General features: G+C 41.5%; 11 protein-coding genes, 1 long non-coding RNA gene and 4 other non-coding genes across 25 annotated transcripts; 12 read left to right on the top strand and 4 right to left on the bottom strand.

The window, feature by feature from the left end:
- Nucleotides 1–4,838: 4,838 nt before the first annotated feature.
- On the bottom strand, nt 4,839–18,475 carry gata2a (GATA binding protein 2a). Of its 4 annotated transcripts, none has more exons than XM_031752410.2 (6): nt 17,726–18,475; nt 13,052–13,455; nt 11,707–12,282; nt 8,854–9,011; nt 6,754–6,879; nt 4,839–6,036 (listed from the first exon to the last, which is right to left on the bottom strand). In XM_031752410.2, exons 2-6 carry the CDS (start codon nt 13,278–13,280, stop codon nt 5,737–5,739), a joined length of 1,389 nt encoding a protein of 462 aa, XP_031608270.1. In that variant the 5' UTR covers nt 13,281–13,455; nt 17,726–18,475; the 3' UTR covers nt 4,839–5,736. The 4 variants fall into 4 exon arrangements, with proteins under 4 accessions (XP_031608270.1, XP_031608269.1, XP_031608271.1 ...); XM_031752409.2 differs by lacking the exon at nt 17,726–18,475 and adding an exon at nt 13,702–13,845; XM_031752411.2 differs by lacking the exon at nt 17,726–18,475 and adding an exon at nt 13,702–13,845 and having other exon boundaries at nt 8,854–8,999.
- Nucleotides 18,476–28,329: 9,854 nt separating this feature from the next.
- rpn1 (ribophorin I) lies at nt 28,330–34,746 on the bottom strand. Its single transcript, XM_031752399.2, has 10 exons — nt 34,382–34,746; nt 33,370–33,434; nt 32,828–33,134; nt 32,526–32,735; nt 32,252–32,444; nt 32,063–32,162; nt 31,830–31,968; nt 29,757–29,876; nt 29,377–29,622; nt 28,330–29,289 (listed from the first exon to the last, which is right to left on the bottom strand). Exons 1-10 carry the CDS (start codon nt 34,619–34,621, stop codon nt 29,107–29,109), a joined length of 1,803 nt encoding a protein of 600 aa, XP_031608259.1. The 5' UTR covers nt 34,622–34,746; the 3' UTR covers nt 28,330–29,106.
- A 256-nt stretch (nt 34,747–35,002) lies between these two features.
- Nucleotides 35,003–35,075, top strand: trnaf-gaa. Its single transcript has one exon. It is a non-coding gene; the product is annotated as a tRNA-Phe (tRNA).
- A 1,512-nt stretch (nt 35,076–36,587) lies between these two features.
- trnaf-gaa lies at nt 36,588–36,660 on the top strand. Its single transcript has one exon. It is a non-coding gene; the product is annotated as a tRNA-Phe (tRNA).
- A 1,861-nt stretch (nt 36,661–38,521) lies between these two features.
- Nucleotides 38,522–38,594, top strand: trnaf-gaa. The gene has a single exon. It is a non-coding gene; the product is annotated as a tRNA-Phe (tRNA).
- Nucleotides 38,595–39,080: 486 nt separating this feature from the next.
- On the top strand, nt 39,081–43,984 carry rab7a (RAB7a, member RAS oncogene family). The gene is made up of 6 exons (XM_031752376.2): nt 39,081–39,420; nt 40,982–41,060; nt 41,244–41,370; nt 41,883–42,101; nt 42,275–42,403; nt 42,484–43,984. The coding sequence occupies exons 2-6, from the start codon at nt 41,008–41,010 to the stop codon at nt 42,577–42,579; spliced, it is 624 nt and encodes a 207-aa protein (XP_031608236.1). The 5' UTR covers nt 39,081–39,420; nt 40,982–41,007; the 3' UTR covers nt 42,580–43,984.
- hmces (5-hydroxymethylcytosine binding, ES cell specific) lies at nt 43,344–46,378 on the bottom strand. 3 transcript variants are annotated; one of them, XM_031752373.2, is made up of 7 exons: nt 46,218–46,378; nt 45,836–46,057; nt 45,363–45,506; nt 45,057–45,251; nt 44,711–44,862; nt 44,442–44,634; nt 43,344–44,353 (listed from the first exon to the last, which is right to left on the bottom strand). In XM_031752373.2, exons 2-7 carry the CDS (start codon nt 46,022–46,024, stop codon nt 44,165–44,167), a joined length of 1,062 nt encoding a protein of 353 aa, XP_031608233.1. In that variant the 5' UTR covers nt 46,025–46,057; nt 46,218–46,378; the 3' UTR covers nt 43,344–44,164. The 3 variants fall into 3 exon arrangements, with proteins under 3 accessions (XP_031608233.1, XP_039467964.1, XP_031608235.1); XM_039612030.1 differs by having other exon boundaries at nt 46,239–46,365; XM_031752375.2 differs by having other exon boundaries at nt 45,836–45,962; nt 46,218–46,355.
- Nucleotides 46,379–47,175: 797 nt separating this feature from the next.
- LOC116330185 (tubulin monoglycylase TTLL3-like) lies at nt 47,176–51,696 on the top strand. Its single transcript, XM_039612031.1, is given in 13 exon segments — nt 47,176–47,289; nt 47,381–47,545; nt 47,636–47,691; nt 47,808–47,936; nt 48,344–48,437; nt 49,134–49,195; nt 49,330–49,381; nt 49,384–49,513; nt 49,591–49,769; nt 49,848–50,091; nt 50,732–50,991; nt 51,140–51,315; nt 51,405–51,696. Coding segments are annotated over 12 exon segments (1,632 nt in total). The 5' UTR covers nt 47,176–47,289; nt 47,381–47,454; the 3' UTR covers nt 51,564–51,696.
- Nucleotides 51,697–52,272: 576 nt separating this feature from the next.
- Nucleotides 52,273–58,983, top strand: LOC116330175 (cytochrome b-c1 complex subunit 1, mitochondrial). Its single transcript, XM_031752414.2, has 13 exons — nt 52,273–52,427; nt 53,394–53,534; nt 53,654–53,740; nt 53,857–53,986; nt 54,210–54,408; nt 55,084–55,163; nt 55,268–55,383; nt 55,538–55,681; nt 56,095–56,255; nt 56,348–56,433; nt 58,117–58,205; nt 58,291–58,366; nt 58,460–58,983. The coding sequence occupies exons 1-13, from the start codon at nt 52,365–52,367 to the stop codon at nt 58,522–58,524; spliced, it is 1,437 nt and encodes a 478-aa protein (XP_031608274.1). The 5' UTR covers nt 52,273–52,364; the 3' UTR covers nt 58,525–58,983.
- A 4,484-nt stretch (nt 58,984–63,467) lies between these two features.
- On the top strand, nt 63,468–65,016 carry LOC116330172 (urocortin-3-like). The gene is made up of 2 exons (XM_039611770.1): nt 63,468–63,521; nt 63,848–65,016. Exon 2 carries the CDS (start codon nt 63,860–63,862, stop codon nt 64,229–64,231), a length of 372 nt encoding a protein of 123 aa, XP_039467704.1. The 5' UTR covers nt 63,468–63,521; nt 63,848–63,859; the 3' UTR covers nt 64,232–65,016.
- Nucleotides 65,017–67,305: 2,289 nt separating this feature from the next.
- On the top strand, nt 67,306–71,939 carry cidec (cell death inducing DFFA like effector c). Of its 5 annotated transcripts, none has more exons than XM_031752436.2 (6): nt 67,306–67,437; nt 68,776–68,844; nt 68,943–69,096; nt 69,793–69,942; nt 70,529–70,722; nt 71,452–71,939. In XM_031752436.2, exons 2-6 carry the CDS (start codon nt 68,792–68,794, stop codon nt 71,633–71,635), a joined length of 735 nt encoding a protein of 244 aa, XP_031608296.1. In that variant the 5' UTR covers nt 67,306–67,437; nt 68,776–68,791; the 3' UTR covers nt 71,636–71,939. The 5 variants fall into 5 exon arrangements, with proteins under 5 accessions (XP_031608296.1, XP_039467703.1, XP_031608300.1 ...); XM_039611769.1 differs by lacking the exon at nt 67,306–67,437 and adding an exon at nt 67,866–67,884; XM_031752440.2 differs by lacking the exon at nt 67,306–67,437 and adding an exon at nt 68,316–68,462.
- Nucleotides 71,940–72,788: 849 nt separating this feature from the next.
- LOC116330147 (G-protein coupled receptor 22-like) lies at nt 72,789–87,207 on the top strand. Its single transcript, XM_031752366.2, has 2 exons — nt 72,789–73,269; nt 84,195–87,207. Exon 2 carries the CDS (start codon nt 84,306–84,308, stop codon nt 85,842–85,844), a length of 1,539 nt encoding a protein of 512 aa, XP_031608226.1. The 5' UTR covers nt 72,789–73,269; nt 84,195–84,305; the 3' UTR covers nt 85,845–87,207.
- A 2,342-nt stretch (nt 87,208–89,549) lies between these two features.
- trnaf-gaa lies at nt 89,550–89,622 on the top strand. The gene has a single exon. It is a non-coding gene; the product is annotated as a tRNA-Phe (tRNA).
- A 24,966-nt stretch (nt 89,623–114,588) lies between these two features.
- LOC116330171 (inositol hexakisphosphate kinase 2-like) lies at nt 114,589–120,741 on the top strand. Its single transcript, XM_031752406.2, has 5 exons — nt 114,589–115,334; nt 116,996–117,224; nt 117,856–118,040; nt 118,496–118,671; nt 119,258–120,741. Exons 1-5 carry the CDS (start codon nt 115,076–115,078, stop codon nt 119,900–119,902), a joined length of 1,494 nt encoding a protein of 497 aa, XP_031608266.1. The 5' UTR covers nt 114,589–115,075; the 3' UTR covers nt 119,903–120,741.
- A 9,955-nt stretch (nt 120,742–130,696) lies between these two features.
- Nucleotides 130,697–135,168, top strand: LOC116330160 (protein transport protein Sec61 subunit alpha-like 1). Its single transcript, XM_031752383.2, has 12 exons — nt 130,697–130,848; nt 131,684–131,751; nt 131,884–131,949; nt 132,039–132,117; nt 132,309–132,440; nt 132,608–132,717; nt 132,823–132,976; nt 133,081–133,241; nt 133,323–133,520; nt 133,646–133,837; nt 133,930–134,006; nt 134,101–135,168. The coding sequence occupies exons 1-12, from the start codon at nt 130,842–130,844 to the stop codon at nt 134,285–134,287; spliced, it is 1,431 nt and encodes a 476-aa protein (XP_031608243.1). The 5' UTR covers nt 130,697–130,841; the 3' UTR covers nt 134,288–135,168.
- Nucleotides 135,169–138,108: 2,940 nt separating this feature from the next.
- LOC120440140 lies at nt 138,109–138,713 on the bottom strand. Its single transcript, XR_005613008.1, has 3 exons — nt 138,656–138,713; nt 138,349–138,571; nt 138,109–138,256 (listed from the first exon to the last, which is right to left on the bottom strand). It is a non-coding gene; the product is annotated as an uncharacterized LOC120440140 (long non-coding RNA).
- Between the last annotated feature and the right edge of the window lie 1,690 nt (nt 138,714–140,403).

The raw sequence follows: 140,403 nt of genomic DNA, 5'->3' as shown, positions 1-140,403 counted from the left end.
TTTTCCAGTGGGAGTGTCCAGAGGATCCATCCAGGGGTAGGCACCTGGGTCCTATCCGTTCACTCCTGGCTTTGTTCCAGGATGCCCTCAACTCCCCCACTCGTAGCTTTCTCCAGTTACCTGTGAATGAAAGCGAGAGGAGCGGGACCGGGGCTGGGAATGGTGTGGGACATTATATGGGTGCGGAAGAGGATGGCAGGTCCAGACGCCCACTCCCCTGAGCCCTCCGAGGTATTTGTACTGTACTTGCCCCCCAGTTTGTCAATGGGAGCCTGCAGATGAATGGGCTCATTTGTCCTCAGACAGTGGGGATGAATTTTGCCTGTTGGAGCAGGTGAGCAGGAGGGCCTTAGTGCAGCATAACACAGCATGAATGAGAACGTGAACACTACCTGTCCCAGGTGAACATCCTGAATGCTCCCTGTCCCAGGTGTGAGGAGGCTGACCTCGTTTTTCAGGGTGAGCTGAGGGAAGGGTGCTCTGCATGTCCACACCCTGCTTCCGACATGGACTTCTCAGCAGGTTACAGACAAATTACACAAAGGATGAACGCATCGGTACAAAAGAGTTCAACAGTTGGATGACTGATGCTAATTTATAAAGGTCTCAGGCTTAATCACTACAAACTTCCTGTGGTTAGGAGAGCTGGAAGGTGTAGGAATTTTTGTATCCGCTGTGTTTTAGCACGGAAGCAACTTCCCCAGAATAGGACAAATAATCATTGTAGAGTACGACGTGGGAAGCAGAAAAGAACTATAACTGTATGCATAATTCAGAAACGTCTCTCAGTATTAGAGCACCACTCCCAGAAACCTTTTCGTTAACCACAAACTATGACAGTAAGGTGGGTTTTCTTTCCCCCTTTCACTTTTCAAGTTTCATATTAACAAGCTATCCAAACTTACTGATGCTGACCAAAAAAATCATGAACTAGTCTCCTGGGGTTAAAACATATTACCTTTTTATTTATGCACTTGTTTTTTCTTTAACTCTTAGGCTGTAGGGCCTATTTGGAGTGATTCAAATGATGTAACATGATCTTGGGTAATCAAGAAATATATATTACATATAGAAGAGTTGTATGGTTGGCTCTCATGCCCTGATATAGTTTGTCCCGACCTCAAATAATTCAACAAATAGTGAACATTTTTCTAAAGTCAGTGGCAGAGTGATTTTTAGCATTAGGTACTCATACCACAAACTGAAAGCTGCCCTGAAGCATGAAGCTTTGCACGGAATTACTCTTAAATACTGTACAACCATGCACCCCTTGTAATCAATCTCTTTTTTCGCTGTCTCTGTCAGACCTCTGTGGTCTTAATTGGTCTTAATAGTACAACAGAAGTATTTCCTGTTTGAACTTCTCGCTTCCTGTTTTTCTTTTTTTTTTTTGCAGTGCTTTGAAAAAGTTGTGTCCTCAGTCAAGCTTGGTATGCAGCTGTCACTAGCTGGTGGCCTTGCAGTGCTCGGCCCGAAGGGGAAGAAAATAAAGCGTCAAGGGCCTTGAAGGTCATAAAAAAGCGAAAGATTACCCAAGATCAAAACACTTCTTCTGAATAATTTTCGACACATGGAGAGATCATTAGTGAGATTTGGTGTTCTAGCAGGTCAGGATGCGGTAGTTTCCTGTCAGCAGAGGTCATCGCTGATAATCTCCTGTCAGCTCTGGATCGCTCTCTGAGTGACAGCTATGACTGTCAGAGCCCCGCTCATCACATCATTGCTACGTGCTATACTTGATTAATTTTAGAAGAGTTGCTCGAGTGGCAAATGGTGTGTATCAGTAGAGGTTTCCATGAATAGTGTTCACCAGGTGCTTTACTGAACATACACACCTTTTTCCTGTCAGGCTCAGTCAGACGGGTATTTCTATGAATTTCTCTTGATCCGTGAAAAGAGGAAGTTCACGTGTCGGCCTCTTTATATAGCACAAACACTAACTTGATAACCATTACAGTTCAAACAGCTAAAAGCTCAGTTAATGCTTCATCATAGCGTGACTTAAGTTCTGTTTTCGCTCAAGCTCGACAAATGAACTATTTGGGGAACTTTATAGCGACCCAAGGCATGAATAAATGCCCTGTGTTTGGATTATCTAAATACTGTCCTGACTAGCAGTCTTAATATCCTTGTAGGGGTCTGAGGAAGGAGGGATGCTTTTTTAGCTAGGCCCAGGCAAAGGTCAACCCCCATTGCAACACACACGCATTGGGAGACCTGCATTTGAACTGCACTGCACTTCCTTTCATCTTCTACGTCTTTCTCTCCCTAACTCAACTTTGCGAGGGGATGGTCGGGATACCTTTTGATTCCGCTAATTCAATTTGATGGAAAAACAAATACGCTGGAGGAGTGGGAGACAAGAAGAGAGTGGGAGTAGTAGGGAAATGGAGTGGGGGGTGAAGAGGTGGTTAGTTATATGCGAGTGCAGGGGGGAATGAGTGGTGGTGGGGATGGTGGCGAGGGAGGTTGAGTACAAGCGGAAGAGCAGAGGGGAGAAGGAGAAGGAGGCAGGGAGTGGAGATGAGTTGAAACATCCAGTTCCAGGTTGAAGTCGTAAACCTCTCGGTGCTCTGATCTAGGTGGCCACCATGTTAAACCCCGCCAACGCATCTGAGATCTCTCCTCTTCATCTCCTCTATGGAATGCCACTCTGATAGGGAAGATAAGTAACATCCTATTTTACAGCTTTTTTTTTTTTTTGTCACATAATTCAGGATGTGAGTTAGAAGGAGATGTCTTCTTCAATGTAGCTGTTGGTTTAGTGAAACCTAGTGAGTAAAAAGGATACAAAACCCTCTTGTTGCAGAAACTGAATCAATTTAATGGAGTAGAAAATTGAGCAGGAGTGGCACACACAGACACCGAAATACTTCACCAAGAAGTAATTTCACGTGCAAGCGTGCGTGCCTTGTGCCTGCTACCCAATGCTACCTAACCCTTGTGAGGCATGTGAGTTAAAATGTAGGCCTGCTTCCTACAAATATGCACCCCAGGTTTATGATGCTTGGTCACACACCACACCGACCTTGTATGCATGTGCACTTGCATGTTCATGTCTGCATGTGTGCTTGCGAGCTGCTGGCCTGGCAGACTCTGGTATTATTTTTGGGAGAGCTTCTCCTTCCCTCTGGAGGGCCTCATTGAGGAGTGTTGGCTCTCTCCGTCTCCCTCTCTCAGTCCGGGAGTCCGGCCAAGCCCGGCCGAGCGGGCTCGCTGACTATAGCGGTGCACAACTTGCTGGAGTCGTGGCCCGTGCGAGGCCCAGCTCCAAAAACACTGTGCTACACACAGATGCTAGGCTGCTTGCTGGCAGTGGAGCGTTACATTTTCACTGGTGTTCAGCAAGTGGATCAAGATGATCCCACCCCCTCAGTGAAAACAGACATTCACATGCAGTCCTTCAGTGCTGTGTTCATGCATGTTGAGCCAGTCAGTGTTGGGAGTTTGCTACAATGTAGCATATGCTAACCCCAGAGCCTTCCAGCTTCACTGGATAACAACATGGCCTCTATATGTAAAGCCTGGATAAATATTATCTTCAATGTGAACTGATCAAGCCTCTGTAAAACCCCAGCAGATCAACCTCTGCAGCAGTCCAGCAGATGTGAAGAGGGTGGGGGGTTCAGGGAGGGGTAGTTGTCTGATTTCACCGTAGACCATTTAATCGGATGGTTTGTGCTGTGGGTGTGTGAGGGCATGCTGAACTCAGTGATGATGACCTCAAATTGGCCCTAATCGAGCAGGCTCATTAGCGGCTGGCTCTGTTCAAAGTTTCTCCAGCCCCTTTATTTTACTGTAATCGTCCAAATGGGAGGGAAGAAGCAGAACAACAAGCGCGGAGGGAAGAATAGAAGACAAACAGAAAATAATGAGCGAGCACGAAGAGGGAGAGTGAAAAAAAGATAAACAAAAGAGAAAGAAAAAGAGGAGGAGATGAGGGAGAAACAGAGCTGACGCCTGCTTCCTGGCAGCCTCAGCTGCGAGCACATCTGTGTGCGAAGGGTTCAAGCAGACCCCCATGTGTTTGCTCAGGTCGCCTGATTGCCTTTCCTTCCTCTTCTCTCTCCCACTAAAGACCCACTGTCCTTCCTCTCACTCCAATCACCCTGGCCAAGGCAGAGAGAGTGAGAGAGGGCTACTCCGACAGACGCGGGGAGCAAGAGCAGCTCCTGCTGAACTGAACTCATGACTCAGTATTTTTCACATGCAAATTCATCAAGAATTTGGCTGTTAGAGATTGTTAAAAAAAGAAAAGAAGAAGGAGACCTTGCATGGATTACTTGGTTAAATTAGGGTGTGAATTAGTGTGTGAGAGCATGTGGGTCTCTGCATATGTATGACTGTATGACTCGGGAGCCCTTGGCTGGAGCCTGCTGTCTGGGTACAATGGTCCAGCCCGGGGCTTTAACTCCACAAAGAGGCCTTCTCTTAACAACGAGCCATCACAGATAGAGGAGGAGCCTGACCAAAGCATTACCACGCTTAAGGGATCACAGAGCTTCCCTTGATACATCTGATATCACTTATGATTTTAATAATCAAGCAGTCTTCATTAAAAGGACTGTTCAGGCCATAATGTCTGTCTGTGTGCACAATACTGTGAAAACACTTCAGACACATGATGTGTTCTATCAAAGAGGTACATTATCGAACCCTAAACAAACAGAATCGCAATGAGAAATCCACCAACATAGCAGGAGTAGTTTAAAAACAAACTGGGCTCAGGTATAGAAGTTGTTGTTTTTTAAAGGCAAGGAGTGGTCACGCTGTTTTTCTTCTCTTTACTGCCCTTTGTCAGTTGGAATGTGTGCAGCGTATAAGGATAGAGACAGATCTTACTTCAGTATTAAACTTTATTTCCTTTTCTGTGTGAGATGGAAAAATGATAAAAACGTACAGCTCAGGGACTTTTTCATCTAAGACAGGTCAGTGTTTTCTTTACATAATAACCACGAAATTAAAATCAGACGTTTTCGTGTGTTGGACAAAAGCTTAAAGAGTGAAAATAAATTATCGTAGCAATAATTATAACAATATAACAACAATAATAGCAATTAAGCATTTATAAACACTCTATTTACTGCGGGGGTTTTTTTTGTTTTTTTTTTGCTTTGTTTTCATAAAACTCTGTTATCAAAAACAGGTGGTGTGTACAATCCAGCATGTTAGAGGGGCACTGGTTTTGGGGTGTACTGTTGGTTGGGTCTGACTGGTCGGTAACAGGGGCGCATGACTTCTGCGGCAGTCTGAAGACTTCCAGCACTGAGGAGCAGTCGTGAACGACAGCCTGGGGACGGACAGGGCGCGTGTGTCTCTGTATATAATGAGATGGTCGTGAGGTGAAAACAGCGGTTCTTTTTAAGACCTCTCATGAGTCTCCTGTTGCAGGATCAAGGAGAGGTGGGTACCAAAGTGACTTAGTAAAAAATAAGCAAAAAAAGAATGACAAACATCTCCAATCCTGCTAGCTCCTGTCACCCAAGGCCTAACAGACCCCTCCTCACATTAGCTCTTCACAGAGTCCACTTAAGTCTCGCTCTCCGCAGCGGCTCATCAGTGAAGTCAGGCGTGACGCAGCCTTAAGTCATCAAGTCCGACTGAAAGTCTTTTCCCTACAACCACTGTACACAAAACAAGGCTGCTCAGCTGTCGGCATGACTCGGGAGGCCATTTAGTGTTTATGGCGATGTGATGACTCCTACAGGCGAAGGGGGCTCTGGGTCTGAAAAGGCCTCAGTGAGGCTCAGCCCAGACCGGCGAGCGATTGGAGTGGTGGGGGTGACCGAATGAAGGGTGAATGGGCGTGGGTGTAGGCAGCATGTGTCCCGAGTGGCTGAAGGGGGGCAGGTGACCCATGTGGGTCATGTGACTGGCGAGGCCGGGCGCACCACCAAAGGGAGAGGCCTTGTCCTGCATGCATTTGGAGAGCTCGTCAAAGCCATCCCCTGATCGTTTGTTCCTCTTGGACTTGCTGGACATCTTGCGGTTGCGTGTCTGGATGCCTTCTTTCTTCATGGTCAGAGGTCTGTTGACCTGTGAAGAGCAGAAGAGCGGCACATTAGCTCAGGCGTGGCGAACAAAAGCACCACTGACAGTGTGAATACAGCATTGTAGACATTTAGGTTCAGGTTACTGTCACAGCTCCTTTACAGCCTCTTTATTTTAAATCTTAGCAGAAATATGTCACATGTTGCAATGACTTTTTTTATTTTTACTATCCCAATAGCCTTTTATGAATAACCTCAGTGTTATTCATAAAAGGCTATAAATAATGAGCAGCTGTTTTGCATATATAGCTCCATTATAAGGCGAGTCAGGGGCGTGTGTTTTTTTTTAATCTTTTGTTTAATTGTCCAAACCAAACAGAACCACAGTGGTCATTAATGAATACACGGGGATGAGGACCAGGCTGGCCTCTGAAAGGAGCAGCCAGCAGACAAATCCTCATCAGTGTAACCGACGCCGTTACACTGAATGACAGTCCCACCCGGCAGCCTCTCCGGGGAGTAACGCCCCCCATTGAAACAACGATGGTTTAATAAAAAAGCCGCCCGGTGGGTTCTGCTCGACAGGGTGAGCAGGCTTTGCCTCCGCACTCTCACTTTCTCTGCTCCTAAATCGATAGGAGCTGTCCGCCCACTTAACCAGTTAAGGACCAGCAGCCCTCCCCTCCTCCTTCCATCCCAAACCCCACACTCATTTTTCTTTTTTTCTTTTTCTTTTTACCACCCCCCTCCTGAAGCTACTTACATTGTGCAGTTTAAAGTAAAGGCCGCAGGCGTTGCACACCGGATCTCCGTTCCCGTTGCGCCTCCAAAGGGTGGTGGTGGTGGTCTGGCAGTTTGCACAGCAGGTGCCTGCACGTCTAGCAGCGGACTGAAGGAAGCAGAGAAAATGCATCATAAATACTAAACCCGTTCACTTGTGGAAGGAAGGTCAGCGCAGGCGCATCACAGCAGATATCGTTTCTGAACCATCAGCAGCAGCAGCATCATTTAGATTAAACAGTTGTTGTGCCAAAAAGTGATTGTGACACCCCATTCCAGAAAATGTGCGACACGACGGGAAAGTTAATGGGAGGTTTTTCTTAAACTTCTTAAACGGCGGCACGTGAGGTCCCATCTCTGACCGCACAAGTATGTGCAGACAAGCATCAAAAGAAGCGACACACAGACTGGAGAAATGACTTAACTTCTCTATTGAATCAATTGCATGTATGTCGACCGCTACAACCATGATCAAATTTTGTAATTTGTGCAATAAGACATGGAGCCATTTTTTTTTCTTTTTCTCCCCCCCCCGCAGATGTCTCTCACGCTACTCTACAGGCCCGCTAGTAATTTTATTTAATGATAAGTATGCTATTAATGGAGGTCTTGCGTAAACTCCGCATTTTATCACGATCCAAGAAAAAAAAAAATGGGCCGCGAGTCGTGTGAGACACGGTGTCCTGCCTGACAATATGCCACTGTGCCCATTACAGATCGATTCTTCACACATAATAAAAAGCATTAGTTTCACATGCGAGGAGCCTCCGGTTCCGTGCCGTGCGTGCAGCATTCAGGTTAGTCTTTTAATTCATTTCAGGTGGAGTGGTTGCTGTTTACCTGGAGAGCAGCAGCAGCAACAACAACCCAGGTCATTTTCATACGGGGTAAATAAATCATAATTTAAAAAAAAAAATGCAAAGCGGCTGTGCATTAAGCCTAGCACTGCCCACCGATAATGACAAACAAGAGAACAACATAAATCCATTTATTTTCCAGTCCCCGCCCCTCGCGGTCTGTCTCTTCACACATAAGCGGCTCCTCCAGTGTTGTGATAATCTCTTTATAGTATATGTCAGTCTAGCCATAGAGAATGCAGCGCGCTGGTTGAAGGCGGAAACAGCCGGGAGCCTGACTTCCTTATCTGGGCCGGCCAGATATCCGGATAGGAAACAACTGGATGCCCCTTTGAACACAACTCTGAAAAACACTTGAGCTGAAAATGCAAAAGCTACAGCCACATGGGCCGACCCAGTGGAAAATGTAATGGACTTTTTTTTTTCTTTTACGAGTAGGAACGACGTGGAAATCGTCAAGGAACAACACGAAAAACGATCATTTCAAAAACGAGTTTTAGTGTTTCAGAAAAAAATGCGGTGGAATTTTTAGAATTTAGCAGAAAGTGTTAATGAAGACCATCAGAGCCATCATAATGAGGGTGTGTGAACGAAGTCAAAGGTTACGCAGCTCAAAACAATTTATTAGTTTAGACCTTATTTTTTAATACCTTAATTAATATAAATCGACACATTATTATTATTATTATTATTATTATTATTATTATTATTATTATCATTATTACGCAAGCATTTTGGTTAAAAATTATACCTATAAAATATTTTAACAAAATATATATAAAGCATACTAGATAGATAGATAGATAGATAGATAGATAGATAGATAGATAGATAGATAGATAGATAGATAGATAGATAGATAGTCCAGTTTTAGCAGGTTTATTGTGAATAAAGACTGAGCAGCCCTGTAACATGGCACAACCACCTCTCTGTCCTTGCTGCCTTTCATTTACTCAAGCATGGTGTTAACTAAAGCAGCATGGGCATTGGTATCAGTAACAGTATCAGAAGTACCAGCAATAATGATAGCAGGAACAATGGCAATAGTAGCAGTATTGTAACAGGCCATGAAGGCGGATCATCGGGGGGTGAGAGGGACAAACAATTCCAGGAAGATCATAGGGAAAATATAACTTTCCTGGAATTGTGCTGCCGGCATCTGCTTTGTGCTCATATTTGGGTGCCTTCTCTCAGAGTGAGGGGATGGAGCGAGAAGTAGGACTCACCAGTCTCCGTTTGGGCTTGATAAGTGGTCGGTTCTGGCCGTTCATCTTGTGGTACAGTCCGCAGGCGTTGCACAGGTAGTGGCCGGTACCGTCCCGCCGCCACAGCGGGGTGGATGTGGCACCACAGTTTACACATTCACGGCCCTCTGCATATAGTTCAAGAGGAAGAGACAAAAGGAAATTTTATATAATTAAAAAGTTCCACCCTCTTTGTGGAGCAGCATATAGCAGCTGTGTAGCACAACCTGGTCAGGTAGTTATAGTAGAGTTATAGTAGAGTGGTGCATGACCTCAGATGGCCTTGTAATATGAAGTCAAAAATTGGGGTAGTGACAAATGTCCATATGAGTGTGCAGGTGTACCAAGTGTGCACGGCTGCCCAGGACACAGACACCTCTATGTAAACTGATCCGGAGTGGGGAGGCCAGAGACAGCCAGAACATGTCCAGAGGTGTCCAACAAGAAGAGTGAGACACACCATCAAATTAAGCCTACATTATTGATCAGCTTAGTGCGCACCCACGAGAGGAAAGTAAGTGTGTGTTGGTGGTATTAAATGTGTCGGAAAGTGTTTGATGAAAAGCTGATTGGTGTCAGAAAAAGCAGTGAGACAGCATTGTATCAGCACAAGTTGTAATATAGTTTCTATCATTCTTGGTGACTGGATCAATACTCAGTGTCCTGTGTGTGTGCATTCTCTTTTGTACAAAAAGCTGCTTAAAAAAAACAAACTATTCCCACAAGTTTTTCTCCCCCCATTCAGGTTTGACTTCAAACAGCCTGTTGCTAAACCAACAGCTCATTTAATTCAAGTGTTCCCCTCTCCCTAGAGCATCACCTCATTATTTCTGTTATAATGCCAGCGACACCCAAAGTCCCACCCTTGCACCACAATGGGATCTGACCTGAGCAAAAAGGGGAAAAAAAGGCTAGGTTCCTTTTGAAATGCATCTCTTGTGTTTTCGTACCTCCCTTCTCTTCCCCTTAAAGAATTTCACAAGTCGAGCGACCACACAGAAGCAGTCTCATTAATATGCTTTACATATTCGCCCACAATGACTTACAACTTTTTGCCTTGCACAATGCTCAGTGTTGAAATACGAAAAACAAATGGGAAGGCGAAACAGCTCGGTGCATAAGGTGAGCTGCACGAGGGGAAGGAGCTGTGGGTTTGAGGGCCAGTTCAACAGGAAGCGGTACCGTGAGGTATTCGTGCTGACAGAGAAAATGTCATTGTGGCATTTTGTCCAACAATCAATCACAATTACTGGCACTGGACATTGACTTTGATAGATAAGAGCCTTTTTTTTTTTTTCTAACGTCGTGGCAGATATGTTTGTGTTGCTGATTCAGGCACGGTCTGGCCAGGCTCTTTTAAATGTCACAGTATAACATTTCTCCACCACAACAGCTCATATTCGCTCAGGATTATCAGGCACCGAGCATTCCCCAGGTGTGTTAAAAAGCACGGTGACAAAGGATGACAATGCAGATAATTGCAAAGCTACATTCGGAACAATTTGTTAACACACTGCGTTTTTTGTTATTTCACGTCCATTCTTTCTTTTGTCCAGTAACTCAGTGTACCACAGCTGGAACAATGTAGGGAAATTACACACTCATTAAGTAGACTGAGTTGTTTTTTCAAATGTCTGCCCATTAGTGTCAGGCATAAAGTCTAAGTATCCCCCCTTAAATTTGACTCCCAGCACATGCAGCATATTGAATCAAGTTCCTGTCCAGACAGTCAGAAAATATGCTGCTTTATTATGAACATTTTAATGTCTTTAAAATTAAGGGGAAATGGGAAACTGCTTGAGTTCTTTTTTTAAATTCATGGTTGCTCATTGCGCCAGAATGCACTCTCATCTTCACAGAGAATCAGATCTGCTGTGAACTTGCTCGCCCCTCCACTTCATGTCAGCGCAGTGGGCCAAGGCCGTGCTTAAAAACACAAACAGCAGGGCTCTGTCGCCTGTGCTTTGTTAGTGCTGGGGAGAGCGGTGGGCGGGGTGGAGGTCGTGATTTGTTCACTTGGAGGTATACAGGATATGGCAGGAGCCAGGGCGTCGTGACTCCCTCGTTTTTTAAGCGCAATAAAAGCCACATTTAAAAGAAAACAAGCCTATGGCACGAACATGTACCTGCCTGAGCACCGCTGATGGTGTGGAGTCTGAATGTAAAATTAGTGTGTAAAAAATGTCAGTGTTGGACTTTTTTCTCTCTGCTCAAAAAGCAGCTGAATTATTTCACTTATTTTTAAAAACCTATACTTAACCAGTTTATATGGATCGTTCAGTTGTTATCTATACGTAAAACCATATACACATATATATATGAGTAACCAGTCAGCCCCAAAAATTATATAATCCCACTTTCGTTCTCTATTTTTTGCTAATTCGCCTCGATTAGACTGACATTTTAAGTGAATGAATCACACAAGTATGAAAAAAAGTGTAATGGGACAAATAAGACTTGACGGTGTCCGATGTGGAAATTATCGCTCTTTTTTTTCCGTATAAGCAACTCACTGGAGCAACAAGTCTGAGCCTCGAAGTTTACATAATACAAGCATTAAGAAATTGATAAATGCAGTTACTAGGAATAAATGAAAGAGAAAATAAAAGAATAAAATGATGCTCACACCATAGTGGAAATACTAATATCACCTTTACATGGAGACAAATGAAATATTCATCAACCGATGATTGGTTGTGTAAACTAACCTATATTGCGCAACGCTTCACCGCTCAGCTGAATAAACCATAACCATTTAATTAGGCCTTATCGATTTGATCTGCCATCTGATGAGAGAAAGGGGGGAGGGGGGCTCAAAACACACGTGAGACTCACCTGAGCTCGATCTGGCTTTGCTTTTGCATTTGGGCGTAAAACTGGACGAGGACCCGCCGAGCAGGCTGCCGGGGTGGAAGAGACTGCCGCCGTATTCGTGAGGTGTAGGGAGAGAGTAGGCCGGGTAGGTTGGGATAGGGTGATGCGTGGCTGGGGCCTGGCTGTTCATCGAGGCCAGGCCGCTGCGGAGCGGACTACAGCTCTCCATTTTCATGCCGTCCGTCAGCGGCACTTGGTATTTTATCGACTCCTTCTCGTCCATCCTAGTTGAGGTGGAGGTCGGAGAGGTAGGGCCGGGGTCCGGGGACACGTCTTTGGGAGGGGTTGGGGGGAAACTGTACAGGTGCGGGCTGGAATGCGACGCTGGAGTGAGCGAAGATACCGGAGCGGTGCCGGTGCTGCTACTGCAGGGGTAGCCGGAGCCGGCTGGGTGAAGGCCGGGTTTGCTGAAGTGGCTGACCGCCCATGCGTTGTGGTGGTGTGCAGCAGACAGTGCTGCTTTCCCGGGGTCCAGCCAGGGAATACCGGGGCTGTGGATGAGGTGTGGCCGGCAGACCTGGTTCCCAGTGAGGCGAGCTGAAAACCATAACAGTCTATTTAATATGGCTGTATTTTGCTTTAATTTCTCAGTAATTCATAAGTCTTGTCATTAGTTTGCAACTCAGTTAAAAAAAAATCTTACCTGTTAAATTCCCTGAATTTCTCAAATCCGACATTTAGCTCCAGATGTAGATAAAAAATTCGTAGTTGATTTAAAATAATAGATTTTTTTTTTTTTTAAATCGAAATTAAGTAACCTCTCTACAAATAGTTTCCATTAAATGAAAGCAGCCGACATAGCATTATTGAAGCCTACAAAAGTGTTAAATAAACAGAGCTCCTTGTCTGAGCATTATCTTTTCGTCCGCAGCAGCTCTCGGACTAAAGGTTGTTATTAGTAAATTTGCGCTTTTTATTTTATATCCGGGAAGTGCCTCTCTCCCTCCAGAAACTCCTGCCCCAACAGAGAGGGGTTAAGTGACATACTTCCCTTTCCTCTTGCTGTCATTTGTTAGAAATTCCTTTTATGTTGGTGAATTGACCCAGGAAAGTCAAGAAAGACTTTTTCTAACTAATTGCTGCACAGGTTTTTGTTGTTAGGCTGGTAATAAGCCTTTTTACACACAAAAATCATTAGCCTTTAATATCACACACACATTAAAATTATGGTATTATACGACTCTTTTAAAACATGGATATATAAATGGAATATTTTTTTAAATACAATTTTATTTATATTATATTTTCAGACATCTTATCTTATCTGGCCTCACACTTGGTTGTCGTAAACTTGAGCGCATCTTACCGTGTGCTTGGCTGTAGGTGACCCTTGCTCGGGAGTTGGTGTAGTAGGGGTTCCCTTGAGAGTCCAAGTGGTTCAGAAACATATCAACCTCGTCCTGCGGCAGTAAAGGCGCCATGGGCTCCATGTAGTTGTGGCTCAGGCTGTGGTGGTGAGAGTCCGGGTGCTGACCGTTCAGCACAGCATGATGGTGCGCCATCCACCGAGACTGATCTGCCGCTGCGACCTCCATGTCTGAGCTGACAGTCTCTCTTTTTTCCCTCTCCCCTTGAATGCCTCTCTGTTTAGGCTGTATTTGCCTCCAAGTGGAAGTCGATTCCTCCTTAAAATATAGTTCCTGAACTGTGATTTACAGCAGAAATAGAATCCTTAAATAACTCGCTCTCCCTCCTTCTCCTCTGGGATACCTGCAAAGAGACGAAAGCAACATATTAGTTTAACAACACGTCTCTTCTTCCATGCAAAATCGAAGCATCCTTCGTTACTTTTATCTAATTATAGCGGATGACACGTGAAGTAAACTTTGCACATGCAATTTAGGGTTCCTGCCATTACAAGTCGGGGGAAAAAACAAAGTACATCGCTGTCTCCAAGTCGAAGCAACGTATCCTGTATCCGCTTAAAGAAAACACTTAAATGTCTCATCTGGATACCTGTTGCAGTTGTGATCAGCTGATGGCATACAGAGCCCTGGATGTGTAAACCTCTTGATCCTTGCAGTGCTCAGGCGCATTAATGAGATGTGGGGCAGACTGCTGCGGCTGGCGCCAGTAAATTCCCATATCAAGCCACGTGGGGCGGGGCGTCGGTCTGGACCAATCATAGTGGGCACTGCCGCAATTGGCTAACTGCATCCCTGCTCTCCTTCTTTCAATTTTCATTTTCCTGCACCGAAAAACTAAAAGACTTATCAATCAGCAGTGTAATTTCTCGGGGATCTTTTTTTTTCGCTCATGAAGTTCAAACGAAATGAGCAATCGACCTCTGATAATCTGCCTTTTTAGCGACGGGCTGAAGACAGAGCCTAACAATGTATGAAATTTACACCATATATATGGCCTAATGTTAGCTTTTTACAACGTACCCATGCAGGCATAGCTCCCCTTGCTCTCTATAAACCCATTTACAAAATATCCTTAAACTTTTCTTTTTTTTAAATACTTGTGGGTGATGTTTAAAATTCGCACCCACTTGCAAATGTCTTTTCTTTTTGTGCCACAGTTGACTGCTTAAAGCTGCATAGCAATCCTTATTACTAGCAATAAGCGTAAGTGTTTTGGTTGTTGTCTGCCCTATGTAAATACAAACAGCAATTTCAGCACCTCTTAAACCAACAGAGGAGGAGTCGATTTATGACCCCGAATTGCCCCCCTCCCATTGTTGAGAGCGCCTAATTGTCTTTAATTAGTATCACGACATTCCTTTTGTGAAAACAGTGGTTTTTGTCTCGGGGGCAGAGCAATCAAAACATAGTTTGCATTTCTAATGACGCCCGTTGATAATTTGGCCAGACAAAAGGGGATGGGCGCAAGGCCTCACGTTGCACGTAGGTAGGGTACGAAAAGCCAGTGAGTGACTGTCAGAGCGTCTCCCAACGCGCTCATTCACAAACTGCCCACAAAAACAAAAATGAAAGCTGGCGGGGTATTTAATGTTTAGACAAAAAGGTAAAAAGGGGCTTCCGTCCAATTATATTTTTTCTTGTATTTATTTATATCTTTGTTTATTGAAAGCGTGCGTAAAATGAGCAGCACATGCGCTGTTATTTGTGCGCAAGTAGATCTACGTGCACTGCCGCTGCGTTTGTGTGATTGACAAGGAGTAATTGGAAGGTGCCCTGAGCAGACTGGCCGCCACGCCGACGCCGGGATCCAACGTCACAAAATCTAACTAGGAGTTGAGCAGTGTGGGTGAGGGCCTGCGGGGGGTTGCCGGGTAGCCACGTGAGACCTTCTGATACCTGTGCAAATTCTTCAGGTAAAAGAGCCGTCATAAGTCATGATGACACGGTGCAGGTCATTTAGGCGATAATCACGTTTGATGTCATACCTGCGGTATAACTGCGCGCCTGTGTATGTGTGTGTGTGTGTGTGTGTCAGTCATCAGTCATTAAATCTCGGGCATGTTGCCAGAGGCAGCGAGTTGATGAGCTCAGCCCTTTGAGCTTGTCAACTCCTAAAATCAACAAATTAGAACATGTGTGGCAGCAGAGGCCCAGCGACTCCAATAACTGACATTCCAGTGGAAAAAAAGCCACAGTTGCCAGGTGGAGTGAAGTCTACCTTAATATGCTTATTAATTGTCACTGACAAATATTGTGTTGTAATTTACACTGCATCAATCAACAATACTGCACCAATTACGCACAATTTAATGCTGCACAGTAATTGCTGTCACACGTTTGAACCCTGAGCAACAAGGACTCCCTCTGTTTGAGCCTCAGTGAGTATGCAGCGATGCTCTTGATCTTGTAGCCATCAGTGAAAGGACACTGCACACTGTGGCTCAGACTGGCCGGTCTGTGTTGCATTCTGGCTGTGTTAACCACTGGGAGAGTGGGTCAGGCTCAGAATAGCTGCTGTAGTATTCCCATTGTTGTTTGCATGTTTGCCAAATGGATTACTCAGCAGGATTTAGCCCCTCTGTAATTTATACCTTCATTAATCCCATTTGTATCTTTGCTGGAACAAAAAGATGGGAGAGGGTGATGGAGGGTTAGTGGGAGAGGATGGGGGGTGGGGGAGTTTCTGTTGCCTTTTCCCCTCTGTCTTTCTCAAGGACACAGCAGTATTGTTTCACCCGGCGATGCTATCCAAAGAGCGGAGAACGCGTCCCCTCGCACAACGCCTCCTGAGCTGGGCGAGAACTGTGTGCAACAACTGTATCGCCGTGCAGCCACAGTGGCTAATGAACAACAAGATTATCATTCCGATCCATGCTGTTATTAAATGGGATTGGCTTTATCTACCTGTTTGTTCCCATTGGGCACGGTCATCCATCATTATCCAGAGTGGAGGTGTGTGACTGTGTGCCCAACTATGTGTGTGTGTGTGTGTATGTTTTTTTGGGGGGTGGAGGGTGTGAAGAGCCACTGTGGGGCTTGTGAAGATAAGCAGAGCCAGAGAGAAGAGAATGACACAAACCAGCTGAAGCATTATTGTCCCCTTTACTCACGGCTAATTAGATCGAGCCAGGGCACAGGGTGGGTGGGGGGCTTTATAGACACAAGCACCCACCATATAACTGCTGATAGAGGGGGCCTAAGAGCAGCACAGTCTCCCATTTACGTCGTTTCGGAATCAAAATAATAACATTTCAGAAAAAGCGGGTAGGACATTAACATGGACTGCACACACTCAACAAAAAGTGATTACGGACCACAAGATGAACCTAGTTTTACAGTCAAAACCACGTATTGGAGCTATAAATAGAAAAAAACCCACATTTGGACCTCTTACAGCATTTACTCACAACTCCATCTTCATGCCACTGTTCTTTGCTGTAATCAGTTTAATTCAATTCACAGCTTTATTTATACAGCCCCCAAATCATAACAACAGTTGCCTTTATATTGCAAGGGAGAGACTCCGCAGTAACACAGAGAAAAGCCTCCATGAGCAAACACTTGGTGACAGTGGGAAGGAAAACCCCCTTTGTATCGTCACACACAATCACACCATGCCTCTTAAATCATGCACACATAAAGCAGACCCAGCAGCACAGGTAAGAGAGGATGAAAGAAAAAGAAAGGTGCTCCTGCGTGCCGGCGGAGACCCCCCAGCCCTCCCCCTGTCTCAGCTCCGCCAGTGTAGTGATGTGATTGCTCCTTCTACTGATCAAAGAGGGTTACTCGAGTCATTATGCGTTTTAAAGCGTGACAATTGAATACCTTTGTCGTCACTAATATCTCGCTGATGATACACTAAACAATTTAGTGATCGAGTTTTTTTTTTTTTTTTTTTTTTTTTGGACCAGAACTCCTTGCCCACGGCAACACGAAAAGTGAGCCACATTAAAAGGATTATGCGCACGGATTAATTCGTCGATAGATATATATATATATATATATATATATATATATATATATATATATATATATATATATATATATATATATATTATTGATTGATTTATTTTAAAGAAGCTATGGCACACATACATCCGTTCTGTTAACCCGGACTTAATCTTGAACTTTTTTTATCGATCATTCGGGAAAAATAAGCGGTGCTGTAGAAATTAAAAGAAAAACAGAGCGCGCTTCCAGTGAATATGAATAATAATGATGAATAATAATATGAATAATGAATGATAAAATACATTACAACGTATGACTGCATCAAACAAATATAGAAAAATAATGTCACTGTACCGCTTTAGAGATGTTGCGGAGGGTTATATTTGGCCTAATATCCAAATATCTGTGACAGCGGGGATGTAGAATTATAAATAAAGAGTTCATAAAGAGTGCACGTGCGATCAGTGTACTTTATTCCTCGATAGCCATGAAAATATAGCACAAGCAACCGTTTTTCTTTTTTATGCTGAGCCTGTAGCAATTATTATTACCAGTACCTTACCTTGAATAGCCTCACATATAATTACAAAATATCAAATAAAATAAAATCATAAATAATATTTTAAAGTTCAGATAGTTTAAAAACGCAGTAACTGACTTACCTCCACCAGTCTTGAACAACAGACAAAGTCAAACCGGAGAAAGTGGAACCATCTGATTCACTGCGCAGCTTCGCGTCTTCTCTGCCCTCCCCTCCTTCTCCTCCTCCTCCAAAATAAATGACAACACTAATAATAACGGTGCAAAATTAACGACCAAATCGAAGAGGTGTCCAGATCTGCCCCGTTTTTATGATGCTGTCGAGACTAAATGGAAAACCCGGTGGCCTGATGGTCGCTCTGTGTGCTCTGTGTCGTCACCGAGCGGAGAGCGGTGAGTGTCTGCGCGCAGTATCCCCCCTCTACTCTCGCTCTGTCCAAACCTCTGTGAATATGAGCACAAAAAAAAATGAAGAAGAAAAAAAAAACTTGTGTGCCTGTGTGAGAGGCTGCGGGCACACAGCAACGTAATGGCACGTCAGCCAGCAGCGTGTCTTCCGGGTCCTGGTTAAATACAAAAAACTGGCAGCGGTACCTGTTCCCGAGAGGTTCTCAACATACTTTAGGATAGCTTGTCCCTCACAAGCTTTTCAGCATTTCATCCTTTTGTTTTTAAAATGTATATCAACGTTCCTCAAGGTCACTGTGAGCTCTGCCCTGACAGACTGATGTGCTGCTTACCTGAGCCTGACTTGCTTTTAAGCTTACTTTGGTGTAATTTGTGGAGTTAACGTAAGGTTTACATACATGCAGGGAAATAAAGAACTGCGCGAGATGTTGGAGTCACCAAGGGAGCGAGCAGAGTCCCCGGACCCAACATGTCCCAGCTGCATAATGCGCAGTCATTATGATTAATTTGGGGCTGAACCTGAGGCTTGTGACCGGGAAAGAGAGAGAGAGAGAGAGAAAGAGAGATTGAGGGGGTGGGGGGGTTGAACCTAGAAATTGCATAGCTGGGAAATGCACGGTGCTATTTCTAAAGCTTTCCTTGCTCAACAATTAAAGTCCAAAAGCTACTTTTTAGTGATAATAAATGTTCTCTCTTCTTTACTTGTTTTTTTTTTGTTGTTGTTGTTGGTTTTTTTTTGCGTTTTTTGTAACAACTCGGATAGACCGAAAGCCTCTGTCCTAATTGACTTACCGAGATATTTTTTTTCATGATCCCCCCAACACTGAGCTAAACATGTTAAAAAAGAAAGAAAAATACCCATCCCTCTCTCTCCACCCGGTCTTTTTTTTTTTTTGTTTGTGTTGTGTGTGTTTGGGGGGGGGTGTTATATCCCACACAGCAACAACAACTTTGTAAAACATGCAAAGCCTCTAAAATCTCTTGCACGCGACCTGGGCTCGTGCGTTGTGCCGAAGCCAGGCAGGTGCAAGGGGCGCGAGGACCTCTGCATCTCGGGGCCCGTGCTCCCCAGAGTGCGCACACACACACATACACACATGCAACAAAAAGGGAAGAGAAAAGAAAAGAAAATGTGAGGTCTGACTGAATTGGTAAACATTTGTTTTAATGTTTGGACTCGTCACAGCAAAAAGCTTGGAGGCACGAATAATAGAAGCATATAGGTTAACATAAGCACTTCATACTTTCTCAGTATTATTTGGACTCTTAACAGTCTAAAAGTATAAGGTTTTGCGGATTTGAAATAAAAGCTTTCTTTTTTTGTTTTATTTGTTTTTAATATTTTAAATCTGAAAAGTGTTGGCTTGTGTTAGCTTATTTTAGCGAGTTGTTGTGGACTAAACAACGTTGTGTATTATGATTAAGTTGATAATGCAAACCCAATAAATGTGAGTTCACATATGTGTCTTTTAACAACAGTTACTTACAATTTATTCGGTAGTTGTTTTTTTTAATGATGTCTCTCAAATACAGCATTATTATTACTTTCCAGTAAGTTGAATGTTTCGCTCAAATCAAATTCACAAAAACTTAATATAATAATAATTATTTAACAATATTTAATAAATAGTATTTTTGTTAATCCGTTTTCTGTGCATTCTGCACATACTCCGTGTGTGTGTGTGTGTGTGTGTGTGTGTGTGTGTGTGTGTGTGTGTGTGTGTGTGTGTGTGTGTGTGTGTGTGTGTGTGTGTGCAGCTTTCGTCAGGGAGATATTATATGCACACTGCATTAGATGCCAGGGTCCTTCTCCTTCTGATTATTACCAGGGGTAATATTTCATCGGCACCGCGCAATCTTTGTTCTCTGTGAAGATAATAAATGGCCTAATCGTTATCAGCAAACTGCTGGGGGTGTCAGCACCGACCGAGGCTGGAAGCGGGGTCCAAAGTGCTGCTGAATAAATTGGTGTTCCTTATCTCTCACTCCCAGATTATCGCCGCCTTTTCAAACTTGCACAACAAATACATTCAATGCATCTAATGCATCATTTGTGGGGGGGTGGGGTGGATCCCGCAGGTTGATAGAGACAGATAGGCGCAGGGAATGAGACGTATTTACACGTTTTCCGCTGCAGCTAATATAAGCTCTATTTGACATTAGAAGGAGTTTATTGGCCGGACCACTGGTGCACGCACTTTACATATCACCGCACGCCGTATTAACCATACATCAATGCGATATGATGCTATCTCTCTGATTAGCCTCATCCTTTGCTCTGTGTTAGATTAATCTCTCTCTCCTCTTTCTTCTTCTTCTTCTTCTTCTTTTTTTAAATATGCATCCCATCTTTTGGGAATTTATGATACAGGTTATTTTGGGATTTTACTAAATGAGGCAATATTGTCACACATTTCCAAACTAAATTTCAGTTGTTTTTTTCGTAGGTTGGGAATCAGTCAGGCTATCTACAGTACAGATAAGGTGATAAAGCTCAATTTCCAGCTATAATTGCACTTGTGAAAATGATTCCGTCCTAATAAACACATCGGAACACGATAGCATTATCTTCATTTCCACAATGGGATAAGCCGCTTAACATGCACCGTTAGTTTTCTCTGATTTGTCCGGTCAGCAGGCCTGCTCCTCCACAGCAGCAACACGGGCCTCGCTTTAAAGGCCCGTGTTATCACTTAAACAAACTGCTGTGGCATTTGGTTGAATGAATGCGCCTCGTCCGCCACAATTCAGTTCAGCTTCGTCTAAATTTTACAATTGATGTCAGTAAAGTGCATTTTAATCTGCCCGATCCACTATTCTGAGGACTGACCTTTCTTTAAAATGGAACTTGTAATTTCACCACTTAAAAAAAAGGCTTCGTTGTAAATGTGGTAAGAAAATAGTTGTGCGTTCTTAATCGAGCACGAGATGCAGCATTCAAGAATGACACTTATAGAAAAAACAGAAAAAAGAAAAAGAAAACACTCTCCAATAGACACACACACACACACACACACACACACTAGCACGCACACACTCTCCCCCCTTTTAATACCACGGCATCTCCACCGGCCCGGTGCTCTGATGGTCTCCTAGACAACCGAGATAACGGTGCAGCAGTTTTCCATATCGGTCCCGGAGTCTATTATAGCTCGGGATTAGCTCTCTTTCCGAAAAGGTCATATACAAAGTCACCAAACCTGCTCTTTTCGCTGCCATATGGCCCCACGTGTGAGGGCACATTCATAAACATGCGTGTGTCATTTGATTTAATGCCATTAGACTAATGGCACTGTCCCGTTTTACTGCGCTTCAAAAACTAGTCATGTAAACTGGAGCCTTGTGAGGAGACAGCGAGACCCCGGTTATCCCCAGGACTGAGACTGCGAGTTTCTGCAGGAGAGACAGCTGGCCAGGAGACCATGTGCTGTTATATAGCGACCCCTGGCGAGAAAGGGATGTAAGGTAGGACAAGTACTTGGATTGAGAAAGCAAATCACCCTCACTTTAACACTTGTGTTGCAGTCCTGCTCTACAATCAGCAGTTCAAAACGTAATATGGATTTTGTTTTTAAATTAAAAGTGTTCCAGCATGTTTTCAGCAGCAGAACACTGGATCATAGAATCTGCAGGCCTGGATTAGTGCACTTTATCACACTGCTCTTGGCTATCGTCTCTCTCTCTCCGAGCTATAGCAAGTGTACCCACATCCACCCACCTGAAATAACAATTTTTGCTAATATTCATCACCTCTCTACGGTGCACTCATAACTCATTCACATTTATGGTTTCACACTCTTCCACACCTCTACCACAGCTAATTTGAAGTTCGCCTTTGCTGCAGTTGCTGGAGCTACACACTGCACCCAAATTCAAATAAATAGACACTTTGACACTGCTTTGTGCTCTTCAGTGATGGCGAGGACATGTGACTAACATTGCTCTGTCATTGAGGAATTGCATTAATATGTTTGTGTTTTGTTTCCCACCTTTTAAATTGCCTGTCTGCTGCACCAGACGCTCTGGGTGGAGCTGGTTCAAATACTGAGGTCTAACAAGCTGACTAAACCATCTGCAGTGAAAGCATAGGCTCCATTTTTATTCCTGTAGTTTCCCCACTTTGTTTCCATAATCGTTTGCTCTGCTAGTGTATAGAATTATTTGTCTTTATATATTTGTATAGTTTTTTTAAACAGCATTTTCCAATACTCTCCTCATTGATCAGCCTCTTTTGTATGCTCTTACTTTCATTGGCCTGTATCTTTTATATTTTTTAAACCCTTTGGGTAAAACATTCCAGCACTACAACTGTGCGTATGTGTCCTTGGACGCTGTCAGGCTGGATAGGAAGCTGTGCTATAAAAGCTGGACTGTCACTCCAGTCTCTGATCACTTTTTCAGGGTCTTCGGTGTAATTGGCTGCATTCATTCTTCACTCAGTTCAGTCCAGTCTCCCTTTTCCTGCTGCTGAGAAGTTCCCCTCTAGTTGCGATGCCGCTGTCACCATCCTTCTCTGTAGGGATGGCTTTAGTAGTCGAAGTGATGAACACGGGGTGCGCCAGACACTGTGCTTGGAGCTTTGCCCAGATAGTTCAGCTTTTATCTCATCAGACCAGAGAATGTCCTTTAATGTTGTTTTTTACTAAATATGTGGATGTGGCAACATTATATAGTTACGGTGGCTGTTCTAAGGGTAAATGTCTGACTTGATGGAGGGCAGCTGAGAGGGATCAGTCTCTCTGTTACTATTTCACTGTTGTTGATGTTTCACAGGCTTCTTGAGAATATCCAAGACTTTCTAAATTATTTCATACCTTTGAAATGTTCTTTTCCAAATTTCCAGCAGAAGTCTACAGAGAGTTCCCTTGACTTTGTGGTTTAAAGTGAATTGTGAGCTCTTACACATAGAGGTACTCTCGTACCTTAGTCTGTTCAGTTTGGCAAATGTCTCTGTCTTTTTCTTTAAAAAATTAAAAATAAATAAATGAACATATAAAATGTTTTCTCTCTGTCATTATGACACTGGCATTGATATACAAAACAAATGTGCTCGCGTTCCCATGCATCACATAAAGCAGGCTAAACTGTGCAAAGAAAGTGAAAGGGTGCAAATACTTCCCGAGTCTCTGAAGACTGGGTAACAAAGAAACTGGTATTCAAGCAGCACAGCAAGGGAGGGAGACTAGTGCACAGCTGGAATGTTCCAGCTGGGATTCCCGGTGGCTGGACAGGAAGTTAGAGGAGTTCTAACAGGAAGTGTGTTCTCAGAGAGGGTGGAGAGAGAGAAAGAAGGGGGAGATGTTTCCTGTTGGTTCTCCCTACATGTTTTGACGCCTTGTTCATTCTGGGTCCTCTTCATACCCACCGTGCACACGTACCAGTATGCAAATGCTGCTGGTAACATCCACCCGTGCTAATAACAGACTGCTATTAGAGGATAGTGGTAAGCTGAGAGAGTAAATCATGTACGCAGGGCAGGATTGTGTCACAGGATGCAGATGTCACCACATGAAGTGAAACTTCCTGCCCATCAAAGCAGTCAGTACCAGTTTAATGGACTCACAATGTGGAGCCCATGTAAATTAGGCTTCCAAAATTCAGGAGGGAGAAATGATGGAGGAAAGGAGTAGAGAAAGAAAAAAAACGTGTGTGTTTGCAGGGGGGTGGGGGGGCTGTATTGTAGGAAGAGATTTGATGGAGTGATATGTGGATTGCGAGAGGAAAAATCTCTTTGTCTCTTCTGAGCTCAGTGGACAATCAAAGTTTCCTATCAGCTCTGGAGTAGGGGAAATTGGCTGCCCTGGGAAGGAGAGGGCCACTCTCACAGCCAATGGGAAGTGCCCCTGTCACTCTAATCAGGTCTGATAGAGAAAGTAGGAAACGTGTGTGTGCCCGTGCACGCGCTCAGACGAGAGTGGCTTTTAACAGAGAGCAGCTTTGTTTTACTTGTCTTCGTGTGATCCAAGATGATACAAAGTAGCGTCAGGCCTTCATCTGCAGCTTATCCCCTGCACTGAGGGACATACATGAGCTGCACGGGCACGTTTTTTTTGCCAAAAACTTGCCCTGAGAGGCATGACCATCGGTGCTTTGATGGAGCGCCATGTGGCAGAGATCAGTGGGTCTTAGTGGGAGCTGTGGACAGTTGCACATAAGGGCGGCAAGGGAAGAGGATTACTGTCTCATCAATACAAATCCATACAGGGAAGGAGGCTGACATCAATATGCACAGAGATATAGGCAGGGGCTTTGAGTGAGTGTGCACGGTGTAAACATCTGCACAAGAGGAACACAACGGTGAACTCTGGATTCATGCGGGGGGGTGGGGTGGGTTTTTTTGTTGTTGTTTTTTGTGCCATCCATCGTTCTCACTGTCCCTCCATCTCCACCTTCTCCATAGCAGACAAGAATGCCCCCCCAACCCCCAATCCTCTGTTTGAAGTCCCATCTCCATCTCTGCGCTCCTACACTGTCCTTCCCTTCCTCTGCCTGTCTGAATGTCATATCTGTCAGCCCTGCTCCTCCCCGCCTCCTGCAGCTGCAACCGGGGCTACAGACGCCTTCATTGTCCTCCTCTTCCTCACCCTGACGCTTCTGCACCCGGCCACATCACACCTGCCACCTGCACAGGACGCAGAGCCCTGGGACCTGAGCCGCGGGGGCTTTCATCCACTCCTCACCTCGCCCTTCAAGAGCCTCTCATCCCGGCGCCCTGTCACTGAGGAATGGCCGGTGCAGAGGGCCGCGGCAGAGTGGGACACAGAGCTCCCGTTGTAAAAAAAAAAAAAAGAAAAAAAAGAAAAGAAAAAAGCGTGTTTTAAGCGGAGCCAGAGGGAATCAGTGCAGGTGAGGCGTGTGTTTGAGGGCGAGTTTTGCGGTTAGATTTGACTCATATTTCTTCTTTTTGATGACATTCCTTTATGGCTGAGTATGAGGAGTGGATGAACTGAATGAATGTATGTCATGAGGAGCGTGGACCTGAGAGTGTGTGCATAATAACATGCTGACAGTGAGGGTGGTGGCTCTGTCTCAGTGATTTATGAGAGTGTGCCGTGAAGGGTCCTCTGAGCAGGATATTGTTCCCTGACTGGTGACTTCTGCCTCTCTCTCTCTTTGTGTGTGTGTAGTTGTGTGTGTGTGTATTTGAGAGCAAGAAAGATTAAGAGGGAGAGTACTGCAGGTGAGCCCTCAATGTAATCAATCACCACCACGTCACCAGGCCTGGGGACTTGTGGATTACCTCTTCAACTGATATCTAGTTTGACTCCAAATCTTTTTTTTCCCTTCTTTTTTTGCATATTCATTATTTCTGGCAGATAAAGAATGAACACACTCTGCATCATTACTATACTTCAGGAAAGGAAGATAATAATCGACTCCATGCCTCAGGGGGGACCATGACAGCTCAACCACATGGCCCAACCAGTCCAACACCCTGCACAAACCCCACCATCCACCTCAAACACACACACACACACACACACACACACACACACACGGTTTGCCACATCAGGATACAGTGCTGCACATGAATTCCGGTTCAAACAGTATTTTGCTCGGTTTACACCAACAGATAAACCGCAGCTCTTCTGTGACCGGTAATCATATCCTGGCCCAGAACTGAAAAGACTGAAAGGCCTCCAATGAGCCACAACAAGACAATGCTCTCTCAGTGAAGAAACAGCCGTGTAGGGAAGCGAATGCATCAACAGACTCATGTTTGACACGAGCATTAAGGTGCAGCCACGTTCGATGGCATCTCCGTCAGTCACATCAGAGTAAAATACCAGAGACAATACAAGTACAGTTTAAGTACAACTTTAAGAGCATTCCCATTTCAAGCTTTGATACCTTCACGTCCTTTTGTAGGTTATTCAGGGGAAAAAAGGACACAGCCTACAGTAGTGTGCAAAAGTCTTGAGCCACCCTTTATTTCTTAATATCTTCTGATGGGCCAGACTTTCTTTTCATTTTTAAAGTGAAGGTCTGCTGAAGGTCTTTCAGAGTTTTTATTTGGACATTGACTGCTTTTTCACTCATTTTAAATTGTATCTTTAGGCTGTTCCCATTTCTTTAGCTGAATCTATAGAAATGCTAAAGAAAACAGATTGATGGGTATAAACTTGTATTGCAACAACAAAATGATTCCCAAAGAGCTATAAGCTGATAATTTGGCCTACTTCAGCATGCTGTGCAGTGTGTCCTTGAAGAAATCTGAGGAAATTGGACAAGTGAAGGACAAAAGAAGAAGTGGCAGGCCTAAAAAAAGACCTACAACAGATGAACAGTATCTGAAAATCACATCCTTAAGAAATAGGAAGTAATCCAGCAAAAACCAGACACGGGGCCTGAAAGATGCCACCGTGTCTTACAGATGTCTGCAACCATCTGCAAAACACGGTGGAGGCTCTGTCATGGTTTGGAGCTGCATTTCAGCAAGTGGTGTTACAAATGCAACAAATTATAGTCTATTATAGAACTATTCCTGAAGACTACTTAAAGAGACTAGAGGACAGCTTAGCTAAGAGAGTTCAGGTTGCATTGAATCATATCTCCCATGGAGAAAGAAATTGATTTTATTACTTAAATCAAAAACTTAAAAAAACATAATTTAATTTCAGTTTGGACACACGGTGTTCAGTGTGTGACTTAAATTACAAATCATGATTCATAATAATGCCTAAATTAAGAGCTTTGACTGCTATCTCTGCAGTCCCTGACCCCAAATTCATCCTCTTATCATTTCATGTGGGGAAGATAACTTTAAATGGCATATTTAAATGTAATTAATAAAAAAAATCAAAGGTAATAAATTAGCCCAGTAGTTCAATGCAAAAACATTTTGTTCAGTATGTGTTTGCTGATATACGATACACAACTTAGTCTCTGTCATGATTGCAGCCATTAAGGCAGAAACTCGCTTCAATTTAAAGTAAACATTTAAAGTTTCGTAACTCCATGGAAGATTAAATAAATGAGTTAATGTTTAACTTGCAACTTGATAAATTATGTTGATGTCATTCATTCTAAAAGATGTTTTGCATATATATTAGTCTCCATCACAAGGTTACCTCTGTATGATGAAGTGCTGCTCTGAAGTTAGAGAGCAGATGAACTCAGACTCCCTATTTACTGAAGAAAGGAAGCTCACTGGCCACTTCATTAGTTACACCTCTCTAGCAGATCCAGTAAGGTGTTCTGAAAATTTTGTCCGTCGTCCAGTAGATTTGTCCAATTTCCTATTCACCCGCATCCCAAAGGTGCTCCATTAGATTCATGTCACGTTCAAGGAATCAGTTTGAGAAGATTTGAGCCCTCTGACATCGACAAGGCATTTTCACCCAGAGAACCGCCGCTCCCAGTAGATCCACAGTTTCAGCCCACCTGGCACTAACATCCATGTCACTTAAATCACCTTTCTTCCCCATTCTGATGCTCGGTTTGAACTTCAGCAAGTTTTCTTCACTACATGTTGTTAGATTGGCTGATGAGGCATTTGCTATAACGAGCAGTTGAACAGGTATACCTAATTAAGTGGCTGATCGATGTATTTGTCAGTGTTCTGTCTTTAACGTCTCAATGTCATTTAACACTTCCACATTCAAAAAACCCGTCTCTGGTGCTGAGGTGGACGTGAGCCCGCTGCTGTGAGAATGAGACTGTGTGGCTCTCTGGACTCGCGCCGCTCCAAATCTCCACTCGAGTAAAAACATACAAACAAAATCACCATTGTGTGGTCTTTCACCAGCAACCAAGCATCAGTGCTAACAGACATTGTCTTTGCTCTCTCCCTGCTGCGTATTTACTGAATGATTATTGTATGGCACATACAATATGTGCACACTGTCATTGTGAGGGGAACTGGGCTGTTATTATGGAGCAGGAAATGACCTGCCAGGACCCCTAGTGACCTCTGAGGGAAAGCGATGACCTCAGACTGACCCTTCTGTTTGTCCTGAGCTCACACTGTGATTGAGGCAGGTCAGCTCCTCTGCTGACTGGGTAGGAGAAGGCCATAGGTGGGGTTACTTTCAAGCAAGGAATGCAACAATGAGCAGGAAATTCCCTCTGAAGTGCCAATTTTAAAAGAACTAGTCAGTGTGGAAAAGTGGCTTTTTCTTGTTTTGATGATGTCAGGATGGCACAGTGTTAATTTTAGTTATCTCAGTATTTGAAGGCACAAGCGGGATGAAAATGCAATTTAATACAGTTTAACTTTTTTTCTCCAGTATGGTAACATGCTAGTTATTGACACAAGCACACCCCCTTATGATGAACCAGGGGTACTGCATGCCAAAATCACAACTTCCAACAAGAATGAGTCTCTCAAAACTTTATTTCAAATTTGACAGTTTTCCACATTACTGCCCATTTCACAAACGTGTTTTCCAGCTTCAATGTCTTTTCTCACATACAAGCTAATCTCTTTTATTGTTTAATCTCACAGTCAAAAAAAACATTTATACCAAGAAAAATGTAGAAAATAAGACTGAGGGACATCTAAAACAAGCATTTTGGGATGACAGAATCAGAGCTTTGGATTTGTTCAAATACACACGTCAGGCAGGGGAGAGTAAATAAAAATGCAAGTGCAAAAAAGATAAACAGATGGCAAAAAAAGCGAGTCATCTTCAAACTTAAAAGTTAAAGATGATTCAGTTTTGAAGTACAGTATACGAGTAAAGACAGGAGACTGAAAACACTCGGGCCTTTCAGCTATTCATTTCAAAAACAGTCCCTTAACCCTTAACTTCAGAGTGGAAAAAACAAAAAGACAGATTTGAACATGGAACGGAAGAACAAATCTGTGACAAAGTTTTAGCTCCACTGAAAAACCAACAAAAAGAAAAACCAACAAAAAAAAAGCCAAACAGTTGTGATGAAGCTGCTCTAGAACTGAGTGACTTCAAGTTTATCGCAAGGCACGAGTGTTTGGATAAACCCATCACTACCGTAAGAGCCGGTGTTCATAGTCCATGTCCGGATGGTAAAATACTAAAACAAAAAGAGTGTGTGAGCATGAGTCATTTCATCAGATTCTCATACAAACAGTTGGTTTATGTTACGGCGAGGGTGCCTGTCAGCGTGTTGCAGTTTAAAGGGCATCCAGCAGACTGTCAATGCGGCCGACGAGCTCTTGTCTCTTGCTGGTCAGGTTCTTCTCACTCTCGATGTAGGCCTCCTTCTTGACTTTCCCCGCCACCAGCCGCTCTGCCTCCTGGCAGGAGCGGCACACCAGCTCCTTCACCTGGCCGTCCAGCTTCTGCACCTCTCCGACCTGATGGGACAGAGAGGTAAGGCACTACTGCTGCGCGTCCCATTAATCAAAATCTAATTTTCCTCACAATCTCCCAAAATCACTCACCTTGTCGGCCAAGTCAGAGCCCTCTGCCTTGAGGCGGGCCTGCAGCGAGCTGATTTCATTGGTGAGAGTGCGGTGGTCAGCCTCCAGAGTCTTCCGGCCGCTGTTGAGCGCCCCCGTGTCGCGGGACTGCTTGTAGCGGTTGACGACCTCATCCATGTGGCGGTACAGGCCCAGACGTTTGTTGACCAGAGTTAGCACCTGCTCTGTGATGGATGCGACCTTCATGCGAACCTCAGCAGCTGGATCCTGAGCAAAGACGAGAAAACAGAGTGAAAAGAACAGAATCAACACCATAAAGCTACTTTTGTGCAGGGTAGCTGCTTAATGAGGAGAGATCAGGTAAAATGGGGCCAACATCAACTAGAAAGGTGTTTTCATACCTTTGTGATGGCGAAGTCCAGACGTACATAGATGATGACGGTGAAGAAGAGTATGTAGAAGGCACCTACAACCAAGAGAGGCTCCTGCAGCATCAGGATCTTATTGAAGTTATAGTGAACCTGGTGATCAGGAGAGAGGGGGGCACATAGAATCACGTGGAAACAGTTTAAATGTCAGCGTTGTCATCATTATATAGCCAGTGTGTTGTAGGGCTGCACGATTTTGCATAAAATGAGAATCACGATTTTTTTGCTTAGAATTGAGATCACGATTCTCTCACGATTTTCTTTTCCAATATAAATATTTATTGCACTTATTAACTGCACATCAACTTTGTAACAGTTGAAACTGAACATAAAAACAATAAATAAACATAAAAACAATAAATGCCTCACATTTTGTGGTTGCCGCAAAATGTTGTACTGCTTGAAATTCCGTCTCCACCGTTGCTGGACACTGCGTGTATAGAGCAGGTAGTGCAACAATAGAAAAATAGTTGCAGGACGGCACTGTGTAGCGTTTGTCTAGGGTGTTGATCATTTTCCTAAATCCCTCGTTTTGCACAGTGTTGATATATCTTTGGTCAGGTGATAAGTAACAGCCTCCGTAATTTCTTTGTGCCTGCAGGAGTTCGACGTGTATAGGGAAGCGCTGTATAAGGTTCCCGTTATTGATGTTTGGCTGGTTGACCGGGACGAATTTTCTCCTGTCACTTTCTCGTCATCCCTGACGTGTTCTCCGTTGTTTTTTCCCTGCCAATTTGAGCATCACTGCACAGCTTCTGTATCACCTGGTATAAGGCTCCGCCCTTGTCATTTGTTGAGCAGGAAGAGGGAGCGCTTGTTTTCATGCAGATTACGTCCCGGATCAAAATGCGGTACAATCGTCGTCGTCTTTTTTTTTTCTTTTTTTTTTTTTTAAATCGTTGTCATTTGGAAATGAGATCGCACATAAGTATGAATCGAGATCGCGATTTTTTAACGATTAATCGTGCAGCCCTAGTGTGTTGTACAATCAATAATTACATCATGATGATTAACTGGGAAAAAAGGAAAAAAAAAATCCCGATTACTGCCAGTTTGATACAGCTCTCAATTTTACCGCTCAGCACATTCACAAAACTCTTCTGGGAGTCTAATCAGGCTGCAGTATTTCTCCCAACAGTATCAAGCATGAAGCTTTTTTTTTTTTTCTTTCCCTTTCTTTTTTTCCATTTTGTCGCAAAAATAACATAAAATGTGTGGAGAAATAAAGAAAAGCACGCAGTAAGGATCTCTGGCTGACCTTGAGCCAAAGCCACTGTGATCCAGTCAGTGTGTCAGCCTATAAGTTACAATTTTTCCCTAAACTGAGAAATTAATTTCAAAATAATTAACAGGTACTCAGGTAAGTTAACAAAAAGATTTGCCAGAAAAGTTTCTTCAGCGTGAAGTGTTAACCTTTTTTTATTTTTGACGGACAGAAAGAGATTACAATCATAAAAAAGAAATGTTATGAATCAATATAACCTCTATGTAGATGATATTAAATACCTAGCTCACTGAGCTAATGCTACTGCAAGAAGAAAGATTATCAAGTTAGCAAATAATTAAATCAGTGTGTAAAATGTTGCTGTTGTGAAGTATTCAGTGCAGACAGGTGTCTGCCAAGATCCGTTGAAGCCAAGAAAAAACAAAGACTGTACAGCTCTTTAGATGATCTGGCTTCAACATACTTGGACATGTGGTTCATAAACTTGTGGTAACCAACTCAAAAACCTGCTTGTAAATATTAATGTTCGTGTGTACACATAAAAACACGTCGTTACCACGTTAGCATCAGCACAGATGGACGTCACTGGAGACCTATTTTTGAACTATGAACTCAAAGACTTCATAGTTCACAGCAAAGAGCCTACAAGCCTAAATTTACTGTGGCATTATACCCTTGCCCTGATGATACCGCATATTGATAAAGAGTGACAGGTTCTAACTGCTTCCTTAGTTACAAAGAGAAGACCACTTCTGATCTGAATAACCTCAAACCTGAGACACCGTGCATGGATTTTTGTCTTCTTCTACGGTGCATCTTACCACGAAATCCTGAATGTGCTGCTCCACCAGGTTGTTCTTGGTGGCCACCAGCACTGGCCGCCCAAAGGTGTCCAGGTATGTATAGTGCAGCTGGTTTGGCATGCGACTGATTTTGTAAGGTGTATCCACATGAATGTTTCTGAGAAGATAAGACAAAGATATAGAAGGGAAAAAAAATATCAAGCCCTGTAAACGCTCCTCAAAGGAGATACTTTAGGTGTGTTTGCACTGACCTGGCTCCCTCTGGCAGGATGATTTTCACAGTCATTTCATCAATCACCTGGTCATCATACACATGGTCCACTAGTCTCATCTTCAATGCATACTGATCACCTGGGATATACAATGGCACAACATATAAGCTAAGGCATCCAGAGATTCAGTGTTTAATTAACAAAACTGGTTATCAGAAATCGACTCACCCAGCATGTAAAGGTACTCATAACTAGGCAGATTGTAGCCAATTATGTAGTGAGTCTTCCACCCTCCAAACAAAGGAAAACGAGGCCTGACCTCTACCTCCACTGAGTCATCCAGAACCTGCAAGTGGGAGGTGGAGATGTTTCCAATCTCATCCCGATAGTAAACGTCTTGGGCCGAGGCAGGGAGGATAGTCTGGTGAGGAGAACGGATATAATTATCAGAGAAACTGTGAAAGCTCAGGTGACAGTGGTTGGGTGTCTAGAAGAAACAAACCTTGAAGGACTTGATAGATGAGATGCCGCTGTCTGACTGACGCTGGTAATCATAACGTGAAAAGGGGCCCTTCAGGATAGCTCCGGTGTGCCTCAGGTCGATGGTTTCTTCCACTGCAATGTTGCCCCAGTGAGACACCTCAATGGTACGAGTGATGCTGCTGATGGTGAGGAAGGGTGTGTTGTTTTCATAATGGATCTTCATTGTGTCCTGGACAGCGGAGAACACAAGCAAACAGCAGATCAGTTTAGCAGCTGTTTGCAGCTTTGCTATAAGCTAATCAAACCTGGTCAGAGCTGTACCTCGCTAAACGGAGCAATGTTGCGGAAGGGTCCGTACTCAATAATCTCATCGGTTTTGGTTGGGTTGCCCAGCTTGGTGTAGCTCTCCACGGTCTTGGACGCAAGGCGGACGCGTGTGGTCTGGGTGCGGGTGGGATACGGGGAGTAGAAGTAGTGGTCCCCCTGGAAAATCACCAGCTGACGCTCAGCCTGGGTGATGTATGTGGGGAAGGGCTTCAGGACGTGGCTGAACGTCATCTCCACCTTGGTCTTCAGCTGAGCACCTGCAGCCAAGCTGGAGGGCAGCTGCACTTTATAAAACTCCCCACTGTTGCAGAAGAGATGACAGAGAGGAGCACAGGTAAGACATATTTGATGGCAAGTTAAGAAATCCTGTCATGGATATTGATCAAAATAATCGTGACTGTGATTTTCGCCAGAAACCAGCAAACCTACCATCTTCCAGAAAATAAAATGGTGCTTTCAGTGCACCAGTTCTGCAGTCTTTTTTCATCATGTAAGGTTTTTATAATCTGCTTAGTTGACAGTTTCTGATCTCTCACCTTTGACCCTGAATTGTTGTCTGCTGTAATTCAAGTGTGCCATCCTCCTCTTCTTCACCCTTGACCTGTGAAAGCATGGCAGTCAGAGAATATTTGTGTAATGTATGCAGTTACTTGCACGGTAAGTCTCTTCTAGAATAAATGGTAAACGTTTCAAGTAATTTCTTCATTAATTTATGCAATGTAACGAATATTTTATCGAGTTAGGTTTGTTAGCCAATTTAGGTTAGTCGCGTTGGTTTTCTAGTGACAGTTTTTGATAGCATTAGCTAACTTCTTGGCTAATGCTAACTCCATTGGTCAGTAGCAATGTTGTTACTTGACTAACATTGTTATGATGATACAGGAGTGCCACAAACACAGGCATATCGGATCGTGCTACAACACTATAGGACTTTGAGGGAATCATGTGTAACGTATCTGTTAATGTGTCATTAGTCTGTCAAACAGGAGCATTGTTACGGTTTCATTCATAGTGGAAGGGGGCAGGCCTGTGCGCAGTCACACACGGAAGTAAGCTGCCCAGCGCATACGTGTCATTCAGTCACTGACAGAGCGTGGAGCCCTGCGGAAGTCAATGTCTTGTTACCCGCATCCATGGCACTTTAAAAATAAATATGGCTCGTCTGGGCAGAAATAACTACATTTCCCGAACTGGGGTGAATGCACTGCACATACCCATATCCAGCTCTTAATACTTGCTACTGTTAGCTAACTGTGGCTATGTGACTCCCCGCTTGCAGAGCTCAATGCCCACAGAATCACCCTGTATCATAGCCAGTAGCTTTGCTTCCATGCATTCAATGAACAAGCCGTGACCCTTTCCTGCGGGAGGGCACTGACTTCTGCAGGTTTGCTGTTGGCACCTCACAAAAAGAAAAAACTGCAAGCTGTAAAGACAGTGCACAGCAGATATGTGTAGTTTGCAACAGAATAGCTAACAAGCTAAAGCTAGCTAGCCGGCTACAGGCGGAGGTGTTAGCGCCGTTTCATTCACTGATGTTTAGCTCACCGAAGCTCCGATGTATGCCAAATGCGGAGCCAGGCCCTCCTCCACTGCGAGTATGAAACTGTGCACGGCCGAGTTCCCCTGGTTGGACAGCACGATTTCGGCAGTGATCTTGGCCAGATGCGTGCTCAGGTCCACTGTCCTCTTCACATCCTCGTTTACCAAACCGTCCGCTGAAACCTGCGGACCCAGGGCAGCCAGGAGCAGCAGGTAGGCGGTGAAAAGCAGGGAGGTTTGGGTCATGGTTAAAATAAGATAGGAGCTGAAATGCTGTAGTTACTGGGTTAAGAGTGGAAGAAATGTAGAGCAGCAAAGAAAGGCCGCCGTGCTGCTCTACATCGGAAAGGATGACGCCTCATTCAGTACGACGTGATGACGTCACGACGCGCACTTTTGCAACGTGCAGTGCGTCGGAAGCGGTTGCGAAACAGAAAAGTGGCTTTCAAAAACTGTTTTGCAAAATAAAGGAATCAAACAGTTTGTCGTTTTTTTCTACAGCGCAAAACTCAAACATAATGATGGTGGTCGTCTCAATTTATCACTAGAGTAAAAACAAGCTTATTCTGTTGCTGCCATTTTTGGCTGTGATGACGTAGATTAGCATGTTTGCACAGAGGACAGCAAGCCGAAATAGCTCAGTTGGGAGAGCGTTAGACTGAAGATCTAAAGGTCCCTGGTTCGATCCCGGGTTTCGGCAGAAGTTGGGAAACATTTTAAAGACACATCTCGCCCTTGTGTTACCACTGTCTTTCTCTTACCACATTGGTTTTTGGTTTTACAGCACACTGAGCGCATTATCACAGTAATTACATCATATCTGGTATTACATTTGTTAAAACATGTTAAAAATGTTAAAAGATGAAGGGGGGAATCAACTACAAAACTAATTACAACAACACTCAACTAGCTTTTCTTCTTTGGCAGATTTTTTTTTTTTTTTTTTTTGCTTTTTCATATATTTGTGTTGCTACTACAGACTGTTGACTGGTTGCACAGTGCATTGTTTGTCCGAGATTCTGAGATAAGCTTTTATTTAATACAGCATGAAAAAGGTAGTGGTATCACTGAGGGCATATATACGTGTGCTCCACTGACTGTTTTTCAGTTTAAAATGAGTAGTCTTGAAAGTACAGTCATTAACTCTTTGGGTTCTTTAATAGAAAAACAAACAAACAATGATTACTCATGAATCTGCAATGATTAGTGTGTAATACATCTTCCAACAAAATGATGCATTCTCATACACTTAGAATCCATTAAATCAACAATCAATTAATTCAGTAAATATACAGAGCAGTGGATGTGTTTTTTGAAAGCCACCATGTTTTCCCACCATCATCAATATACTGTTCTGCCTTAATCCCGTTACCAAAGGCAGAAGAGAAGAGAATTGGTAGACACTCATGTTCCTTGGAGGCAATTTTAAGTTAATGTCTGAACCTTCAAGGATCATATCTATATTTTATCATCTGAGAAGGGGTCACCTTCACAAAGAAGTGAAACATGAAGGAAAGAAACAACATGACCAGCTTCTGGGTAAAAGGTCATCTTCCTCCTCACCCCAAGCCGCATCTTCTGAATTATATAATACACATGGGACTAAACATACTCCTTTATTCCAGATATTGACACAATTACTTATTATGTTTAGCTAGCTCTCATCAGCTGTCTGACAAGAGCTACCTAAACAGCTCGTTATAAGCTGATATTATACCAGGTAACATCCGGCTCAAGTGACCTAAACAATTTGATTACATTTTCACATCGTATTAAAGTTTATTCACTAAGCGTCCGATGTTAGATCGACTTCAAACACAGTTTCATTAATGCCGGCTATCAGCAGAAAAACAGCAGCATTTACCGACAGAAAAGTTTGGGATATCCAATGACAACTCACCTCAATATCACTGTTATCGGTCAGAATTTATCTTCACTGACTTTACTATTACTGTGATTACTTTCACAAAGGTTTACAGCCTCTAGAATAAATAGATGTGGACATATATTGACAGCTGAGGTAAACAGCAGACTAACAGCTTACACTCACAAGAGAGACACAGTGGCCACCGTAGAAAGAATTGTGCAGGGATTATATAATTCTGCCACAGCCGGGGTCAATGACTGATTCTCAGTGTCAAGCAATCGTAAACATTTTAGTTATATTATAGGCTACTGAGCTGTATGTTTGTCTTTTCATGTCACTCAAGAGGCCGAAATAGCTCAGTTGGGAGAGCGTTAGACTGAAGATCTAAAGGTCCCTGGTTCGATCCCGGGTTTCGGCAGAATTTGGGGTGGCTTTTAAAGCCTTTGCCATCATCAAATATGTCTCTGGTCATATAGTACACTGTGTTTAGTTTGTATCACAGAAATTACAACAATATATAAGGAGGTATGCGGCTTTGAACCTGTTATTCATATTGTATGACATCCAAATGCTAACCATTGTATGCATCACTTGATCAACTCACATGTATGCATCAAGGCAGCATCTCTTAAATCATCCTTCACCTGTATGATCTTTTTTCTTCATGTGCATATGATCACTCCTGTGCTGTTTTACCATTTCATTCTTTGAGGTTCTCCCATCATCCCTCAAAGACCAGCAAATTTTTGTCTTTTTGGGGAACCCACAGTCACAATTCTCAGGACAGGGTTATGGTCATTCTCGAATTTTGTTTCTACTGTACTATATACGATAAAAACCACCCTTGTTCAATCCTGGGTTTTGGCAGCTAATACAGCAAATTCTAACCATGGGTCAGATAAATAATGTAGCAAATCCCTCAGAAGAAAAGAGGAAGAATCAGAAAATAGCAGCAAGCGAGTTGTAGAAACACAAACTAATGAGTGATTTAAACTTCACGGTAGGTAAGTGGCTAATGTCGTTGGTGTATTTATGCTTGTGCTGGTGCATAACATATTAAATACCCTGTGGTCATGTCCTGGTGTTTTATATGCAGTACAAGCCAATAGAACATAGAATACAATACTTATTTCTCTCCTGTGTCCCATTACACAACACCCTGATAACGACTGTGTTTAGTCTGTTCCTTCCCATTCCATGCAAGGCCACCTGGGTTGGCTGGAAGACTGTTTACTTAGCCTGGCAGGGCGAAGGACACTGTCTCAGCTGAACTCTGGACACACACACACACATACATATACTGATACTGATAAGCACTCACCGACGCATCACCCTCCCTACGCCACCTCCAACGCTTACCTCCCCTCTGATGTGGATATCGGGTCAGTTGGAGGCGCAGTCGAAAGATTGCAGCGGTCCCAGATCAGATGTACACACTGGAACTCTTTCCCATGTTGCTTGTCTGTGTTTATTGTGCTATGGTGTGTTGAAATCTGTGCATTCCTGTATTATCCTTTTGTGTTACACATTTCGATGTTTTTTTCCTCGCTACCTGGCCTGACCTGTCTCCCCAATGTGATGTTTGTGTATTGTATGTACGGTCGGCAAGGTCTGTCATCTCGGTTGCGGGCAAAAGACCTGCAACTGACAAATAAAGGCTATCTCATCTCATCTCATTATTTGTTGTGGTGAGTTTTTTTTTTTGTACCCCAAGTTTTTTCACTTCTTTGTACATACCCTCACACTCATTCTAATATTTTCAATGATCTCCTCCAGGAATTTACTTATATCAGTCTAATGATTATAATTCCCTGTATTGAGATGATGATTGTTTTTTCTCTAACTGGTAAATTCAAAAACTTTGTTGAAAAAGTAGCAGGAAACTCACAGGAGGAATTGATAGTAATGAACAGGCCAGTCATTTGCCATGTGAAGCTTCATTTCATGTACTCATAGCCTGTAGCACTTTTCTAATCTAACTAAGCACTCAAAGCAGTCTTTACTATACCTTTGTACATTGTCTAACACTCACACATACACTCCAATGGATGCATCAGAGGCAGCTCTGTGTTCAATATCTTACCTCAGGACACTTTGAAATGCAGACTGAAAGAGCCAGGGATTGCGTCACCAACCTACCAATTAGTAGATAGTGTATGTTTAATTCTGCCCCAGCTGGGGTCAATGACTGATCCTGAATGTCAAATAAACAATCGCAAAACAAAACAATCGTTTCTGGCCAGTCGCCAGTGTGTATTTCTCTTCCCACTCCATATATAGCCGAAATAGCTCAGTTGGGAGAGCGTTAGACTGAAGATCTAAAGGTCCCTGGTTCGATCCCGGGTTTCGGCAGGTTAGGAGTGGTTTTTGACTTTGTGCGAATAGAATATCAGCTCAATGAAAAACCTTTCTGCGAAGTTTTTCTATTTGTCAAGTAGGTTGGATAAACTGACTACATAGATTTCCCTGCATGGTTATTAAGTTTCAACAAAAATTCTTAAGTAAAAAAAACAAAAAACAATAATATAACAATAATATTCTGATGAACTGATGGAAGCTCTTTAAAAGGTGAGGTGATATTGGACAAAAACAACTTCAATTCTTATAAGTTATAGAGAGTCGGAGAGTCATTATGACTTTCGGAAAGTCATTATGGTAAGTGGGTCTTATATCAGTGAGAAATAACATATACGACATGGTTGGATAGGTAATTTTAGCTTCATAGTTATAGAATGCATATATAAAGGTCGAAGTCATTCCATAATGTTATACAGTATGGGCAAACATTAGCAGCTGTGTGTCACGGTAGCGCGTGACGTCAGCGCTCATGACGGTTCTTGTTTTGGAGGAAGTGAACACAGCTCTGCTAAAAGCTAGCACGTTAGCTCGACAGGAAAAGCGAGCGTCAACGGGAACTGGACAAGAGAGCATTTTACCAAATCGTTAGACGAAGGGAGTTAAACTTCGGCACTGGCAGTATTGATTTCGATTAAAAGGGTCATTTGAGGGGCTCGCTGTCCGAAATAAATTAGCTGTCGACGCTGTGTACGTGTTGTTTTGTTACGCCAGACATTTGGAGGAGCCGTTAGCTTGCTCGCTAGCCTGTGCGTTAGCCTTCCAGACGAAGCAGAGGAAAAGTCCACTTTTGACATCTGTTTGTTGAAGGACCACTGCCCAGGTTGGTTTGTGGTGACTTTGATTGTTTATTTTAATGATAGCATATCATAAGAGTCTAGATGTCGTTATCTAAGTTTTAAATTGGTCAATCAGGCTTGCGTAGCTAACGAAACGTTAGCAAAAAATCAGAAGTGTCACAGATGTGGTAGCTAGTCGACACTATGTCCAAAAAAAGAAAAGGAAAAACGCCCAACCCCCATTGTTTTGAAATTGTTGTATTTATTAGTGACAGTGTTTTCAAGCTTCATCCTTTTGTTGCATTTACTCAATTAACTATGTAGCATTTAGTGTTTTAAATGTCCATTTCTTTCTGACTAGCTAGCCCCTTGCAAATATGTTCAAAGTGTTCACGACCGTTTGCTTCAATGCAAGTGCAACATTGTTTTACAATGTATAAAGTGAAAATAACTACAGTTAGCCGGATTTACAGTTGAGTCCTTATCGATGGATCCTACCCCTTGGTGCACCGAGGCCAGCTAAAGTACTTATTATGCTCAACATGCTTGCCAAGTCATGGTTCCGTTGGTCCTGTGTTTTAACCATGTGATCAGTCGCTGACACAGTGTCATGGGGCACAGATTATGAGAGCCGCACCGATAGCGCTATGCCAGTTTTGCCTCGAGCCATGGCTACTTGTTCTCATAATGGGGTGATCTGTGAAATACTGCATGATCTGTGATTAGGATCTGTACCTTCTTTCAGTAATGCTGTCTCCAACATAAAAAAAAAAAAAAAATCCCGATTGGACTGATAAAGCCTTTCTGTAATTGAGTTTGGACTTTGGTCACTACAGCAGTGAGAGGTAGTTATTAGTACGTAGCACACTCGGTCAAAGTCGGACGTGCTCAATGATGTCTTGAGCAGGCACAAAGGATGAGGATATTTGACATCTGGATTTTAGTTATACACATACAAACAAACAAACTAGACTTGTGATCAGCAGTGTCTGGGATTTTGTGTCACCCCTTAACAGAGATTAAACAATGAGAGCAGGATGTAATACATTTGAGAGGGGGGGGAGAATAGAAAATGGCTGACAACTATAATACATTTTCCCATTTCCTCAAATTTAACAAACGGGAACTGTTTATTAAGACTTATGAACTAAATTGTGTAGCTAAACGGTGTGCAATACCTGCCTTGTATTTGGATAAATGCAGATTTCCGAGAAGACATCATCAAAATTTATTCATATCCTTTAGGTTTTGGAGTAACTGGGCATGCTTCCATTTCTTGTGACGTTCATTTTTATAAACCTCCAAGAATGGTCGCTTCAAAATGAAACAATGTAGTTTATTCCTTTGAATGGTGTATATGCTATATAAATAGAACAAAATGAATGCTTTACAGCATAACAAAAAGGACCAAATGTCAGCTCAGATCAACAGCCTCAACATTGCATTGTTATATTTTGAGCCTCGTGGTACAGTGTAGCCGTTTTCTTTGTTTCCAAAGTGAAGAAAAGACAAGTACAGGAGCAGTTGGTGCACTTAGTCTCAGTCTCGTTTGTCTTGTTTGAGCTTTTCTAGTGCTTACTTCTCTTCTCTTCTCTTCTCATAAAGTTTGTTGTCTTCGTGGCTGTGGCACAATGACGTCGAGGAAGAAAGTATTACTCAAAGTCATCATCCTCGGAGACTCGGGGTAAGTGATGCTGAGCAGCTGCTTCAATACTAAAAGGGTCTGAATAATGGCTCATTTAAATTAGACACCAGTAGGAATAAGTAGGATTTATAAGCTTTACAAATGAGTTCATTGTGGTGACTTTGTTTCGTTTGTTTCTTCCCTTCATGTGTGTTAAATACTGTTCTGCAATTTTTGTTCTAGAGTTGGGAAGACCTCGTTGATGAATCAATATGTGAATAAGAAGTTCAGCAACCAGTACAAAGCCACAATAGGCGCTGATTTCCTGACAAAAGAAGTAATGGTGGACGACAGACTTGTCACAATGCAGGTACTGCCAAAATATGCTTGCAAGAATACTGAAAGACAATGAAATGTTAAGTCTTATGTACCATGACAACTTTATTCATAAAGCACTTTACAAACAGAGGCAGCAGATACAAAGCTCTATTCACAAAAATTAATAAGTACATTGAAAACAATAAAAAAGAAGTAAAAATAGGCAACTATAAAATAGTTAAAACGAGTAAGATCAATGTCTCATGCTGGGTCGAAAGCCAGAAAGTATAAATGTGTTTTAAGATGAGTTTTGAAACTGAACAATGTAGGTGACCGTCTGACCTACAAAGGCAATTAACCTAGTTATATTTTTTTTCTCTGTTTTATTTCTTAAAAACTACAAAAAAAGTGACAAAACTCAAATTAGTGGTAAAAGTTAAATGTGGTTCATTTCAACCATACAAACCAGTGTTGTTGGGTTTTTGTTTTTTTTGCTGTTTTTTGTTTGTTTGTTTAATTTCTGTTTATTTGGGGCCTGTAAGCATAAAGATTCTTGTCTCTTAGATTTGGGACACAGCAGGTCAGGAGAGGTTCCAGTCCTTAGGTGTGGCATTCTACCGTGGAGCAGACTGCTGCGTCCTGGTGTTTGACGTCACTGCACCCAACACCTTCAAGACCCTAGACAGCTGGAGGGACGAGTTCTTGATTCAGGCCAGCCCACGAGACCCTGAAAACTTCCCCTTTGTGGTGCTGGGCAACAAGATCGACTTGGAAAACAGACAGGTGGGTTCAAATTTAACTGTGCCAGATGTGTTACATCATGTAAGTGATGCATCATCTTTTATCGAAAATGTCTGACAGGTGTTGGTAATTTGTGATACGAATGGCTTGATGAAACAAGAATAACTTGTCTTTTGCCAGATGTTTTTAACCTCACCATCTTCTTTGTGTTTCAGGTAACAACCAAGCGAGCACAAGCTTGGTGCCAGAGCAAGAACAACATCCCATATTTTGAAACCAGCGCCAAGGAAGCAATCAATGTGGAGCAGGCCTTCCAAACTATTGCACGCAATGCTCTTAAACAGGTAAGGTCATGTCAGCAGGAGACTCATGGAGACTGAGCTGTAGAGCTGCACACAGACTCTGTTACCTTGTTTGATTTCAGGAGACCGAGGTGGAGTTGTACAACGAGTTCCCTGAGCCAATTAAACTGGACAGAAACGAGCGAGCCAAGCCGTCAGCAGAGACCTGCAGCTGCTGAGGACTCTGAAGATCTTCAGGGGGTTGTCATGCCCTCACTACCCTGTCTTGCCTTGTCTATATATCCTCTTTCCCATGGCTCACTATGTTATTCCCTATTGCCCAACATACAAGCAGCATCCCACTTATTGAGAATACTAGTATACACAAACATGCTGCACTCACCTCCTTATGTATACAAAGTACACATTTTCTATAAAAATCTAAATTTCCTAGCCCAAAGAACACCTCGAGGGAACAATACAACATTTATTTGTATTAAGCCTATGACTTCCCAGTGTTTTCTCATACGTTTTCATGGCAGTGGTGGTATGGGCTGATCTCACTTGGAGTTCTATGTTTATCAATGCTTTCAGTCCCAGTTTTGGTTGTAACAGTTTTTATTTGAATATGTCCAAGTGGGAAATCAAAGCATTACTTCTTTAGTTATTTGTATTTCTAATTTAAGTTAAACTTCTTTTTTTCTTTTTTTTTAGTGGTTTTCTTACTTTCACAGCCCGCTGCTGCATGAATAGTAGAAACACTGTTCCCCCTTTTTACTCATTTGTGTTGTGGCTTATGTTAGTTTCACTCTGAAACACTTGTTAATGTGGTTTCACTTGACCTCATAAAAATCTTTAAAAAAACATAATTCTGACACTTAAACAGGGATACTGTGTAAAAGTGTAGATGATATCATCATACTGCCTGCTGATTCTTAGTAATTGGTATAGAATTGTAAAGGCAGATCAATAACAAGTCCATTAGACAAGTGTGTACAGATTCTTTTTTTTTTTTTTTTTTGCTTTCATCTTCGGTAACTGAAAACTTGGAGCCATCTCATTTTGGAGCCACAATAAACATAATTGTAGCTCAGGTCGAGAACATTGTGTGAATACAGACTCAGTTCCTGCGTCCAAGTGCTGTTCCTCTATCGGGGAAATGAAGGTTGTAAAATTCCAGATAGAACATTTGACATGAACCAAATCAAGACAGCATGTCAGTCTACCGGATAGTCCTAGAGGAGAGATTTTTCTCAAATACAAATTGTCATTCATAACCCAGTACTATTAGCTAGTACATTTCTTTTTATTGTCAACTGTTGCAACTTTGTATATTTGCAGACCTCTCAATCATTGTGTGGGGAAGACATAAAGTTGTGTTGTAAATCTCCATATCTGACTCTGCCAGATGCTCGTGTTGGCATACGATTCAAGTGCTTGACATTTCTTTTAACTGATCAGATCTTTAACTGTCTGTTCGTATTATGTTAAAACTTTGAAACAGGATGACATACATACTGTAACTCTGAAGGACAAATGTGGGGGAGAGAGTGTTGGCATTCATCATTATTATATTATTAATATGATAATGCATAGCATCTACATTGTTTCAAGTAATAAGGGTAATAAAAAACCTTGAATAAAGCATTATTGTGTCTGACATTTATTGATGAACTCTTAAATTGTTATAGAACAATGAATTACATTTAAAATATTCTTAAGTACAAGTAAAAAATGAACTTTTTCTTATACAATTATACAGTAGCAGAGTACAATAAGGCCTGAATGGTCTTTCAAACACTATCGAGTTCTCAGTTCATGTATTTACTTTGTTCTTGGTTTCTTGTTGGTTCCCTGAAGCCATTGCTGAAGTCCTCCTGCAGACTTGCGCTGATTCTGTGGCTTGCTTTCTCGCTCTTCTTTACTTTCACTTGTGTGGGACTTCCTCTTTGAAGGTGAACTGCTCGACAGCCAGCTTGTCATCATCTTACTGCTTGCTGTGGACTTGGGCTCCTATGAGTCAAAGAGTCAAATTTCTTATCTGTAACCGCTCTTGTTAGTACAAAATGGCTGAAGTTCCCAACCACATTATATCTGATACCTTTTTGCTGTTGAGATCCACTGGTTGGAGGCATTCTGGAGAGTTGTTGCGCGTGTTGTTGACTAACGAAGAGACGGGGTGAAAAGTCAAAATATTTTTTGACTGGAGCAGTTTGAGAGCTTCTAGAGACTTCACCTCCCCAAAATCCAGCCAGCGCCTAACCTCTTCCTCCCCATCAAGGATCGCTGGCATCCTAAAAAGCAGTCACAATGATTTATGATTTTACACAGCATGAATTAAGAGCATGTTTCCTGGTCTGGGATTCTTACCTATCATGGATGCTTTGCAGATTTGGGGAAGCATTCACAGTTATTACACTATATGAGTAAAGGGGTTCTCCACCTCCTGGTGGTGTCCAACAGTCAAACACTCCTGCCATAGTCAGCAACCTCCATCCTGTCCACTCACCTGCAGCTTCTCCCTGTCAAATACAGAGTATAATGGGTATTTCAACAATGCAACAGAAACACCTGGTGGACACATGCACATTTTTGTCTTGGCTCATCTCCCACACAGGAAACCTAATATCCGCCTAAGCTGCATTCGCTCTACTTTTGAAGTAGATGAACAAAATGTTTGTGGAGCTTATATTGCAACAGAAAACCCAAAGCAAACCTTCATCAAACCAGAGGAGACTTTGGCTGGAGGGCGCACTGACTCAGAGTCCGAGTTCTTTCTTTCCTCCTGGCTGGGTCCTGGCTGAGTCTGAGGGAAGTAGATGAAGAAAGGCTGCTTGCCTTTTTCAACCTTTTGCCACTCATAGAAACCATCAGCTAGGATGACGCAGCGCTGTCCTTTCAACATAGGGTCCTATAGGGAGATGGTAAAATGGTTAAGACACTCCTATGTAACAAAAACTGACAAGTAAAGCAACAGGTGATGCACAGGAAATGTAACATCGCTTGCTACTAGTGAAAGCACCTTGTAGGACTTCTTCTGCAATATATTCTCACTGCGGCAATTGCTGGTACTGTAGTGCATCTTGCTGGGGTCACTCTCCTTAAACCATGAGGGTACCAGACCCCACCGCATTGAGGCCAACACACACTCATCCACAGGAGCATCCTGAAGACACAAGACGGACACAATATTCAATGCAAAAAGCCCAGAAGGACAGAACATGTTTTTGAAGCCTGTAATATTTAATACATAGTCTGTCCACAAGAAATACATTAGCAAATGTTACTATCACTGTTTTAGTTCTATAAGTGTAATAAAATATATAAGGTTTTATTACGAGGTTAGACAGTGACTGACTTCACCTGGGGTCCTCTACCAAAAGCCCTACTTCACTTAAAAACGTCAAATCTTCCACCGTCCTCGGGCGCTTCCCCAATGTCAGTTAAGCTATAACAAATTGTTGACATGTTAGCTTCTGTATACGCTATAATTACCTTGTCAAAATGCCTCTGTGACAGCAGGACGGGACTCATGGACTGCGGGTTCTTATTGTAGGAGGGTCGATAGTTGTCCGCGTCTCCATCCCTCCAGCGGGGCTGTCTCCTCTGCCCCCTTCGGTTTCTGTAAGAGCAGGCTCGTTTCAGCTCGTCAGGAGCAAGAGTGCATGCTGTTCTTCCACACATTTTAAACGAGACGAAGCAGAACTTTTCCAACACCTGAGAACGACATTAAACATATCGTGTTAGCGTGTTAGCCTGACTTTTTTTTATCGACCAAAACATAGCTCTAGAGCCGCTGACACTATTTAGGACTACTTGCCCCACCACTTTTCCAATGTTGTGGTATATTTGACGTGCATGAAAAAGCTGTACTTACTGTATCTGAGCCACTCCTAACCTGTGAGATTGTGTCCGATGTGAGGGTTAGAGTTCGGTGTATTTTTTGAATATAGGGCGGGGATTTGCCTGGGCAAGAGCCGTGAAGCGGGCGCGGATGTACACACCGTGACGTACACCGGCCCTGCTTCCATCTAGCCAGAGCCAAGATGGCGGCCGTACGGAGAATATTTTATAAGAATAAAATAAAAAATAAAAGAATTATTCAAATATTATATTATATTATATGATAGCTACAATGTTAAATTATAAATAAGTACCTAGCTCTTCTTTGTGCCACCAAAAAGTACCAATACAACTGTGCAATTAAGGCCACTGAAATTATTTATGCCAGTGCAACAGGTAAAATGTAAAAATTAATAATAACAAAGAATGAAAATGAAGAATTAAACATATATTGCATTCCATAAAATAATACTTGGCATAAACGTAAAATGTTAAGCGATTTCCATCAACACACTAACCAAGCGGAGTAGCTAATGTTAACGCCTAAATAAATAAGTAAACAGTAAATAAATAAATATTGCCCACATCGCAAATAGATAAAGACTTTCCACGAGTTGCCAAAAGAACAGTAAGCGGGTAACGGTTCAGGCTCAGCATGTGCTCCTGACACCTGTGGATCTCAGCAGGTGAGAGGAGAAACTGTACTGTGAGGCCAGTACTGTGGGAGTTGAACTTACCTTTCTGAGTTTACAACTCAGAAATCAGCTTACTGAATGATTTTCCCAAAGTTGGGAAAATCAATGCTACATCAGTTAAAAGTTTAGGTTGTGATGCATCTATTTAGCCCTCCTGTCCACTCTGCTGCTGTAACAATATTAATTCCCCACCTCTGGGACTAATAAAGGTTATCTTATATTAGGATTATTGTCCAGCCAATAAATGCAGTCAATATATTCTTTTCAATGACTGGAATGTGATTGTTTATATGGTTGTGCATGTCAGCTACCCATCCTGAGGCCAAAGTCTGCCGTAATTTTGTCAGCCTGCCTGCTCTTGACCTGGATAGACTGAGAGAAGCCAGGGTTCTCGTAGACAAAGCTGTCAAGGTAAGCCTGCACTCCTGAACGTGTTCAAATTGTTCATGTGTTTTCAGGATTGCGAAGACATTGTTTGTTTGTCTGCTCTCTGTCCTCTCAGATGCGTTCTCTATCCAGGACAGGTATCCTGTCATCAGGGAAGGGCTGAGGGCTAGAGGCTGGGTTGAGCGGTGTATGGTCTACTCTAAGCGTCGAGTGCGTCGCCATCAGAGCAGTAGGAACAGAACCGGCTCGAATGATGCTGTGTACAGCGGTAGAGATGATGGTGAGCTAGAAGCGTGGCTGATTCAGAATACTAACTGTGGGTATCTCTGCACACACCATCATTTTATCAACATTTGGTTGTTCTTTTCAGACAACTCAAATGATGCTGAAAAAGAAAAAGATGCTGACAGACTTCACAATGTCATGGTAAGACCAGCTTTTCATGTTGAGGAAGTTTACGTTGTTAACCTTGGTTAAACTGATTAAAATTACAGCCAATCCCAGATTCAAATCTCATCTCTTTCCTCTGCTCATTTCTGTAGTCTCGCCTGGTGTGGAATGAAATGGTTTACTTCTACTGGACAAACCGCAGAAAGGCCATCAACACAAAAAACCTGCATAAGGAACAGATAACTAATCATTTTTCAAAGGCAGGCAACTTGACCACCAAGGTACATTTATTTATTTATTTTTATTTTTATTTTTTTTTAGAAAGAGGGGCAATACATATTAATGAACATTTTAATAAATGTAAATATGCCAGATTATAGCCTTGGGCTAATTTCCATCTGCAGACCCTCTGGCAGGTTGGTGTTAAACACAAGTTAGTAAAAACATACAGAGACACTATTTACAGGTCATGTAACAGAGACAAAAACAGTCATCACATTATACTAGAACAAACAAATGACAAGAAGAGTGGACACAGAGGACAGCATAGATAACAATAACGGAAACACATCAATTATATTGCACAAACCCCAGTATTGCATATGCCCTGACTTTGCAGTTGTTATTTCAGACAGCCTTAGGATCCACCTCTGTGCCCCCCCATCATTACTTCTCTTTTCTGTTACAGACAGGCTTGTGTTTGAATCTGAGGAAACTACACTGGTTTGATTCGGCTGACCCGGACAGACTAGCAGCACCGGATGAGAGGCATGCCTTCATTGGTTAGATCTCATTTTATGTCTTTTCAAGCTTGACCTCTTGTACTGTACCTCTTTGTAATGTTTTTTTTTTTTCAGTTTTTATTTCTGCTTTACTCATCTCTTGTCATGGTGCTGGGTCGGTGACCCACCGTTTTGTGTTTATTAATATTATCATTATGATTATTATTATTATTGATTATATATTCTAGTTGAGAGGTTTTCTTCCCATGCCTCCTTGTGTGTCTAGTTATCCCTGTCGGTGTGCTCTCTCTATGCTCTGTTTCATGTCCCTGAGTCGTGTCGGTAGTTCTTTTGATGGTTCTGGTTTTACTTTGAAGGTCTGTGTCTCGTCTTGTTAATTAGGATCAGCTGTGCCTCCCTCCGGTTTGCCATTTCGTGTTCCTCTGTGTGTATATTTATAGTGTGGGGTTGCAATTGCTGGTTGTCGGTCCGTCTCCGTTAGTTGGTGTTCTCTGCGTCTCTCTCTGCGTCTCATCCCGTGTTTCTCCCTGCATGTTATCGTTTCAGGTTTGTTTATTAGTTGCCCCAGTTTAGGTTATGTCTTAGTTCTGTCCTCGCCATCCTCGCTTTTGTTTGCTTTCACCTTCTGTAAATAAAGCTCACTCGCCTCTCAGCCAGTGCCTGCATCTTGGGTCCTTTTCTCACAACACCACACGGTTTGCCCCGCACACCATGACATCTCTAATCTCTGTGCAGATGACTACAGGAGGACTGCGTGCACCAGTCTTCTGAAGTACATTGTGGAGAAGGACCAAGATGTTCAGGGAGAGAGAATAAGTCACACCATACAAGCTGTTAAGGGTACGACCTTTTCTCACATAAGTGTATATTACTCTGTTCAAAGAAAAAAAGAGAGAGCGATCAGTCTTTTTCCTTCTTTCCTTCAGGTAAGAAGAAACAAAGCAAACGGCAGTCTAGCCCAGTGAATATTTCCCAAATGATCAACATGCACTCAAAGTTTCCGAGGACTTTCTGCAGAGTCTGGAGCACAGTGACATAGACACTAACTTGGAAACACCGCAAACACCTGCACAGGAGTGGGCAGAGTTTTTAGACAGTTACTATCTAGTTGTGCAGTGAGTATGCATCACCATGTGCGTGTTAGAGAGCGATCCAGAGGCTTTAGCAGACCAACATGCTCTTCTCAGTCAAGTACAACTCTGTTGTGTGCTTCCTTGCTCAGTGGTGGAGCAGAGATTGAGAGCAGTGATTATTTAGTGTCCCACTGCAAGGCTATGCTGCAGAGGATGAAGATAGTCAATCCCCAGCTGGAGATAGAAGGCATCCATAACATCTGGATCATCAAACCTGGAGCAAAGTCCAGAGGCAGAGGTGAGAGGCCACGCACAATCAGGCCTTTCCCAGATTGTCTGACAAAGTCATGGTTGACCTGTTTTACTTTCTTTCTAGGAATCAAATGTGCTAATCGTCTTGATCAGATCCTCGACCTGGTGGAGGGTGATCCAAAACTTATCAAGGAAAACAAATGGGTGGTACAGAAGTACCTGGAGCGCCCCTTCCTTATCCATGACACCAAGTTTGATGTGCGCCAGTGGTTTCTGGGCACCGACTGGAATCCTCTGACCGTGTGGTTCTACAAAAAGTGCTACTTACGCTTTTCCACAGAACTTTACACACTAGATTCAATGGACAGGTGAGATGAATAATATTACTAAAACATAAGAGGTGAAAATGAGAAAAAGGGGCAGACATGAAACCAGTTTGACATTAAAATAGAAAAACAGGAAGTGAAAGGCTGCAAAGGGGCAACATTATTTTGCATGTCATTTTTGGCGGGAAATTTGATTTTCCATCTGTGCATCATTTGAATAGTTGTTAGCTTTCTCCTCTGGGTATAGTCAAATTCTAACATCTGCCTCTGCATACTTCAAACAAATAGAAAGCCAAAGTGCACAGTCTGTAAGTGCTTCCATTGAGCTGAGGGGGAAGAAATGTGGGAATCCTCGGAATTTGTGTATTAGAAATATATGAAGAAATTATATGAGTTTTGTCAGGAGGGATTAAGCTGTTGCAAACCCCAAATGTGGGATTTGGTTAACTATATTTACCGGCCAATTTGTTAGGTCCACCTGTTTGATTTCTCATTAATGCAAAAATGTAATCAGTCAATCACATGGCAGCAACTCAATGTACTTAGACATGTAGACATAGTCAAAATGACCTGCTGATATACAAGCATATCCTGAGTTTGTGTCTCCTGTAACACTCTTCTATATCCTAGTCTAACAAACTCTACCTCTGTCCAATAACAGTTTTGTCTTTTATTTTTTAAGCTCCGTGCACTTGTGTAATCACTCCATTCAGAAGCGCTTGAGGCCCTTGGTACAGCGGCACAGAAGCATTCCAGCAGACAATATGTGGTCGGTTGACCAGTTCAAAACATTTCTGTGCACCAAGGACCGGGAAGCTCAGTGGGATACTGTAGTAGTCCCAGGAATGAAGAGAGCTCTCATCTATGCGTTACAGACAGCACAGGATCTGATAGAGTCACGCAAAAACACATTTAAGCTCTATGGTGCTGATTTCATGCTAGGTACAATGGGCCCGCCATACATGACACACTGTATTTCACATTACACTCTCTGCATTCATTTCATTTAAATAACATTTAAATATTTTTACTGTTATAAGAACAGAATAGTTATCAACAACTAACATGTTATAACATGTTCATTGTTCAGATCGTGACTTGCATCCGTGGTTATTAGAAATCAATTCTAGTCCCACCGTGGCTCCATCAACCCCTGTGACAGCCCATCTCTGTGCTGCAGTGCAGGAGGACACTTTACGAGTTGTTCTGGATCGGAGAGTTAAGCGCACCGCAAACACAGGACACTTCCAGCTCATATATAAAAAGGTCAGGAACAGCTTTCCCTTCGTTATGCTTTATGTATATTTAAATGGAGACAATGATGGAGTACTTCAGATGTCATTTTTCATCTTTAGGCTGCTGTGAAAGTTCCTCAGTATGTTTCTCAACACCTGCGTGTTGAGGGATTCAGAGTTAAATGCCCCTGCTCGCTTCCTCCCCTGAAGTCCTCCAGCTGTGCAGTGTCAAAACACTGTTCCCCATCAAAGACAAGAGTCCTTCAGCAGAAAAAGTAAAGTCTCTTCCTAAGATACCATTAAAGGATGTAGCTCAAAAACACCAACAATGGGTTTCTGCCACCTCCTCGTCTTCTTTCTCTCACCCTATGATGGTAACTCAACAATGTCTGACAACAGAAGAGATGTGTAACATCTAATAAGATAACAGTGTGGAAACTAGATAAACGATTTCGTTATAGTGGTGATTTTGCATTAATTACAGTTTTATATATGGAAAGCCCAAAATAATCATGAAAAGGTCAGAAAAGAAGTATGAGGGGTTAAAATATACCAACAGCGATCAGGAGGAGATGGACTGAAAGAACTGGGGTCGCTGTGTTCAGATGAAACAACCCATCATTAGTGAAAAAGGGAGATCACTTCACTCTCACTGGAAATCTCTTTCTAACAGAGATGGAGTAAAATGCAAAAAGCTAATGAGGCTTAGTATTATTTAATATCGCTGACATTGTGACTCTCTAATGAATTCCTCAAACAGAAGATAAACAGAATGGAGAAACTGTCAGTAACGACAGGGAACAGGTGGCGGCGATCATGCACAGCTCAACGGTACTGTAAGGGAAGTCCAGGCGAAGAAGACACATGAGCGCGCCTAGGTTGTACTAGATTGGATCAGCGGGAACTCTATTGTGTTGTGATTGGCTGCTTTCCTTCGGCTAACGAAGTCTAAACCAATAATAGCAGAGATGCTGGCGCCTGCATCACACTGTAAGAACCAATCACAGCGTCGTCCCTTCGACAGATCCAATCTAGCACCAACCGAACAGCCGAGACTGCCTTCTGTAACCGTACGAAGAAATGGCTGCGTCCGTATGCCGAGTGGGGAGCACTGTGGGTCGAGCCCTTGCCAAAACCCACAGAGTAAGTATCTCTTTAAAGGTTGGACAGAATACTTTGTTAAAAAATGTGGAATATCTTAGCGGAATGCCGGATTTATTTTCCGCAACACTAAAAGTGTTCTGTTACGTGTTAGCCAGGAAGCTAGCTAGCTGTGCTATCCGCTGTACAGCTATGGAGAGTCTCTAACCGGTTAGCATTAGTTAGCTATCACTGAATGCAAGGTCAATGGGCTTATGAATCAATACATCTTATAACAACTACCTAAAGCGCTTTGTCCACTTCATAAAAGATCTTTCAAGCAGTCTTATTGTCGTTTTAGTTACCTTTGGTCATTCACAAGGTAACATTTGCTATTTGTCCTCACTTGCCCTCAAAGACAAGTGAGGCTAGCACCGATAGGGTAGCGACTTTGGAAAGACACATGATGACTGTTGTTGATGCGGCTGAAGAGCTGGATAGGAACTACCACGTCAACTCGAAAATAACATGAAAACGTCGTAATAACACCCAGGTTGGATTATGCTTGTGGCATAAATTCAAGATTTTACCAGATTTTGTAATAACAGTACAGTTCTGTTTACTAGTGACAGCCCCTGACATGTCATTACAGCTGTACCGTCTTAAAAAGAAACTGCTCTAGAGGGATTTGGGGTTAGCCTTTCGTTTTTTGATCACTTATACTGCAGGTGATAACGATTGTGCCGATGAACTGATATTTATTACCTATTAGCACATACAAAGTCAGAAAAAACATGCTTTCCTCCCAGGTAATCAGTTGTAAACACAGAACAAAATGGATCATTTTAATTAAAAGCCACTGCTAGCAGGAGAGTACTTTTGAACTTGCAGATGATTGGGATGGTACACCTGTAGGACAAATGTTCTTATATTGGGATGTTATGTAGTGTAATAAAATATAAAAGTGGTTCTCCAGAGTCCTTTTTTAAAATTTATTGTTGTAATGTTTTGCATCTGTAACTTCTCCAGCCCATCCTGCTGTCCTTGAGGCGTGGACAGGCCTCAGTAAGCTATGCCCAGAGTCTGTTAGGAGCCCCTGAAACCCGTCTTACTACACTGGACAATGGTTTGAGGGTTGCATCTGAGGAGACTGGACATGCTACATGCACTGTAAGAACACGTCATAAATCATGCTATAAGTTGGAGTTGTTTAAGCACACGATAGACACTTTTACTCATGTAAACCTCAGCATATTTATTCAGCACATGCCATCTCTCCTTTGTCACAGGTTGGACTGTGGATCAGTGCAGGCAGTCGCTACGAGAGTGAGAAGAATAATGGAGCAGGCTTTTTCCTGGAGCACATGGCTTTCAAGGTAAACTTCATGACCTTTGCTATCCTACAGGGCTATTTGTTAAAGTAGAATTTATATATCCAACATGACCAAGGTTACATACCCCCTTCAATAAATGTGTTTTGTCTTCTTTGCAGGGAACCAAGAAGCATCCACAAACAGCCCTTGAGCAGCAGGTGGAGTCTATGGGTGCTCACTTGAGTGCCTACACCTCCCGGGAGCACACTGCATACTATATGAAGACCCTGACCAAAGACCTGCCTAAAGGTGAGAGGCAGAAAAATACACAGATTGTTCTCCAGTTTTAATAATACAGTGATTGCAAAGAAATCACAGTGAGATAAAATATTGAATGAGAATATAAAAATAAATCAGTCACTTATATTTGGTTCTCTACTATGTAGGGAAGAAATTCCAACTTTCATTGTTTTTTTAGTACAAAGTTTGTGCATTTCTCCTCTTAGTTGTGAACAACATCTGTGTTTTCCAGCTGTTGAGCTGCTGTCAGAAGTCGTGCAGAGCTGCTCCCTTAACGAGGCTGAAATCGAGCAGCAGCGGAGCGTGGTCCTGCGTGAGTTGGAGGAAGTTGAGAGCAACCTGCAGGAAGTTTGCCTGGACCTGCTGCATTCCACAGCCTTCCAGGGGACTGCTCTGGGACACAGTGTGCTGGGCCCCTCCAGCAGTGCCAGGTGGGAGGAGCTGCCTGCTCATGAATATCTCTAGATTATTATTATTATTATTATTATTATTATTATTATTATTGTGTCTTAGAACAGCTGTCAGGAGAAAGACCACTCGGGCTATTCGGGTTGGCCCAGTATAGCTTGACTCAGTTTTTAGGGTTTTCCATTAGGAGGTACTACCTGATACCAGGTACTACTTTTACTACCTACTTGGCTGGGGTTCCAAGTGATCTTAGGCGAGCCAAAAATGTGACATCATCAGACTGTATGCCACCGACTTGCTAGTCAGTGTTGTCACTTGATGATTCCCGAAACCTTCACGAAAATCAAAATTGCCATTTTTGAAACCCAGCAATGAGGTTAATATGCTTATATTGTGCTTTTTTTTTTGTTGTTGTTGTTTTTTTGGAGCTACTAAATCGTCACCTATCGGTTTGCTATCGCAATGATTTTTATATTGCATACATATTTATACTGGTATTATTGCAGACAATATGATATGGCACAGCTCTAATGATTGTTGTTATAATATGTGTTGTTAACTAACACAGCAAAAAAAATCACACAATTTGCACCTTTATGTAAGAAAATGACTAATCTTTTTATACAATGCTCACATCTGTATCTCATTGTACAACTGTATAGTGACAATAAAGGCATTCTATTCTATTCTATTCACAGGAATCTGACCCGCCAGGATTTAGTGGATTATGTCAACAGCCACTATAAAGCTCCTCGCATGGTGCTCGCTGCTGCTGGAGGTAGGTGTTCTTCCTCTTACGCTGTTATGACGGATTACGGTGCATTGTGGTGCTCTACATTTCCTTGAAAGCCTTGATGCTTATCTGGTGTGTTTCCTCTACAGGTGTGAGCCATGATGAGCTGGTTGGTTTGGCCAAGTCTCACTTCAGTGGAGTGTCTTTTGAGTACGAGGGAGATGCTGTCCCCGTGTTGTCACCCTGCCGGTTTACTGGCAGTGAGGTGAGATGTGTTAATTAAAAAAACAAAAACTGCATGTTAATTTTTTTCTTCAGTATTTGTGTTTATAAAGATTTCAAAAACCTGGCTCTTGTTTAGAATGAGGCATGGTAGGGACATTCACAATTATGGTAAATGGTCTTCTTCCTCTCCTCAGATCCGTATGCGTGACGATGCTTTGCCCCTGGCACACATTGCCATCGCCGTGGAGGGTGCTAGTGCTGCTAGTCCAGACATCGTGCCTCTTATGGTGGCCAACGCCATCATCGGCAGCTATGACCTTACCTACGGTGGTGGAAAGGTTGGAAATGTTATTTATTTTTTAAAATGAACACAGTGTAGAAAAGACGGCAACGATGAAAGTGTAACTGTAGTCCACAAAAATGACATCATCATGTTGTTTCTTTATCTTTTAAGCTTTATTTGTTCTCAGGTAAAAAAGTGTTGCTGCCACAATGTATAATATATCAGATTTGAGATTTAAACTCAGAAAGGAGGATCTTGCTGAGATGAACAAGTCTTTGTTATGTCTGACAAGAAAGTGATTAAACTTTAAACAAAAAAAAGAGTACTTTTTTTTAGTAATACTGTAATTATATTGTGAGTGTCAGCTATTGAATACACGAAGCAGTTCAACTGGAAAAACTTGATTCTTGGTTTCTTCTTTAGTTATGAAGAAATATAATAACATATTCCTTTTCTTCTCTTTTTCAGCACCTGAGCAGCCGTCTGGCTCGCCTGGCGGTGGAGGACAACCTCTGTCACAGCTTCCAGGCCTTCCACTCCTCCTACAGCGACACCGGCCTGCTGGGCATTTACTTTGTGGCCGATAAGAACAACATCGACGACATGATGCACTGGTCCCAGAATGCCTGGTCAGTAATGGTTCACGGACAGAGAGAAATGCACATCACAGACTGTGATTTGTTGTTAAAGGTTTAATTCCTTCATATTTTGCTCCCTGCAGGATGAATCTGTGCACCACAGTGACTGAGAGTGATGTCGCCAGAGGCAGGAATGCTCTGAAGGCTAGCCTGGTTGGACAGCTCAATGGTACGTAATATCTGTAATGGATTATACACGTGCATAGTTTTTGCACACTGTTGAAAACCTGGAATTTTTAGATATTTTTCATAAGCTCTTTTAAAAAAAAGTAAAGTCCTAAATAGAGACGGACTGATCCGATATTAGGTATCGGTATCGGTCCGATACTGACGTAAATTACTGGATCGGATATCGGAGAGAAATAAAAAATGTAATCCGATCCATTAAATATCAAAAAAGCACCTCACAAAACTTGCGACACGGCGTAACTCGGCTCATAACCGTAGCACGTCAGAGCAGTGTGCTCACATTGAGCAGCTGTGTGTATTTGTAGCCTCGCTAGCAATCCAGCATTTCATCTCCGAGAAAGTTATCCCAGAGAAGTGAAGCAAGTGTGTAAGTTCATCTCTGAATGTTTGTAAAGCGTACCTACGTTAAGCTTAACAACCGATGTATGGAGCGACTGCCTCTTCTTGCTGCTACTTCAATCGTGAAACTGATTAATGATCAGCTGATCGGCTTTTCTGTCACAAGTCCGTCTCTCTTCTTTGTTTTTGGCCCACTTTGCACCAGAAAGAGGAAACCAGCGGCTGAACAACAGCAGCACGTTTAAGCTTGATAAGCTGTCGTTAGAATTTATTTAATATTACTTTCTAGACCAGGATCCTTTTCTACGTAGCTGACGGATGGTAACTGTGCAGAGGCAGATCTAGCATAGTTTAGCCAGGGGGGCCGATAGGGCATGAACAGGGAAAAGGGGGGCACAAAGACATACTTTTCTTTCTTATTCTCATTTAAAATGTCTAGCTTTTAATAAATAATCATCCGAATCTTACACCCAAAGTTTTAATCTGATGTAAAATGTATAGAAGTCCATTACTGTATATAGTAACTATAAAGTCTAATATACCCTAGTAAGCTACTTTTTCCTTTGGGAAGATACCATCTGTGCAGTCTGCAATTCTGTTGAAGAAAGATGTTGAATCTATTTAATTATTCTTGAAAAATAATTTATTTCTGTGCATTTTTTTTCACACTGCATCAAATTGAAGTTGATTACATCGATTAAGCATCATGAGGTGGAGGGTGGGGGCTGGTTCCCTATTTTTTTTTTTGCTGGGAGTTTGCAACCCTATTAGTTAGGTTGCTTAATATTTCTAAGTAAGTACTTTTAAAATACCAGAATAGGGAGGATGGAGCAGGTTTAAGTTTATTAGATTGATCAGTGTTGCTGAACTATGAAATATTTTGGGTGCAGTGTATTTTTTACATACAGGTATAACAGAATAGCTTTAGTGTTGTTGTTTATTTAAACTTGAGTATGAACTTATACAAAATGAAGCAAGATATTTAAAAAACAGTTTTATTGATTAAAAAACACAATATATCGGATTCATATCGGTATCGGCAGATATCCAAATTTATGATATCGGTATCGGACATATAAAAGTGGTATCGTGCCATCTCTAGTCCTAAAATGTTTTTGAGCTGAACATGTTCACTATTAAGCAGCAGAATGAATTTGAGAGCAATGACACGACCTGATGATACTGTGTACATTGTATCCCCTAAAGTCTCACGCAGTACAGTTTGTTTTAATCATAGAAAAAAAGAACGAAAATGTTGTCTTTTTAAGAACTCGGACACACTGCTCTCATGAATTATAAGTTGACACTACTGTTTACCTTCTAGGAACAACACCAATCTGTGACGACATTGGCAGACACATTTTGAACTACGGACGACGTATTCCTCTAGCAGAGTGGGATGCTCGGATTGATGTAAGTTTACCGTACCTTCTCAGATTTGGCTTAGTCCTATAGTCTCTCCCGAATGAGCGTTTTAACTCTAAATCTTTCCTTTCAGGCTGTGACTCCCAAGATGGTGCGTGACATCTGCTCCAAATATATTTACGATAAGTGTCCTGCTGTGGCTGCTGTCGGTGAGTTCTGCTCTACTTTTAGTCTCTTCGCAGCAAGGATGCAGCTCATGCTGCAACTATTTTCTCTAACCTGTCCCTCCTTCTCTCCACCAGGCCCCGTTGAGCAGTTACCGGACTACAATAGAATGCGCAGTGCGATGTACTGGCTCAGGTTCTAAGATGATTAGTTATGATGTGTCTCCATTTTTGCTTCTCTTCTTCCTCACCCTTACTTCACCTTCCTCCCCTTATCTCTGCGAGAGTGAACAGTGGATCGTCCACATGTTGGTGTGTCAACAAAGGCAGCCATCCAACCTCTGCTTCCCGTTTTAGTCCCACCAGCTCATTAACAGTAGCCATCAGGGGGCAGCCAATCTGCATATTTTGTCTTTAAATTGCATTCTGGTTACATATTGATTGTACTGCACAGGTACTGCTCACCTTATACTGATTTATAAAGGGAACAGAGGGCTGACTTGAATATTGAATAATTATCAGTGTGACATAATACGGTCAGTACTGAATATCACCAGATGGAGCAAGAGTATATTTATAATTTCTGTGACATTTGTTTCTGTCCACTATTGTACATAACAGAAGCTCTCATTCCAACAAAAATAAAAAAAAAAACTGTAAAATATTTGTGTTGTGTCCCTTTGTTAGTCATACAAAAGGATTTCTTAATGATTAAATTATTTAAATACAGAAATGTTGAATATGAATGTAAACAGTACACGTGTGCAAAAGCCACATCTTCAAACACAATATAAGCAAAGAGATAACCTGGTCTTACTGTGACTCACATTCACACCTCACAATGTTTTTAAAACATAGGTTTGTAATATCAGACTACTAAGGAAATACTTTTTAAACACAGCAAGGGCTTTTCAACATAGCATTTCTAAACTTAAGTTTCCTTTAGAAAGCATCAATTGTGTTTCCACATAAGATTTTTTTTCAGCAGAAGGAAAAACTTTTTAATTGAGCCAAAGCACAAACCACTGCTGTGCAATGATGCACTTTAACTTTGCGATGCTTGAAACTTGTAAAATCTGGTTAAAGCTGAGGGTTATCTTCCAATTTACAGACTGTATAAAAACTTCAGCAAGGGCTTGAGCTTTCACTTCAAATTAAAAGAAAAATTCAAAGAGTGTGCCACAGAACAAGACTAGGACTGCACAGGAATGGATTGTGAGGTTAGCAAGAGAAAACTATTCATGCAGAAGAGACACCTTGAAGTCAGACTGAAGTATACTAAGGACAAGAACAGATGAGATGAAGCTACAGCTTTTTAACCATAAAGATGCTGCTCATGTTTGGAGAAAAAAGGAGCGGCTACAACCCAAAGAACACCGTCCCCACAGTGAAACACAGGAGTGGGAGTATTATGCTCTGGATCTGGAGAAAGAAGGATATAGTGGCTTGCAAAAGTATTCGGCCCCCTTGAACTTTTCCACATTTTGTCACATTATAGCCACAAACATGAATCAATTTTATTGGAATTCCACGTGAAAGACCAATACAAAGTGGTGTACACGTGAGAAGTGGAACGAAAATCATACATGATTCCAAACATTTTTTACAAATAAATAACTGAAAAGTGGGATGTGCGTAATTATTCAGCCCCCTGAGTCAATACTTTGTAGAACCACCTTTTGCTGCAATTACAGCTGCCAGTCTTTTAGGGTATGTCTCTACCAGCTTTGCACATCTAGAGACTGAAATCTTTGCCCATTCTTCTTTGCAAAACAGCTCCAGCTCAGTCAGATTAGATGGACAGCGTTTGTGAACAGCAGTTTTCAGACCTTGCCACAGATTCTCGATTGGATTTAGACACCAGACAGGTCAGGGATAAAGTTATTGAGAAATTTAAAGCAGGCTTAGGCTACAAAAAGATTTCTCAAGCCTTGAACATCCCACGGAGCACTGTTCAAGCCATCATTCAGAAATGGAAGGAGTATGGCACAACTGTAAACCTACCAAGACAAGGCCGTCCACCTAAACTCACAGGCCGAACAAGGAGAGCGCTGATCAGAAATGCAGCCAAGAGGCCCATGGTGACTCTGGACGAGCTGCAGAGATCTACAGCTCAGGTGGGGGAATCTGTCCATAGGACAACTATTAGTCGTGCACTGCACAAAGTTGGCCTTTATGGAAGAGTGGCAAGAAGAAAGCCATTGTTAACAGAAAACCATAAGAAGTCCCGTTTGCAGTTTGCCACAAGCCATGTGGGGGACACAGCAAACATGTGGAAGAAGGTGCTCTGGTCAGAGACTGGGGCGGAGGTTCACCTTCCAGCAGGACAACGACCCTAAACATAAAGCCAGGGCAACAATGGAATGGTTTAAAACCAAACATATCCATGTGTTGGAATGGCCCAGTCAAAGTCCAGATCTAAATCCAATCGAGAATCTGTGGCAAGATCTGAAAACTGCTGTTCACAAACGCTGTCCATCTAATCTGACTGAGCTGGAGCTGTTTTGCAAAGAAGAATGGGCAAGGATTTCAGTCTCTAGATGTGCAAAGCTGGTAGAGACATACCCTAAAAGACTGGCAGCTGTAATTGCAGCAAAAGGTGGTTCTACAAAGTATTGACTCAGGGGGCTGAATAATTACGCACACCCCACTTTTCAGTTATTTATTTGTAAAAATGTTTGAATCATGTATGATTTTCGCCCACTTCTCACGTGTACACCACTTTGTATTGGTCTTTCACGTGAAATTCCAATAAAATTGATTCATGTTTGTGGCTGTAATGTGACAAAATGTGGAAAAGTTCAAGCCACTGTATGTGAAGATTTTGAAGAAAATCTCAAGCTGTAAACAACAAAACTGAGTCTGGTCATTGTTTTGTTTTCCAACACAATAACGACCCAAGACATGCTCCTGAAGAAGACCAAAGTGAATGTTATTGACTGGCCTCATTTGAATCCCACTGAAAATCTGTGGGGTGAACTGAAGGGCAAAGTCCACGCTAGAAGACCATCAAATCTAGAGGAGCTTGACAGATTGGCTAACGAAGAATGAGCTGAGATTACTCAGGAAGCGTGTTTGAGACTTGTTGAAATTCACAACAAGTGACTGCAAGCTTTAATCCATCAAAAAGGATTCACAATTATCAATTAGCATTGGGTGGCCTAATAATTTTGACCCTGGCAGATTTTGTAAAGTAAATTAGTAAAATAATGTAAGCATCCAAAATAAAACCAGGATGTTTGGAAAAGCTGTGTGGGGGCTAATAATTCTGTCTGGAGGTTCTTGGACGTTTAAAGCACTGATGATGTGCTTACTAGACTACCTTCACTTTTAGATCTTAAATGTCACAGTTTTTGAAGTGTTGTAAACATAGCACTTTTTACTTTTTTGAAAATTTTTTATACATTAATGAACACATTATCATTCACGTTGTCTTCGTAAACCAGATGTGCCATTTGTATTATCTGTGCTCAGACTTCAGATGATATGTTGGGTTAATCTGTGATCTATGGCTTGACGTTTAAATTGTGGCTGTGGCCAAAGCACAGTTTACCTACTTCAGTTTTGCCACAGTGAATAAGGATTTGCAATTGTGCTCTAATAGCCTGTCCTTACTGCTACCAATTGCTGCGTTTTATTAACAATGTCTTTAGAACTTAAACATTTCATGAATATTAAGCGGGGTGAACAGTCGGAGAATAAAGTGCTCTCTGATACGCATCAGGCTCATTGTAAACAGCCTACGTCATTAGCCAGTTGAATGGGCAAGTAAGACCTGCTATGACGTATGCTTTATCTCGAATCACACAGATGACATCGTCTTAGGTTCATGTGCTGCTCTGTGTCATGTTGAATAATGCTGCTGGTACAACTCAGTGCATCTGTTTGTTGCTGTGTGACATTACTGTGACCTGTGGGTAACTGAAACGGCTCGTAAGCCTGAGGCTCTCAAGGACCCAGCAATCGTAATCTGGCTGCACTCGTAATATATCATTAGTCGGATGAGAGTAAGTTCTTTGATGGGCCCGAATGGAGGTGACTCAGGAAACGAGATAGGCTTCGTCTTGTTGAGTTGCCCTCCTGGCCCTGTAAGACTTTTCCTCCTTGTTCTTCTCCACGGGGCTTTGTCTGCAGTCACTTCTCCTTCTAACCTCTTTATACTCACCTCTTCTCCTCTGTGCTCTGTAGAAAGGAAGAAAGATGTGTTCTCACAGCATGTTCCTCTAAGAGTCAACAATGCTTTTTTTTCTGTGGCATAGGCGTAAAAACACGTCAAGGAGCGGCTGTCATGCACAGGGTCAGATCGAAAAGACTGACATTAGTCAAAGAACAAGTTTCAAAACTGGCAGCCAGTGAAAATCCTCTAACTTTTATTCTGTGTTGTTAATTTGTATTAACAAACACAAAAAAATTAATTCACGTCACTCACCTCATGTGATGATGTCTTATTTAGTTGCTGTGATTCCCAGCTAATGCATGTTACAGAACAGACTCACTCACACTGTTTTCAGTAAATCTAAACCAGCTCCCAGCCACCTTAATGTTTCAAACTCCTTAAATACATTTAGTTAAATTAGACCGAAATGGGCATGTCTCCCACAGTGTTTTTATCACTGTCATGTTTGCATGTTCACCCAGTCTGCACGGATGATTTCCAAAACACAAACTAACAAGCAAGATGAAAAGATGAACAATTTATGGGACATTTCAACACCCACTGTTTTACTGTTTTCTCGCACCGTCTCCATGCTTAACTTCTGAATGGACGTGGAGGTGGGCTGTGCGTTGACTCCAAATTGGGGCAACTTTTCAAGTCACTCCAAGCAAGCTATTGTGATTACTTTTGTGTTATTTTTAGAAAGAATAAGATAGCACTGAGTGCAAAGGAAATGAGATGAAATGAGGGGAGGGCGATGGGGTGTAGAGATGTAAACGATAAACAGAGAGGGGAAGGGGCAGTGTCACGGCGAGGATTAAAGTGGTTGAAGACGAAGCAAAGGACGAGCGGCTCATCGTCAAGTCCAGTTCAACATCCGACCGTGTTTGGTGCACATTGCTCCTCCGGTGAAGAAGCAGAAGCTGTGAGACAGAAAATACAAGATTATAGGACATCTGAGCATAAAAAGAGCTGCTGGCTTTAACACAGAGGAGGGAGAAGTGCCTTTTTGTCAAGTTACCAACTTTTGATATTGGTGACTGAGTAAGTATTGATTTTGGCTGATTCTTGATGAGATTTGCAAAGATTTATCTACGCATGTATCAGAGAATACTGCAGACTATAACAGGAGGATCAAATGGATGGATGATTGAAAGGTTAATAAACTAAATATTCAGATGATCTAAAATGATTTGCAAAGAACTGTATTAAAGAATTTAGTGTTTCATCATCTTTTTATTGCGGAAGAAATAAAAAGCTATTTTTATTTTGTACATCAGTTGGATATGTTGTTGTCTTTCCATGCGATCACTCACTGAAGTCTTGCACTGTCACAGTTGTGTAATATGGAGCTGATTCTCTGCTTGCAGACAGTCCTGACCATGAGAAGTGTGCGTGCGTGCTTCTGTCTGGCTCTGCTGCTTCCTTTGTGTGTTCAGAGCCAGAGGAGCAGTCTGGCTGTTGCCAAACTCGATGAAGACACAGAGAGGGACATGCTGGCTGTCGACATCTTAAACCGCAACGGTGCGTTGAGCTCACTGCTCCGATCACAGCATCATCTCGTGCTCAGGCGAGCCCCGCGCCCTGCCTCCCAGGTGCCAAAGAGAGCCCAGCAGGGGTCCCGTTTTGCTCTGTCCCTTGATGTTCCCACCAGTATCCTCAGTGTACTCATAGACCTGGCCAAGAATCAGGACATGAGGACCAAGGCAGCAGCCAATGCAGAGCTGATGGCACGAATAGGCAAGAGGAAATGAAAGCCCCCCGGAGAAATTTGAAGGCTTGATGGAGGAAATCTCACTTCACAACAGAGCTAACATATTGCGGCACTGACACCTGGTTAGAAACAATGTTAGTTCACGTGAAAGTAGTCATTGCGGTCAGTATCTGTCCTTTAGAGCTTAGATCTGCTTTACTTTTATACCGTACTTATATTTAATCCATTTACATTCCACACACAAACCACACCATGGACTGATTAATCACTACAGTGATGTAAAAACAACAACAACAACAACAATCACAACAAGGACACTGCAAACAATGTAAGATGATGCTGGTGTTTAGTCTCAGCTACTCACCACTGGCTCCCAAACTGTGACTCGGAGAAGTGTTTTATTGTATTTGCATGCAATCCGTAGAAAACATACAATTAAATCCAATATCATAATCCATTTTTTCTCAAGTCTAATTCATTTCTGCACTGATATCAGGCACGCTTGCCATAATTACAAGCATCAGCAGCCCATAAAGCACAAATGAATGGGTCTCAGCCAAATGAGCCTGCGTCACCCACAGCAGGCGCTGATGTGTGATAACAGGACAAAGACACGCGCAGGATATTGACCTCTGAAAAGAAGAAGAGACCCTTTCTAAAAACCTTTGTTCACTACTAATACATTTGGCAAACAAGTCACAGCTATTCTTAGCCTGAAGCCCTATCTGCTCTGGATTAGACTAACATCTATGGCATAATTAATCTGTGCTCTTACACCAAGCAAGAAATGTGAAGCAACAGAGTGAAATAAACTGCTCATCTGATTTACACTGTGAGGCTTTTTTCTTCTTCTCTGTTTTATGCTGACCATGACTTTGGCTTGATTTAAATATCATCTTCACACTTTTGGACCTCAAAAATTGTGCTGATATAACAGAAACTATATGAAACAAATAACTTCCGTTACTGTGATTATAATACAATAAATATAAGTAAAGAAGCCACTAATACCCTGCTGAGCAGCAGACAAACTATCTGGAATTAAAATAAATGCTCTGACAGTTATTTACACAATAGTATTAGATTGTTGCCTTAGCTGGCATTAATTAGCTTGGGGTTGTTTACACTGCCATGAGAATATTATAACAGTATTATCTCTGTTTTTTTTAAAACCTTTAGCCTGAAAGCATCTCTTGTAGCAGTTACCACGGGCGGTAAACCACAAATAAAACAAGTGTTTCTGCTTTTAAACAGTAATTTTATTCTGTGTTTAAGCTGGAGCTTTGTTTCCCATGGCACAGCTCTATAGTCTGACGTAACTGTCTGGTGAAGCATACTTAAAATGTGAACTTATTATGAAGTTCAAATAAATAAAACTCACATCATCATCACAAGGCAGTTTATCACCATAAACCGCAACTGGAGTGTACTCTGATTTATGTAATGAGCGCTCTCATCTGTGACACCGCAGTCTTTATTTGTCCCTTTCAGTTTGGCTTCAAAGTTGCTGCACGCATTGGCTGAGACAGCTGCTAAGAGTACAGGAAATACACTTGGACTGAACATTTCAGTCACTGAGTAACCATTTTTTCTCCTAACAAAACCTACAGTGTTTGCCTGTCTGAGCATTATTTGAGTATTCCAAATTTTCACTATTCCACTGATGATGAGATGAGAAATGCTTTGTTTATCCCATATCTTTTGAATTGGACACTTTTATAGTTGTGATGGAGAGGAGGCTTGTGAGAGGAGGCATATTTGGGAAATTCTTTTGAATTTACCAAATAACCTGTTGAAAAAAATCTGGCAGATGGTTCTTTGTCAGACAGATATATTGTGTTATGAAGGATGCTAACGTGTGGTGTGAAAGATTTCCCATGTGTTTCTTTGTGACAGCAGAGCTGAATCAGTCTGTTAGAGAAGGAGCTCTGCTGCCTGTCCAGTAAGTCATGCAGAGGTTTTTCAGGATTATCCATGACGGATGATGGTGTTTTAGATGCCTCGTCTTCATCACAGCTATAAAAGTGTCCAGTTTGCAGCCAGTCAGAGGGCCAGCCTTCCTAATCAGTTTATTCAGACTGTTGGTGTCACCAGCTCTGATGCTGCTCCCTGAGCAGACCACAGCAAAGGACACTGAGTGATAGAAAACCTCCATCACTCAGTTGCACATTGAAGGAGCTCAGCTTTTGTAGGAAATAGAGCCTGCTCATGCCCTGTTTATACAGCCTGTGCTGGTCTTCCAGTTGTACTCCTCCACCATATCCAGATCCTGTCCTGTAAACGACAAACAGAGAGGGGAATGGATTGTGCAGCCAACCTCTTCCTTCTGAAGTCCTTCACCATCCTGGTGGTGTCACTGCTTCACAGATGATTCCTCACAGACCACCCCACAAATAGTTTATTCCTCCCGTCCATCACTAATACATCCAACCACCGCAGAATCATCAGAGTACTGCCTGTAGGTAGCATGACCAGGAGTTATAAGGGAAGTCTGAGGTGTACCAGGTGAACGGGAATGGAGAGAGCACAGATTCCTGTGGAGCTCCTGTACTGCACATCAGCTAAATCACACAGAGCTCTGTTCAGCATACTGCAGCCTGTCTGTGAGGTAGTCAGTAATCCATGAGATGGTGGAAGTTTCCTGACATTTCCTGTAGCTTTTCTCACAGCAGCAGCCGATTCATGCTAGATGCACTTGAGAAATCAACGAAAGTGAGCTTCACTGTTCAGTCATTACTGCACAGATGCACCAGCATGCTAATGATCTCATCATCTTATCACGATGCGGTCTGTATGTGGTATTTCTGCCAAACTGAATGTTTGGCAGGATGGTCACATTTGAAGATTAAAGATTAATTTCTGTATATTTAAATATTTTGTAATATAATAGATTATGTATAAATTGCCCAGTAAAGTTACATATGTAACAGCAGAAAGTTCCTACCTGCAGTTCCTTGCTCATCCACAAGATGTCCTCTTTGCGTTTTTTACTTTCGTAATTAATTGATCTTTATCCACTAGCCTTGGAGGTGCCATTTTAACATTTTGGATGAATAGGTGTTTTCACAAGTAATCAGTATGCCCACTGGAGAGCATGTTGTTTTACAAAAAGAACGACACTAACCTAAAATAAAGACAGATACATTCAAAATGGCGCAGGCTTTAATTACAGCCGTTAGCAGGTGGTATTAATTAGCGGTTCAGCAAGCTAGCGGGAAGGCGCTTCACTGGACGAACACGACAAACGTAAGGGTTCATCTAAGGATTTTGCTTCGCTGTGATTTGTTTTAATTACTACGAACAGATTTAATATAAATTGTGAACTTTCATGAGCATTTTCTTTATTTTTCTTCTTTTTGTGGAGCCATTGTCTTTATTTGTGACGGTGTACACTTTATTCACGGGCGAGAAAGCCTAGTTTAGAAATGGCTAAATGAGGCTGTTCAGTGTCATATTGAACAGCCTCATCTCCCATGTATAATATGTGAACTCCAGTGTCCTTTAATTCATGTATTTTAAATTCTTAGCGACTTTCATTCGTGTAAACATCCGTTTTAGCTGGATTGAGCCATAAACGAGTACATAGAAATGTATCTGCTGCTTTTTCCTACTGCTTGACTTTTAGGATTTTCTTTTGGTGCGCACAGGTGATGTCAGACAATGACGTGTAGCCCAGTGTGGTAACACCTGCCGGTACGCACACACCTCGTCAGCGTGAGCCAATCCTCTAGTGTCAGATGCAGCGTATGCTGAGCAATGAACTATGACCTAATTTGTGAAAAGTGCATGTGTTCTCATGTCCTCCAGCATTATAACATCATGCTGTAATTAAAGCGTACATTCCCCTAAATAACATTTTTCCTCAGATCACCTCAACCGCTTTGGAGCCTCACAGATTCAATTCAATTTTGAAGCCACTAAGCAGTTGAGTTGGTTAGAATTGGGTTAGTGCTGCTCTGCTGAACACACTGCCTGATTCTTCATGCAGCTGTGTATTTTTAATTTTAGCTGAACTTTCTTTAAGATACTGGGTTATTATAACAAATTAGAATCCAGGGCCAGTGGGAGTGTTTATGCAGGATTTCTCAATAAAGCTGACGACTTGCAACCAGATCAACAGTCATCAGCACAAAGGTCAGTGACCAAGTGTTGCAAGAAACGGCAACAAGAGAGGAGCGTGTACTTTATTTCAGAGGCTTTTGTGGTCCACACTGCTGGGAGCAGCGCTTCGGGAACAAAAACAATCAGCATAAGGATTATATTCAGACAGGGTTGGGAGAAGTCTCGAGTTTCCTAAACTTTAAGATAGTTAATATTCTTGATTGTTTCTTGTCTTTTCTTTTTCTTGGGACATAATCATGAAATTGAAGGAATGTTAATCATACAAGTTATATTTATAAATGTGTAAGACTGACTGCCAAAAATGGCCTCCACTTCCAGAATTTGCTGTAATTGTTTTCCTAAATTTATTGCTGGTATTTTCTGTTTTAAACTGCAAAACGCACTCAAAGCTGCTGCTGTCTCCTGATTTGTTATTTTTCACATGAAGCTTAGCTGCCACACTGATCATACTTACAATTGCAGGTCGAGTTGTTCTCATATGGATTATGCTATGAGGTCACTCAGCCTTTTCACGCCATCTAACCTCTCCAAGTAAGTGCTTTGTGATGGTTGTCACCCTTAGCGCTTTTGCTGCTTTTTTTTTTTTTATATATGAGCTGATGACCTGACGTCTTACACCTTTTTCTCAGGTGTGTAACAGCGAGCATGTCAGCTAGTGCCTCCATGACCCAGCAGCTCCTGTCGGGTCGAGTTCCTCGACCAAAGCCTTTCAGGGTCCTGAACGCTGACCGCAGTGTGAAAAAGGGTATAATGGCAGACACGCTAGAAGACCTGACAAATAAGGTGAGAGAAAGATGTGAGGTGTAAAAATGCTGTGTGTGTGTGTCGGGGGGACTTGGTCAGCAGCTAATAATCATGGTACGGTGGTCACAAAGCATTTGGACTAAAAACAGAGGAAGCGGGGGGAAATTCTGTGGTGTGTATTGACCATTGAAATTAGACAAAGGTTTGCCACTTGTTGCTGCACCATCTGAAGTGGTTGAGTGTGTTTCGAGCTCATGTAAGTGAAATGTAACAAGAAAAAGGGCTGATGTCAGACTATAATAATGGTATATTTATAAAAAGGCCAAATTTAATAAAGCCTAAAGTGTCTTAGCAAGATCTGAATGGCTTCAGTATGCCTTGGCATTAATTGAGTGCTCCTTGTACCTTTTGGTAAAGGGATGAAATACAGGCTCCCTGAAGCGGCTTCTTAATGATGGCTGTGGAGAGTGCCGTCTGACAGAATGGTGTAAAGTCTCCCATAGGTGTTGAGCTGGGTTTAGAAGGTTATCATATATGATTCATAGCGTTTTCATTACTCATCAAGCCATTCAGACATTGCCTTAACAATGGGGTCATCACAGAAGAGACTGCTCCCAAAATAAATGTTTCAGAACAGCTGTGTAATAACCGCTTTATGGTTTGCGGCATATTTTCATGTGATGGGGTCAGTGTATGCATTTATTTTGTTTTTTCCTCATCTCTACTCTCTCTCAGGCCAGTGACTCATTGAGTATACTGTGCATCAGTGCGTTGGTGCTGGATGAAGATGGCACTGGTGTGGACACAGAGGAATTCTTTCAAACGCTCCCAGAAAATGCTGTTCTAATGGCTCTGGAGAAGGGACAGAAGTGGAGCCCACATCCTGTATGTAGTTTTGATTAACCACTAGATGGCACTTTTGGCCAGCAATTTTACTTCATTGTGGCCGCACAAATATTAACATATTGATAGCCAGTGATTCTTTGATGTAGACTGATAGGAAGGCATAATGCAGCAGCCATGAATATGGACCAGTCTGTGCTGTGATACATTGGCTATCCAGTTAAATATTTTATCCATCAAATTAAATGGAAGGGCAACATGCCATTTGTTGAGCAAAGGCAGAACGCAGAGTGAACCTCACATTAGTTTCTCCCCTCTCAATATTTTTGAGAAAAATGGAAGACAGGGGTGTGATACTAATTGGACATGAGGGGTTCGTTAAGATTGAAGTAACATTCACCCAAAAGCAATTAACTTTCACATAAAGTGATACATGCATTAATTTGGACCCCTTCCCAAATGTTTTCTGCAACGACCCCTCATTGACCTTTTCTCATTGTCATTTGCTACTCACGTCATCGCTGGCAGGAGCGCCATCAGTGTGTAGTTCAAGTGTGTGCCAGTGGAGTTGAGCGCTGATTTGTGCCCATTTGTCCTGACTCATATCCCTCATCCTGTCGCCCCACAGTACAACACCTATAGAGATCGCCTTAGTGACTGCAGGCAGCAACAGCAGCGGAGGGATGTGGCCAAGCTGACCTTTGACCTCTACAAGAACAACCCCAAAGATTTCATTGGCTGCCTGAATGTGAAAGCAACACTGTATGGTGTTTATACTGTGTCCTATGACCTGCGCTGTTATGCTGCCAAAAAGATGCTAAAGTGAGTGATGGAGGCTGCCAAAATATTCTGATATTTTTGTGTTGAACTATTATGTAACTGATTGTTTTGTTTTTTCAGAGCATCTCTGTGGCATCTTTACTGAAACATATTGTTTGTAGTGATAGCTAAATCCACTTAGAGCTGAAAACTGATCAGTGTGAATGAATTCCGAATGCATAAATTAGCACAATTATCTTTTGAGAATTTTGTCTTTTTTTTCCCGGCTGTGCTTCTCGTATAAAAGTAGTAAAAGCAGATCCTTGTGTATAAATGATGCACTCAGGTTTGAGCGTGTACACACCTGTGTGGGTGGTGAAATGCGCAGACCCTAGAAGACCAAAGGCTAGATTTTACTGAGATTAATTTTGTTATGTCATCGCTGCCGAGACCTGCTGGTTTTCAGCTTTGGCTCGGAGCTTCAGTTGAGAGGATTACATTTTGCAGACTTGTCAAATGCGATGCTCCTATTGCAGGATATGTGGTTTAAAAGGTCGTGGATATTGGTTTTATGAAATGCAGTTGATGTCAGAAGTGAGCATCTGAGGTCATGACTATCAAGACTCTCTCTTTCTTGTGTTGTGACTTGTCTGAATTATACCAGACTGATACTAATATCTCGTTACATGCAGGCTGTTTCTGTGGGCCTATTGGTTTCCACTCATGTCGCTGTAAAGGGGAACTGGCTATTTATGACCATCCTCCCTCTCGTTCTCATGTGTCTGATTCCAGGGAGGCTCTGCGATGGACCATCTTCTCCATGCAGGCCACAGGCCACATCCTGCTGGGCTCCTCCTGCTACATCGAGCAGCTGCTGGAAGAGGAGGAGCGAGCGGAGAAGAGCCTGGCGCTGCCACAGGAAGGCAGGATCAGACAGCTGCAGAACATGCTGCTTGGAAAGATTTCTTACTTATGATAGACTGACAGTGGTGAGGTTGAGCTCTTACCCACTCTTATATGTACATCACAATGTAGTTGTCACAGATGAAGCATGCAGTCCGTTTCATCATCTCATAGTTTCCAGTGCAGTTTGGCAACATCATAAATTCAGCAATCTCTTTTCATTGTCACTGTTTGTTTTTTTGTTTTTTTTGCTGTTACATTTGTTTGCATCTTATGTATGTATAAAACAATGCCACAATTTATTCATCTGAAATCACTTTTACTCACTATTGTGCAACTTTTTCCTATGATGATATAATAAATAAAAGCAACTGTTTTTATTTTGCCATTCCTGAAAGTTCATTTAGATGTGAATGCAGCAAACCCACAAGACACTTTAGAGGGGGTGTGTGTGTTTATGTGAGTGAGAGTGAGTGAGTGGGGTCACAGAACTAGCAACAGGTCCAGCTGTCTCTCCCACGCTTCCCTAATTGTCCCCTGGGCTGCAGTGTCCTGTCAGCTGCAGCCTGCCTCTGTCTCAGAAAACCAGAGCAAAAGGGAAACAGCTAGCAGCTGCATGGGGTGAGGGGACGGAAGCAAACCATTACAGAGAAAGATGTTTTCAGCTGGCAGCAGAAGTGCCACTTGTGCCATCTTGTTGAGGAAGGCGGTGGCAAAAGCAGGACCGATTTTAGCCTAAGTGGCTGTCTTGCATAACCTGATAAACTGAGTGCGACTGGTCGTTTCGCGCAGCGTTATCTATAAGATTCCTTTTTGCTTTGAAATTATCTACAGAAAATAACTTGGTCACTTGATATTCAGTCCATGTCTCACCTATAAATTCATGAACTACTTGCACAGATTTGTGTATACACAGCGCAAATATGAACAATGGCCATTTCTTCCAAATTCTTTGCAGTGAAATGAGGCATGAGGTACTTTCTGTGTGTCCTGCTGTCCCACAATCATTGTCTGGAAACAAGGAGGCACCACCCAAGTGTGTGTGTGTGTTTAAAATAGCAAGGATTCAATCAATGTTGATGGCTTTGGCTTGTGTTAGCTCTTTCGGGCTGTGGAGCTTGTCTGCATTGAAAAGGGTTTTTATGCACAGGTGCACCAGTAAAAATAACTGGTCATGTGTTGCTTTACTATTAGTTGACCTTGACCAGGTTTGATTGTAAAATTATAGCTGTATTGTGTAATCTGATTCAAAGAAAATAATTGGATCGCCATGCTACCGACGTAAAAAAAAGTTATTCAAACTTTTAAAAAAAAAGTTATTCAAACTTTTTTTTTTTAGCAGCTTCTTGCTCAAAAACATGCTCATACTAATCTAGCTCAGGCTTCAAAGCTGTTCCTTAAATACCCCTACAACTACATTTTCAAATATTAGTCATTTAACTTTGTAAGTGTGTTTGGTCGTGATGATCCCGCCTCCTTCACCCAGTCAGCTGAAGTCATCCAGACAGCAGAGTCCTCTGTGGATCCAGCAGGGGGATGAGCTGCAGCCGTCTGTCTGTCCTAGGCTGTGTTGCTGTTAGCACTCCCTCCTGGAGCTGCTACCGCTGAGCATGCGCTCGGCTCGTACACACCACTGGACAGAAGGGACGCTTCTCATCAGCACACTCACGGTGAAGGAATGGATCGTTGAGCCCAATGTTCTGAAAGGTAAGAGTGCTAATTGGCAATAAATAAATAACGCATTTAAAAAAAAACAAAAAAAAACCGAAAGCGAGTTTATCCACGTATCAATGAATCTGACGGAGACATTTCAGTATATAATGCGCAGCACTTGGCAAGTATTTGACGTGCAAGTAACCACCATCCATTATTAGAAGTTACTAATTAAAGGTCTGTTGATTAGTATGGATAGATTTCACATATTAAAACACCTGCTTAAGTTTTTGAAAATGCTTAAGTTTAACTTTTACGCAGCGTATGTTAAACGCAAATTTAGAACCTGATGTTTATGAACTATTATGACTGCACATAGCGCCGATTGCATCTAACTTAATGTGTTGATTGGGCTATATGCAGCTTTGTATGCAGAGTTCGTGTGTGATTAAAGATGCTGTTGCGCATCGCTCCGCGCGCTTTTTGGCACAAAGTGCTTCACGAAATATCGATTTAGCAGAGGAATCTGGGTTTTATTAGAACCTCCGGCTGTGTGTGGGAGTGGGTGCTTGACACAGTTACGGGCTCCGAAGCTCTGTGTTTTCTCCCACGCTCCTGAGGGAGTCCTCAACGCGGTCCGCTGGAAACATTTCACCGCGCGCATCAAAGTGTGGCTGTCTGTTTGGATTGTGTGTATGCCTGCGATGCTTAACAGTTTGTGTTTTGCTGTGTGCTCCAACGGCCTTGGGGACATGCCCAAGTCGTAATCTCACAGCCCGCCAGCCTCCAGTTATTACTGACCATACCTACTTCACCTTTTTTATTCATAAGGGTAAGTTACCACAAAATCTATATTTTGGCCTCATATGCACCAATTTAAAAGAGACTTCTCCCTGCACTTTATTTTGGTTAAGTATCAGCAATTTAAAACATTTTAGGCAAAATAAATGTCTTAGTTTTTCTGTGGTTAAATGTCTGAAAAAGATGTGATTGCAAGTCTGCCTTTAAAAATATTTTTAGATTGAATGAACAGTCAAGAAAACAATCTGAAAATTGATGATGGAAAAAGGAAAACCTATTAGCTGCAGTTAGTGGTCCAGATGTATTTATTTTCAGAGGCGCAGAAGACAAACAATTTAAATTTGCTCTGGGCGGAGTCAGACTTGCTGTCTGCCATTATAAAGTCAAATAAATAACTTGATACTCGTGCAATCTGCGGGCTGCGTCATGCAGCTTCTGTCTCAGTGGTTAATCGTGAGCAACACTTTGTCAAAGAACAAAAACAAGAAAAAAAAGATGTGCAGAGGACAAAGGACGACTTTGAAAATGAAACTAGATGCAGCAGGCGAGATGAGGAGTAACAGAGAAAGGAGGGGGCTGGTGACAACAGTGTGGAGGTGGAGGAAAGTAAAGAGAGAAAAAGGGAGAAGTCTGATGAAAGTGTTTGGTCCGAGCTTTGTCTCCACCATATGGTCCCTGTGTTCTGCTGTGAACGGCTTTGATTGTGAACATGAAGGAGAGAAAGCAAATCCTGCCGAACACATGAAGGCAGAAAGTGTGTGTGTGTCCATGTGTGTGTGTCTGTCTATGTTGCCATCTCACCAAATTGATAAATTGTCTTCTAACTGGCTCTTTTGCCAAGTTAAATAACCTTATGAGCTTTCACTAGGAAGCTATTTGTCCCATATCTCTCATTCACAACACACATCTTCTCTCCTCACCTGTTCTGCCTCTTCCCTCAGCTTAGGTTTTCTATGGCTGGCTATTTCAGGTCCATATTTTGGCACTGCAATGAATTATTCAGGTAACAGGACAACATAAAGGCCCTCAGTAGGATGCTTTGCTCAAACCTGAATTACCCCTCTGCCATCTGGGAAGTCTGCCTGAATAATGGATTTGTTTCCCCAATACCAAGTTGTTTGATGGTCTGTAACTGAAATGGCAATAGGTGCACTCACAGTGTGTGTGCAAGTTAACTCCTCCACTCTTCCCAGCCATCATTTAAAGAAATGAATGCATTAAAGATTACTCTTAGAAAAAAAAAGTCTGAAATTGCTTGATTATACTCCCCATATCTCTCTTGAAGCATTCTCTGGAGTTCTACATATTTCATGCCTTCCCGATTGCTTTTTTTTTTTCTAGTCTTTTTTTCAGCTGCATTATGAAATGAATGGAAATATTTATGACATGAGGAAAAATATAGCTATAATCTACCATAGAAAAAAAATGGATGCAACTTAAACAGCGGTCATAAATTAAAGATTATAAAAAGCCCAGACAGTCGATCAATAAAGCAATCAAACGGACGCAGACCATTTACTTTGCCCCTCGGTGCTTGAAAACTGTGGTGAGACACTACAGTACTTACAATATTATGTTGTAAAGGGTTTCTTTATGCACAGTATAAATTGTTTGGTTCCCTTTTGTATTGTTTTGTATCCTGTTCAAGTGCAAGCAAGTAGAAATCAGCTAGTTTTGATTCCTACAGTTTAAATTTATTTTGACACCAACTTGAATTTTCATGTCATTTCATTTTCAAGTCACCAGAAAAAGAAATGCCACATTTATCAAAGTCTGAGGGGTCTCTAATGAACATAAGCGGATGCACAGATAGTGACCCCCAAAATTAGCAGTTATTTTGTAGGTGGAGTCACGGTCAAATATCATTCAGTGGAATAGTGATTAGCTGTGTTTTTATTCAAAATAATAGGAATCTGTCAAAAGTCAGATCTCCACAACTCCTGAGGAAGTGAATAACGGTACGAACAAATGTAAGATGCTGATGATCGTCGGGCTGGAGACGCATCTCTGAAGAGTCTGGACTCCACCAATCCACTGACAGACAAATGAAGGAAACTGAAGACTTTGTTACCCTCCACAGGAGTGATCAGCCAACAGAGATCAGTTCAGGAGCGGGGCATTTAATAGTCGCGGAGGTCTAATCAATGGAAGGTCTCTCTCACATTGACTAACGTTCAGGTTTATGAGTCCACCATCAGAACAATTAACAATTGTGTGCCTGACAGGGCTGCAAGGAGAAAGCAGCTGAACATGATCCAATCTGTGAAACATGGTGGTGATGGTATCATGGTTTGGTCACATTTCGATGGCTCTTAACGAGGTTCACAGACACTGTTAGAGCGAAATACACTAAAATACACAAACAAGATGAACTGAAATATTTAAGAGAGAGTATGCATGCAGCAAGACAGTGATGCAAAACATATAAGTTGCTGTGCAAAGAATGGACAAAGAAGAATAAAGATGATGTTTTGTGGTGGCTAAGAAAAAGTCCTGATCTTAATCCTAAAGAAATGTTGTGGAAGGACAAAAACATCAGAGGATGTTTTAGGTCGTATTAGTAAAATTGTATTGATGATTCATCACAAAACATTTTTCTTGCTGATGCTTCCTCCCCTTTCCACTGTAACCATTGTTGTGATGTATGTGATGCAGTTGAGATATTCAGAATAAGTGGATCTTGAGTAGGAATGGTTTTATAAAATGAACTCATAGAAGTTGTATTGTGCAGTGTTCATGCTGTCATATCTACACGTGAGGTATGATGGAGATGTACAGAACAACTCAAACTAAACTAAAAATTAAAACATTTTAGTTGACTGTCAAAAGAGAATATTGTATAATGTGATCAGCAACATAAAATAAGAACTAGACTTTTGAAACCATATTTTAATCTAAGTTTAAGGACAGATTCACTCAAGGATCTAGACTTCAGTTTGGATTTATTAACGTTTCATCTGCTGGCACACAAATAATGCCAAACATTTGCACCACTGTGAGACAGTCTGGACTTTCATCTTCTCTTCTTTCACCTATTTCTCCGAGACCACTTACTGTCGGCTCAGCAGGCGTCCTGTTGTAAAACTGTGTGTGTGTGTGATTGGTGGTGACTAGAGAGAGAGCTTGATGTCTCAACAGGAGTCTACATGGTGCACATACACACACTCTCACACACACATCGTGCTGGTGGGTGTTTATTATACCGTCTGAACGTATATGTTCTGTGTTCTCATGCTAGCTTCAGCCTTTTTGTGTTGTTCTTCACCCCCTCACTGTAGACTTCAGTGCTGTCATTCCTGCTCTTCTTCTTCTTCTGCGCTGCTTTCCTTTGTAATGTCTTGTGAGAATCAGAGCTCTTCCAGCTTGTTGGTGGCATTCTTGTGATTAAGCTGCCTTTCATCCTTTTTTTTTTTTTTTTTTTTTTTTTACAAAAGGTTGAATGATCAGATTCCTAGAAGCTAGATTTTATGATTTTCCCAATGCAGTGATTGCAAAGCTTAAATGTAACATGATTACATTCACGCTGCACATACTGATCACATTATCCTTTTATTTTAATGCGACTTTTTCTGTCCTGCTGCCACACTGACTCACTCAACAGCAGCACAGGCAGAAACTTTATCCTCTCCTCGCGCTTTTCTTTGTTGGAATTTCTAATCTGATTAGATTTTCAGGTATCTTGCATAACTTTATAATTTAGAGAAGGAAAAACACTTTTTTTGAGCTAGAAGCTGAGTAAAAGTTTTTAAGATGTAGAGCAGCCTACACATCAATCCCTAATGTTGGAGATTGTGTACAACATCAGGCTGTTTTAAATGTTTCCAATAGCCAGCCTGAGTTCAATTCAATTCAATTCAATTTTATTTATATAGCGCCAAATCACAACAAAAGTCGCCTCAAGGCGCTTTATATTGTACAGTAGATAGCACAATAATAAATACAGAGAAAAACCCAACAATCATATGACCCCCTATGAGCAAGCACTTTGGCGACAGTGGGAAGGAAAAACTCCCTTTTAACAGGAAGAAACCTCCGGCAGAACCAGGCTCAGGGAGGGGGTATGATATGTTGAGATTCTCCTTAATTTTAGCGTGTGGTTTTAACCACCAATTAGGAATACATGCATCGGGTAGCATGCGCTTTGGTTAGTGTTTAAACTAAAGAAATAGCTTGCACCTGAGTACAGCAGCTACAGTCTTCATCCTAAGGAGCATGTGCATGAGTGCTTTTCAGCTAAGCCCAATCTCACAGAAACATGTGAAACACATGAGCTCTTAGAAACACATTACACTGTGAAATGTCATCTATGAGCCCGGCTGTGGTGCATGCATAAATCCCTCAGAGGGGACGTTGCATGAACTTCAGGGTAGCACAAATCAAACCAAGCAATGTCAACCAGTGTCCCTGGGTTTGACTCTCCTGTGGACTTGATGGACTGTTTATAGGAAACGATCATGGTTGCAATTGTATAAAATAGCACATGTAAATTCTCTAACCCTTCATGGCAGGGCTCATCATGCTGTCACAATAAGAGCTGACTTCCTGTGGCTCCACATACGTGTGAAAGGGATGAAGAAAAATCCAAGATCTAATTTTAATTTCTTCTAACCTCCCCTTCAAGGCCATCTTTCTGTGTGTCTCTAGACTGCTTTCATGGCTGCTGCTATTTTTAGATTTCTCCCTTTGAGTTTTCCTCTTGCAGTACATCCATGCTTATCATCCAGTGGTGTTTGCTTCTGCTTAGGCTGCCACTGGGGTCATAAGAGTAATGTATTCAGTGCCACTAACCTTCTTATGTATTCATAAAAACATCATTTTCTGCAGAATTCCCATTTTAAAAAAAAAAAAAAAAAAAAAAAAAAAAAAAAAAAAGATCCAGTGCATTTCCCATTCATGTATGTTTCTTCCTCTGTTCTCACTAGCCGTGCCACTTTGAAAACCTGTTACATCAGCTTGTCTCAGAGGAAAAGCAAGATTAACTTTCATCTTTTTAATCTTTGTCCTGCTGCTTCTGGGAATTGCTGATGTGCCTAGCTGTTTAATTATACATGCCATATAGTGTCTTTCACACACTGTCTGGTTTCCCACACCAGAGGGGAAGAGGTTGCAAGGCATCGCTTAGATCTGTGTGGAAAGCATTAGCTCTGAACGTGGTGCATGGCTTTGCAAATTCACCTGCCCGCTGAGGCTTTGATGCACTGTTAGAAATATATTCATTATACTGACAGATTATTGTCTGATGATTAGAGGTTTTGTGCTGAAGTGTTGCTTAAAATTTGTCCATTTCCTACATTTCTCAAAATGACTGCACACAAACAAAAAAACACAGCAATCCTTTTTTTAAAAATTGCATTTTGGAAAAACTATTTATTTTCAAAATAAAACAATAATGACAAAATCAGAACAAAGATATATCAGTCAGATTGCTATTTTTCCCCCTGTGTTTGGGGCTGTTGTCTATTGTTTGTGTGATTACGTTGAAGGCTTTTGTTAAAATAACAGGAAAAAATATATAAATATATATAAAAAAAATATAAAGAAATATTTATATTACTTGTATGTGGTCATGACATAAAAAAATTAACAGAAAACATCACACAGTCATTTTTATGAACTAAAGACTACACTATACAGTTGGACTAAGGCTTTTATTGTGAAAGTCTTGAAAAATATATGCTTATTTTGAGTTTAAAAAAACAAACAACAACAACAACCAAAAAACAAAACAACAAAAAGTTGGCTGTGTTCATTCACTTTCTCTTTGGGAACCAAACCACTCATTCTTATCTGATATCTACCTGGTTAGCTATTTAGCAGTTAGATTTTTGGTTTCATGTAGTAAATGTTTTCATTGGGTGAGAAGTCTGGGGTGCGGGTTGGCCTGATGAGATGCTTTTATTGTGGCGCAGAGCTGCTGTAATATGTACAGAATGTTAATTTTACTGTAAGTCTACAGATTCTGAGATTTGTAACATTTAGTTTCTTTTGTAATTTGGCACTGTTTAGAGAAACTGCAATCTGACCTTGCTGGGACACCTGGATCCTCCAGACCAGCAAATTGCCAAAACATCTGCTTTTATAGAGGTGCTCACACTTACTGATGATCAGTTAATTGAGTACATCTGATTAGTTACCCTTTTAAGTCCTATGAAAGTAGTTCTGATGTAGCATCCAGGATTTTGGAAACTGAATCTAACGCCATGTATTTTAGGGTATCATTTTTGACAAATACTTAGGAATATTTAAGCAGCCTTCATTTGATTTTTTTGCCAAGAGTTTGACAGGAAGATAACCACTCCCAGGTAACCAATCAGTACCCAGGAAGAAACTGCTTTCCAGGCTCTAACTGCAGGAAGTAAAATTCAGCTCACCACATTATAGTCTTCTTTATTTTACCCAAAGTGTTAGGACATAGCTCACTTCACATGCATCCAACATTCCATGAGGAAGGATGGGAATTTACTGTGCCTCTTCTGGCCAAAACAATTGCCAACCAGAAATCCAGAGTGTGTCTGGCTAACTCTGAAACCGCCGTCCTTGCCTTGGGCTTTCCATGCCTGCACATGAAGTGATGGAAATGTCCCGCAACATGACATCATTTTAAAAATATAAACTACAGCAGATTGAAATACCAGTCATCTTTTCACTGGAATAGCCTTGGCTCAATTTACAACTTTAGAGAACACACAGAGCGCAATGTCACAGTTCTCAGCACTACCTGTAGAGTTCAGCTGAAAATGTGTCACTGCGATCAAGCTGAACCTCATTAGCCTGTCCCAGGTTTGAAGGGAAAAGGTGTTGCCGAGGTAGCCCAGCCACTTATCAAATCTAGCACCTCGATGTGGCCTTTTCCTGGCTCTCAGCGTGCCGGGGCCTGAGTGAGAATACTGCCTTATTATTATATTGTTGCAGAGCCAGAAAATGGACACACACACACACACACACACACACACACACACACACACACACATACATTCACAGTTACCTGGAGAACTCCCCGGTGTGCAAGTTAATTAGCAAAGCATCTTAAGAAATGCACCTGGTTTCACACTTGCTTTCCTCTAACAAAGGGATAGGGACAAAGCGCGGCAGTGCTGGTTTCTGAATTCAAGCAACGAACGCCAAATTTGACTCATTCTCATTCTGATTGGCATTTTTCAAAGAGGAAGCAAATTGTTAATAAGCAGCTTGTGAATAAAGAGCAGTGTGAAACCGCGCGTCGTTCTCCAGGGTCAGACATGAGTCACTTTGGTTCAAGCAGGAGGAGCATACTGATTGATTTTGTCTGCATCACACAAATGCCCTTTGAAACTGAGCCTTTTAACATATAGAGTGATGAATCATATTTAACTATAAAACATACCTTTACAGTAAGACAAAAGAGCACAGTTTGAAAATCCCCCCAGAGCCACAGTTCTTTTAAAGCAGAACACTATAAAGCCTGTGATAACAGTCCCCACAGAAAAGCCTTTCAAGCAGGTTGATTTTCTGCTGTAATTTTACGCTCTGTAATATCTACACCTTTCCTGTGCTGAGCGTCTAACCCGTGCAGTCATCACGCAGCTTTTCACTCAGGCAATCATGAGTGGAGTCTTTGGGGACTGAAGCAGTCTTTTGGGGACTGGATGCAACCAGGAAACCAGCAGCAGTTAGAGGAAGGCTGATGTAAGACTGCCACCTCTGCTCCCTGGGACATCTTGTTTACCGCTGCGTCTGGTTCACCCTTCTTTTCTACTTCCTTCCCTCACTCAGGCGTTTGCTGTAATCTGTCTCTCAGTGCACGCACACTTTTAAAGGTATGAATTCATTTAAATGGATTCATACCTTCCCCTTGCTACAATCAGACAGTCTGTGGACGATCAGGCCAGCTGGAAACCTCCAATGCGAGTCCAGCAAAGTTGCTGCGAGAGTCTGCACTCTTGCACACCATCAGTTCTTCACTCAGTTTTTGTTGTTGTTTATTTTTTCCCCCACCAAACCCATGTTTAGTTCTTTCCCCAGTGGCCCCTCTTTAATTTCTCCTTAAATCCCCACGAAGAACAGACAGGAGACAAATTAAAGGAAAAACCCGAACCCTTGACCCCAACAGTTTCATCCTTTTTATCTGTCACTGCGTCCTCGAGGGACACTTTTACAGTCGAAAGTTGATGCGGGAATCTGCATCCTTTCTGGCTTAGTCAGTGCTGCCATAACTTAGATTTCGTAGAATTTGCTTATATAAATTAAAAGAGTTTAATCACAATCTCGAAATCTCGTGGGACTTTGATTTCCTTCCACACTGAGTTGTTTGTATTGCCAAGGGAAAAAAGGGAACGCACGAAAGTCAACAGAGTCATTGTGACATGGATTATAAGACATGTTATTCAAAACATCTGTAGCACAAGGGTTTTACCGCTGCTGGCACTGTTGGCTCAAAGCTGAGCAGAGAGCAGGAAGCCCCATCACGACACTTATCACGACCTCTGTCTTTTCCGCAGGAATGCGGCGCGTTTCAAGGTCTCCGATTTGTAGCTGAGAGATGTTCTGACTACTGCTACTCTACTGCTCAGTGTCCCGCACTTCAGCGCCGGGGTACCTGTGCCCTCATTAATGTAGTTCCTTGTAGTGTGGTTTCCGCGGTAACGGAGGTGAGGAGAAAATGAGTCTATCACTCAGCTGAATGCCTTGTTACCAGAGCGGAGGTTGATATTTCAGGCTCGACTTGTTGTGCTGGAGTCAGTTTCCCGTGCTCTCGACTCGGAGGCTAGTCATGAAATGTTTTGAGCACCTGATGCCAAGATATTCATTCAGATAGCAATTTAGAGACATACGAAGCCGGGATTTCACTCGTTCAGTTGATTTCCCGCAGGTGCAATTAGTTTCCGCCCCCCCCACAATCAGTGATGAGCGGCTGTGTTTTACACACTGACTTTAATCTTGTAGCTGTCGATGTAACAATGACATACTGCTGGTGTTTATCAGTAAGGATAGGCTGTGTCTGTGGGCACACAGAGGTTAACTATAGTTAACTCTTTAATATGGTGCGCTGGAAAACTCATTTTTAGTTAGGTGAAGTAAAAACTGTTCTTCAGAAAAAAGGAAAACACAAATAGTTTCTTTAGTTTTAGTCTGTGTCAGTATAATTCTTACTCTTTGTCTAACATTTTTCCAATCCATCAGGGCAATTATTTGAGCTGTCATTTTAGCGTTTATCCACATCGGCAGGATCACCCGTCAAATCTCATATAACAGGCTTAAAAAGTTGCTGGCTTTGCCCTGAGAATAAGGTTTTAAAAGCGTTACATAAGTGGATTTCCTTGTCATCTTTCGGACTCACGTTGTTCTATCACTACAATCATGAACACTAGGCACATAATAAATTTAGGGTATTTAGGAAAGGCAGCTCTACCCGCCTTTGCCCTGGCCCTAAAATGACCAGTTTCTGTTTTAAAAGTGATCGCATTAAAGGTCTGCGTTATGATTGGTTATGATTGGTTATGTCTGGAGTATTTTACAGTCATTCCTTTGGGTTTTTACAGTACTTTAAGGGAAGTAGTGTAACTCTTCAAATTACACCCTGATGTTGGCATCAATGCTATGTGTATGTCTGTATGTATGCTTGTCAGCTGGCAAAGGCTTACCAACACTTTCCAATAAATATGCCCCTTTGGTGCCAGAGCTATTTTAAATGCATTATGTGGTCTGTTACAGCTGGCAGAGAAAAGATCATAACCAATTTTGTGTAACCTGCTGAGTGTGTTGTATTTACTGATCCACTGAGAACAGTTGATTGCTTGCAGGTCTGATTATTTAGCTCCATTCAATTTGGGTCATTCCCCAGAGCTCCAGTACACATTAGCGATGGCCTGTTGCGGCGGACTGCTGTTCTGGCAGCTTGTGTTCACATCTCAAGCTGTGGCTGAGTCAGAATGGTAATACTGATAGGAGACAGAATGAAGGATGGATTGATGCATAATGCAGCACCTGCTCAATCTGCAGATGCTGGAGTTAATGCATGCAAATGTGTTAGACAGACAGAAAGAATTCTTCTTTTGGTAAACATGGATAAGTTATGATCTCTGTTTTTATCCAAAGTTATGTTGTGATCTCTGTCATGCTATGAGAGAGAATAATGTGTTTTGATTTTCTCCTGCACAGTTCATTTCTCATCTGTCTGCATTGTGTTCCCTTCTCCGCAGCGCTGTCACAGAGCTGTTATTCATCCCTGTATCATGGAGGATCGGCCGGGTGCATCATGGGAGCTCATCAGCAGTGTGACAGATACAATATATGAAGACTGAGAGGTCGTCATGGAGACTGGCAGCTACACCTCAGGCCCGGCCACTACTGATGGGGCTCGGACAGCGGCTGGGCTGGAGGGACTCGGAGTCCTTCAAGAGCGAGGAGGAGGCGGCTCTTTCAGCACCCCTGCGTCCTGGTACCCTCCGTACTCGCTGGGCTTCCAGGTGTCGCTCACCGCCTTCCTCATGCTGGAGCTGGTGTTGGGATTCAGCAGCAACCTGACTGTGCTGGTGCTCTACTGCTCCCAATCCAATTTAGTGGACTCTGTGAGCAACATGGTGACCGTCAACCTCCACGTGCTGGATGTGGCGGTGTGCGTGCTGTGTGTGCCCCTCACTCTGGTTGTTGTTCTTCTGCCTCCGGGACCCAACCTGGCCTTGGTGTGCTGCTTCCACGAGGCCTGTGTCACATTTGCCAGCATCGCCACAGCCATCAACATCCTGGTTATCAGCTTGGACCGATACGACATCTCGGTACGACCGGCCAACAGGCTGCTGACGACACACAGGGCGGCGTTGCTGCTGATCGCCGTCTGGATCACCTCGGTCGCTGTGTTTTTTATCCCATTCTTGGAGTTGCAGTGGTCCACTGAAGAAGAAACAGGGGAGACGGGGCTGGAGAAATCCTTGCCTTTGTCCTCGTATGACATTAGTGCCACCGTGGCGCCAGCATGGCGTAACCGGACCGTACTATGTGTTGGTGGTCAGGGCTTTCACACCGGCCGCGGTAGGTATTACCATCTTATCCTCCAAGTGCCCATCTTCTTCACCACTGTGGCAGTCATGTTGTTTACCTACTCCAGAATACTGAGGGCTTTAAACATCCGCATTGGCTCCCACATGAAAAAGGGCCAGCGGTTCAGGGGCCCCTCCTGCAGGGGGCGCCACAAGAGACAAAAAAAGCAGAAGCCGGGGCTTATGACTGATGGTGGGGAGTTAGGAGGAGAACAGTGCACTACAGATAATACCAAACAGCTCAGCCACCCTCCCCTCATCCCATCCCCAACCCCGACAGCTACCTCCCCCCATGCCCTGTCCTCCTCTGCTCCGCTCGTCAGCTCTGACACGGGCGCTGCCACCCCCATGCCAGCCACAGTGGGCGTTCAGGCTTCCGTGTCGGCCATCATCGCCCTGCGGCGGGCAGTGAGACGACATCGAGATCGTCGAGAGCGTCAGAGACGTGTCTTTAAGATGTCCCTCATCATCATTTCGACCTTTCTGGGCTGCTGGGCTCCCCTCTCAGTGACCAACGTCCTAATCCTGGGCATCGGCCCCAGCGACGTCCTCGTCAGCCTACGCCTCTGGTTCCTCGCTCTGGCTTACGGGACCACCGTCTCCCACCCGCTGCTGTACGCTTTCACCCGACAGAAACTGCGCCGCGCCCTTCGCGCCAAGGTTAAAAAGAGGGTGGTGTCCCTGCTCCAGGTAGACCCTTCGCCAGGTGGGACTGTTATACACAACTCCTGGGTGGAGAACCGAAAGACCAGCAGGCAGGTGCGTCTAGAAGCGAGCGAAGGTACCGAACGCTGCCTGGGAGAAGCCCTGTGAGACTGAAACATGCAGGTCAGGCTCCATAATGAAGCTCACCGGTGCGAGAAGGCGGTGTGAGAAATGTGCAAATCACATTTTCACCTTGGGGAGATGTTTAAATGTAACCACCAGCAGCAAACACCTGCTACACTCTCACCTCAGCGCAGGCTGCAGTGGAAGCAGGGTGTCACAATCACTGTGGCGCTCACAGCCTCTGCAGAGAATCATTCAACACACAATGTACATAGTTTGCACTCTGTGAATCACTGAAGTCTATTTACATATGGAGCTGAATAATAGAGCATCCTCATAGTGGTGCTTACATAACCGCTCCAAAGAATGTGTTTAGCCAGCAGAAGATATGATCTGCCTTCTCCCACTTAAAGCCTCCAAGGCTTTAAAAAAAAATGTCGATACACTTCAAACATAAATTCTTTGAATGTATTTAATATTATCTCTGCCTTAAAAGTTCCGCTAAATGGTATACTGTGCATTCGGAACAAAAAAAGGGAGCATGTCAGATACTTAAATGGAAGGCTCAGTGACAGCTGATGAACTTTGAACTTTTCAGGGTCAGCCTGGGGAGAGACAATAAAGAACAAGTCAGAGGACAGTTAAAAGTGTAAATTAGTAAATCAAGTTTTGCTTTAATGTGAGTGTATCGTGTGTTAAGATATTAAAGCGCTTACATAAGATTTCGCAACACTCCTTGATATAAATGCAACACTTTTGCCCCCCCAGTTTATAGCAAATGGTGTAATATATTATTTTGTATTGCAGTCTAGCTGTCTCCCCCTGTTTCCACTTGTTATGCTAAACTAAGTTAACTGGCCGCTGGCTGTAGATTCGCATTCACTGTTAGCATGAGAAATCTTCTCATGTGACTCGTGATGGGAAAGAAAAGACACAGATCATCATTCACAGATACTGTGTCTATTCCAGGTCTATAGTCTTAGACTGCATTTTATATGTAAAGCTGTTTAGAAGAAAATTCATGTAAATGATGTAAATACTGCCCACATGATGAAACAGAAGTTACTTGGTTGTGTGCGGTTATAAAACGACTTTCCTAGAGCAGAGGAGTGATCCAGCTGCCTCGCCCCTGTGTCATTGCACCCAGACATGCGGTCCCAGCTCCTCCCAGAGGTTGTCAGGAGTGTAACGGTCACCACAGCCGGGTCCTGACAGCTTGCTGGGATTATACTTTACCTGCTTGTGTCCACTGCTCTAACACTATCATTCATTGCAGAGGCCGTGTGATTTATCACACTAATAATGCATTAGTGAATGTTAACAAGTGAAAATATATATTATATGTAGACCAAGAATATCTTTAGAACTTTTCTCCACAGTGTTTTTATGTGAATGTGTCACAAAACGGTGAATTAAAAGAATGAATGTAAAACGTTGAGTTTTTCTTTCGCGCTCATGTTTGTGTGAACTGTGTTGCGAGTTTGTTTGAATTTCTGGCTGAGGGTCAGAGCTACTCAGACTTCGTCCAAGTTAAAAAAAACAACCTGATAATGTGAGGTTTTACATTTCCTCACTAGGTTTTTTTAAGCCTAGAGGAATGACATGAGGACAACGTGCAGCTCTGTACATATAGCCCATATACTCAGTCAGGGCTATGCTGCAAAAGAACATAATGTCCCCACGGACTCTCGCTAACACATCAAGGAATCTCTGTATGTCCATTTGGTGAAATCGCACATAAGAGCATACAGAACAGAACAGAAGAACTACATCCAACCGATCTCGAACTTCACAATGAACTTCATCAGCAAGTATGATCAACACAAAGATATGATGCGCACATGCATACAGAGATTCCTCCATTTGTTGGTGAGACGAACAGTCGCTTTAACATTTGCTTTGTGTGGTCTCTGTGTTGAACAAACAGTACATTGTGTTTGTGGATGTGTTCATTTATCACCATCAGATGCAGCCAATAATGAGTGGGTAGTGCCATTTACATGTGATAATTTTAGTATTGTCTTACCACTGGTTGGTGTGCTAAACTCAAACCTCAGCGCTGGACTGCTTATAGGCTTTCTCATGTGAAGATGTGCTATTTCAGTCTGTGCGTTCATGTTCAGTAAAGGTGCCCTCTGTAGGAATGCAGGCACCTATACCTGCCAGTGATCATCACATGCCACTCCCACTGAGCTCTCCTATGGCTCAGTGAGGCATAGCGGCTCAAAAGCTGCCTGCATGTTTGAAAACGTGGCGTGGGCTTCGTGTTGTGTGGGAGGGAGGTGCTACAGACCTCGGTAATATAGGAAAAAAAGAAGGTCATCCATGTGGGATGAAGCCTGCAAGGTAAAGTAGGCTAATTCAGCAGCACTTAAACCTCGAAAGAACAATTAGGCCACTGCAAATACCAGTGACATAATTTTGGTTAAAATTAAATGACATGTAAAATCGTAAATCATTTTTAATTTATTTTTTTGTAAATGGAAAAAAAATAACCTTTTTACACTGATGGAGAGTGTAACATTTACGCTGAAACTCAAGGGTTATTATCTAACATTGCACAGCGGATATGAGAAAGTGCCCTTTTCTATCCTAGGTGCTGTTTCGGGGTTAAAGGTTAAAGCTAATTTAGTTGGACAGACACCAGGAATAAACGGTCAGGAGTGGCTACCCTAAAAGGTACCTCGTTTTTTACTTTTTAAATTAACCATCCATAGGAGAAGATAGAATGCATCCATGTCTCTTGGCCCACAGCGTGGCTACCAATTTCTATAAATCATGTGAGGACTAAGAAATGTAGAGGACGGAGTGTTGAGTATCCGTGCAGATACAATTTTATGGGAAAAACCAGCGTTCTTTCTGGCACACAGTGAGGTGATCACAAGCTACAGTGAAGGATTGCATGTAATGTGAACCAGTAGAAACTGGTTTTATGTGGAATTTTTGGAGCTGATGGCTCTAAGCATCTAAAGTCCGTGTCTCACTTCAGCAGGCGCATGTTTCAGCTCAGTGTTTGCAGCTTTTATGTCTAAAGCTAGTTCTCATTAGAGAATAACAAACATATGGGAATACAGGAAAATGGTTCAGGTGGTGTGTAACCTCAAAACTGAAAAATGTAGTAGGTTTGTGTAAAGAGGAAGACGCATGATATTGTAAAACTGGGGTCAATTTAAGCTTATATTATATTAGATTGTATTGTACTGTGTATTGGCCTATACACAACTAGCCATACACTGAATGACGCACTGTATGACTGCATACCATAATACGCTAATTTAGGCTGATCTTTCAGTGTATCGTAAATAACATGTTATTGGTAATAGCAAATGGATGCAGGAAAAGTAAAGAATAGCGTTCAAATCTTGTCCACAGGGCTTGTGGCACTTAATGTCCTGTGATAGAGCGCCCTCTGGTGGGGAAGTTGCAAATTACAGGCGTAGATATTTCATGACCGAGTTTGTGGAGCCTCGAACTATACATTTAAAAGCACAGGCTACATGAGATATGCAGTCCTCTAATGAAGTTAGAATTATTATTGTTTTTGTTTTGTAATCGACATAAACTGAAATGTTCGTGTTACTCAGTTAATCCATTTATGCGTTTTTAAACGGACATGTGCAAACTACCATTAAATGAAAAGCGCTCTATTTGTATACATTACAGTTTGCATTCGTTAATCACTGCAACCAAAATATAGCGGAACATGTCCATTTTGTTATAGCCGGTAGATGGCGGCGACTACACAAGCCAGCCGAAATAGCTCAGTTGGGAGAGCGTTAGACTGAAGATCTAAAGGTCCCTGGTTCGATCCCGGGTTTCGGCAAGCGGGCAATGGGCAAATTTTTTAAGTGTTCCAACTCTCTTTATGTATCATTTTTAAGTGCTACTACTTTAATTGTGATTTTAAACTACATCTGCATTTATGGACTTGATAAAGAAGTATGTCTAATGTACTGCCAACTACTAGGCCACAAAAGAGTAGCATCTGGTTCAATAGGTTTTCGAGAGGTCTGGCTAAAACACTTGAAAAATTATGTAACTATGCAATGTAATGTGCTTGTGTTAAATACCAGTTGCAGCAGACAGCAGAACGCACCAGAGGAGCCCCAATGGGACTGCGGTAGGTTTATGGGACCTCCTATGGTACATTTGGATGTTCTGACTGTGTCTCAGCTGTTCTGATCTGTCTGAGTGCCAGCTGGGGTGTGTACAAGCAAGAAGGCCTCAGTCCAAGAGAGCAGGCCTGGGACCACAGGGCATCAAATGGGTCACGAATTTGCGTCATTCCTTTTGAAACCGGAATGAACGGCCAACTGGCTCTCTGTGGTGATGTGTTAATCAGCAGCGCAATGATAATGAAAAGACAGAAAGCGGTTCAGTGATCTAACAAGGTGCAAAGTGTTCAGATGGTTTGTGTTTGCATACATAATGGCTGCAGACTCAGAAAGACACTGAAGAGGACTGTTAACAGGAAGGCAGTTGAAGTAGAACAGGTCTGCAGCATTTAGGACTTAGAAGCTGCAGTAATAATCGAACTTCCTGTGAAGAAATGTGAAGGCGCTCAGCTGAATGTACTGCAGTTACCAAATATGATGTCAGAATACTGAACACTTAAATTATCCTGTAAATAAGACAGTTTTTAAGACACTGGGGGACCAATGTTACTCTGCATTTTTAATATGGATTGTTATATTTAACAGTGACAGTGCTGAGGATACAATATACACCTTTTCAGCTTAGCCACACTTATTTAAAACCCCAACTTTGGCAGATCATTCAAATTAATTGTATGCCTTTTCATTGTGAAGGATGCTCTCCTCTCTCATTTGTTGCCATGTAATTTGTCACCACATAATATCCTGTGCTGTTGGTTATGCAAGGTTCCCTCTCTCTTCCTCTTCATTGTCGTTCTCACTTTCCACTGCTGTCATCTGGTTTCCTGCTGGCTGTTTTCCCAGTGGTCTTGGAGAGCAACAAAGAATGCCTGGAGAAGCCAATCAAGCCCAGTTCACCAAACCAATTCAGTTTGGTGGTTGAATAAAAACCTCACAGGTGGAGAGCGGTCCAGCCAGCCGGGCGGATGGACAGGCACAGGGAAAGGATGTTTTTGCTCTAATTAATCAAAAAAAAAAAAAAAAAATCTATTCAGTGGCGTTCCATTTTCAAGCAGCTCCCACAGATGTCTCGACTAATTTGGAATGGCTTCAAGGCTTGCATAACTAGAGCAAAGTGACTTCTAACCGGCAAACTTTCCTCATTTCTGTGCCATTTGCCAAACAGATTGAACAGGTTGAACTAGAAGCAGAGTGGTTCATGACATACGACTCCAGAGGTTTTAGAAATATGCTTTCATAAAGTAAAAAAAATAAACGATCATTGTTATTAGACATTTGACATGGGTTGAAAGCGTGACATCACGCTAAATTCCTATGATGCACTGCAATCTATGATTACGTTTATTATTTATGAGAAAAATACAGAAGAGAAGCTGCAACTGCAAAACTGCAAAATTAAATTGGTATCATACAACTTACAGAAAAGTTTGACAGTGCTAAGAGACTGTTACTATTATGCTTTTTTTGTTTTAAAGACTGGTACTGGTTTAACTGTGTCTGTCTAAATCTTGCAGATTTCTTGGATTATTTTTCCAGCTATATATAAAGCAGCAATAACTTTTCCAGGTTTTATATTCCTGTACTATTCAGTGTCCTACTTAGGTGTAGTAGAACAGGCTGTAAACACCAAACATGACACGAAACATGACCTGCTAAAGTTTATATGCTGATGGTGTTATCAAATAAATGTCTATTTACACATTTAGCATATACAGAGCATCATTACTGTTCTCTGGGAGTCATGTTTTTGGTCACAGGATTAAATTAAATCCTGTGTTTACACTCTCTCTGCTTTTGTTTATAACTTCAATGGATAATTAAAAAAATCTGTCTCTTCAGCTGCTGAATGTTCTTCTATGTCACCGACTATAAACAGTGATTAAGGGGAAAAAAAGAGAGTCAACAGCTGTCATCCCTGTATGTGAGCCGGATTTTAAAATGCATCTTGGGTACGACCTACGACTATCATGTGTACCCACGTGTTCAGCTTGTGTTCAGATTTTAATTTTATTACTATCCAGTACCGCCCTGTGCACATTTGCTTGTCTGTCTCCAGTTCATCAAGAAAGAAAATTGGAAGCCAGGTCTTGTAAAAAAAGAAAAGAAAAAAAGATTGACATTTGCTTCTGTTGTTAACGCTGATAAGACAAGAGACAGCAAAAGAGGACACGACAGGGCGAAAAAGTTAACCACACAGTCACTGTAAAATTAAAGAATAACCTCTTTTATTCCTAAAGGCTTTATGTATCAGGAAATAATGTTAAAACATTTAAATGATCTGGTCCTTACCAAGTCTTAAAGTTAGGAAAACCTACAGAGAAACTACAAAAACCCAAAAGCTACATCTGCAGATGTTTAGCTAAGGTTAGCTTAGGTTTGCAAGCTTGCATCTGAATAAACAAAAAGACTTCTAGAACAATGTCCTTTGGACAGATGAGACTGGATGTTTGGCAATGGTGCACAGCACCACATTTGGAGAAAACCAAGGCCGATAAAGCCAGAAAATGGTTGTTTGATGTTGTTGCTATAGCAATAGAAGTGGTTCTAAAAGCTACTGAATCATGGGGTTCACACAGCTTCTGCATTTTGGTTTAGTTTTTATTAAACAAATAATGACATGGTGTAATATGTCAGATGTTGTTGTTCATCTCAGGTTGTATTTAAATAAATTTACAACCTGGCGAGGACCAGATGATTATACGTATATACAACCCTAAAATGTACTTTCTTTTACCATGACTGCAGGTGCATTTTACCCTGACTGCACATTTTTCTGCTATGTCCTTGTTAAGAATACACAAAAAAGATATGTGGTCAAAATGAATCCTTGACCACTTTAGCAAGTGATCTGAGTGATTGATCACACTGGATCTTGGCAGAAATGTTATTTTTAGTGCTATCCAAATGTGATCACTTGAGACGCCTTGGCTTACACAAACGTACACATGCATAAACGTACACGTGCGGCCTTTATTATCATCAAAAACTTCCTTTTTTTGACAAGAAAAACATATTACGTGACGAGGACCTGATCAACTTCTCAGCATTTGTTTACCGTTTCCTGAAAAGTTGTCTTTCTTGTTGAACAGTCAGATACCTCAAACCACAGTCAGCATCATCCAAACTGTGAGATGCAAGGCAAGTATTTTTCTAAGGAGGTCTTGTTGTAAAGCTCTTGTGACATAACACGACAAGGGCTTGTTATCTGAGGGAACAGTGACTGACCCCCGCTTTTGTCCTTTGAGACAATAAGTAGGCATTGTCTCCTCAGACTGACTGAGTTCAAAGTAACAAACCCACTCAATGTTCCTTGAACGAGCTCCAAGGACATTAGGAAAGCTTGATTCTCCGTGTTAATCTGTGCAGATGTCATCTCATAGAATTGTGTTGTTCTTTCACAGCGCTGCACTGACCTTTGTGATTGCTTGGGCGCTGATCTACGTCATTATATCAAAGCCACAATTGAGTAAAGTCTGCTGTCCTTGCTCTTTTGTTCTCTGCTGAACAATACAGCTGAACTGGCAGCTGGACTTTTGCAATAAAATAAAATAAAATTAAAATGCTTCACATATAATGAAGTTATCTGAGTTTAGTTATACATTAATGAAAAAAAAAAAAACTGAGAGAATTTTGTAATAAAAGGTATCCAAAGGAAAAAAAACTTATGGAAAATAATCTACATTTATCTTGTCAAGACTGACTAGACCTTTGCTTTCCTCATTGTGCATATGTGGTTGGACCATAGGGAAGGTTTGTGTAGTTTATGAGCAAGTTTTCATAAGCCAGATGAAGATCATTGACATCATCCACCGGAGACTGACACCACCAGGTGCACCAGTCACCGTGCTCTGTCTGTGAACCTCCATGTTTGAAAAATTTCAAACACATCACATTCAGTCGTCCCCGTGCGTCTATATTTCACATCCTTTCCCTTTGACTCACACAGGTCACAAAGGTTAATGACCACAGTCGCGGTTGTTACCCAATGCGCTGTGTCACCATGTGCCCGCTGAAGGCCACTGGCGCGCTCCAAAAAAGTATTGTCGTCTTAGTGAGTCTATCCTTTCCTTCTTCTCTGGTGTAAATGTGTGTGTGTATGTTTTAGCACGTGTGTTTCACATGGGGTGGTGCATCTGAGGTTTTTCTACCATCTGCCAAAGGCTTAGTAAATGGACAAATTTAAAATAGAAACTGAGTAATGCATTCAGGAGAGGCACTGAGATTACAAGAGACAGGGTGGGCTCCAGAAAGCAAACTCTTTAAAAATGTGTCCCCATTCTCTCTCTTTGTCACTGTGCATAAGTGATCTCACACAGACACACACACAAACACACACACACGCACATAGAAAGAGAACATGGGTGGGTGTGTCTCTGGAAAGGATTTGTCTATTGATATCTGTCTGGAGCCTGGCTGCTTGCCACCCCTCACCCCCACCCCCACCCCCACACTGCAAACTCAAGTTCATGACCTGTTATGCAACTCTGCTCATTGGCCATTGTAACAGATTTAAAACACATCTGCATCTAAAACACATGCAGTTTCCATTCGTCACTTAAAAGTAAGTAAGAAAGAAATCAGGCATTTGATCCAGTATTGTAAGTATATACAGTGCTGTGAAATGCATTAACAATTTTGTGAATGATTAATATATTTTTTACATACTTGCACATCTAAATGATTCATATCCAATAAATTTGAATATTAGACAAAGATAATCTGACTAAATACAAAATGCAATTTTTAAGTGATGATTTCGTCAATTCAAGTTTCCAAACCTACCTGGCCCTATGCAGAAAAGCAACTGGCCTAAACCTAATAACTGGATGTGCCACTCTTAGCAGCAACAATTGCAATCAAGCATGTGTAATAACTGGCAACGAGTCTTTCACATTACTGTAGAGGAATTTTGTCCCACTCTTCTTTGTAGAATTACTTTAATTCAGCCACACTGGTATGGAGGACCAGCACAATTTATTATTGTTAATATTATTATTTTTTGGATGTGTGTGAGTCTTCCGGTTCTCCACAGTTTACAGTCAAAGCATCTCAATCTGATTTGAGACAACACTTTAACTAGCCCACTTCAAAAACTTACATTTGTTATATTTGGGCGATCGTGGCTCAAGAGTTGGGAGTTCGCCTTGTAATCGGAAGGTTGCCGGTTCGAGCCCCGGCTTGGACAGTCTTGGTCGTTGTGTCCTTGGACAAGACACTTCACCTGTTGCCTACTGGTGGTGGTCAGAGGGCCCGGTGGCGCCAGTGTTTGGCAGCCTCGCCTCTGTCAGTGCGCCCCAGGGTGGCTGTGGCTACAATGTAGCTTGCCATCACCTGTGTGTGAATGGGTGGATGACTGGATATGTAAAGCGCTTTGGGGTCCTTAGGGACTGTTAAAGCGCTATATAAATACAGGCCATTTACCATATTTGAGCCTTTCAGAGGTGGACTTGCTGGTGTGTTTCAGATCACCGTCCTGCTGTGCACTCAAGCTTCTGGGTATGAACAGATGGCCACACATTCTCCTTCAGGATTCTCTGGCAGAGAGCAGAATTCATGGTTCCATCAGTTACTCATCCACGATGAGTCATCGGGCAGCAGCAAATTTCTGACATTTTTGTTTGATGATCTGAAACATTTAAGTAGGACAACTGTACACAAAAAGTAAGAAATCAGGAAGGGGGGAAATACTTTTTCGCAGCACTGTGAATCATTTCGTAGTGAATAAAACAGCCTGCACAAGTACAAACACCACAGTGACATGATACTGAAACTTATACAAGTTTTACACTAAACTCATCATAAGGAATGCAGCATACTACTGTGTAAATTTGCAGTTTCCTCTCATACACAGAATAGAATCATTGCATTTAATAATCTGGAACCACCAAAGCCAAGCCTTCACCAACACAGACCATTTTCACAGCAGACATTTTGACTTGTCACAGCAGGGGAAGAACGGGTATGTTACAATAAATGGAAGTGGGCCACTGTAAATTTCATTTCAAACCGAGATAAGTCAAAATACGTTAAAAACATAAAATAGACCTGAGAGTTTCTGATTTGTCTTCGGAGTTTGTTCTAAAAAGACAGAAAACAAGCAACTTCCGGGATCAAGACCGGAAATGAAGGTTGGGTACCGTACATTTGTACCAAATGTTGTAGAGGAGAGGTAATGTTTAATGTTGGAGTTTCTGTGTGATGACACTATGGCAGGTAAAAAAACAAAGGAAAAAATGTAATGGTGAAATAATATAGACACCATTCACCGTAGCTGGAAGAAACAAACTACGAGGCAAATATGCCTATTGCTGACACTCTGTAAGGTTGTGCCTCATGTGCCAGCTGTATCAAATAGAGCTGCAAATAATGATTAGCTGAAAAAAAAAAATACTGTGCAGTTTTACACTTTAGATCAATTTGCTGGAGGTGAAACTTTCCTTTTTATAGTCCTATAAATCAGTCACACGTTGAAAGTTTCACCACTTTCTAATGAGCATTTCTATTATGCTTGCCTTTTGTTTGCTTTTAACAACTATTGTTCATGTCTGCTTAGACTATATATTTTTTTTCTTCTTCTGTTTTTGGTATCCTGCCATTCACATTATGCCTATGAGCATGGACTTCTTTACATCAGTCCTCTAGAAACCTCTGAGGTCTCACTAAAAGCTTAGGTCTCTTCTTTAGCCGCATCTAAAACATGATACAGGGATTCCCCTGCCTGAGTGGGGACATTGGCTGGGATGGCTGGCCTCCCCTGAGCTGGATAGTGCCTCTGGAAACTGCAGTCAGGCGGTTGCATGGATGATGACAAGCTGTCATCGGACTGAAAATAAATTTCGGAGCCATACATTTCACAGGGACTTCTCGTTTTCATCTCCCACAGCACTTGCATGCACGCTTGACCTGGACATGTTTAAACTTTCTTTTTTCTTTTCCCCCAGTCAGATTTACTGCACAATAATTAACCATTTAATCTGTATTTAGTTTCTACTGTTACATCTCTGTCTCATGTCTTGTGAAGGGTTCCACTGCTATGGGTTTGTAGTCTGTATTATGTGTTTCAGGACCATTCCTTGTTTCATGTGCTTGAAAGGCACATAACACTTAGCTGCTGTATTCTACTTTCTGTCCACAGAAAGCAGAAAATGTGAAATGTCTCTGTAAACATCATCTCGAGTGTGAAGCATAAACTAAGCATCCAATAATTTAAATGAACTTGATAACTTACTCTGCAGTACTCAAAATGACCAGGACCTGAGTGAGATCATGTGCAGAAGATGTTTATGCAAAGTCACAGGCCAAGTAAAAATATTTTTGAAAAATGGTAAGTTGAATGATTCTGGTATATCCTGCCAGACAACTTGTGACATGCTGCTTTTTTGGAACTAGTTTTGCTCTGAACTATTATTTGTTTGGAACTATATTCAAACAGTTTTTGTAACCTTTTAATAAAAAACCACAGTGCGTAACCTTTCTATTCCAGTTTTTGATTACATCAGAGGCATTTCTCACAAGTCTTACCCTTGTGATGCTCATTCGGTTAGCCTGACGTCTCTTACAGAGATCCCTTAAAGGCATGCGGTTTTACGCAGTTAATCTCACTGTCACTCAGCTCCTGTTAATTTGGCGAACCTCTGATCTGGGGGATCTTGTTACACAAATTCATATCCGATGGAGTGTTTGCTGCAGTAGAGCTAACTGTGAGCTTTAAAAAAAATGGGATCTGTATATATATGACCTGTTTTAAATGTTTGGGCAGTTTTCATTATTTGTATGAATACTGTAGAAATTTACACATTTGCCTAATAAACAAAAGCTTCCTGGTTCAGTCTTTGGAGGACACACTAATCTCTTTTGGGGTTGCATCAGGAAGGGCATCCGGCATAAAAAAAATTGCCAAATAAGGTATGTGGCACTACCTACTGTGGCAGCCCCTTGTGAATAAAGGAGCAGCCAAAATTAGCTTTACATGCATAGGGCTTTACACTTTGAGTTGTTATGGAGACATCCCACATACCTTACTTCTAATAGGCTGTTGTCACCACAGTGAGGCTACCTGCCCAGCAAGCATTTGTAGGATTGTTTAATGAGAGTCACAGAGTATTATACTGTGTCGGAAAACCTTTGAAACGTTGCCCTATTGCCTCAAGGTGTAAAGCATAGCGTAGTCCACAGCTTTTCACCAGCACAGGGTGAAATAGATGCTTGACACCAGATGGTGTTGTTATAGAGAGAAAGCGACACTGCGCCGCTGCTAGGCCCACATATCTAAGAATGGCTGTCCTGGAGCCACCAGTGCTTCTTTGACCTTCTTGAATGATTTAGGCGCTTAATCATTTCAAGCTGGGCTATCGTTCCTGTTTATGGCTGCGATTTAGCAGTTGGTCATCATCTCTCAGTCATGGAAGGTGTGACGAGTTTTAATCCCGAGATTGGCGATAATCTCCCCACCATCTTAATTTTTTCTGCTTAGTTGCTGTGAGCCCAGTTTGAAAATGGCAAGCATAGCCCTGGAAGGTTCATCGTCAGGACAGATCCCTGGCCTGTGCCAGGGAAACCAGTTGGACAAAGAAATAGAGTGAGATATTTGTCATTGAGAGGACGAAAGCGGTTCTGTTCAGTGCGTGACCGACCTGCTCCGAGTAGTTGTGGTATAATGTTGAACAAATGCCAGCTGCATTCCTGTTTCCACCTCACTCCCTGTAGCTCCCATCCTGCCATTCAGGCAGACTCATTAAGTGTCCTTTTGTTGGGGGGATTACAGAGTTTATATTTAACCTGTGTTCTCACTGTCAGTGGACTGCCGAGGCACTGGCTGGCAATGCCAGCTGTGTTCATCTGGTGTCTTACAAGTGTCTCCACACATTGTCAGCCTCTCTGCCTCTCATCTCTTTGCTCCCTCTCAATAAATCAGAGCTCCCCATTTATTCCAGTTACTCTTTTATCTATATTTGCCAATACAGGTTCAAGTTGCTTCACATGAGGGTCCAACTTGGCACACGCGAGACCTGAGCACCATGAAAACTGCCTCTGATTTTGAGCCATTGTCTTGCACCTGATTAGTTAGGCATCCCACGTTTTCTGAAATCTTCCCAACTGCACTGTGTGCGTTTGTGTGCATGTACGTGTACACATACAAACATGCATTCACGCAATGCACTTTTCCTTGTCTGCCACTATGAGCGTGCACTGTGGCTTCAGGGACATAGTGTACTCATCATGCTGGGCAGAATGACTCGTTTGACTTCTAATTTGTCACAGACTCATACAGAATGCGGTTTTGTGGTTTTAACAAGTCCTTAATAGCAAAAACATTGTAATAGTAGATGAGGTTGAAGACATGGAAGCAGCAGTTTCTATTTTGGGGTTTTGTTTTGCGTCTCTTTGTGGCTGAGTGTTATTTTGACCCTGATGACTTTTTTAGTAGCATATGCAGAGTGTGTGATAATTCTGAAGTGGTGCTCGTGTAGTTTTTTGCTATTGCACGTAGACCAGCAGGCACTGTTCTTCAAGCACACTAAAGCAGGCAAAGTGTGCATTTGCTTCAGCTGAGCAACGACTCTCATTGGTGTGCAACAAACACTAGACTCTCTCTCTCTGGACTTTCTCTTTTGCTTCCTCAGGCTCAGTTTCTGTCTCTCTGTCTGACTCCATCTTAGGTTTTGTATTAACTAGTCAAGGCATGATAGAGTTTTGGATGTATGTTTTGGACTGGCAGATACAGATCAGGCATTTTGGCTCCTGTGTCCAGTACATAGGTATGGATCTAAATGTTCTTGCCAAGTGATAGGAATAAGCCGGATCGCTATGCATCCAGGCTCCCCCTTGGCGCCCACCGCATAGCCACAATTGAAAATAGATGTGCATAATTTGGCTGGGCTCTTACAGGTCTCTTTCAAAGGCTACATGCTGAGCAAATATCCGGAGGCTACTTTGTACCTCGGACTATAGATGGGTGACAAAAGGAAAGAAAACCCTTCTTGAGGTCTTTTTTGTGTGAACCTACAGAAATGGTGCCATTTTCAAATAAACCCTTCAAAACCTTTAAACCCTTCAAACCACCTTCAGTGCACTTCACCATTTAGAAAAGTCAGTTGGAGTAATAAAACACCTTTCTTCCAAAAGTACCTCATTTGGTACTTCTAATGATGATCTTGGTGATAAAGAGCCCAATCTAATACACTGATCCAAAATCTATCATTGATGTTTAGGTGGGTTATGGCTTGGTCACTGCATAGACAGTAACATCTAATTGACATTATTTTTATACTCATCAAGCCATTCAGTTGTTGTCATTGTTATCCTGGCAGAGATTGCTTACGTCAGGATAGAAATATTTGGGACAAGTGGATCCAAAATGCACCTCACAGTATAACATACCCATGCAGCCTCACTGTAGTGCAGTGTGTTGTTTTTGTTTTTTCTTTCATTGATTTGTCCCTGTTTAGTGATGATCTGTCTTTTGTGAAAGTGATGAATAGTTTCGACTTATTTGCAGATGACTCAAACCTATACTGTGAGTATATATTTCTGAGAAACATTTATGCCATTTTCTTCTTTCATCCATCTATACTTCCTCATGAAAGCACAGGATGCTGTCAAAAACTTTTTGGTACTAAGTCATAGGATCTACATAAAATACAATTTGTGAAGTCACTCATTATCTGTTTGTGTTAAGGTTGCACAAGGAGGATGCCCTTTCATTATCAAGAAAATAAAGTGAAATGTAGTCAAATAGTATCTTCTTGATGCATGCACAATCATCCAGTTAAGTAAATCTCCAAAAGTTGATTCTGTTCATCTGGACGTAGCGTTTTCAGTGGGAGAAACGTTTCGTCACTCATCCAAGTGAGTTGAGAATTTGCATAATTATGATGAAGGAACTGACCTCCCAGCCCATTGTTCCCTCAGTGGGCTGGTTTCAGTCATTATGCATGGACTTTATACCAGTTTTTAAATTGTGTTGATAGGCCACGTAAAACCAGAGTTATGATAAAAAATATATGCAATGTTTGTTTTTTTCCTGAATACTATTGTGGTTTATATTTACTGCGGGACGAAACGGTAAAAACAGCGTTTTATAAGGAAAGTGCTCGAAAGCACTCTCCGCCTGTGAGCAAAAACAAAACCAAAAACCCCCCACCCTTTCCTATTGGTGGAAAAATGTACCATGTCGACCAATCAAAAAATGATATGGCAACGTGGCATCTAGTTGTTTAGGAAGGGGGAAGTTTTAGGAGTGACGGCGGTGTTTTGAGATGTGAGAGATTTGCGACGTTTAGCGTTTTTGGAGTCTAAAGTTAGTGTGTTGTCTTGTGTAGTTAGTGTGCAGTGTAGTCAATAGTTTTGTTGTGTGTGTCAGAGCAATGAGGCGACTGCTGAATGTTACAGGTGTTACAGGAGTGATACATCTCCTGTTGTCAGGCCTGCAGGTATCAGGCTTGTGATGTTCTCCTTTATCTCATAGTGGACAGAAATTATTTTTTGGAGTGGCACAAATAATTTGTGTGGCATCAAATTTGATGCAGCACACCTGATTGTTCTGTAAATAGTGTGAAATGTTTATTTAAAAAACCCGCCTGGCTGCATTTTTAGGTAAATAGCTGCAAAAAACTTTGTTGTTTGCATAACCCAGTTACTTTTTTAAAGAAGTAACTATATAATTAATTGCCCAACATTGGTCATTATATACTGTATTTGGCAGACAGAGAGTTACAGGACTCTCTCCCAGACCACAGGCTCATATTCATAATACAAGTCAGAGCTTTATAAAAAAAAAAAAAAAAAAAAAAAAAAAAAAAAAAATTGGAGTTCAAGTTAGTTTTACTTCCAATAGTGTTACCATACTACACAGGTCATGAACAAGACTTTTTAAAATTTTCATTGTAAGTGGGCTAAAACACTTACTTAAAAGTAGTCTAACATAAATGCAAATGCTGTAATTTTATTATTTTAATAAACCATGTAACTTGGATGGATTCGATGCTGGCGTGACCACAGTACACACGTCTAATGTTGCTTACAGTGGTCAAAGGGATCGCTCAGGGAGTTTGTGTGTTTGCTCAGACACATGAAAAATTAGAGGGAACATTGCTCGTAAGAGATGTGAGGCCCTTGTGGAGCAGAATTTAGTATTTTGCTCTAGACCACCCAAAATGTGATGTCCACATATGTGGACGTCAGGTCCTAGGAGGTTAAATTAATAAATTAAACTTATAAATGAATTAACAGTACAGATAATTACTAAAGAAATTGAATGTTTCTATAATGGTTAATCCACAGGTATGCACAGGCTCTTTAATCAAAATGATATTTTTAATGCTAAAATATAATTAATGTTTTTATCCATGCATTTTTGAATTAACATTTTCAGAAAAGCTAAAAAAAAAATGAATCAAATATAAAGCAGATCATTATTTTTGATTAAGATGCAAAATGACAGTTATTTTCATGTGCATCCCCAATCTGTTTGGGAATGCACAATCAACTATGTTCCGTTTGCTGCTGCTGTTTTAAGATAGAGGAAGGCTCATTCTAATGACTTGGGCTTATGCATCTGTAATGTGCACTGGATCACTTCTGCTGTATCAAAATAGAAAACTTAATTATATTTTGGGTAAAGAGAATTAAGTCTTATGAAGAAATTATGGCAGATAGGCTTAGCCTTCAGGCCTGGACAAAGCAGACACACCACTGGGTTGTAGATTTGGAGCCAGCTCCACCATATTTCGAGGTTTGTGGTGAAATCACAGACATGTACATGGAAATAGTCAGGACTCAACTTTGAACGTTTTATCTGAAAATGGCACCATTTCTGTAGGTTCACACAAAAAAGACCTCAAAGGAGATGTCAACCAAATTTAAATCAGGCACATTTCTTACTATTTTCTTGGAGTCACAACTTTTTGATTGCTCCTTATATTTGACACTAACAGTTTCGTCTTGATGCATTCTCAATCATCCAGGAAAGTAAATCTCCAAAAGTTGAATCTGTTCATCTGGACGTAGTGTTTTGTGGGAGAAACGTTTCGTCACTCATCCAAGTGACTTCTTCAGTCTCAGCTGACTGCAGGTTTCCCCAAACCTTATAAACAGTACATTTGCATAATGACTGAAACCAGCCCACTGAAGGAACAATGGGCTGTGAGGCCCATTGTTCCTTCACACTAACAGTTGCCAAAATTCAGTCTGGTTAACCTAGCAAACTGTCTTTAACCTTATTTATGAAGCATTTATTTTTAATAGCAAAATGCAGTAAACAGCATGTAGCTCCATGGTTAAATTCAGCACAGTGTGCTTGCAAAAGTGACGCTTATTCATATTCTAACAAAATATTTGCAGGAAAGATGAAGTTGCAAGTGTAAAAGAGCCACAGGATTGCAATACATAGCTTCCTGTTCAGTTTGTGGCCATTCCAAAGAGGATCTGTTTCCTGTTTACATCCCCTAAAGATATATTTTTTATTTCTTTTATATTTATTGATTGTTACAGATGTTATCTGGCTAACTGTTAAAGATTGGGAGGGTATAATAAGCTTTCTGTTGTACATCACTTAGATTTCCTCTTTTCTACCTCCATGGGCCCCAGGTATTCTCTAGACACCCCTTTGGACCAGCGCCAGGCTTACAATCAGCGTCCACTGAGAGACCATCTTCTGATTCATCACCCCAAATCCCAGGAGTCTCACAAGCCTCCCCAAACCCTGCATATCTGTCACCTCCACTGCTCATTATCCAGGTACAGAGCTTTATATTAGGATAAAAGCAACCACACTAATGGGTGGAGAGTCAAAAAGATCATTTCAGTTTTAAATGAAGTGGAGGATGAGAGGTTAACAGCGGGTATTGAAGTTTCATCCCATTTTGTCCCAAAATGGAAGTTTCCTTCTCCTTTAGGCATCAGTTTTTTGGACTGAAATCTGTACTGTCTCATATTGCTGGCTAGTCTTTTGCTTTGAGAGGATGAAGTGCTTATTATGTTGGATAAATGCTGCTGTTTTGGGAGAAGATTGAGGACTGGATGTTCACTTGACAAAGAGATTGAAATGATGGCTGCATTAGTGCAGGAAGGGGTGTAGTTTCTGTATGGGAGGAGGAGGGCGGGGATCCTTCGGAGGGGGATGTGGATGGGCTCATCTGTAATCCTCTGACATGTGCGCTGTTTCTCACGTGCACACACAACCACTGCAGTGCAGAGCAATCTATGGCCCAGAAACATGCTGCACTGCTGCCAGTGCAGCCCACGCTGCTTTGTAGCAGCCAACGTCCCTGCCCACACAGACTTGAACCCACAGTGCATTTCAGTGCCTCGCTAGACGTTTCTGTGCTGTTGTACCTGTGCTACAGTGGAGCGTCGGAGGGCATCTTCACGCTGACCTTTTTCTGCCCTGCAACAAAAATCTGCACATTAAGGCCACAGTGATGCTTGTTGGTACATTTTGAAAGCAGTTTCTGGTCTTTGCAATTATGTGAATCACTTCTAACTGACTGCTTCTTGACCTACTTACAGATTTAGAACTGGTTGTGCTATTTATGGTCTCCAGTTAAATGATATAGTTTAATACCAATAAAACATCTGTTTGATTGCTTTGGATAAGCTTAATAGGTATTATATTGCACTGCTTTATACTGTTATATCTATACTGTTAACAGTGTATATATCACTGTGAGCTTAATTTAAGAGCAAAGGAAATATTATTATAATAATTATTATATTAAAATCCATTTTTTATAAAGTCACCACTTAAGCAGGTCCAGTAAAGGGTAAATAAATAAACATAAACTAACAAATACAAGTATTTTACAGCTGACATCAGTGACGTCAGTGCTTTCATCAGTGTGAGACATTTTCACTTTTCACTGTTTTTTTTGTTCCTTGCACTGAAAAGCAGAGTTCACATGCAGCCTGTGCTGCAAGCCATGTGAACAGCAGTCAAAATATTAGGCAGACTATCACTGAACCACAGCAAGTTGTTGTTTGAAAGCGTCTAGTGTGTCTCATTTCCATCACAATAATGTGCATCTAATAGTATGTGCATGTACTTGAGGTCAGTCAGCACTCAGCTTCTAAGTTGCTGTAAGTGGACACCGTATTAGAGTCTGATCTTACCGTATTATGTTTATGCACGTGTGTGGGTTTTTCCAAGGATTAATATTCATCTGGGCAGCAGTCAGCAAGAGCTGAGACTGTGGGAGCTTTCTTTACGCCGAGTTAGTTTACAGTGTAAAGTGTCCTGGAAGGGTACTCTCTTGCCTTCAGAGCAGTGGTCACATTTCTTTTAATACGATGATAGCAGGTCTCAGCCATTAGTATGTCTGACTTTACTCATACTATTATCCTTCAGTCCTTGCTTCACCTCTCTTTTTTCTTCTTTTTCGTCTAAATATTACTCACTCCACTTTACTGTTTCTCTTTTTCTTTGTTTACTAAAATTACTGCCTCTTTTAAGTATGGCTCTGGCCCTTCCTTATAAAGACATAAACAGAGATGCACGTGGTTGGACAGTGTGCTGTCACCTCTTGTTATGGCGCATGTCCTTGTTGGGTAGAAAGTAGCTGTATCCAAATGGCTGCATTTGGCTGTGCACATTAGTGTGTAAGTGTCTGCATAGAGCCTTGTTATAGAGATTACACTGAGGACATTCCATGGTGTTTATGTCAGATCACAGCTTTTAAAGGTTTACGATCAGGGATATGTGTGCTATTCCTGTAGGTGAAAGACGTGTGTGTATGTTTTTATTAGGTCTGAGAAATGTGCCGTTGTACTAAATGGTGTGCAGCGTTCGCTCTGTTCCATCACCTCGTGCAAAGCGGTAGATAGCTGGAGTTGACACACTTCGGAGGTGAGATATTGTCAGTAATTCACATACGGTATTCAAACACACGTGCAAACGCATGCGGGTTAGTTGTGTGCCAGTTATTTTTACAGAACGTGTAACAGAAATGGAAACACTTGACCGTGGTTGACTGTGCCTGTGTATGAAGGCACATCAGAGCAGATTTTTGATGCTTCTTAGCTTGTATAATGACATTGTTATTACAAATAAATTACTGCTGGAAAATCTATGGATACTGCATTCAAAAGTTAAAAAAACAAAAAACAATACAAACCCCCATTTATCACTGAGTTGTGCATTTACAACTGCAGCATCTGCAAAATGTTGTTGTTGTCTGTCTTGGAAACTGTTCAAATACCCACACTGTCATGGTCCCTTAAGGCAAAGGAGGAGTGATGAGTGTTGTTGGCATGCTACTATGTCAAGAGCCCTATAGGATTAGCAGAATAAGGGCTTCCAGCCACCGTGCACAGAGCAAGTTGACGAGATGCCTTAAGTCCTGTATGACAGGCATTATTTCTGCTCTCAGTATCTTGCCTGAATCCAAGCTTCCTGGCAAAGACAGAGAGGCAACAATGGATCTATTATAATGTTTATGCAAAACTAACAAAAGCCAGTCATTTTTTTAACAGCCATGCCATAGAACTGCTGTTCTATCTCTGTTATAATCTTCATTCTTTAGTTTTTGAAAACTAAATCAGAGAGTGTGGGCTTGCCAATGCCTTTTGACCTTTCTCAGCTGCAGTGGAGGAACTCAGCCAGTTAGCCATGGGAAAAGTTCATGCAAGGCCTGTATGAGCACAATCCCAGACCCAGATAAATCCGTATGGACTATGGGTTCAATGTCACTGCTATGCTAACGTTACCAGTTGTGAAAATAATATTTATGAAAACATTATTTGAATAATATAGTGACCTTTTATTAAAAGTATTTCTGGGCATCATAGCTTAATGACAAAATCCTCACTTTTTGACTTACTGTGCTGTCAAATTAGTGATTAGTTGTTTCCTTCAATGAAACTGCTGTGTTCATGAGACATTAAGCAGCACCCAGGAGTCCATTAGCAGTTCTGTGTCAGACAGGAGCTGGTAACCTGCATTGTGTCAATGGACTGGAGCCAGCTCAGTCTCTGTCGAATGCTTCTGTGTCACAGTGTCTGTGTGTGTGTGTCTGAAAGAGAGCCACTTTAAGCATGTGGCAAAGCTTAAATCCAGGAAGTACGTGACGTCTACGCTCTCATTTCCTGTACATTGCTGAGCTTTACGGCTTCACAAGTACTCCCCTAATTCAGTGACTCACCATCCAGTCACAAACTTTGGCAGTACTCCTGGATTAACAGTTACTGGGAAGACCTTATTATACTAAGAAGCATTGTCAGTCCTCTATCCTGTTTTAATTAATTAGATGACCAAAGACAAGTCAGAAAAGAGTTTTGCATCTATCTCGTTAGACAGATTTTAAAGACTTGATTTAGGATGGCATGCCATCCTCTTGGCACTATACTGAGACTAAATAATTAACTAATTAATGCTGGATCATTTGCCACTTGCAAAGGATTGGTGTCTTCTAGAACAGGTTCTAGCTGCCCCACCTTTTGCACTCCAGAGTTCTTTGTTATTTTCATTGCTCCAGCAAATCATATTTATTGCACATCTTTTTGCCCTGAACCAAATACTAGAAGCCATTTAATTTGGCAATGGAAATATTGATGCCTCGTCTTTACACTCAACATAGTTTGGTCAGAGAAACCGGTCCAGCGTGTGTGTGTGTGTGTATGGGTGTGATGCCCTCATTGCTCACACCCACATGCATTTATGTACACACTTGTTAAACAGATAGAAAGAACCGTGCTCATCCTTTAGCTGTAAAGGTTTCAAAATCTTCTTTTATTGATGTCCACATACACAAAAAAGAAATGAGCACTAACAGGGAATAGAAAGAGAGCTCATGCAATTTTCCCGTATCAGCTTTTTTTTTATTAGCGCCTTAATAATTACAAAAGGAAAGACGGAGCCAGAGGCCTTAAGGCCATTACAGAGCATGTTACAAAAAAGATGATGAGAAATTCACAGGTTTTTGGATGCAAACTTGTAAATCCACACCAAAGGCTTGTGACAAATTTGTGTTCAAAATATGCACTGTGGAAAAAAACAAAAGGCGTCGACATCAAGCAGTGATGAGCCGGTCCTGATGTTTCTAAACAAGAAAAGGAAGAACCTGAGATTGTGGGTTCATGTAATTCTCAAGAGAAGGCAGCAGGGAGAATTTCATAGTTAGATCTAGGAGTTAAAGCTGTATCATGACCACTTTTGAACATATTTGATCATTTCAGTGGGGAAGTTTGAGCTTTTGTTGGCAGGGTCAGGACATCTGAGGAGGCAGAGAAATCATTTCAGAGAGCCGATTGATCCAGAGCAACGTCTAGCTGTGTGTCTGATTCGTCCAGCAAAATTACACGGTTGATTTGAACAGCTGCATTAAGAGTGGAAGAGTCTGAAAAATATTTTTAGCACACAAAACATTCACACATGTTTATGCGCCTGGTGTGTAAAAACCTTTAGACTGCTTAATGCTTCCCATGAGGTGCTGAGCACTTCTCCATTCCCATGTCTTTACATGCTGCTATTGCGCGTTATTGACGTCTGTCTTCTGTCTTGTGTAGTTTGTGTTTTGCTCTGTTTATTGTTTTTGTTTATTGTTGCTTCTGCTCGTCTACCAACCAGTTATGGCAGACAGCTGCCTCTGGCAGAATCCTGCTCAGAGAGTGGTAGAGATTTTCTTCCTTTATGTGTAATCATTTTGACAGCTTCAGGTTTATTTGCATGCGTGACAAAAAGGACAAGACCAAAAATAGACTGTACAGCCATGGTTGAAATTTGACTAGTAGGTACAACGATAAGACTTCTATGTATGCCCTCATTGTCCATAGTGGCGGCCACTGAATTGTTTCCTCTCTGTGTGATTCCTGTGTTTAATTGTCTGTTGCTTCTGGCATGGTGCAGACTTCGTTTTATAAATAGCTACTTTCTGTCCTGAATTGCCAACAGCATGTGGTATTTTTAGTGCCGGATTAGTGTTTGGTGACCCATGAGGATTTGATTACCAGGTTTATCGGGCTCAAAGCGAGGTGATCAGTCTGAAAATTGACCCCGTAAATCTCCACACAGGTAAGATTATCCTTTTTCCACTGTGGCCACGCCGTGTCCCAGTTCAGGTATATCAGAACATGTAGATGCTTGTGTAGTGAGATGTTTTGATTGTTTGTTTTGATTGCCTTATCCAGGTATGCATTTCTGTGTTTGTTCCTGTCAGCATGCATGACGCCTGGGTGCTGCACACCTGAATGTGAGTCATTGTACCTTGCATGTGTTCATTGTGTAAATTGATCCAGTAAAAATTCAGACGCGTGCCACCTGATTAAGATTATGCACTGTCTCATCCTAAATCTTGTTAAGCACTTGCAGGACATAAGGTCGACACATCAGACTTGTAATGTAGAACCTGAAAAAAATATACTGTGTATAAAGAATATTTGATGATAAAATGTCCTTGGTTTTTTGGGGGGGTGTTTTCTCTAAGTAAAACTATGCTTCTTGTTACTTTGTACTTCATGTTCTCCACTAATGCCTCTATATTTTTCATCTGTATGACTACAAGGAGAAAGATCTTAGCCACCCATCCTGCCTGAGCTCATTCAAGATCCTTCTCTATAATTTACATCTTAATAGAGACATCTAGTCCCGACTGTTTATAAGTACATAAGTTTAGTTTGGGAACAAATAGAGTCTTACATGCAGTTGCAGTATTTCTGGACTTACAAAAGGCATTTGACATCCCTGACCACAGATTATTATTGAAAAGGTTAGAAATGTATGGAATAAGAGACAGCAGATAGTTTGTTAAGCAGTTGTTTAGAAGATCAGTGTTAATATGTCTATATACAAGGTCACAACTAGAAAGTGTCACATGTGGCGTTCCACATGGTTCTGTACTTGGTCCTTTACTTTTTATGTTGTATATAAATTATTTATGTTGGTATTTATGAATTTAAAATGGATTTTGTTTGCTAATTATAGTACTGTGCTTGGTAGCAAGGAAAATCAGAATCCGGTAAAGAAAGGATTTAAATAGATTATTTGCAAAGAATACGTTGTCATTGAATTTAAATAAAATAAAATTCATAACATTTGAGAATCAGCAAATAAATTTTAATGGTAAATTCAGCATAAATTATATTGAAATTGGAAAAAAAGAAGATTATATGTGTCTTTGATTGTTATTAAGTTGGAAACCTCACATAAAACACATAAGAACAAAACTGTCTATGACAATCACAGAAGTACACAAAGTAAATAACTTGTAAATCCAGATTTTCTTTACATACTCTCCTGCTCACTCACGCCTCCATATTTGACCTAAAGCCTGCAATGAGAAATACAAGGTGTGAACAAAAAGGTATTTACAGAACTCACAAATTGCTCATTCAGTTGACAGGAGGCGCTCCATAACCTATCACACACTGAAAAAAAGGGATTGGCCAGCTCTTGGATTTATGTAAGCATCTTGCATGTATTTAACACAATTGCCTTATGCTTTAAAGTTAAGTGTAACTATATTGTGTAGAAACTACATAATATGCAGAGAGGGTATATTCAATTGTTTATATCATGTTCGAGTGAAGTAAGTCAATAATATAGCAATGTTAAATCTTGCGACACTGCACGGGATTTCAGTCTCACACGCTTTGGATCGTGGTTTGAGGAAGGCATCCATCTCAGTCAAGTCGAGCAGCCGCCTCTACTTTTTTCTGTATACCGAAAAAAGAAAATTGGATGGTTCTTACATTAAAAAAGTCTACCTTTTAATTTGAACACAAAATTTCATGTTTCTGTCTTGAACGTAATTAAATCATCTAGGATCTGTACGAAATTCAACAACTTAATTTGTTCCTGTTGAGATGACATGATACAATCTAGTAAGAGTGGTTAGTTGCTGGACTCATGAAATTAACAAGGTTGCACGAGATTTCAAACTGCAGGAAAATCACTGGAGTTATAAGAGGCAGACAACTACACACACACCACGTGTATGCTATTGCTTTTTATTGTGGTTTAGCCTGTCAAGGACAAAAACGTAAAGAAAATTCTGCATCAAGCCTTGAAATCATAGCTTTCCTACTTTTGATAAGCCTGGATTGGTGGCATGGTGGTTAGTGCTGTTACCTCACCGTAAGAAGGTCCTGGGTTCAAATCCGCTATCTGGTGCAAATGGTTGTTTGTCTCTATGTGATAGACAGGTGTGCTGTCCAGGGTGTACCCTGCCTTGTAACCTATCACTTCAGGGTTATGCCCCAGCCCCCCCTGCAACCAGAATAAAGATAGGAGGATGGTAGTTGTTATACTTCAACTTTTATGGTAACTAGACTCTGTTGAACATTATGTAATATGAAGACAACATGTAGTATTTAAGTGACCAAGTAGTACTGGGTTTAAAGTTAATGAATAGTGTTGCAATAAAATGACAAAATTGTGAAGGATTACAATATTCCAAGAGCTCAACTTACTTCATTTAAACATGTTTCAATCGCGTTTTCTGAACACAAAATGCACAGGTTTGTGAATATGAATAAGTTGTGTTGATTTAACTCATTTGTTTAACTCATTAACTCATTTGTTTAAGTTTCTGCCAAAGCAAAACATTTGGTTGCACACAAAACATTTGTGTGCAACCAATGTCCACTATTGAATCAAGTAAATCCAACATGGCCTTTTTTTTCACTGCATTTTTAAGTAGTGAAACTATCCAAACATGTCTTCTGATCATAATTTTAGAACAGTCATGTTATATAAAGCCTTGTAAATTTACTGCAGCCTTGAATCAACATGACACTGACCCACTTGATGTCCTCAGTGACATATCTGCTCTCACTGTATCTTCTGGGCTGCCGTGTTGTGTTGATAGATAAAAGCTCACCAATTAAGATTGCTAAGTGAGCCCTTTGATCTTCCTGTACTTGTTAATCATAGTTAAGGATGCTGAGACAGTTGTCTGTATGACTTTGAAAATGATGCAGAAGGTGAAGTTGAAAGGCATTTAAGGTAAAGTTGTAAACATTTCCCAGCACAAAAAAAAAGATCAGTTTGTCTGGTCTTTCTTGTGTACTTTTTGCAAGATCATCTTGCCTAAGCATTTGCTTAATATGTGTTCAGTTGGGTAAAGGCATATTTATAATTGAGGAGATGTGTTTTTGGAATGAAGAAAAAAGCAAATGTTGTGCTAATAAATATCTATATAAATGTAAGTGAGTCGATTAGTATAAAATACACAAGGTGAGTGTAGTGGACATGGTGTAGGCTCAGTATTTTACTACAGCTGCTGTTTCTTTTGTAGTTTGTGTAGTTTCCATGGTAACAGTTCCAATAGTACATATAAAGACTTTGAACTTGAGCTTCACAAATAGCTTTTGAGTGAAGTTTGATGGTCTATCTGCCTGATGATCGACTGCTGATATTCACTTTGTTCTTCTTTCCTTTCCATAAAGGCACCCTGTCTCTGTGTTTTGAGTTTACTGGGAATTAAGATTCACGTTTTTGATTTGCAAAGCTGTTTTCTTCATGTTCTGTGGTACACAGATTAAAATCTGGCCTCTTTTTTCAGAAGCGCAAGACCTTATCACCTCATCAAGAGATGTTATTTTGACTGTGCAGTTGTTGAATGTTCTGTACAGGTGAGGGGTTGGATTTGGGACTTTGCGTCACTTGCATATCTCATATCTCAGTTTCTCTGTTTGTGACTGACACGTGCGTCGGCATCACAGTGAAAAGCCCCTGTTAACTACCCCATGCTGTGCATGGCTCATTACTTTCAAGGTCATAGCAGTCCCTTACACTTGTCTCTCATATTTGTCTTTTTAGATTTGATCTGGTGTATCCCATCATACATTTTAAATTTGCGTATCTTAAAAAGTAATTTGTTACATCATAAAACATTAAAACTGTTGTGTGAATTGGATCATGTTTGTTTATGTTTGTGCTCACTTGAGCATGCCTGAACTCTTATAGCTTCAAACAGCACGTGTCCTGTAGCTTTAAATGTAAACGAATGCCAGCACCCTGTTCTCTTGCGTGGTTTCATGATTTTATGGCATTGTCAACTGTCGTTTTCGTCTCCTATTTCATTTTGAATATAGTGGACAATGTAAGTCTTGGCACTGACGTTGTTTCGTATTTGAACAGCAAGACAAGTACAGGATCATAAAATTGTTGTTTGATCAAAGATCTCAGTGCCACTGCTCAAATGTTGCTTTAGGCTTCAGTTGACATATAGCATTGTACGATATTAGCTACAATCAAATCGGGATTTAAGACAGCAACCTTTCTCTAAAAAACATTCGTCTGCATTTTAGTTTAGAAACTGAAATAAAAGTCATCACAGGCACGTCAAGATTTTATTGCAGAGAACAAAGCAGCCTCAGCCTCACTGCTCACAGATGAAAGGGAGATGTGCAAATGTGGCTACCCCACCCTATCTTTTGTCCACAAAAAAAGGTAATTGCACTGAACATACGTGTTTATTTAACTGGGAATATTCCCTGCTTGTTTATCATGGCCCATTTTCCCCTTTTGTTCCAGGAGGCAGGATTAGAGAGATTAGTGCTGACTCTGTTCCTACAACCCCAGACAATTACCAACTCTAACTTAAAGCACACACTGATATGTGCACACAAAACATGTTATGATATGTTGGAGGCAGCAAACATGCATTTATATGTTTTGGGAATAGTACACTGTGCACTTACATGCGTTCCTCGTCAGCAGTTTAAAGTTGGCCTCACTGCAGTTAGCAGTGAGCGACTGGTTTAATCAGATGTTGTTTTGCCTGCTACGATAATCTATGTCAAGGAGGTCTGGGAGAGTGCAAGATGAGGATTATAGTTTCCACCCAAGTCAGAGCACAAGCTCTTAGAAACCTTACACGTCACTCCTACCAACGCCTTTACTTCACAACAACACAGCTCTGAAGCCAACAGTTACTGAAGAAATCACTGAAAACAGTAGAAGATGACGCGAATGGAACCAGCTTTGCTATCAACAACGCTTTACTATAGATTTAAACTGAAGGTAGGGATCCCCCATTTTTTAATCATGCTGTTTGCTACCCTATTATTACTAAAATGTGAAAGCTGGTTTGTTAAATTGCAATATTTTAAAAGAAATTAAAGTAAACCATTTTTTTTAATTTTTTTTTAGCCTTATGGCAGTTATACCAGCAAACAGCAGTAATTACAGAAAACCTAAATTGATGTTATGGAGTAAATTGTATGAGGAACAATTATAAGTATGTAAAAAATCTCCTAAGAGTGACACTAAATTCGAGGCGTCTTCCTTTTGCATGTTTTCCTGGAAGAGCAAAGCTACTTGTTCATCCAGGAACATGAAGTATTTTGTCTAGTTTGCCTTTTTTTTACTTATATTTGACTGCTGTTTTGCATTGGATGTCAGTTTGTGTGTTTAACTCCTGTCCTAGATCTGTGGCTCTCTCCCCCACACCGTACGTCTTTTAAGGAAATGCTGGTGCTTATTCTGCCAGTTTGTTAAAGCCCCCGCTGTCGCGCAGAGAAACAGCTGAGTTCAGCTCTGCCCTCCCTTCTTGTTTTTATTCTCCTCTTCCTCTCTCCCTTCACCCAGACTGCCCCCTCCCACCCCTGTCTTTGTTTGCTTGCTTCTCTGGGCTGCCACCCAACAACCTGCTTTAGATGCACGTGATTGGTGGGCTGCCTGTGATAGGGCGGGCCGAGTGTCAGGCTCGTGAGAGCTTTACCAGTAGTGAGCCAGCTCTCATCTGTCATAAAGCCTTGAGTCTGCGGAGAGGGCACAACCGGAGTCGGTGTCTGGTGGCCTTATCTGCCGCAGCAGCACAACTCCAAACTTTAATGTATAAAGGACATAAGACGGCTTTGTTTTTTTTTTTTTCTACCTGGCTACAAGGACTGTAAGGCAAGGAGCCGAAAGGAATTGAATATTCAGTAAACCTGAGTCGTGTTTTCTGTTTCTCTTCCTCCTTCCTGTCCTTTGTTTTCGAGCAGCAGTATCAGTGAGAGCATCGGCACGGCAGATCACCATCACAGCAAGAGCTTCGGAAAGCACCGCGGGAATTGCTCATAAAAACAAACTGCGATCTTTAACGCAGCGTGCTAGGACTAGTCCTCTGGGGATCTGTAGCCCGTGAGTGTGTGCGAGTCTCAGCCGGAAAGGGCCCCACCATATTGTTGGTGCGTGCGTCAGGAGTCTAATGCCCGCGGCAGTGTGGTCAGGGCCAGAGGAGGATGAGTCCGGCTGTGGAGGCTCAGGCCCAGGAGGTCATGGATGCGGAGCAAAAACAAAAGCAGCAGAACAAGCTGCAGCACCAGCAGTGCTACATGGAGAAAGGAGTGATGCTTGAACCCTTCGTGCACCAGGTCGGGGGACATTCCTGCGTCCTACGCTTTGGAGAGCAGACCATCTGCAAGCCTCTCATTCCCCGCGAGCATCAGTTCTACAAAAGTCTGCCTGCAGCAATGAGGAGGTTTACCCCCCAGTACAGAGGTAATGACAACTGCTGTGTTTTTTCATGCATGTCTCTTTCTTTACGTGCATACTTCTTTTTTGTGCATACATGCATCAGATAGGTATAGATGTGTGCAGAGCCTACTTGTATGTGTCAAGTGTGCAATTTTAGATTATTAGGAACTAGAGCTGCCCATGTCTGCACAAGTAGGTGCTTGCCAGCTTTATACCGCGTTGTGCCACAGGAGGGTGCTGTAGCTGAGATTGAAATTGGGACAAACAGGCCTTTCAATTGTGCTGCTTGGCTAGCTGGGTGATGAACTGAAGGTAAGTCAGGTGAGCAATTGCGAGCCACTGTTTTTGCGTTGTTTTACTTTTTTCTTTTTTCCGGGCAACGCCCCAATGAAATGAAAAGGGAACTATGTGAGATTCTTCCTCCTTTGGATCCAGAAATTCAGGCAGTTGCTGGAGGAGGTCACCTGCAAAGGTCAACGTAGGTGGTGCGTCACAAAACCACTGAATGGCTTTGTATTATTTCACAGACATTTGAGTAACTCCCACGTTTTTTTTTGTTTTGTTTGTTTTTTGTTTTAAAGATTGTCAAATATGAAGCATAGCGAGTGACGACAGCAGAAACTGTTGGACCGGTTAAACATACCATCTCTTATTTACATAGCCAACATTGTTCCTGCATTCATCTCATTCTTTCATTCAGAGGGTGTGAGGGATTAAAGGGATTAAACTATGAGTAACAGCAGTAAGGCCTGTTCTTTACAGCAAAGCCCTTTGCTACTGCGTCCTTATTTCCCTTCACGTTACACTACAGCAGATCCTCTTTAAATGCTATCGAAGACCCGCCCTCAAAGAGCAGCGGAGCCGGTTCTTTTGTGTCACCAGCAGAGAATTGTAAGGTGATATAGAGCAAACACATGTTCCTAAAAAGCACTGTGCTGCCTTCAGTTTGCTGTCCCATATAATAGTTCCAACAAACCCCTGAAGTGATGAAGTTAAATTCACTCTGTAAAATGACTATTTTGTGACACCTGTGCGTTGTTTTCCATGTCAACAGTTCCCCCTTTATATTTGTCTTCACAATGAGGCATACTTGCTTCATACATGCTTCACCTTATCTCAGCTTGTGCTTCAGCCATACATGGGACATGCATGAAGAGGAACGGGTGCGGCTGTTTTGGACACAAGCAAGTGGGAAAATTATGGAAATATATATTTTCTGTTGAAGCTACTGATCTTGAACCTTCCAAACTTTTCTGACTCGCTGAAGCTCCTGTTATTTTTGTTTGCATCAGAAAATATACAATTATTTCTCCTGTATGTGGTTTCTGGTTCCTACATGTTTTACAGTGTATGTATACTATTGATTAGTTTGCTTTAGATAACTGGTGGTAATCAATAAACTGAATTGTGACTTAAGTTTTTATAGCCTGGTGTCTTTTGTGTTTGGGCTGTTATTTGAATGTGTTGATTAGAGCTCAGTGTGTGTCAACCATCCACTTGAGTCATAGTTTTGTGTCATTTCAACAGACATCTCTTATCCAAGTTGTGCTGCTTAAAGCAGTGAAGAGATTGAAGAGATTTCCTTTAAAAGTTTGTCATGCGCTTTGATAGTTTCCCGTGAAACAAATTCCCTTCACTGTTCAGTGAGCCTGTGTCTAAAACGTACCTTTCTGTCTCCGTCTCAGGTGTGGTGTCCGTGAGCTTCGAGGAGGACGAGGAGGGGAATCTTTGCCTAATCGCCTACCCCCTTGATAGTGACCCAGCCGCAGCCACAGATCTGGTGAACAATGAGCACTCGGTGGACTGCGACCCCAAGAGTAAGATGATGACGTGGGGAAAAATGATGGCCTCCTCGCTGCTAGCGGACAGCAAAGATGGCCGAAGCCGCAACTCTCGTAAAGACAAGGAAAAAAGGTGAGACAGAAGGAAATACCCCAGCACAGACAGTAGTTGACTCAGGAACCTGTTAGTCATGATAAGATGGGACGTGTTTGATGCATCAGCAGGTGGGAGCACAGTGAGTCATTTTCACGCTGATCTCACTGCTCATGTAAAAGAAATTAAAGATGGTTTAGGAGCCGTTATGCAACCGTATGACCTTTTAACCAACTTTAAGTTTTCCATGAATGGAGCTGTGGAGGCATACGACGACTTATGACGCACACACTGACTGGTACATACAATCTTAAGCCTAACTGTCTTTAAATACAGCTGGAGGCTGATCCTTGGAGTTGGCAGCTAGAGAGAGGGTCAAAGAGTCATTGTTGCATAATTGCAATAGATGCATTCTAACGGCTTTATACAAAAGCAAAACTTTGACTTAGGTAGCCCTGTGCTGGGGATTAGAGAAACAACTAGAGGGATTATTGGGGTTAAACAAGGAAAACTGATGTTTGAATGCATGGATGGTGGTGAGTGAAAGACGCTATTCCACTTTGTACCTCTTTCCAGGAATTTTTTCTTTCTCCATACTTTAATCCCCATTTCCTGCTCTTTAGCCATGTGTAACTACAGTGGTTGCTTTCTTTCCCTGTCTTTCATTCAGTGTTCAAAAGCTGCAGGAGGACATGGAGTTGGAGTGGCTGAAGCAGGCCGAGGTGCTCTACTACCGACTGGAGCACAGCCACAGTAATGCTGTCCCACAGCTCAAACACAACCCTTGGAGCCTCAAGTGTCACCAGCAGCACCTGCAGAGGATGAAGGAGAATGCTAAACACCGCAACCAGTACAGTATCCTTTCACTGCCTGAGTTTTCTTTTCAAACTGGCTTATATGTGACTGCAGAGAAAAGCTACGTAATTTTTATTTTTTTGGGGGGAGATTGTAATGAAATGCATTGTAGGTTCCAGGCCAGTGTGCATAGCATGAGTCCTGGCCAAGTAAGCCACCAGATTACGGTTATCAGTGGATTCAGTACCTGCTGCCCGTTATCTAATACATTGTGCAGCTATCCTGTTCTCTCTTCTGTGGCATTGCATTTCAGAAGCTTATCGGTTACCTGATATTGCTCTGATTTGATTTTACATATTGCAAGGACAAATGTTAACGGAGCTGAATCTTTCAAGGAAACGCTCAGTTCTGTTGTTTTCTCATTCAGCCTTGTTCAGCAGGTTTAACTTAGAACTGGTTGGTCCAGAAGAAGGTAGTGTTTTGTCTGTTTTGTCTTCCTTGACTCACTATCTCAGAATTCATCCTGCTTGAAAACCTGACCTGGCGGCACACCGTGCCGTGCGTGTTGGACCTAAAGATGGGCACGCGACAGCATGGAGACGACGCTTCAGAGGAGAAGAAGGCCATGCAGATACGCAAGTGCCAGCAGAGCACATCGGCCTTAATAGGAGTCCGTCTGTGTGGCATGCAGGTGAGCGTTCAGGCAAAAGCTATTATCTATACTCATTTCTTACTCTTAAAGAAATAGAAAAGAAATGCAAGATGATATTTTGGGAAATATAGCTACATGAAGTAAGAGTATTGTCGTGTCTGTCTATTAAATGCTGTATAAGCTGACTTGTAGCTTAGCGTAAAGACTGGAAAGAGAGACAGAAGGCTCACCCATTTAAAACATTACAGCCGTTTGTCAGTTGTCTGAAAACACAATTTGAAACAATGTTTTGGTGATTTATGTGGGTAATCCAGCTTTAGTTGCCAAGACTGCGACTGTTAAAAGTTAATGCTTTTACCCTACAATGCTACAAAATCTGCAACAGTTCCTATTGTAATCTGATTAACTTGTTTTATAGCCATCTAGCCTGAAACACGCTGGCCTTTTAATTATACGAGAACACGAGTCTGTCTGTTTGAAAACTTTAAATAAGGCAAGAAATATCTAGGTGAGGTGGAAACATTGACTGCAGATACACTCTACAGCCATTTTAATGCGGTTGTTTGAGACTCTGTGAACTCTTTTCCAGTTTTTTCAACCTCTCCATGTTTTCTCGTCACTACAGGTGTACCAGAGTGACACAGATCAGCTGATGTTTATGAACAAGTACCATGGTCGCAAACTGACCCTTGCAGGCTTCAAGGAGGCTCTGTTCCAATTCTTCCACAGCGGTCGGCGTCTGCGACACGAACTGCTTTCCCCGGTGCTCAGCAGGCTCAGAGAAATGCAGGCTGCACTGGAGGCCTGCGAATCCTACCGCTTTTACTCCAGCTCTCTGCTCATCATCTATGATGGAGCTCCACACAGAAAACACACACGCCGACGCACTGAGGACGGGCTCTCTGAAGAGGAAGAAGATGAGGATGATGAGGACGAGGAGGTGGAAGCCGAGCCAGAAATGGACGAAGACGAAGAGGAGGAGGAGGAGGTGGGTGAAGTTGCAGGTGCGCTTGGTTTTCCACACAGTCCCTCCACGTCTAGTGATAGTAGCAGCAGCAGCGGGAGCTCAGGTATCAGCCAGGCTCACCTGTCCCGCTCAGAGACTCACAGCTCCGTGGTGGATGTGAGAATGATAGACTTCGCCCACACCACCTGCAGACATTACCGGGAAGACAGCGTGGTCCACGAGGGCCAGGACAGCGGCTACATCTTTGGTCTCCAGAACCTGATCACCATCATTTCTGAGCTGGAGAACCAAAGCACAGACTAAATACTGACGTAACATTCATCCGTTCAAACAGAGAGGCACAATAACACACTGTCTGAACCTTGAACGAATGGAGGAAGAGCGGACTGCATTAAAGGGGAGAGAAATTTCTTCTCTCGTCTTCAAAGTTGGACTTCATTGTAGCTGGTCTTTGATTGGACCCCCTTCCTGTTTCTGCCACTGGTGCTTCTCGATGTGGCCGTTGAGTACGTCCATCCTCAGGATGTGAAACAGACCTGCAAGTAACATAAAAGCCATCTGTGTGAATGATGCAGTGATTTACCTGTTGTCACCATTCTGTTTTAACCCATTAAGTAACCATTAGGAAAAAGGGTAGGCAGCAAAAAGTAAAGGCAGTTTGAAGTTTGAGACAGTAGAAATGTTTCCTTGTGTCTGATTTCCAAAGAAAAGTGTCGTCATTTTGCACACGCAAACATGCACTTCTGCTGAGTGTGTGTTTAGACTGAGGGCTATCATAGAGAGCAGGAGTAGTATGAGAACAGAGTCGACGGGAAGAGAGGCGGTGAGCGCACACCCTCCATTCTCCTCTTTTACCTGGTCATTCTGCCATCCTTCTCCCCCTGTTCATCTACATTCAAAGAGACTATATTCATGTAGGGGTCAGAGAGAGGTGACATAGAGCTATTTATTTATGACATCTTTCATAAAATAATCTAAAAGTTCAAAAATGTGAATGGAAGGTAGTACATTCCATGTTATTAATGTTACAATAATGATATTAATAAATATTGTTATTTGACATGTTTGGATACCTCTATCTTGTATATCTGTGCTGTCCACAGTTTGTTCACAGAAAAATTAAAAATCTTGGTTTGTGGTAACATCGGTGTCCTCTTTAATAGTCGACGTTGGGTTTTTTTGTTTGTTGTTGTTTTTTTTTTTTGTTTTTTTTTTTAGACGTTTACAGAGAAACCACATTTCCTACTCAAACCAAAGGAAAATGCTGGCAGTCAAATTTTATGCAAATGAGTGCTTGTTGCCTCTGTGCATGCATGTATGAAGGCAGATGACCTCTTTTTGGCGTGCCGCTCAGTACAAGCCCGTGATGACCGACTGATTAATATATCTACAATCAACACTCAAAGTATGAGGACTGCAGACAATTCAGTGCAAGCGGGTGCCGCTCCCCAACACCACCACCTGCTGTGAAGAATTACTAAGGCACATGCTCAGGCTACTGTGGATACTTCTTGTAATATTGTGCAGCCAATACACCACCACCCTCCCCTCCTCCTCGCCCCGAAACATATTTACAGCCTTACTCTTTGGTCTAGAAGAGTTTCTGTTGCGGGGCGAGGTGAGAGGATGATGGCATCATGTCCTGCCTCAGCCAGTCCCGGTCATCTACAGCTGGTCTGTGGCAGAGTCATCTGCTCTTGGAGTCACAAGCTTCGTGTGACGTGAGAACAGCATCAGCAGTGTGAGTGGAGAGGAGCTGTTACGCAGACAAGCTTGTGTCAACAGAGTGCATGGGCCATTACTGCTCCGCTGTCCTGTCTGTGGAATGTGCTGTCCTGCTGGCACAGATATCCATCTGCCACCCGATATGAAATCAGAAGTATAAGGCACGATTATGTAACCGAAGTCTTTTATTTCTAAAGAAACATTTTGATATTTTAGTTTAACGCACGCTGTAATCATCCACAACTGCACACGCTGTTCTGTAAAATGAGAACCTAAGTATTATAAGTCATTTTTCAGATATAGTGTTGTTATAGTAGCATAAAAATAAAGCACACTGTGTGCTGAATCACTGCCCGCGAATCACCATCTGTTACATGCTGGCGTGATTTTGAATGTGAGTGGTTTGTCTCATAAGATCTGACATAGACATACTTCCCTTAACTAGGCATTGTATTTAAATGGGGAAATACAAAATGTCTAATAATCATCTTTTTGAAGATTTTGTTAGCCTGTGTATGTGCGTGTGTGATAATATTAATGCACATTTAAGTCTTTGTTTGGCTAAATATTGAGAATAACTCAGGTAAAATATTTTATATTCGTGTGTTATTGGAATTCTCTAGTATAGTGTGATAATCTGCTTACAGCACTGATCCCACTGGTTGACCTATGCTTGCTCTTAATACTGTGTTACAGCGTGACTTGGCCACGATAAAAGGAGAGGACACACACAGTTTTGGCAGTTCACCAAAAACAATTATTAAACAAATGGAATAAACTTCAATACATCACAAAAGCACAAAATTAGCAGAGTGAAATTTAGGGAATCAGGAAACATGTGTCCACTGGGTTGTCAATCACAGTCTAGCACCTTGCTGATTGTAACTGCTGTATCACTTTGAGACTACAATATAAATTCAAACCCTTACAGTTTGAGCAGACAGTTGTGGTAGCTCATTCCTCGGAGTGTCTTGTAATTGTAAAACAAAAGGGTTTTGTTAATTCATATAAAATGTGTTTTCAAAATGTGGACTCATTGTAAAAAAAAAAAAACCCCAAACAAACAAACAAAAACCTGAAATTTCTATGGTAGATGATGGAATTATTATTAATGGAGTTATTAATTGTTTATTTATTACTTAATAACTGTGGTATAATATGAATGGCCATGGGACAGGTCTTCATTAGTAGGAAAAGTTGTAAAACTTTTGCCGATACAGTTAAAAGCCGATACAGTAAGCCGTCCTTCACATTTTCCAAATCCATCCAGTGAGCTGGATTGGAGTCTTTGGCGGACCAGTTCTGGCCCCTGGGCCTTATGCTTGACACCCTTGCTTTAAAGTCTTGGTAAGAGGGGAGAGATTTATGACCACTTACTGTATTTGTATTAGCAAGAGTCCATCAGACCCCAGTGTTTGCCATGTTAAATGGAGTGCCAGGGATCCGCTGTGGAGCTGCTGTCAGTTTTGTGATGTTTCGGAGTTGTGTGCATGCAAAGGGATGGGGAGACTGATAGATGAGAGGATGGAGAAGATAAGCTCTCCGTCTCCACTGTGCTGCGAAGAGTGGGGAGGTGGGGTGTTAACCGGTGTTACATAACAGCCTCAGGGTCAGTGGGCTGCTTTCAACCATTAATGAGATCCCATTCTGTCACTGTGTTGTGAGCATGCGTGTCAGCACGTATATTACACAGATTCACTGTTACGCTACGCTACAATTCTTGCTTATTTATTTATGAGACATTGTGTGTGTGTGTTTGTGTGCATGTGCAACATTGTGCCCCATTGCTTTGTGAAGGTTGCTGCTGGAAGTGGAGCACTTGCATAACATTGGTTAAAATCACCATGGCAACAGCAGCCTTTGCCGGGAATGAAATAGTGTCAAAGCTTTTTGGGGCGCCAGAGTAACAATCCCCCTCCTCATCACTATATGAATACACTTTCTGTCCCCATAGGCTTCATTCATTAAATCTGCTCTAACATCTTACGAGCGCCGAGCCTTTCCTTGCACACCGTTCGCTCTCGCTTGTCCTTGCACATTTAAGGCAGTTGCATGTGAAACAAAGACAAAGACCTGCTGCAAAGACTGCTTTGAAAACGCCGTCCATACTGACGTTTGGGGCCATTCTTGTTTTTTCACCTCTGTCAGCTCGTTTCCTTATCTCGGCACCTCGGTGTTTCAGTTATCTAATAACTATTATTATACAACTAACCCTTCCACGAGTCTCCAGTTCTTATGGAGGGAAGCCCAGACTGGGCCTGCTCCACTTTATTCTTGGCTCTTGTTTTATGTTTATAGGACTCATCCTTGACTCGTGCTCAAACAGAGATATGCCTCAACATGCAAACATGAGAGGGGAAAAATAACACAGCTTTTCTGCTTTTAATTTCAAGTGTTTGCAGTTTCAGTTGTTGGTAAACGTCCATTAAATCTATTTTTAATTTCCTCCACCTGAGAACAGCATGAAATCCTGATAGGTTCTACATAATTTAAGATCAGTCCCTCTGCTAAACCCTACATAAACTCACCCACACGCAAGCGCATTACAGCTTATGGTTTGAAATATAAAATAGATGTTAATCCGTTTAAGGACTCGTCAATTCAAGATTATAAACAATAATGAAAAATGTTAGGTGCATGAAGAGTAACTGCCCAGTGACTAACATGTGATCTGCTGCATCATATGTCTCACTGTGTCCTCTCACTGCCATCTGAGAATTGCTCCATTGTTTTCCACAGAATTTAGAGCTGCTGCCTCAGCCTGAGGCGAAAGTACACTGGCGCTATTTATTTCTCCTATAGGACACTGCACTGATCTATCATGCCAAAACCAGTTTATTGTTGTTATATATTGTTAATACCATTACATGTTTTTGTGGTATTTATTTCAGCAGATTGACCTAGACACTTTACTTGATAAGATTTAGCTTTATATCCTGTTTGTAAGGTTTGTTTTGCAAACTTCTAGCCTCATCAGACCAAAAGATACCACACATAGATTCAGATTATACGGCTGGAACTGAATTTAACGCATGCAGTTCATTTACACTCAGTAAAGTAGCACTTATAATCCAAAATGAGCAGCTGAATGAGGACATAGAAGCAAAATATTTGGCTGTGAGTAGGCAAACTGTGAAATTTTGCCATATTCATGCTCAGATATAGACAGAAACTTGGAGATGCATCAGTCAGAAGCAGGGCCAGGCCTGTTTTGACAGGTGTTAAATTGAGTTTACTCGAAAGTGACGAGCCCTGCACAGGCAGTTACATAAACGGGTCAATAATGTTATAAGAGGGAGATGAAAGCAAGGCAGGACGACTGAATGTAGTCGTTACCTTTCTACTATTTCTCACACACTGGGATTATACAGAAAAAAAATAAACATTGTGTAATATGGTGATGATTCTGAGGATTAATCTCCTGACCTGCTTTAAAAAATATACATAAATTTGATTAGAGCTCAGGCAGCAGTGAGGTGTGTGTGTGTGTGTGTGTGTGTGTGTGTGTGTGTGTGTGTGTGTGTGTGTGTGTGTGTGTGTGTGTGCGTGCATGTGTGTGTACTATGTTTGCATATCTTTGTGGGGACCAAAAATTGGAAGTTTACTATACTTGTAGGGACCAACAGCCCTTATGGGGACAAAATCCCAGTCCCCGCGAGTTTGAAGTCATTATCGAGACTCAAAATGTGGTTTTAGTGTCAGGGCTACAATTAGGTTATGGTTAGGGTCAAGGTAAACAGCTAGGGAAAGCATTATGTCAATTAGATGTCCCCACCAGGATATGACAACACGACTGTCTGTGTACTTGTTTGTGTGTGGATACAGACCCTGCTTATACAGTCACACAATTTGGTTTCAGGTCAGTACTGGAGAAAGCTGCCCTTTACTCAGAGCTACATCAGGACTTTTTATTTCTACATATAAATCCAAAAGGAAAGCTTTTCTGTGTTATGCGTTTTAGATATACGTGTGACGTAGATGTGCTATGAAATGAATTAACCCACGACAAATGATAGTTAGAAGTTAGTGTGGTAGTTTATTGTATGACAGTATTCAGCCATGAAGACCTTTTTATTGCAATGATTAAAAAGGGACTTTTAATGTCAAAATATGCGATTGTATAATTTAATTTTACCAAAAGATGCTCCCTAAGATCTAGACTCCTTATCACAGGAGGTAAATTTCTTTCCTTTTCCACACAAGCAGTGCAAATGTGAAATGGTGTATGTGTGTACTGTATATATGAAAATGCTCCAAAAAAATTAGGAATATACTATGTAAAACTTGAGATTAATACTCAAGAAAAATTGTTCTTTAAAATTTGTCCGGAAATGACATGAAACAATCAAAGTAAATACTGAAAATTGATGACATAATGGGAGTGATTGTTTATCACAGCATGATAAAATCATGTCATAACCTCATTCCTGTCTGTTTCATTCAGTTCATCAAATCCCAGCTCTTGCACTTCATCCAGCTCTTACACACAGAGCAGCATTAGAGTGTTATTAACACTAGGAGAGCCCATGTCTAGCAGGTTTTAACCACTGAATGGAATCAAATGGACTGTCCAGTAACAGAAAGAGCCAGAAAAATGGTTCACACACGCAACAGAGGAGAGGCAAAATGAGCCAAGATGTAATTAGAGTGTTACATAACGTTGGCGGTGACGCTGTCTGCCAGGCACTGAGCTGGCCTGAGGCGCTTGTTGTGCGCATCCCTGTCAACCTATCATCCTCATTTACACTGACCTCTTAATTACTCTAATGAAGCAGCACAAAAACAGATTAACAATAAACAAACTATTTGTGCAAGCTAACCCATGAAGGTTGAATCAATAGAAAGACTTTCTGACCTCTTAAACCAGGCCTCTATAGGATTAGTCATGGATTACATCAGTTTAGGCTTTAGTTGGAAATTAGATAAATACTGTGAATACATAAAACCATTGTTTGGAAGGCTTTGCGGTCATAGGTGACTGCCAAAGCGAGTTCATGGCCTCCTGTTGTTTTACAGATAGACAGACACCAGACGTGGTGTTATAAAGTGAGAATTCAGGTACAGCAGCCAAGGCTACATTTCTTTCTCTTTCTAACTATGCTTCGATGTGCTCTATCCTCAGTGGCGGGTTTATATAACACCAATATATATAATAGCCTAAATAGCACTTGTGGGTACTGAAGTTTTAATTCGGGAGCATCTATAAAGTCATGAATGGGTTGACTGGACATCACTGCCTTTTATTCTACTGGTTTCAGTCCACTCCCAGCCTCTTTAATGCAATTTTATTTCCCAAACCTCCCTGATTTGCTGAGGACAGCTGCCCACTGACTGAGTAAAGGCTCACACATGCCTCCACGCCCTTGGGCACAATTCACTGTTTACATTCACACATCTCTAAAAATAAGGATAAAAATCTGTGACTCATCTGGAACAGACGCAAACTACCCGACTGGCCTCCCACTGCTCAGTCGGGCTGCACGTCTGTGTCACCCTAGACGACATCACTATGTGGAGGCATATGTGTCTGCTTATGTGTAGGTGAATACACCAGGGCGTAATTTATTCTGAAACTGAGGTCAGAAATCATGGCTATGATGATACGTGATGTACTTTACAACCGCAGCAGTATGTGAAGGGAAAGTTAAACTAATTAATGGCTTCTTTTTTTTTGCTAAATCTCTTTTTCGTCCTGCAATTGAAGAGGGAGTGTTGCTGCTTTTCATTAAGAAACAATTCACTGACATCCAAATGAATGAATTTAATTACAGCACTGTTTACCAGCTGTAGAAAGCCAGTAATGTCATTGGACAGTCATTAGCTGGCAAAACAGGTAGGACTTCTAAGGCCTTACTTGGCAGTAAATGGGTTTCTCATATTGGTCAAATATCCATACTGGCTGATGCATAGCCAGCTATTTTCAGAAGCTGGCTGATCCATACTGATACTGGCTTATCTGTACCATCACTTCTGCCCTGATGAAGTGTTCAAAGTCAGCCTGAAGAAGAGCTGAAAGACTTCAGTTATTTTATATCATGAAGATTCTGACATTTGGAAAACTGCTATTTTAAACATAGGTAAGACATAGTGTGCAGACAATTAAAATTGTCCTTACAGTATTGTGCAAAAGTATTGAGCCACCCCTCATTTCTTTATATTTTGCTTCAAAGGAGCCATGTATCCCATGTATTGACCTCCCCAGAGCCTGGGCCTTAACATTATTGAAACAGTGTGAGGTCATCTTAATAGAGAACAGAGCAAAAATCAGCCAACATCCAAAGAAGTGCTTTGAGTGTCTTTCAAGGACCGTGGAGAACTATTACTACTTAGAGAAATGACTAAGAGAGTTCAGGCTGTGTTGAAGAATAAATGTGGTCGTTCCAAAGATTGAACTGTACAAACTCACATGCTATATTTCACTGCACCTCACATTCCTCTAGCAAAATATGAAGACATGAGGGGTGACTCAAGACTTTTGCACAATACTGTAAGGACCATTTTAATTATTGTTAGCAAAAGAAATGCCAAAAAATGTTTATTTTCGTATTCTTATTCTTTTCATTGAAAGAAATTGTTTACATTTTTTATGCCTTGCAGCAAAAGCAAGTTTCACTTCCTGGTTAAAAATGTTTTTAAATGAAACAAAAATGAGGAAAGCAGTGTTAGTTTATCCATTAGGCTACTTTATCTTAGTTTTTCCTAAAATGATCTAATATCCCTGTACTTTTAATAAAGGCCTGTCTATATGATAAAAGTCCTGTGCATCATGAGGTGTATTGCATTTTAGGCCACCAAAATCATTTTGTTACCAAAGGGCAGTCTTGATTCCAAATTTTTCTTTTTGCCACAAAAAAGTGCAGCAAAATTTATTTTTGTTTCATTAGATATAATTATCATACATCTCAGCTTGAACTCATATTTATCTGATTTATAAAGTTTAAGCACTTGTAATTTGTTTGACTACACTGACAGGCTTGAATATTTACTTATAGTTATTTCTGTTACGGAATTTAAAAAGTCGGTTAATGTGAAATTTGTGAGGTCTCATTTGTAAGAGTTAAAACATATTTAAACAAGGCACTGTTTGCCCTTCTGGGAGCTTTTTGCTTTTAGCCAAAGAGGAAATCTCATCAGATTTACTTTCACTAACTCCTGGGTCCAGACCAGAGGATAGGTTTGACTTTGAGCACCTGAGCCTCCGGCAAGATGCAAATTTAAAATGCAAAATAGTGGGAAGAGTCTCTCTGCTGTGGCTTGAGGTTTCATGTATTACATAATTGAAGGCTGCAGACAGCCACCGTATCCTCCATGGGAATGCACCTTTACTTACTGACATTTCAGTTTCATTTGCTTGAAATTTTCCTATTGCGTCTTTACGCTGCTGTTTTCCATGAATTTTTGATTCACTTGGTTTCTATAGGGAAAAAAACCATGTAATTCACACCAAAATAAATGCACATAAACTTTTAATAACTGGTGTTTAGCAGATCAAAGTTTCCACATGACTGACAGGAAAAAATGTGATTTGGATTTTAACAGAGAATTCATAGTGTGAAAACCAGAGACTGGAGGGAGGCTGCGTGGAATTTGCTTGTCCTCACCTCGGTGTTAGCTCACAGCTCTGTGGTCATTATGTAACCACATGAACAAATATCTCTTTATCTTAGGGCAGATGAGCAGGCTCCCAACCACCCTCCACTGTGTGTGTGTGCGCGCGTGTGTGTATATTTCCTGCTGAAAAACAAATCAAGTGATTGTTGATAGCAGGTCCACAGAGTCTGACTGATCAGACGGACAGCCGGCTGAAAGATTCAGTTGACATTGTGCTGTTATTTGAATCTACAGGTCAGTGCTTGTCACCTTTAAATACCGATGAAGAGTTCACCAAGTATAACAAAGTGAAGACATTCGCACAGAAATTCAGCCCTAAATCAATGGATTTATGTGTGGAGGTTGTTTAAATACTCAATCAACAACAAAATTTAAGAAAATCATAAACCACACACACACATACACACACACTTACATCAAGGCTATAGCAACACTGAGCTCTAGTGGTGAGAACTGATATTTTAAAGCAGGGGTGTCAAACAGAAGCCCCTAGGAAATGACAGAAATGTTCATGATTCTTGTGATCGATGGAGATTTAGGTTAAAAAAGGAAAAGATTTTCTTTCTTTCTTTTTCTTTGAATTAAAAAACTTGTCTGGGCAATGAACAACCAGATCTTTTTCTGTAATTATACACATCATGTAGAAAAACAGAGACTGTTGAAATTGTATTTCTTTTTCTTACATCTGGGATTTAATGTGTAGTTGTACATCTATACACTGACAGAAAGTCAGAGTTTCACTTGTCGGCCCACCTAAGAACAAACTGGCCAGTGTGATGTATGAATTAGCTCTCAGTTCACTGCTGATGTCTTTCCTCCTTGCCATTGTGTTAACACACACCTGAATGCTCCAGAGCAGCATACTGCCAAAACCCCTACTTTTATAGATGTTCTCACATTTGTTGATCAAATAATTATTAAATGATAATCAAATTAGTCAGTTGATTTGATTATTAACAGCTGGCTGCTACTTACCCTCTTAATTCCTAACACTAAGCAGTAAGAGTGCAGTTAGTTTGTCACACACTGTTTCTGAACTTTAGATTGATTTTTATAAAATGACTAATAAAATGGCGTAAGATGCCATGTTTTATGGTTTGTCTGAGACTGAGTTTATTTAACGCCTGCCAAGGACCAGGTGATGATTTTTATTGTGTCTATTATTATGCATAAAAGCTTAAAACTGAAGCAGCGTGTACTTTTTTGTAATCTAATTATACTGAAGAATGGGAAAAGTGGGGGCATACCAAATGTACCAGGAGAACATCTTCTTCTTCTTAAATATCTTCTCAAATACCTAAGCTGGGTAAGATTGGGGTGGGCTATTTAGGGGTCTCTGTGTTTGTAGTAGTTCAGGTTAACCAGGAGGAATTATTTCTGTAATTATGAGGCATGGATATAAGAGGTAAATACAAATATGTTTTTAATACCGTCAGCACTGAAACACACGTCAAGCACTACTGATAGTAAAACTTATGTGGAAACTGCAGTTATTGGTGGAAACCAATGAGGGCAGCAAAGCGCCTTTCAGCTGGTAGTCTTCTCAACCGAAGAAGGAACTGACGCTCGCTGGAGGTTGGGGCGCCCCCTGTAGGATAGGAGGACTTTGTGATATAGCGGCTAGAATATAAATGTTAAAAAATTAAAATCACGCATTTTCTGAGTTAATATTGTTGGTTTATCAGCTCTGACTAAAGTGTCCTCACAGACCGAGCTGTGAGCGGTCTGCAGCGGGCTTCGTGTCGGCTCTGCGGGGCTCGGAGCAGTGACGTGGGGTAGCGGCTTGTCTGGTGACGTGTCTCTACGGCTCCCTCTTTTCTCACGGAGCGGCTGATGGAGCCACACTGAAATCGCACAGCACTCAAACGGATACCAGTAACACGGCAGGAGTCGGACTAAGGACACCATGGGAAGTACGTGTTATGTTTTCTTGTGTATATGCTTGTTTTTGGTGCTCTAAAATACCTGCTATCTTTTTCCTTTTTAAAATCTCGAACATTAAAGGGCACTCGGCGCTCGTCGGAGAAGCTAATTGGCTAACCTTGGCCAGGTTATGTGGCACTTGGAGCTAGCTCATAACGGGAGAAGGTTTACAGCCTAGTTATTTTTCGCTTGGATAAAGTACCATTGTAGTGATTTATATCACGCTGGGATGCCTCCTGTGTCTTTTTGAGCTGTGTGTCAACTCTTCATCTTAGAGAATGATGGCTAACTTGTTCTGTGATTGAACGCCAGTTAGCATCACGCTAAATGAACTAACCATGTATAGCACAGAGGTCTTTACTTTACCTTCACTTTTATAATGTAACTAGCTTTTAAGTCCAGTTTGACTTTCTGTGCGGCTGGGGAGCAAAAAAAAGAAAGAAAGAAAGAGAACCGAAGCGTGTGTGTGAAATCACTTTCTGTCTTAGTCAGTTTAATTGATTGATAGAGCGGATCAAGGTGACAAAACATTAGGCAGCTCCACCGTCAGCGGTCTAAAGGTGAGCACACACCTAATATTAGTAACTCCCAGCTGTGCTTACTTTTCTACATCCTCGTTGTTGCATTTTAAAGTGATGACGAGACTGGCTTGTTTGGTTTTGCTGCCAGCTGTTTAGCTGCTGGTTAGTGATGACGTAGCATCAAAGTAGATCTGGCTAAAGAGGAACAAAAGCTCAGATGTTGTCGATACTCATAGTAGAGCTGCTTGATGTGTTGTTTGGTGTAAATACATATACATTTTTTAACTCGTCACTCTCTTTTCAGTTAAATTTTTGGAGGTGATCAAGCCGTTCTGTGCAGTCCTGCCAGAAATCCAGAAACCAGAAAGAAAGGTAAGCTTTGAGCTTTAGTTTAGTACTTTAGTACACAGTGGTGATGATTTACACCATGAATGAATGCGATCAACAGCTTATCATCTCCTCTGTTTTTCCTCTTTTTTTAATTTTATTTTTTTTACCTTACAGATTCAGTTTAGAGAAAAAGTACTATGGACCGCCATCACACTATTCATCTTTTTGGTGTGCTGCCAGGTTGGTATCTGTCAGTGACAGCCTTCCTACTGGTTGTGCTTTTGGTCATAGTGCTTTGTTGCATAATTTTTTTTCTCTTCTTCTTGCAGATCCCACTCTTTGGCATCATGTCATCAGATTCAGCAGATCCCTTCTACTGGATGAGAGTAATCCTGGCCTCCAACAGAGGTGTTTACTTATATTTAATTGGTTTCAAAAGAACTTTGCATTTTGCGTTCTTTGTGGCTTTGCCAAGGAGAAATAATCTAATCCCACTGTCTTGTCATGCAGGATGTAATCTTTTATCACGTGTCATAAGTCAAAAGTTGCAGGCGCTCTTACATTGTTTTTGTGTTTGTGACGCTGACTTTGTTCTTCAGGTACTCTGATGGAGCTGGGTATCTCACCCATTGTCACCTCAGGCCTCATCATGCAGCTGCTGGCTGGTGCCAAGATCATTGAGGTGGGAGACACTCCTAAGGACAGAGCCCTCTTCAACGGAGCTCAGAAATGTAGGTGTTATTATTACTCATCAGACAGTTGCTATTTTCAGAAGCTGTCACGTACCTTTTTGAAGCTTTAAAGATGTCTTTGACTCTGATGCTTGCACTTTCATAACAGCTCTCATTTTAGTTGTGTCAGTTGTGCCTGTTTCACATTTTTTTATGTACTTTTGCAGTGTTTGGAATGATCATCACCATTGGACAGGCTATTGTGTATGTCATGACTGGCATGTATGGAGATCCTTCAGAGATGGGTGCTGGGATATGCTTGCTCATCATCATCCAGGTTAATATAAATTACCACTGCTAACACCATATGAAAAAAAATGATTTAACTTTTTAAAATGAGCATTTGTCAGGAAGAGTGTTAAACTCCTGCCTTTGTCTCCAGCTCTTTGTTGCAGGTCTGATTGTCTTGCTACTGGACGAGCTCCTGCAGAAGGGTTATGGCCTGGGGTCTGGTATTTCTCTCTTCATTGCAACCAATATCTGTGAGACCATCGTCTGGAAGGCCTTCAGCCCCACGACTGTCAACACTGGCAGAGGTATTGGCACTAAGAAACAAAAGGCTTTAAAAGCTGAGTGATTGCAGAGCGAGGTGTTTCTGTGTATCTATATTACACTGACTTAATTTGTGGGTCTTTCCCAGGTACTGAGTTTGAGGGAGCCATCATCGCTCTTTTCCATCTGCTGGCCACCCGTACAGACAAAGTGCGTGCTCTGAGAGAAGCCTTCTACAGGCAGAACCTGCCCAACCTCATGAACCTCATCGCCACTGTCTTTGTGTTTGCAGTGGTCATATACTTCCAGGTGACTTACTGTTTATCTCACCTGATTTTTATTAGACTCTGAGGAATATGCATTGTATTAAATCAAACGTTTCTTCATCAGGGCTTCAGGGTTGACCTGCCCATCAAGTCAGCACGCTACCGTGGCCAATACAACACCTACCCCATTAAATTGTTCTACACCTCCAACATCCCCATCATCCTCCAGTCTGCCCTGGTCTCCAATCTGTACGTGATTTCTCAGATGCTCTCAACACGTTTCAGTGGCAACTTCCTGGTCAACCTCCTGGGAACCTGGTCTGTAAGTACATTTAGTCCAAGTCATGGCAACATAGGTATGAAGCAGGCGACTTAAATGTTGCTTTATTAAGAGGACTCATGGCTTGTCTCCACCCTATTCAGTACAAATACAATGTTTGTGTTTAGGACACTTCGAGTGGAGGACCAGCTCGTGCCTACCCAGTGGGCGGCCTGTGCTACTACCTTTCTCCACCTGAATCATTTGGTTCGGTTCTAGACGACCCCGTTCACGCCGTCATCTACATCGTGTTCATGCTCGGCTCCTGTGCCTTCTTCTCCAAGACCTGGATCGAGGTCTCAGGATCCTCTGCCAAAGATGTAAGTGTGTCTTCGTGCAAACATGTAGGGTGTTCATTATATCAGAGTCATGTATTAAATATGTCCACCGATTTTTATTTTGTGCGTCTCAGGTTGCGAAGCAGCTCAAGGAGCAGCAGATGGTAATGAGAGGACACAGAGAGACCTCCATGGTGCACGAACTTAACAGGTACAAAAAAATAAAAAAGACTTGGAAATGCGCTCTTAGGTTTAATGTTTGCAGCATATTTAAGTCTTTATTTCTGTCTAATTTCTATCTGCAGGTACATCCCCACAGCTGCTGCATTTGGTGGGCTCTGTATAGGAGGGCTCTCAGTCATGGCAGACTTCCTGGGTGCCATCGGCTCAGGTACAGGAATCCTGCTGGCTGTGACCATCATCTACCAGTACTTCGAGATCTTCGTGAAGGAGCAGAGTGAAGTTGGCAGCATGTCAGCGCTGCTCTTCTAGAAAACACTATTTTTTTTTTTTTTTTGCGACACACGTCAGACACAAAAGAATCCACCCCTATCAATTTTTTTTATGTTGCAATATGTACAATCAGTCTGTTTTGCAGCTGGGAGACGTAACTTTATGCCATCGTCTTTGCGCTCCACCACACTGCTCCTGCATTTCAATGCTGAGAAAACTCTTTTGGTTACGCCCAGGGTTGAGCATGGTATTGTGTGTGTTTAGTTCCTTTTTTTTTTTGTCCCAGTAGCAGTTACCCATCTCTCTGCAGGCTGCCTGAATCCCCACTGACTGTCTTATCAGCTGAAGAAGACCTTAAAAAAGTTTGAGGTGCTGTCTTTGACTGACCTCAGGCATTGTTCATTGCAGCATGTTCAAGGAACACTAAGACGGCATGTTGATGCTTATTTCAAGCTGAAAGCACTGTGCCTGGATGTATCAGGGGGAACTGAAAGAAAGCCATCTTGTTCATCACCTAGCAATCATTGTTGAGGTTTCTAGGAGCCTATAGTAGGATGTGGAAAGTACAGATAAGATATGTTTGTACTCCTGATAAGGTTTCCGGTAATCTCATACAGTTTACATTGCTTTGATTTTAAATCTCATGGACTATGTTTATATTCACTCTGGTCTGATGTAAGGCGCAGTGGTTGTCCTCTTGTCTCTGGGTCCTCAAAGGAAAGTGTTTGTCTGTGTCGTCATGCTCTTTTTATTCCCAGACTGAATCGCTGCACAAAACTGCCGAGATGGTCGGGATGAGGGTGGGTTTGATAGGGATGGAAAAAGGGGTCTCATTTTTGTTTTTACTTTATGTAACAGACATAATTGTGTTATTAAAAAAAGCAGGATTTGTTTTCCAATACACTTGGAAATTGTTTTGATTCTTGTTGTTGTTGTTGTTTTTATTTACAGTAGCAACTATTCTGACCACATGTTAGTGATACAGCAACCAACACGTAGATAATGAGTTACTATGTAGTTAAGTTTATATCTAGAGTAGGGCATTATTGGGTGCTGTAACTTGTGACTTCCTGTAGAGGTCACTCTCGTTTGAGATACCTGCTCCACTTTTGAGTTAAACTGGCAATGTGGCTAACTTAGAGAGCCACACACTGTTGTATACACACCTACAGTCAATCTAGAGTCAACAGTTACCCTAACAAGCATGTTTGTGGACTGTGGGAGGAAAGTGGACTTCCTAGGTAAAACCCACAGAGGTGCAGGGAGTCCTCAGCTGAACACAAATACTTTTAAATCTAGCTGACTCGTACTTGTAAGTTGGCATTGTTATATAACACTAATAGCGTTGCAAAAAAGTCTCCAAAGCCATGCTTTTTAAGTAAATGGTGTAAAAACTGGTGTATACCTGTGCCAAAGGCCTATCTAAAAATTTAAAAACAGAATATAGCTATTATCTGGAATTAAGTATGAGTAATCCAACAGATCCAAGGCAAATCTGATATTACTGGAAATATGTTTGTTAGGTAAAAAGCCAGGTTGATCTTCATCAATTATTGGTTCTAACATCAATGTGATTCTCTGTGCAAAGACAAGAGCCACAATTTTGTAATCATTATTTAACTAGAAAAATTTGCATTTCCTGCGAAAATGCAGTGTGGATGCTGTAAAGCTAAAGCTGTCTCCTGAAAATAGTTGAAAATAGCTGAAGAAGCTGAAGAAATCAAAGTCAGTGTTTAAAAAGTTGTTGAAATTTAATTACGTTGCAGGACAACATTAGGTTAACAAAAATGTAATAACTTAGCAGAAATGCAATAACTTAGAAGAAACATAACAATTTAGCAGAAATGTTGTAGTTTACCAGAAGCTACAACTTAGCAGAAATAAAATAATTAAGAATAACATAAATTAACATAACATAACATAATAAACAAAAGTAGTGTAACCTAGCAAAAATAATATAATTTAGTAGAAAATTAAAAACTTGGCAGAAATATTACACAAGTTATCAGAACTGCTATAATTTTGCAGAAATGTAATAATGAGGCAAAACTGTCAACAGATAACAGCTGAAAAGGCTGAAGTAACTTCAAAGTTACTTGTTTAACTGTTAAAAATTACCAGATACATTAGAAAAGGAAGAAAATCAGCCAGCAGATAAACTGATGTGGAACAAAACCAAGGTAAAATAACAGAGTTTACACAGCTGGTGAAATCTAAAATGGCAACAAAAAAAACAAACAAACAAAAAAACAAGACCCACACAAACAACATTTAGGTAATAAATGCACAAGATGCTGCGGTCAGAGATAAAAACACCCAAAAATAATGTTATTGAAATGCCAAAGAGTGGAAGAAAGTTTAGAAAGTAGAAAACCAGTAGTAGAAAAGTAGAACATTCAAATATTTTTAGAAACATATGATACAAAATATTTACTCAGTTGTTTCAATGATTACAATAATGGCATACAGAAATAAAAATCCCATTTGGGATAAACAGAAAAATATTAATAGAAAATGCAAATCAAATGGATCTAACATCTATACAAACAATTGAAGCATATGTTAGAATTGTGAACATATCCTTGTTTGCCATGTTTATGTTTATGGCCCTAAGATGCGCAAACACATGATAGGCTATTAACTATAAAAATATACACATATAAACAGCAAGTGAGAGACAAAATATATCCTCTGATTTGCTGGAATTTTGTGTAAATACCATTTGGCAAGGATAAACAACATGTTCCAATGCCACGTTAAAATTTTCACAAGCTTCATTTTTTCAATTAGTTTACAGTTTCCTGATTTTATGATAAATATGGTACCAATCTACAAAATACTGTCGAAATGAAGTCCACATTGTGATATATTTGAGGTGTAGAGAGTCACACAGCTGAACAATCGATGTGCATATTTAAAGAAACAGGGATCAAATAAAGAACATTGTTGTGAAATATATTACAGTGAAAAATAATCACTGCCCTGCGTTAGAGAGTGACTTATGATGAGGTATTAATTGGGTTAACTTTACCTCTAACAGCTTTTCACATAGTGCTGTGACCAGGATGAAATCCATCATAAAGTAACTGTAAACAGTAGAACCATTAGCATGAATGTTATGGTTCTACTCTGATCAAAACAAAAGTCAGCTGTGTGACCTGATATAAAATGATAAAGAGGAACACATATAAATGGATGTGACCTTTATGAACTTTTCAAAATGACTTTATATGTCTGACCCATTATCTATATATATTAGAGCAGATGTGGAAAACCACTGTTAGACCTAGTCTATACTAATGTAGTTACTGACACCCCATACTAAGGCAGGATTCATACAAACACACATTATTTATTCTCTTAAACATTTTCTTTTTTCACATTTTGAGATTGTGTAATTTCTATAAAGAATATGTGTAATGGTTCAATAGATATAGTTATTTAAATGTCCATAATAATCACATGATCATTTTTGTACATCCTACAATTCCAAGATTTAGAGCTGTGTGTTTGTATGAATTCAGCTTGCTATACTTATAGACTTAGATATATTAATCCACTATTTACCCAAACAAATTACATTGTTTGGGTAAATAGATTCGGTTTGTCCTACAAAATAATTATTCAACAATAAAAAAACCACAAAAAAACATCTGCACATTAATCCAGAGTTCAGTTTCATATGTCTGATATTGTTTGTTAAATCTGGTGACACAAACACAGTCAAAAATTCCTTGCTAGTGTGACATGTGGTCCTTTTTGCCTTTGACCAATGATATGCTGGTTACTTGGACCAGTTTAGTATTTGCTGTCACAGAGGAATGTTAACCATAAATCAAAAAGACAAAACTGAAAAAATATGTTAATTGCAAACATGTTTTTGCTTAGTAAAAGGACTGAAATTACATGGAAACTGTCACCTTAAAGCCTCATTGTAAATGTCATCACAAACAGATGTTTTACACACAGCTAACAAAGTTCCACCACATCCGATCACTGCATATAAATCTAAAAGAAAACAAACAAACAAAAAATAAAAATAAAAAAATTAACAAAAGGAAGACTTTTGATTTAATAACTAAGCTTAAAATAAGTGTTACCTTTGAATATTTGTGGGAAAAATCTGATACTACCCCAAGAATTCAAAGCCACACTGGAAACGATGACAGGCTTGCAGCCCTCTGTCTTCCTGGAGTGAGGTGCCTGCTCAGTAGCAGTGAGTTGACAGAAGTCGGTGTCTGTAACAGTGGTCAAACACTGATACTCTGTCCACTTGCGTAGAGTCTAAGAAGCTGGAATGCAGCCACACTGTACGAGCTTGTTCTAAAAATACAGAAAAGGAACATTTTATTTGTGTTAAGGCCTAAAAACTACAAATAAGTTATAAAATGGACAATTTTGAAATACCTTAGGTGCTGCAGGCCACATAACCAGAATCCAGAGCAATCTCACACTCACATGATGGTGAGGAAAGACTTGAGCTCTGCAATGAGGTTTGAATGTCTCAGTTGGGACACTGAAGAACTTAGAAGACAGCAATACCTGCACAGAGAGACAGAGTAGAAAAAGCATAGATTTTTAATCCATAATGTGAATTAAAACTCAAAAAGTGTCAACAAGTATAATCATTTGTGTGTAATTCTTTATGCAATAAACAGGATTTAAATTAATTAAATGAATTAAAAGCAATGACATTTTTATCAAAGATAAAGAATTGTACCTCTCTCTGCTCTGAGGATCACTGAGCATCTCTGACAGGAAATACAGTTTCCTCAGTATGAGTCATCATTGATGGTCTCAGAGGTGTGTAGTGTGGCAGCATGATGATGGTCTCCAGATCAGGCAGGAGGTCAGGTGATGGGTGTGTCATCTTCTCCATTGAAGACACACTGGTAAGGCAGTTCATGAAACAGCAGTCTCCTTGTGGCATGTAGTTATCTGTGCAGTCCAGCACTGATGGATCAGGTTTGGCTCAGCAGTTCATGAAGATGGTGTTAAGATGTTGTTGTTTCAGCTGAGGATGGTGAAGCTTGAAGGTTTTCCCACAAAGGAAACAGGACTGTGTGCCCTGTCTGAAACAATACATCTACAAAACATAAAGTGCTTTTAACACCACCCACCCATCTCAGCCCCCAAGTGTGTATGTAATGCTGGTATGGGGTGTCAGTTACTAAATCTAATTAGTGCGTCAGAAAGCGGGGCTACACCTAAAGCCCCGCTTTCTGATGTCTTTGTTTATTAGCAGCTTTTTCCAGCTGCTCAGAGAATTCTGACTTGGCCTTTATCCACCCAAACCCAAACCCACCCGGATAAAGGCCAAGTCAGAAAATGGATGCAGAAACTTTCCATGTACTTCTAAATCAGATTTAATATATATTCTGTAAGCTGTAAAATGTTTTTCTCTACATAATGTATCATTATAGACATCTCTGGTAGCCTAAAGATAGTTTAAAACTTTTAATATTTTTTTACCTGTAAAACATGATTAGCAAAAACTCATTCATCCCAAAAACATTTGATTCTACAAAATTTACTATAATCAAGAAAATATAATTGTCTGTATTTATTCATGTGACCCATAATAAATACCTGCATTTATCTGGGATTTATTTATTTACTATTTCATATTTGAAAGCCCTTGGAGGGGAAGCTCTCGTTTGTTGAGATACATACGTCAGAGTAAAAAAAGTATCCAAAAAGGAGATGACAATTAACATCCATGAAAAAATGCATTAGTAGATTTAGTCATTTAAAACATGAGAATAAAAAATAAGTTATGTCCGTTTAATACTTTTTGCAGCATTTTTCAGATCTGAGGTTCATGATAACAGAAAGCAGATCTCCCGGCTCTGCATGAAGTACAGCCATGATTTGGTGAAATGATTAATAACATTGCAATAAGAAAGGGTCTTCTTACAGACAGAGTAGGGAAGACACGTTTTTCAATGAAAATCTTTTCATGCTCTACAAACAATAAACTCTGTAACAAACATGATCTGTAATTGTTTCAAAACTCACCAGATGACTTCATGATTGGCTGGAGGACAGGACACAAAATACAGGGTTGTGGTAACTGTAATATGTTCTCAGGACACCTGAATAGAGACTTTGCTGTGGCTGAGAAATAAAAATGAGGTCAAGCAGGGTGTTCTTGT

This window comes from Oreochromis aureus, linkage group 5, assembly GCF_013358895.1.
Source record: "Oreochromis aureus strain Israel breed Guangdong linkage group 5, ZZ_aureus, whole genome shotgun sequence".
Classification (NCBI taxonomy): Eukaryota; Metazoa; Chordata; class Actinopteri; order Cichliformes; family Cichlidae; genus Oreochromis; species Oreochromis aureus.
The sequence above is the reverse complement of the archived record's forward strand: the minus strand, read 5'-3'. Positions and strand labels throughout refer to the sequence as shown.

Excerpts from the sequence above, each read along its gene's own strand:
- gata2a (XM_031752410.2), bottom strand. The coding sequence starts at position 13,280 with ATGGAGGTCGCAGCGGCAGATCAGTCTCGGTGGATGGCGCACCATCAT. Across the intron at positions 12,283-13,051 it reads CACCTACAGCCAAGCACACG|CTCGCCTCACTGGGAACCAG; the intron begins GTAAGATGCGCT and ends TATGGTTTTCAG. Across the intron at positions 6,880-8,853 it reads TCAAGCCCAAACGGAGACTG|TCCGCTGCTAGACGTGCAGG; the intron begins GTGAGTCCTACT and ends TGCTTCCTTCAG.
- rpn1 (XM_031752399.2), bottom strand. The coding sequence starts at position 34,621 with ATGACCCAAACCTCCCTGCTTTTCACCGCCTACCTGCTGCTCCTGGCT. Across the intron at positions 32,163-32,251 it reads TGAGTACCTTTACATGCTGG|GTGATCAGTATGCATTGAAG; the intron begins GTGAGTCGATTT and ends TGTATATCCCAG. Across the intron at positions 29,623-29,756 it reads TGGACTTCGCCATCACAAAG|GATCCAGCTGCTGAGGTTCG; the intron begins GTATGAAAACAC and ends GTCTTTGCTCAG.
- rab7a (XM_031752376.2), top strand. The coding sequence starts at position 41,008 with ATGACGTCGAGGAAGAAAGTATTACTCAAAGTCATCATCCTCGGAGAC. Across the intron at positions 41,371-41,882 it reads ACAGACTTGTCACAATGCAG|ATTTGGGACACAGCAGGTCA; the intron begins GTACTGCCAAAA and ends CTTGTCTCTTAG. Across the intron at positions 42,102-42,274 it reads TCGACTTGGAAAACAGACAG|GTAACAACCAAGCGAGCACA; the intron begins GTGGGTTCAAAT and ends TTTGTGTTTCAG.
- hmces (XM_031752373.2), bottom strand. The coding sequence starts at position 46,024 with ATGTGTGGAAGAACAGCATGCACTCTTGCTCCTGACGAGCTGAAACGA. Across the intron at positions 45,507-45,835 it reads CACAGAGGCATTTTGACAAG|GATGCTCCTGTGGATGAGTG; the intron begins GTAATTATAGCG and ends TTGTGTCTTCAG. Across the intron at positions 44,354-44,441 it reads TGGATCTCAACAGCAAAAAG|GAGCCCAAGTCCACAGCAAG; the intron begins GTATCAGATATA and ends TTTGACTCATAG.
- LOC116330175 (XM_031752414.2), top strand. The coding sequence starts at position 52,365 with ATGGCTGCGTCCGTATGCCGAGTGGGGAGCACTGTGGGTCGAGCCCTT. Across the intron at positions 55,682-56,094 it reads TTACCTACGGTGGTGGAAAG|CACCTGAGCAGCCGTCTGGC; the intron begins GTTGGAAATGTT and ends TCTCTTTTTCAG. Across the intron at positions 58,367-58,459 it reads TCCTGCTGTGGCTGCTGTCG|GCCCCGTTGAGCAGTTACCG; the intron begins GTGAGTTCTGCT and ends TCTCTCCACCAG.
- LOC116330172 (XM_039611770.1), top strand. The coding sequence starts at position 63,860 with ATGAGAAGTGTGCGTGCGTGCTTCTGTCTGGCTCTGCTGCTTCCTTTG.
- cidec (XM_031752436.2), top strand. The coding sequence starts at position 68,792 with ATGGATTATGCTATGAGGTCACTCAGCCTTTTCACGCCATCTAACCTC. Across the intron at positions 69,097-69,792 it reads TAGAAGACCTGACAAATAAG|GCCAGTGACTCATTGAGTAT; the intron begins GTGAGAGAAAGA and ends ACTCTCTCTCAG. Across the intron at positions 69,943-70,528 it reads AGAAGTGGAGCCCACATCCT|TACAACACCTATAGAGATCG; the intron begins GTATGTAGTTTT and ends GTCGCCCCACAG.
- LOC116330147 (XM_031752366.2), top strand. The coding sequence starts at position 84,306 with ATGGAGACTGGCAGCTACACCTCAGGCCCGGCCACTACTGATGGGGCT.
- LOC116330171 (XM_031752406.2), top strand. The coding sequence starts at position 115,076 with ATGAGTCCGGCTGTGGAGGCTCAGGCCCAGGAGGTCATGGATGCGGAG. Across the intron at positions 118,041-118,495 it reads TAAACACCGCAACCAGTACA|AATTCATCCTGCTTGAAAAC; the intron begins GTATCCTTTCAC and ends TCACTATCTCAG. Across the intron at positions 118,672-119,257 it reads TCCGTCTGTGTGGCATGCAG|GTGTACCAGAGTGACACAGA; the intron begins GTGAGCGTTCAG and ends TCGTCACTACAG.
- LOC116330160 (XM_031752383.2), top strand. Across the intron at positions 131,950-132,038 it reads TCTTTTTGGTGTGCTGCCAG|ATCCCACTCTTTGGCATCAT; the intron begins GTTGGTATCTGT and ends TTCTTCTTGCAG. Across the intron at positions 133,838-133,929 it reads CAGGATCCTCTGCCAAAGAT|GTTGCGAAGCAGCTCAAGGA; the intron begins GTAAGTGTGTCT and ends TGTGCGTCTCAG.